Genomic DNA, 121896 nt, shown 5'->3' with positions numbered 1-121896 from the left:
TTAACAATAAAGGTTTGAATATTTAGCTGTGATGGGTCGCTGCCCTCTCGCGAGCTCCCCCCACCCCTTATCTTTTAAAATGCAAATCGTGTTTCGGGGGTTTGTGCGCCGGGTGCGTGCTGCGCCTCGACGTCTCCAGCCATTGGTGTCTGTGTCATTACTAATAGAGTCTTGTAAACACTCGTTAATCACGTAAGGCCGCCGGCCCGGGGCTCCGCACGCCAGCCTGCGGCGGGTCTTCTCCGCCTCTGCAGCCTAGTGGGAAGGAGGAGGGAGGAAAGAAGGAAGAAAGAGAGAGAGGGAGGGAGGGAGGAAGGGAGGGAGGAGACAGGCCAGAGGGAGGGACCGCCTCAGAGGCAGAAGCGCCGCGAGGAGCCGGCGGAACACCGCGGGCCGGGGCGCAGCCACCCGCCGCTCCGACGCCCCCTCGCCCCTTCCCCAGCGCGGCCCCCGGCAGCCTCCCGCGTCCGTCCCCGGGCAGCATGGTGAGGTTTGCCGCCGGGCCCTCGCCACCATGTACGTGAGCTACCTCCTGGACAAGGACGTGAGCATGTATCCCAGCCCCGTGCGCCACTCCGGCGGCCTCAACCTGGCCCCGCAGAACTTCGTCAGCCCCCCGCAGTACCCGGACTACGGCGGCTACCACGTGGCGGCCGCCGCCGCCGCCGCCGCCGCGAACTTGGACAGCGCGCAGTCCCCGGGGCCGTCCTGGCCGCCCGCGTACGGCGCCCCGCTCCGCGAGGACTGGAACGGCTTCGCGCCAGGGGGCGCGGCGGCCGCCGCCAGCGCCGTGGCGCACGGCCTCAACGGGGGCTCTCCGGCCGCCGCCATGGGCTACAGCAGCCCCGCCGACTACCACCCGCACCACCCCCCGCACCACGCCCCGCACCACCCGGCCGCCGCGCCCTCCTGCGCCTCGGGCTTGCTGCAGACGCTCAACCCCGGCGCGCCCGGGCCCGCCGTCCCCGCCGCCGCCGAGCAGCTGTCCCCCGGCGGCCAGCGGCGGACCCTGTGCGAGTGGATGCGGAAGCCCGCGCAGCCGTCGCTCGGCAGCCAAGGTAAGCGCGGCGGCGCCCTGCCGGCGGGCGCCCGGGGAAGGCGCGGCCTCGGCCTCCGGCTGCGCGCGCGGCGAGCGCCCGCTGCGGCCCGGGGACTCCGCGCCAGGGGGGCGGGGCGGGGCGACAGCGTCTGGGGGCTCCGGTCCCCCCCGCCCCGGCCCTTGCGTCTGCGCTGGCCGGGGCCGGGAGCGACTCTTGTGGCCTCGCGAGCCGCGTTCAGTGCAGGGCAGAGGGGACGCTTCCTCTTTCCTCCCGTCCCTCATTCATAACGTCCGGATCAGACTCCTGGGGGAGCCCGCGAAGGTCGGCGGAGCGCGGCCGCACGGGAGCGGGGTCGCCCTCCTCACTCGCGCCGCTCGCGCTCGCTCGGTGCGCGGCTTCCCTGGACCGCCCCCGGGCCGGGCTCCAGACCGTGCGCGCACGCCGTCCTTGCCCGTCCGGGCCCCTCGGGATGCGTGGGGGTCTGGGGACCGGGAGGGAGGCGCGGCCGCGCGTGGGAACCAGATTGGGCCGTTCGGGGGACCATTCGGGGCAACTCTGGGCATCGGAGCTCCAGCGCGTAGGGACACCCGGCAAAGCTGCTGAAGCTGGAGAGAAGGTGCCGGCCCCGGGAGCTAAGTAGGGAAGGGGGGACGCCTTTGATCTGCAGAGGGGTTATTTCAATCAAAAGCCGGAGGGCTGGGACAAGACACCCCGGGACTCCTCCCCTCGTGTCTGCAGAGGGAGAAGGAGAGCAAGTCGTGGTGCAGATTCAGCCGCTGCTCCAGACACGGATCATTTCTCTGGTACCCTCCTTTCCAGGGTCTCCTGTGTGGGGGGTGTGTGGTGTGTGTGTGTGTGTGTGTGTGTGTGTGTGTGTGTGTGTGTGTAGGCGCGCAGACGTTCAAGAAGTTTGCTCCAGAGATGTCTCTGCAAAGATCCTAGGTTTGCCGGACCGTGTTGGCTCGTAGGTTCCGGGTCTGCCCTTTCTGGTGTCGGAATGTGTGTCAAGGTGGGAAGGAAGTTCAGTAGGTGTGGTGAGAGAGTCCTGTTGGGTCCCTTTTACTCCACGAAGGCTTTCCCAGCCCTCTGCACTTCCGCTTTTTTTCGCTTCCCTCCTTTCTGGCCCAGCCCGGCCCGCATGCAGGTTATGGACACTTTGTAGAGGTTTATAGCCAATTACAGCCGTATAAATCAGAGCAGCCGTTGGAGGCTGTCTCTGGGCTTCGGTGTTTGCGTCACTGGGCACATGCCGGGACCGACCAGGTGGGAAATGCGGCGGCCCGGGGAGAAGGCCTCTGGGCCGACCTGGAACCTCGGCTGGGTCCCTTCCCCAAGAGGAGGCGCCCTCGCCTGCACAGAGCGCGCTCCAAGGAAGGCTCTTTGCCACGGAACCTGCCTGGGGCGCAGCCGGCGGGGCTGGGGCGACCTGAGGGAGACCCCTTGGCGAGTCCCGAGAGCGTGACTGCGGAGCAGGGGCGGGGGGGGGTGGCGGGAGGGGAGCCGCAGGAGCCCAGGCCGCGGGGTCAGCAGATGAGAGGCCGCTGTGAAGTCCCGCGCCGAGGTGGCAAGACCGCAGTCGGCGCCGGGCGCCCTTGTGATGTTAATGTGGGGAGACCGCGGCCCGCGGGCCGGAGCCCGACTCCTCTGCGGAGTGTCATCTGTCAAGGGGCGAGGGGGGGTGGTACTCCGCTCGGCCCGCTTTGATATACACCTTCCCAGCCCTGCCATTGTCTCTTTTAGGGCCCGGAAAGAGGGTGGTGACTTTCGCAGTCAATAATGAATTCTGACAAGTCCCTCTCATCTCTCCCCTCTTCTAGTCCCCGCCTTGGTTCCCAGGGGGTGCGGGGCGCCTCCAAGGCCCTTGGGGCTCTGGCCGCGGGGCGCACAGGGGTCCTGGTCACCGCGTCCCCCGGTCCCTCTGGGATACTGAAAGGGCAGCCCCCGAGCCAGAGCCGCTCCCAAGTACCTCAAGGCCACTCTCGCTGCTGGAAAGTTCGGCTGGGAGAACTTTGCGCCCGGCTCTCCAGCTCTGGAGGTTGTCCTCCGTGGCTCCAGCCTGGCTCCGGTGCCAGCCCCGCCTTATACTATCTGCGTGACCTAGTCTGATTCTCAGTTTGCTCATCTGTAGGAAGGGGCCACTACCGCCGGCAGCTCGAGTGGGTTGGAGGCGGCAGCGCAGGCTCCCAGGACGTGTCAGTTCCCTTTAATTTCTTCGCGGGCGCAGGGTCGGGGCTGCTGCGCGCATTCAAATGCTTCTGCCGGCCGTGTTGATGTTAATGTGCCTGGCAGGGGAGGGGGATGAAAGCCCCCGCCGCCATTTGCTCAGTAGTGGTAATTCAAACAGAATGCGGTTGTTATTAAGGCATTGAAAGGGCTTTTCTTTGATAAGATCGCCTTGTCCTGCATTGTTTGTGGCTGTGTTCTCCTTTCAGCGGCTTGGGGGAGCTCCCTCTGATCCGGCCTGTATCTTCCCAGGGCGCTTTTGTTGTGGTTTGCAAAGGGTTTTACCTGAACAAAGTCGGCCTGCGGGGCATTAAACACCTCCGAGCAACTCCCAGACCCTTGAGATCTAACTGTAGCACTGGGCACAGGGCGATTGAACCTGTTCTGCTGGGAGAAGGCCCCGACCTGGGCCGAGTGGGAGAGAACACCTCCTGAGCGGGGCTCCGCCGCCGAGGGCTGACCTGGGACAGACCTGGTGGAGACACCAGGCTCCGGCCTGCTCCGACCTGGTCGTGCTGTTTGTCAAGGCCCTTCAGTAAAACAATCAATCCAAGGTTTAATATGTTGACTCAATCCAATGAGCATAGATCACTGGTCAGGATAGCTCTGGCAAGGTTTGCAGCAGAAATAAATGGAGGACTAAAAAAGAAAGAGTGCGAAATGCCAAACCAGCTTCGGCCAGGTATAGAGTGTCCCCGCAGAGAGAGATTATCTGCCTGCCAGACCCCGGCTCAGAATTCCTTCCACCCGATAGATAGGGCTGGGACGTGTGTGTGTGTGTGTGTGTGTGTGTGTGTGTGGTGTGTATGTGTGTGTTTCTGGTGACTTGAGAGAACATGTCAGCTACTGCACCTCCTTTCCACTTCTAATAAACAGAAAGTAACACCCCACCACCCACCAACAACACATATCCACAATCCCAGCTGCTTTTAGGGTAGGCTTCTATCTCTGGTAGGCCTGAAAATCAGAATATTCCCAGGACTCTGGTGTCTCTGCTCTGCCCTCTTTTCCTTTGGGCCTCACCAGCTCAGGTACTGTATTTGGCTTACAAAACAGGTGGTGGGGTTCTGCTATCTTCTGTGTGTATGAATTTTAGATTTTTCTGAATTTTCAAAAACTGCTTAATCCCAAGACCGGTTTCGTTGTCCCGAATAGCCCCACACCCTCCCCCCAGGACCCTCTGGGGGGGGGTCTTGTCAGACTCAGCAGGAACCAGCCAAACCGTGGCCCCCTAGGGCGGTGGAGGAAGAGAAATGGCTCTTGGGTTAGGGAGGTTTGTCATTACCCATGACGGATGGGCTGCCTTGCAGTTCTCGTGCTAACTTCGCCTTCCTCCACAGTGAAAACCAGGACGAAAGACAAATACCGCGTCGTGTACACGGACCACCAGCGTTTGGAGCTGGAGAAGGAGTTTCACTACAGTCGCTACATCACCATCCGGCGGAAAGCCGAGCTGGCCGCCACGCTGGGGCTCTCCGAGAGGCAGGTGGGGACCCTCCAAGGCCTGGCCGCTGCCTGGGGGAGGCCAGTGAGGAGGGTTAGAAGCCAGGCCCCAGGATCCACCTCGTTCTGTGGGCAGATTAAAACATAGAAGATGCAGAGCATTTTCCTTCCAGATGCTTTTTTTTTTTTTTTTTTTTTTTTTGCGGTACGCGGGCCTCTCACCGCTGTGGCCTCTCGCGTTGCGGAGCGCAGGCTCCGGACGCGCAGGCGCAGCGGCCATGGCTCACGGGCCCAGCCGCTCCGCGGCACGTGGGATCCTCCCGGACCGGGGCACGAACCCGCGTCCCCTGCATCGGCAGGCGGACTCTCAACCGCTGTGCCACCAGGGAAGCCCCAGGGAAGCCCCCAGATGCTTTTTATAAAGACTATATATATAGTTGAATTTTTTTTCTCTTTTGGGGGACCTGGGAGGTACAAGAAAAAACTGAGTATAGTCTAACCCAGAATTCTATTTGGGTCAATAAAGACTTAAAGGCTTACTCTCTCTGTACCCAGCATGGTACCTGGGCAAAAAAAAATTAATGTAAGATCCCAATCCCTGCCCATAAAAACTAGAGGGTTGAGGCTTGGCTGAACACTCTGTGTGGTCTGGGAGGGGAAAAAAAAAAGGTCAAATTCACAGTCAGAAAACCCCACATTAAAACTCATTCTCAGCCCCAAGGTGAGGAATATTACATTTCAGTTTAGCTCTGAGAGGCCAAAGGTTGTCATTTTGAAGTGCATCCAGCCCTGACCTCCTCTTGCTTGGTGTGAAAAGGACCTGGCAGTTTCTGTTTTCCTTGCTTCTGAGACTCTGAACTTTTCCAGTAAAGTTGTAGATAAAGGTTGCTTTGGAAAGAAACCTGGGGAAAGAGGAGGGAGGGGGGCTCTTCTCTCTCTCGAGGCTGAATTGGGCTTGGGAAGGGCTCCAACAAGCACTCCAGCACCGGGCCACTACGGGATAGTCCATGAGAAGCTGTGGGAAGGGCTGGGGTCCTTGAGGTCCGGAGGGCACTTCTTTGGCTGGAGAAGGTGACACTGGTGTTCGTGCTGAACACTGTCCCTTTTTTCCTTCGCAGCCGCTTCACCACCTTCTGTTTTTCTCCTCCTTTCCATCTGCAGGTTAAAATTTGGTTTCAGAACCGCAGAGCGAAGGAACGGAAAATCAACAAGAAGAAGCTGCAGCAGCCGCCGCCGTCCCAGCCGCAGCCAGGTCCCCTGAGAAGTGTCCCGGAGCCCCTGAGTCCCGTGTCTTCCCTGCAGGGCTCGGTGCCTGTCCCTGTCCCTGGGGTCCTGGGGCCGACGGGGGGGGTGTTAAACCCCACTGTCACCCAGTGACCCACAGTGGCCTGCGGTAGCAGAGCAATTCCAGGCTGAGCCACGAGGAGCATGGACTCTGCTAGAATCCTCAGGAAAGACCCCTCCCCTCCCACCCACGACCGTTCACCAACTGACCTAGCCCTCCAAGGAGAATTGGGGGCCTGGGGGAAAGACAGGTGCGGTTGGAGGCCTCGGGGAAGACGTTCTCCCAGATTTTGACTTTCTCCGGTCTGACTCTTTCTGCCACCGAGGAGATGGGAGATGACCACCGGGGCTTCCTTTAGTGCTCGCAGAAACACCGCCTGGACCGGCTAAACAGACCAGCCTTTCAGCCCCCTCCTCAGCTCTTTGCCTCCAAAATCTGCAGGTTGCCTCTCTGGTTGGCGCTGAGGTGGGGGGGGGGCGACTCAGGGGACCGCCAGGGATGGAGCCAAGATGGCCGCTGTGCACTCACTGCCCTCCAAGGACCCGCTGGCCCCTCTTGCCTCAAGGCCAGGCAAGGTTCAGACCGCAGAAGCCAGAGGCAGCTGAGCTGGAAACCTGGACCCACTGAAGAGTGCAGAAGCCCCAGGTCTTTGTCTTTCTTCTCTTCCCTTCCCAGGCCAGGAAAGGCTTGGCTGGTGCCTGGGCAGTGTATGGTGGGAGGGGGAGGTTACTGGACTCCAGGCCTGACAAGGGGGCCCCGAGACAGGGCCTTGTTTAGAAAGCCTGTCACCAGAGCTTCTCTGGGCTGAATGTATGTCAGTGCTATAAATGCCAGAGCCAACCTCGACTTCCTGTGATTTTCACAATCTTGGGGCTGATGAAAAAGGGGAGTTTTTGTTGTTGCTGCTGCTGTTTGGGTTATTGGTCTGTGTAACATCCAAGCCAGCATTTTAAAAGCCTTCTGGATCCATGCGGAGAGAAGTGATACGGTGAAGGGAAGTGTGTGTGTGTGTTGGGGGGGGGGTATTTGGACACAGTTGAATTTTTTTTTTTTCTAAAAAGAAAAAAAGAGATAAAGGAGCTTTCCAGATTTCAGATTCTGTCTTTATCACCTTCAGATTTTGTCTGCAATTGTTATTAGTAGCAGTATTTTAAGTAATGAAATATCCTTTCTCCTTGTCAACTAGAGTTAGGAAAATCAAGGAGAGGGGGTGGTGGAGAAGATTATCTGGACAGCCTCATTTTACCCCAGCGCCGCAGAAGCCTGAGGGAGCAGGTTCTGAGACCTACCCTGCCCCCAAGCCCGGGCCCAGCCTCGGATTGTGGAATGTGTGGTTCTCCTGGGGGTGCCTGTGGGCAAAATGCACAGCCGAGCGCTCAGCTGCTTCTCAGCCGGGGGAACGATGCGGAGTGAGGGTGAGAGAGCCCGCGCACAGCGTCGCATGGAGTCCGCACCGAGGCACTCGCGCACACTCCCTTCATCGGTGGCTCCCTCCTCCCCGGGATGCCCCCGCCCCCATCCGGCTAAACACAAGCATTCAAGTAAAAATGTTCGATTTTCGATTTCCCCAAGGCAACGTTTCCGCGAACGTAGTCTTCAGTCTATCGGTTTCCGTGAGCCCTTTCTGACTCCACCCCTTGCCTCGTCCCGCGCTCTTTCCCTTCGCCGCTCCTCCCTCCACCTCCCCCCACACAGACAAGAATTCGAGACCCAGCCGAAGAAGATCCTTCTAGTGATGGTTGCTTGTTATCTGGCTGATCCGCTGGGGACCGGGCTGCTGCCCTTGAGGTTTCTGGTCCCGGAAGCCGCCGACCTGGGCGCTCTCGGCGGGGCCTGGGGAGAAGGGCTTTGCCCTCCGTTGCGGTCTTTCCCACAGGCAGCCTGGAGCCCTAATCAGCGCCTCCACCGAGGGAAGGGGTACCCCGAGGGCTGGGCAGGACGAGCGGAGCTGCGAGACAGAAACAGCCCCGGGAGCATCTCCCCGATTCCGCGGCCCTTCCGGGTGGCGCCTTTCACTCCGGGGTTGGGGAAGGGCTCCGGGGCTGCGCCCAGGATTCCGCGGCCCCCGAAGTCAGAGGGAGGGGGCCTGGCCCGCCTCTTGGGCAGGAGGCGGCCCGGCCGAGGCGGGAGCCGCACCTGGGTCCGCGGAGCACCGGGGGGGGGGGGGGGTCCTCCGGCGCCCGGCGCGGACCCCGCGCCCGGCCGCGCCCGCGTGCCCGACCCCGGGCCGCCACCGCGGTTGCTATGCGTTGCCGTGAAACGCCTGTCAATAAACCCTGTTTGGACAGTGGAGCGAGAGCACAAGGGTTGTTTGCTTAGTGGTTAGAGGTTCAAAAGTCGGCATTGTCCCGCTGCAAGCGATTACAAGTTCTTCCCCTTCCCGGGGCTCGGCCTGAGAGCGCTGACGCCCGCGCGCGGCGCGCATCCGGGCGCGGAGGGCCGCTTGGCTGCTCTCGGACCTGCCAGGAGCCTGCTCTGGGCGGCGAGCGGGCCGCCGGCCCCCAGGCCGCGGAAAAGGCCAGGAATGAGGGCCCCCGCCGGCAAGTGAGGCCACCGCGCCTCCGACGCCAAGGCACCACCCCTGGAGCAAGCCCGGGGGAACGCGGGGACAGGGCGCGAGCGGGCGGCGCAGCCTGGAGAGGCTTAGGGAGGTCGGCGCCGGGACGCCCGGGTTTATTTTTGACAAGACCTAGCGGCTCCGAGCGCCGCCCGCACCGTGCCGGGGGTCAGCGGGCCCCAACCCCTCGGGCCTCCCGGTGCCCTGTCCCGGGTTCCGGCCGCCAGGGGGCGCGCGCGCGCTGCTCGCCGCCTCTGGAGGAAAGGGACGCAGTTGCGACCCAGCTTCGAGGTGCAAACTCCAGGGCGTCTCCGACTCCGCTGCTCCCCGACCCATGCGGCGAGCCCTCCCCGCCACGGCCCCGGGCCTGTTGAAGCTAAGTACAAACTAGGTCAGGTGCAGAAGATTCTTGGATCTGGTGAAAGTTCAAGAAAAACAAATTTGGGGGAGGGGAGCTAGCCTCTAAGTGTCTTTTTGGGGACTTCCCTGGCCGTCCAATGGTTCAGACCCCGCGCTTCCACTGCAGGGGGCGCGGGTTCGATCCCTGGTCTGGTAAGGAAGATCCTGCACGCCGCAGGGCGCCCCCGAAAAAAGGGGGGGTCTTTTTGCACAAGACGTTTCTTTTAAAAAATTACAGAGATATGGGTACGATATTAATATAAGGAAAGAGTGTACCAGTATTGTGGAACTCATGTCAAGAAAAGGGATATATGGAGAGAAAACAGGCCTGGTCTTTTTTTTTTTCCTGTAAACAATTCATAACTTTATCATATTCATCTAATAAAGTTAGCAAGATGGACTGCTAGTGAAAGCAATTGACAGTTTCAATGAGTTTCACTTCTTTCTGATACTATCTAGTAGGAGGCCTCCAACTAGAAGGCCTCCTACTAGATAGTCAAGTATCTAGTCAAGAACACTAATCTTAAATAGAAATCTAAATATATAAACAGTAGTATTCTGGCTGTTGTTATTCACAACCACCCAGGAAAAGATAAGAGAAGGCAACCAGCAGAAATAAAGAAATCTCAGCTACAGAATCTTAAGAAGAGCTTATATGTTTTTAAGAGCACTATTTGCACCTTGTTTTAGAAATAGGCTGCTGTTTGTTAGTTTAAGGACCTTGGGGAGATCACAACCTCTCAGCCACAACTTCCTCATCTGTAATATGGGGATCAAGTGAGGTAATGTAAGCAGATGCAAGTTACAGTGTACACTTCTGATGAGACCCCAATAATGACATGAACTCCTCCTCCTTTTAACGATGAATCATCTTCTCTGAAGGGCTCAAGGGTACTTAAAGTGAATTTTTGAACGAGGATAATTTCTCAAATCATTAGAGAATAACTCCTTCCGGAAGTTTTTCTAATGTATTCGGCTCTGCTTACTTTGTCAAAATAGCCTTAAGTCTGTTGTCTTCTGACTTCCAGTGCCTAGGTCTCTGCACAAAATCTCAGGTGGCAAAGAACTAACATTCCTGAGGAGAAGATGAGTTACTGCTCTGCATAGCTTACCTGCCCTTTTATCTACCAGGAAAGATACGGTATCCCCGAACACTTCCAGCTGTATTTAGGAGACTCACATTAGTTGAGGTTGTAGTTGGGACCCTCCTTATTATCAGTCAGGATCCTTTAACCCAAAGGAGGCAGAGAGGCAGATACTCTACCTAGATGGTATTACAAGTTTCTTTATTTTGAAACAATTTCCATTTCAACATCTCCACTCCGTACTCTTCCGGGAGCCGCCCCAAAAAGCTGCTGCGGATTTAATTCTTCAAGCCTGACTCTTTCCTCGAAGTCATTTTAAGGCAAGCATTTTCTTCTAGCCCCCATGATTCTTCCCTTACCTTAAAACTATAGCAGCAGATCTTGTGTTAAATTCGTTTTGCTTTGGAGGAGAAGGAAAACATGCCTAAATAACGTAGGTTACCTGGAAATATTTTAAATTAACATTTAAAGTATATTCTTAAATCCCATTTAGACTATACAATCTTCCAACCCCCATAATGCTCACATTTAGTCTTTTTTTTCTTTCTCTTTTTGCCTTCTCCTCTTCTTCAAGAGGTGACTATGATTTTAGGAAAGCAAGCAGGTTTTCTTGATAACTGGGACAAGCCCAGTGATACTGGGCCAGAACCATCACTAAATATTTTCTTTACTTAGCTACAAACCAGAGGGAATATCTACCTCTTATATCATTCATTTCTTGAAGGTTATGAAATTAGATCTAGGAAAACCCCCTCAAATTCCAAATAAGGAAAGTAGAATCTGTCAATTCCAGAGATGTAGCAACATTTACCTTGACATTCTTCTTGGAGGTATCAGTTTAGAGAAGCTGGGGGCAAGTGTGTAGGTGACCTTTTGGGTCTGTGTCTCTAGTACCCAAACATTTGTTTTAACAACAGTTTTTTCAAATTGTAATTTGTCACTAACCTCAGTTTATATGGATAATATCAACTAAGTTGCCAGAGCCCCGGAGTTAATGACCAGTTTGTTCTTTCTCCGGGATCTTGGTGATTCTGTGCTAGAGATCTAATCCATAAACCGAAACACAAACAGTTTTGATCCACGAAGAAGAGTTCCCTGGGATTCAGTGATGACCAAACTGTCCCTTTACACACACACACACACACACACACACACACACACACACACAAACGTACTTTAAAAAAATATTCAGGGGGCTTCCTGGTGGCGCAGTGGTTAAGAATCCACCTGCCAATGCAGGGGACACAGGTTCGAGCCCTTTGAGCCCTGGTCCGGGAGGATCCCACATGCTGCGGAGCGGCTGGGCCCGTGAGCCATGGCCGCTGAGCCTGTGTGTCCGCAGCCTGTGCTCCTCAACGGGAGAGACCACAACAGTGAGAGGCTCGCGTAAACGCAAAAACAAAAAATAAAAAAGAAATAAATTTATAAAAAATTTAATAATAATATTCAGGTCATGTGTTGGGTCTATGCCTCAAATAATTTTATTGGTAAGTAGGAACCTAGGCATTGCATGGCCCCCCACCTTTTTTTCACAATCAGTATCAGCACATCTTTTTTTTTCATGTCTTTTAATATTTGTGTTTTAATTTCTAGGAAAGAAATGATTTTCTAATTGTTCATTTGTTATCTCAGAACTTTCAGGACAGTCTGTTCTCATAACACTTTGTATCTGCAGTATGACAATAATAGGTTTTATACAAGTGGTAGTTGATAAATTCTTCTCCAACCTCAGGAAAGCAAATAATGAAAAACAAAGTAGGAGCTAAAGTCACTGTAGTATAAGCATACAGTGGCTTGTTGGGTGGCACTTAAATAATTTTAACTCACTGACAATTAGTAGAATCAGTGACAAAGATGAAGTACCTAAACCACAGATTAGGAGCTGTTAAAAATAGTGTCGCCAGGCTCTGTCTTTTATTCATAAAAGAAACAGTATATGTTCTTTCACTTTGTGTATCTAATATATTAAAAACAACAACCACAACAAAACTCAATGGATCTAGATTCTATTTTCAGCCCTCCCTCCATTTTCTAGGCACAACTATGGCGGGGTGTATGTGCGTTGCCAGAAGCAAACAGAAGAAAGACATACTTAAGCGAGAACCAGGGGCCACTGTCCAATAAATAGCAATACAGAAGCATGCAGGACGGACAAAAAGAGAGCCTGCTCATCAGGAATCCACACATATTAAAAAAAAATAATGTTCCCCCTCAAATCACTTTATTGAAATAATGCAAATTTCGGAAATCCAAATTCTTCTAGTTAATTTCATGTATTCCTGTTGTAATTTTCATCGTGTCTATGAATTTCATATAACCATCTTTATACTTGTAGACATCTGTTAGTGATATATTGTTAAACACAACCGACCCTGCTTCAGAGTGACAGTTCTTGGGCATGATCTTCAGCCCACAGAAAGCCAACAACCAACATTTATTCCTCATCTCTAGGGCTAGAGTCTTGAAATGCACCTATAGTGTTATGATGGCTGCTCTTGGGTGGACACGTGGCCAGGACGGAGAACCACAAGGCCAAATGACCACACAATCAGGCCGTCGCAAGCTGCTCAGGGAGCAGATTTTTAGATGGGCTCGGATTGCTGCACGAAGCTGGGCGCTACGTTCGCAAGAGTAAAGCCAGACAAAACAGACAGGCAAGCAAGCTGCTCCCTTGGCGGGAACTTTTAGTTTGCCGCCACCTCACACCTCTGTCTCGGAGAAACGACTGCCTGGCTTCGAGTCTTTGAATGTTTTAGACAGAAAAAATGAAAGCATGCTTTGCTCATGTCCAGACAGGCCGGTCGTCTACAACAGGGCTGGGGGGAGGGCACTCGGCCTGGTGTCGAGGCGTCTGCGCGCGGCCCCAGCCTGCAGCGAAGATGCCGCTCAGGTGGCAGCGGCCTCGCCCCTCCCCCTGCGGCCTGGCCCACGGATCAAAGGACCGGACTCTCGCCACGGCCCTCAGGGCCCACCGCCCAAGCGCCACGAGCCGCAGGAGCGCGCCGCGGGCGCCGGGGCGCAGGGGTCGCGTCTCTCCCGGCCTCGGACGCCGCGCCGGCTCCTCGCCCGACGGGGAAAGGCCGCGCTCGTCTCCGGGCGGCCTGGCGCCTCCCGAGGTGGGAGCGCAGCGAGGCCCCCGTGGCGGCCGCGCCACCCTGGCGGGAAGCCCGGGGGGGGGCCCGCCTCCGTCTGCGCCCCGGAAGTCGCGCCTCGAGATCCCGGGCACGTCTCTTTTCCTCTTCGGAGCAGCTTGGTTTCCACAGGTGCTTTTGTCATCACGGTTAAACGCACTCTTTTTCAACGGCGTGCCCCGCTATGGGCGGCGGAGGTGCCGGGAACCGGGCGCCCACGGGCCCCGGAGAGGAGCGCGGCGGCGGCTTCCACGTCGGGCTTGAGCGCCGCGGCCGGCGGCGGCGGCGGCGGCGGCGGCCGGGCGGGAGGGAGGGACTTGACTTTGAAGCGGAGGCGGGAGGTCGGCGCGCTCAGCCCCACTCCCTGCCCTCCCGCGGCCGAGCTTGCGCGAGGTGCCCGGCAGGCGGCGCTGCTGCTCCGGCGGAGCGGCCGGGTCCCCGACTGTCCGAGGACGGGAGAGCCGGAACCAGCGGGGCGGGGCGCGGGGAGCGGCAGGGGCAGCCGACGGAGGCGCCGCAGGAGCGGCCCCAGGGCGAGCCCGCGGCCCTCTGCTGCTTCTCCCTCTTCCCCGCCGAGGGCGCAGCGGCGGGGTCCACGGCAGGAGGTGTCGCCTGGGCCAGCGGGTGCGAACAAGCCCACCCCTTTGCGCCTCTCCCGGCTGCGCTCTGGCACTTTCGACCTCAGCCGCCTCCCTCCATCGCCACCAACAGGTGCGGCCTGCCCTGCGGAGAGGCCATGTCCCCCGGAGCCGGGGGCCCGCTGGGTGCCCGCCGCCCTCTCACCTCGTGTCGCCGACAGACGTGTCCCTGGCCTGCCCCTCACCAGACTCCAGATGTCGTCCAGCTTAAACGATTAGTGGCGGTTTGAGGGCTGATCCCCAACCTGGGCCCGCTTTGCGGGTGGGGGAGGGGAGAGGGCGGAATCACTCTTAATCTCGACTCACGGCTAAATAATTTACTCAAGGTTTTCTCTTCCTGCCAATTCCCTTCCCTGCACCCCTGCCCTTGGCTTCCTGCTTTGTGAAGCCCCAGGGAGAGAAGGGCCAAGTCTTAATAAAAGTTAATATTAATAAGTGGTGGAGGCCGCGGCAGGTGCTTCTCCAGACCTCATCTCCCCCTCTCGCCCCCCCTCCTCCAAGCCCGGCCCCCTCCTCTGGGCTTCCTTTGAATATTGGAGATGGGCCTTGCGCTTGGGGGGACCATTTCAGAAATGAGGGTGCTGGAGTGAGAAGCCTCGGTCCACGTGTTCCGTAAACCACATCCTCCTGCAGTTGCCGTGAGCGCGGAAGGTGGCAAAGGTCGGGCGTGCACACGGTGCGCGGGTGCCGCTGCAGAGCACGGAGTCAGATAAGCGCGCAGGGGGAGTCGGCAGGTTGGACAGAAAAGATATGCGCAGAAAGGGGACGGGCTGAGCAAACTCGCGGGAGGGGGGGGTTGTGTTGGGGGAGGGGCACAAAAGTAAAAAAAGCAACAAACCAATACTGTAAAAAGAATACCTAGTAACGCCAAGGACCTGTTGCCAAGGACCTGTTTTCCTAACGCGGGGGCAAAGGACTCAAAGAGGTTGTCCTTCCCATAGCAAAGCCTGGTCTGGTTTAAGTTTTTATGAACGCACGTTGAGGCCTTCCACGGAACAATTCCTTCCAACAAGTTTGAACAATGCAGAGGGGTGGAAAAAGTTAAAATTTGCCCCTTCTTTCAATCCCATCCCGCTGGGGTACCAGTGTTAACACCCCGGTCCATATCATCCCAAGAATTTTTTGTGCTTAGACAAATGTGTATCACTTACCTTGTTCTTCCTTTTGTCTCTCCTTAAAAAAGAATGGAGTCATACTTTTCGTCGTGACTTGCTTTTTTCAGTTAATAATATATCACGGGCGTTTCCCCAGGTCATTATATATACTTCCAACAGACTTTTTAATGGCCACTGCATTTTGTAAATTTGGGTACACCAAAATTTAATTCATTTACTCAACAATTTCTTTGAATGTTTATTATGTTCTAGGCGCTGGGAAAACAGCATTAAGATCACAGATAAAAATCCTTGTTCTTGGGAAGCTTACATTTTAGTGGGTAGAGACCGAAAAGAAACACATTTATTCAGCTGCTTTTCTACTACTGATGGATTTTCACGTTGCTGTCAGAATTTTGCTATCATAAGTGGTCCAAAGGTAAGCATCGTTTTACATATATCCTTTTGTATCTTTGTATTTTTAAAGGATAGATATCCCAAATAGGAAATCCTAGGTCAAAGAAAATGCTCAATTTAAAACTTTGTTTTCACCTTTAAACTTTAATAAATATAGTCATTGCTTTCCAAAAAGGTTTAGCAATTCACAGGACTGCACAGGTGCCTGTAAATGAATTCCCCTTTCTCCGTGGCCTCTTTGCACTAGAGGTTATTGCTTAAATTTTTGTTAATCTGATGGACAGAAAATGGTAACTAACTTAATTTTATGTTCCATGATTTACTAAGCAGGTTGAGCATATTTTCATAGTTTTTTGTCATGTGCATTTTTTTGTGATCTGCTTGAGTCTATTATTTTCTAGTAAACAGAAGGAAAGGAAACAGAGGGTTTACACATCCCAGGCCTTGTGCTTGATTCTTTAACTTATTTCATTTAATCTCTGCAAAAACCAATATTTAACCCTATGAGATAGATTATGACCCATGACTTTCTGATATCGAACACCATCATGTCTGCTCTCTGAATGTGGTAGACTTTCTAAGTATAAAGGCAAAGTAAGAATTATAAGGAGAATAGTAGAGAGCTATCAGAACCGTCATCTACAAAATTTAAAAGCAAATTAAAAATGACAGAAAAGCCTTTGCTACAAAAATGTCAGAGGATTATTTTCCTTAATATATAAAAAATTCAATGCAAAATAATAAGACAAATACCAGACTTCTAATGAAATATCATCAAATAACATAACACTTTTAAAAATCCACTACTCAGTCTGGTGACGGTATGATAAACAGGCACCTCCTATACTGATGAGACTGTAAATTAATATATTTTTGAATGGCAATTTGGCAATATTTTAGAAGTCTTAAAATACACTCATTAAGTTTAGTAATTTCACATCTAGAACTAATCTAAGGAAATAATCAGAAGTAGGGAGTTGGAAATAAGCGTCCGATATTAATATTTTGGGTAACTAAATTGTGGTATGCCCATTCAGTAGAATATTGCATAACCATTAAAGCTGCTATTTTCAGAGTGTTTAATGATCTGAGGAATACTTATTCCTTTTGTCTCATAAAGAATATATACAGTATGATGCAAAAGAATATACATGTACCGTATGATCTTTTGCATCTATGTATCTATGTATTTATGTATCTAGGCTGAAAAATGGCCCTCTGAAAGACATCTATAGCCTAATCCCTGGAAGCTGTGACTGTTACCTTGCATGGCAAAAATACCAAACAAGGGCTTCCCTGGTGGCGCAGTGGTTGAGAGTCCGCCTGCCGATGCAGGGGATGCGGGCTCGTGCCCCGGTCCGGGAGGATCCCACGTGCCGCAAAGCGGCTGGGCCCGTGAGCCATGGCCGCTGAGCCTGAGCGTCCGGAGCCTGTGCTCCACAATGGGAGAGGCCACAACAGTGAGAGACCTGCGTACTGCAAAAAAAAAACCCACCACAACCAAAAACAAACAAACAAGCCAAAAAATGGACATCAAAATCAAAACCAAACCAAAACACCAAAAAACAAAAAAGCAACAATCCCACCCCAAACAGTTGTTACAGATATGATTAAATTAAGGATCTTGAAATGGAGAAATTACCCTGGATTATTCATGTAGGCCCTAAATGCCACCACAAGTATCTTTATAAGAGAGAGGCAGAGGTAGATTTCACACACACACACACACACACACACACACACACAAAAGTGATACGAAGGAGCAGTGAGAGATTTGATATTGGCTGGAGTGGTGCAGCCACAAGCCAAGAAATGCTGTCAGCCACCAGGAGCTGGAAGAAGCAAGGGTGAGATACTCTCCCACAGTCTCCAGAGTGTGGCTCTGCTCACGTCCTGATTTCAGCCCAGTTTTGGACTCTGGCCTGAAAACTGTGAGAGAATGAGCTTATTGTTTTAAGCCAGCAAATTTGTGATAATTGGTTACAGCGCCCACAGGAAACTAATATGGTGGTGTTTCTACTGCTGTACAACAACCCCACACTCAGTGTCATACAACAAGCACGTTGTTATGTCCATGGAGTCCGTGGGTCAGGAACCTGGACAGGGTACAACAAGAATGACTTGTGTCCACGCCACAATGTCTGGACCCTCAGGAAGACTTGAGTGGCCAGGGCAGAAATCATCTAGAGGTTTCATTTTTTAAAAATTTTAATTTTAAAATTTTATTTCATTTAAAAATTTTATTTATTTGTTTGGCTGCACGGCACAGCTTGTGGGATATTAGTTCCCCAACCAGAGATTGAACCTGGGCCACTGCAGTGAAAGCGCCAAGTCCTAGCCACTGGACTCCCGGGGAATTCCCTAGAGGTGTTTTTTTTTTTTTTTTTTTTTTTTTTTTTTTAAACATCTTTATTGGAGTATAATTGCTTTACAATGGTGTGTTAGTTTCTGCTTTACAACAAAGTGAATTAGTTATACATATATCCCTATATCCCCTCCCTCTTGCATCTCCCTCCCACCCTCCCTTTCCCACCCCTCTAGGTGGTCACAAAGCACCAAGCTGATCTCCCTGTGCTATGCGGCTGCTTCCCACTAGCTAGCTATTTTACATTTGGTAGTGTGTATATGTCCATGCCGCTCTCTCACTTTGTCACAGCTCACCCTTCCCCCCTCCCCATATCCTCAAGTCCATGCTCTAGTAGGTCTGTGTTTTATTTTTTATTCACGTATTTGGTGCATAGGCTGAAAGGAGCCCAAAGTTGGGATCCTTGTGGATTGTTAACCAGAGCTCCTGTTCCATGTGGTTTGAGCCTCCTTCCAGCATAGAGGCCTCAAGGTTGTCAGACTTTTTACATTGTGGTTCAGAGCTCTGAAAATGTCTGTTCCCAGTGAGCAGGCGGGAAGCTCTATGGCCTATTGTGATCTACCTTCAGAAGTCACAGTGTCATTTTTACCACCGCTTTTAATCTATTGATTGAAACATTGACAAACCCTCTCAGATTCAAGAGGAAGGGAATAAATCCGCCTCTCTATGGGAGGAGTGCCAAAGAATCTGCAGCCATATTTTAAAACTGCCACAGGGAGTTCCATGCCCACAAATTATTTACATTCTCCATGTCCGAGTTCTCTCCTCCTAAAGTTTTATGTTACTTACTAAGGCATTAGGCTTAGGCTTAGGTGACAGGGTCTCCTAATGTAAATCAGGTCCAGGTGGATGTTAGGCACCTTGCCTTAAGCTCTTTGGGTATGGTTCTGCTTGATCTGTAAACTGATGATTAAAGAGACAAGTTTTGGGCCACTCCTCCCTCAAATAAAGCCAACATACAACAGTAGGACGAGTATAGGATAACTGCTAAGATACTCCTGTTCCAAAGTGGAGAAAACAGAAATGCGTCGCAGTCATTGGTTTGTATTAATTTTGAAATCCATCCCAGTATGCGATGTTCGCTTATTGATGAGAACTCTGTCCTGCCCCCTGGGAGCGACTGTCTGCGACTTTCCGCTCTGTCCTGTGGGTCTCCGTTCCCATTCTCTGAATCATCCTCCCTTTCCCCATAAAAAGTAGCCAATGATTGTAATTTTTTTTCAGTCTGCTTTCTGCCTAAGTTTGGGCAGCCAAAGGCCTCGTTTCGTTTTATGAAATATTTATTTATTAGTTTATTTATTTGGCTGTGCTGGGTCTTAGTTGCGGCATGCGTGATCTTCGTTACTGCCTGTGGGACCTTCGTTGTGGCATGCAGGATCTTTTAGTTGTGGCACGTGGAATCTTTAGTTGCAGCGTGCGAACTCTTCGTTTCAGCATGCACGTGGGATCTAGTTCCCTGACCAAGGATCAAACCCAGGCCCCCTGCATTGGGAGCACAGAGTCAGCCACTGGACTACCAGGGAAGTCCCTCATTTCATTTTGTACCACCTCTGTTCCTCTCTATGCAAGCTGATATAATTCCCTCAAAATCTCTGTGGATTTCTCATATCGCAATTTGTAAAAAACCTGCTCCGTTAGATAAAAGTCACCCACAAACCTCTGAGGTTCCTTGTCTACCTTGAGCCCCCATGTGGCTGTTGCGTAGCAATGCCTTTAGATCTTTAGAAGCCCTACTGTTTCTAACACAGATCGCTTGTAAGGTTTTCCCTGAAATTCTTAGAAGGCAGAAGTGGTCCGGCATGTGCCATCTCAACATGTGCCACTTTGGCTTGGGCCGTAGGCAATTGAGAGTCAGCAGATCCAGGGAGACTTCTCTGTCCTTCCCTTTCCTGCCTAAAAGTAGGGCGTAAAATTCCCCTTGTGAAGGTATCCTCCCTCTCCTGTACCAGGAAGTGGAGAGCAACTTCTCCCACTGGAGGCGGAGCGTCAGCGCTGAGATGAGCCTGTGCAGACACACCTTCCCCAAGTCGCCGTCACCTGCCTTCAGTCGTCCTCTACGTTTCCTAGCCGCTCCCCACATGTATCATTTCTCGAAGCCCAAGCCTCCTTTCCTTTGTTAAAATGGTATACAAGGCCTTGAGTCTAGTTACTTCTTAGAGTTCCACTTCTTTTCTGTGAACTCCCATGCAGGTAAAATAGTAATAAGGTGTGTGTTCTTTTCCTCCTGTTCACCTGTCTTTTGTCAGTTAAATTGGAAGGCTCCCAGGTACTGAGCCTCAGAGGAAAATAACTTTCCATCCTGACAAGGCCTTTTGTCTAGTTGAGTCTATGAAGCAGCACCTATACCTTTCTTAGGTGCTAACAAAAGGGCTTTAAAGTCACGCCCTTGGGGCTTCCCTGGTGGCGCAGTGGTTGAGAATCCGCCTGCTGATGCAGGAGACACAGGTTCGTGCCCTGGTCCGGGAAGATCCCACGTGCCGCGGAGCAACTAAGCCCGTGAGCCATGGCCGCTGAGCCTGTGCGTCCGGAGCCTGTGCTCCGCAACGGGAGAAGTCACGCCCTTGGCTTCATTTTTATTCTAAAAACACTTTTTTTTTTTTTTTTCTTTACTGTGTCCTGGCTTTGACCTTTGCTCAGAGAATCCCTTGCCGGCCGAGTCCCAGCTGAGCCCTTTACATTTCTTCTTAATCCTCACTGGCCACTGAGTGGTGTATCCTTTCTCTTCACCCTTTCACGTCCTCTATAGGCAGCTAGAACAAGCTGGTGGACCCTTTACTATCCCGTCCAGAAATCTCCTCAGCCAGATTACTGAGTTTATCAAGTACATTTCCTATTTCCCCCGTTATCCCAGGGGACGGCATTGCGAACCGTTCTGCCAATAGCTAACATGTATCTCTTTTCCTTCAGCATCCAGTAACATTTTCCTACCTTTGTTCACACTTTCACCATCAGCTTTCCCAATGCCTGCCTGACTTCTCCCTGCCAGCCGGTCCCCAAACAAACACCACATTTCAGGCATTTTGATGGCAACGACCCATTTCCAGGTACCAAATCCTGTCCTGTCATCTATTACTGTGTAGCAGACCACCTCAAACAACAACTATTTCAATATGTTCATGGATTCTCTGAGGCGCAGGAGCTGTCTCTTCTCCACTGCCTGGAGCCTCAGCTGGGCAGTCTTGAATGGCTGGGGGCTTCTCTATTTACGTATCTGGCACCTCATTTGACGTGACTCAGCTGGAACTGTTAACTGGAACCTCTGCATGTGGCTTGGGCCTCCTCACAGCTTGACAGCCTCAAGGTCATCAGACATCTGACATGGTGGCTCAGGCCTCCAAGAGCATGTGTTCGCAGCAAACAGTGTAGGTAGAGGCCACATGGCCTGTCATGACCTGACCACGTGGAGTTACGCCCTCCGTGTTATATTGGTCAAAGCAGCCACAGCCCATCCAGGTTCAAGGAGGGAGGGCGTATATTCCACTTCTTGATGGGAAGACTGTGAACTTGTGGTCATGCTCTAAAATAGCCACGTGCACACACATGCGTTCATATATATATGTGCACAGAATACAGACTGAAAGGAATCACACCAAAATATGAGTGATTAAGACCACTGCTGTGGCGTTAGGAGCAATTTTGGTCTTGTTTTTTCCTTTTTCTTAGACTCTTCTGTATTTTTCAGATTTTCTATAATTATATTTATTTTGTAATAAGCAATTATGTTTTACTTTTTTATTATAACAAATTTCAAGAACATTAAAAAGAAACATAGTATAAGAAACTCCCATCACCCAGTTTTAATAACGATCAACTCATAGCCAGTTTTGCTTCGTCTCCCCAATATTCTGAAGAAAATGCAAAATACATAAATGCATCTCTAAATTTTTAGAATATATCTTTAAAAAATATGAATACTTTAATCTTTATCATACCTTAAAAATAGCACTTCTGCCCAGCAAAGGAGTCCATCGGCAAGATGAAAAGGCAACCCACTGAGTGGGAGGAAAGATTTGCAAATCATATATCTGATAAGGGGTTAATATCCAAAAAATATAATATACAACTCAATAGCAAAAAAACCCATACAATCTGATTTTTTAAATTAGGCAGAGGATCTGAATACATCTTTTTCGAGAGAAGACATGCAGATGGCCAACAGGTACAAGAAAAGATGCTCTACATCATTAATCATTAAGGAAGCCCAAACCACAATGAGATAATCAGCTCACACCTGTTAGAATGGCTGTTATCAAGAAGTCAAGAAATAATAAGTGTTGGTGAGGGTGTGGAGAAAAGGGAACCCCAGTACACTGTTGGTGGGAATGTAAATTGGTGCAACCACTATGGAAAACAGTATGGAGGTTCCTCAACAAATTAAAACTAGAACTACCGCATGATCCAGCAATTCCACTTCTGGGTATCTAACCAAAGAAATCAAAAACACTACTTGGAAAAGATACATGCACGCCCATGCTCACTGCAGCATTATTTACAATTTCCAAGATATAGGAGCAGCCTAAGAGTCCATCAATGGAGGAATGAATGAAGAAAATACGGTATATATATATATAATGGAATATTATTTAGCCATAAAAAGAATGAAATCTTGCCATTTGTGACAACATGGCTGGACCTTGAAGCCTTACGCTAAGCGAAACAAGCCAGACAGAGAAAGACAAACACCGCATGATCTCTCTTACACGTGGAATCAAGAACCAAAACAGAGCTCACAGGTACAGAGAGTAGACTGGTGGTTGCCTGAAGTGGGGGTGGGGTGACAAAACAGGTGAAAGGAGTCAAAAGATACAAATTTCCAGCTATAAACTGAATGTCATGGGGATGTAATGTACAGCGTGGTGATTACAGTTAATAACACTGCATATCAGAAAGTAGCTGGGAGAGTGGATCCTGAAAGATCTCATTACAAGAAAAACATTTTTTATACCTGCATACGGTGATGGATGTTAATTAGACTTATTGTGGTGATCGTTTTGCAATATATACAAACACTGAATTATCATGTTGTACACCTGAAACTGTTACAATGCTATTTCAATTATACCTCAATTTTTAAAAACAGCAGTTCTTCTTTAATATCATCGAATATCTAGTCTGGGGCTTCCCTGGTGGCGCAGTGGTTGAGGATCTGCCTGCCAATGCAGGGCACATGGGCGCGAGCCCTGGTCTGGGAAGATCCCACATGCCGTGGAGCAGCTAAGCCCGTGCGCCACAACTACTGAGCCTGTGCTCTAGAGCCCGCGAGCCACAACTACTGAGCCCATGTAGCACAACTACTGAAGCCCGCGCGCCTAGAGCCCGTGCTCCGCAACAAGAGAAGCCACCGCAATGAGAAGCCCGCGCACCGCAACGAGGAGTAGCCCCCACTCGCCACAACTAGAGAAAGCCTGGGCACAGCAATGAAGACCCAATTCAGCCAAAAATAAATAAATACATTTATTTTAAAAAATTATCTACTCTGTGTTCAAAGTTACAATTGTCTCATAAATGACACAAATGTCCTGTAAATTTTTTTTTTATAGTTTTGTTTTTTAAAAATGAGGTACAAAAAAAAGGTTCGCAAATTATGATCCGTTGCTATATCTCTTACGGCTTCATTAATCTATAGTAGAGATTAACTCTTCAGTCTCTGGGTTTTTTTAATCTTACAATTTAGTTGTTGAAAAAACAGGTTTCGGGGACTTCCCTGGTGGTGCAGTGGTTAAGACTCTGTGCTCCCAATGCAGAGAGCCCGGGTTCCATCCCTGGTAAGGGAACTAGATCCCACATGCACGCCACAACTAAGAGTTTGCATGCCGCAACTAAGGAGCCTGCGTGCCACAACTAAAACCTGGCTCAACCAAATAAAAACAAATAAATAAATATTTTTTAAAAAGAAAAAGAAAAGAGGTTTATTTGTCCCACGGAGAAGTCTATATTCTGGTTTGTTGATTATATCATCACAGTATATACTCATATTCATAACTATATAAATATATTCTCCCTTTCTGAGATAAATGATAAATGGATGTATACTATACACATGAAGAGTTATTTTGAAAACATGATTGTAACTGTGGCCGAAAGGACTCCAAGGAGGTCCCCTGAAATTTCACCAGAAGTTGTATTAAAGAGGATCAGAGTGTAAAAGTGGTAAATTAACTGAAAAGTATAAAGAAATCCGTGGAGGATGTTAGCATCAGGGGAGGGAAAAGAAAAAAAGGAATCAAATGCATTGGAAAATTATAATCTAACAATGAAAAACCAGTAAGAGGCATAAAGGACAGGATGGGAAGAAGGGAGATGCTAGCTGCACTGAATTCATTGATGCGTTCCTTCCGTCAATGAGTCGTTCCCTATTTGCTGAGCACCTGCCTGGCGCAGGGCTATATTTTACGTGTTAGAGCACTCATAAAACTATTAGAGGAAAGTCAAAATGGAAAAGGAAGTAAGTATGTGGAAAAGAAACATGGAAACCCTTTCTGTCGTTTCCTGGATATTTGTTTGGCTTAGCATGTCCCAGAATTGGGTCAGAAGAAGTGGGGTGCAGTCAGCTCTCTCAGATGATGGGCCTTTGTCAGGGTTGACGTGAGAGGCGTGACTTCTGCGCCTGGCAACCCTCGGGGGCAGAGCCTTCAGTTTTAACTTGAAAACTGACATTTGCAAGGAACAAATTTAAGAAATTTTTGCAAACTTTCTTAATTAATTAATTATTTTTATTATTATTTTTTTTTTTTGCGGTACGCGGGCCTCTCACCGCTGTGGCCTCTCCCGTCGCGGAGCACAGGCTCCGGACGCGCAGGCTCAGCGGCCACGGCTCACGGGCCCAGCCGCTCCACGGCACGTGGGATCCTCCCGGACCGGGGCTCGAACCCGCGTCCCCCGCGTCGGCAGGCGGACTCTCAACCACTGCGCCACCAGGGAAGCCCTCTTAATTTATTTTTAAAATATATCTATTTTTTTCCACCCAAATGTGACACAGTTATTGTGAAAAATACAAACCATCAGAAACATAAATTATTAAAAGTGAAGCCGCCCAAACCACTAGTGTCTACTAAATTTTTCCAGATTCATATCATTATTTCTATCTACTTGCAAACATTTATAAATTTCTGAACTTCTTGACACAGAATAATTTCTTCCTTGGAAACTAGCTAATGACAGCTAACATTGATTGAAAGAAGCTAAATAATTTGCCTCAGGTCACACAGCCAGTAAATGGTGGACCAAGGATTCAAACCCAGACAGTGCAGCTTTTAGAACACATGCCATAAGGGCTTTCTAGGGAAGTGGTATCCAATAGAAAGAGAATCCAAATCTCATATGCAACGTAAAATTTTTAGTAGCCATATTAAAAAGAAGTAAAAAGGAACAGCTGGAATTGATGTTAACATATTTTGTTTAACTCAATATATCCAAATTACTAGAAACAATGCAAACAATATGAAAAGCACTCATGCAAACAATATGAAAATTATTAATGAGATATTTAACACTGTTTCACATGAAATCTAAATTTAATGTGCACTTTGCACCTCCAGCAGCTATCAGTTTGGATGAACCAGAGTTCAAGTGCTCAGCAGCCGTGTGCAGCCGGTGGCTACCCTGCTGGACGATGCGGGCTGCGGAGTTTGAGTTGTTCGTTCACAGATGCTGACTGTGGGCTCGCTATGTGTCATGCACCATGCTTGGTGCGGGGCAATCAGTGGTGAACGAAACGCAGGGCTCACACTCTAGAGGAGGAAGCAGAGGAAAAGCAGTAAATAGATCAAGAAGTACACAGCACAAGGAAGTCATGTGATTGTGGTCATTGCTATGAAAAAAGAAAGAGAGAGGGAGGGGAAGAGAGAGACGAAGGAAGGAAGGGAAAAGGAAAGAAAGAAAAAGAAAGAAAGAAAGAAAAGAAAAAAAGAAGGAAGGAAGAGAGAACGGAGGGAGGGAGGAAAGGAGGGAGGGAGGAAGAGACATGTAAAGAGTTACTAGGGGGCCTACTTTAGCTAGGGTGGCCAGGAGAGATGTTTTTGCAGAGGTGACATTGGAATAGAGACCTCGGTGACAAAAGGAGCAATAACAGGGCTTCCCTGGTGGCGCAGTGGTTGAGACTCCGCCTGCCGATGCGGGGGACGCGGGTTCGTGCCCCGGTCCGGGAGGATCCCACATGCCGCGGAGCGGCTGGGCCCGTGAGCCGTGGCCGCTGCGCCTGCGCGTCCGGAGCCTGTGCTCCGCAACGGGAGAGGCCACAGTGGTGAGAGGCCCGCGCACCGCAAAAAAAAAAAAAAGGAGCAATAACAGTGACAACAATAAAAGGCCGGTTCTTGCGGAAGGTGCTGCTCTGAGTGCTTTCCATACACGAACTCACGGTAGCTTCACCGAAACGGACTAGGCTGGGTCTGTTATTATCCCCATTTTCCAGATGAAGAGACCGAAGTGCAAGAGGTGAAGTAAATGGCCCAAGTTTACACAGCAACTGGGAAGGAGCCACTGAAGCAGAGCCAAGGAAGAAGAGCTGTCCGGGCAGAAGAATTCACGTGAAGCCTCAGGGGGACAGTGGCAGGCTGACCAATGGCCCCAGACATCGCCTGGTCCTCATCCTGGAGCCTGTGGATGTTGCCCTGCGGGGCGAAGGGACTTTGCAGATGGGGAAGTTCATCCCGGATCATCCGGTGGGCCCAGTGCCATCCCGGGGGTGCTATACGCGGGGGGAAGGAGGGAGATTTGGCATCACGTACGTGAGGCCTGTGGAAGCAGAGGTCGCTGTGGTGGGTGGAAGGGCAGGAACCAAGGAGTGCAGGCCCTGCGACAGTTTAGACCTCGACCTTAGAAGTGTAAGACGATACACTTGTGGCGTTCAAAGCCACTGAGTTGCTAGTAATTTAACGGCAGCGATCGGAGCCACCCGTGTGTCTTTTCTCCGTGCTCTTTCTGGCCTCCAGTTCTCCTTCCTGGCTCTTCTCTCTGCAGAGAACTCCCTCCCCTGGTCCCCTCTCTCCAGCTCGCCTCCTTCAAACTCTGCTAAGATTCCCCGGAATCCCCCAGGCTTGGTGTCCCCTTCCTCTGTATTCCTTGAACACTTCGCATAAATCTGTGTCCGGGCACTAATCACACTATATCATAATGTGCCCTTTCACTAGTCTGATTCTTGCTTTTGATTTGATGTTGGACCTCTTGAGAGAAGGGATCCCATATTTTGCCTTTTTCTATCCCCAGTAGTTGGCGCAGGGTCTGGTAAAACTGTAAGCAGTTCATCCAACTTTATGGAATAAAAACCAGCAATTAAACAGAAAACTGCAATAAGGAATCACACCACACGAAGTCCCAGAATAAAGGCGATTTGCTCCACAGTCCGATTCTCCGGACAGGGTCTAACAGGCACAAAAGAGTGGGACTGGATCTTAGTGTTCCCACACCCTCACACCCCCGGCCGTCCCCTTCCCTGCCCAGGCAGTCTGACCTTGACCTGTCTGAGGCATCCTAAGTCCCACAGCTTCCCCAGTGCTGTGCAGGCTGACCCCCGCCTATACTGGTTGTTGAGGCCAAGAGCTCAGCCAGTGATGGATGAGCGGGGAAGTGTTTAGGGCTTCTGGGAGCTGCCCCAGCTGTAACTTGATACATCTGTTGCACTTTCTGTAGGAAAAGCAACAATTTCATCAATGTTCTTTTAAATCATGCCCATTTCTTCTAGACATAAAGTAAGGTTCCAATAAGAAAAAGATTTAAAAATCATCTGTCATCTCTCTACCCACAGATAATCATTAATAACATTAAAATAGTATTATTAATATTAAAATGAGTACATTGCTAATTAATATATAGAATGAAGAAGAACATAAAGTGAAATGTAAAAGAATACCCAGTTCCACTCCCCAGAGTTAACTACTATGAATATTTGGTTATACTTTTGTCTAGCCTTAAAAAAAAAACCACTATAAAGCAACTAAAAAAAAAACAGCAACAGTATTGTAAACAAATAATAAAAATCCCACAAAACCTACTAAGATGAATTCCATTTCTTTGAAGAAAAATCTTAGTCTTGTTTTTACAAATGGCTAAACTGCTCTAGTGGCAGACATGCTTGTAATTGTCCATGAGCTGTATGGTCTCTCAAACCCTCTCAGATACTCAGTGTACAGGATTGAGGAGGACTCTCGCAATATGTGTTTGTTTACCCATCGAATACCTGCATTTTATAAATGGTGAAAATAGCACAGCTGAAAGCGAGCTCTTAAGCTGCCTTTACTAGTTACTGGCTGAACTAAGTAAAGAAACTTGGAGTCTTGAGTTTCCATTTCTGGTCTCTGTTCCTCCTCCCTGAGGAACTGACAGCTATGTGGCACCGTAAGTGACAGCCTGGATAAATAAATAGTACGTGTGAAGTGCTTTTATTTAACCTCCAAGGTTAAATAAAGTTCAAGGTGAAGCCATAGAGTTTGCCTGTCAATATGGGCCTAGTTTTGACTATTTTCAAGAATCTGGCCTTTGTGGCTGATTTATTTTCTTTAAACATGCTTTTTGTTTCCAGAATCAGCTACAAGGCTGGCCTTGGAAAAGCAACCTACTTAGTTCCAGGCGAAATTGGTTACATTTGCAAAACAGTTTGAAAATTTAACATCTGAAATGGATTCTGTATTTGTCTGTTGTCTTTCATAAGAGGGCAGAAGATACAGACTCCACAACAAACAACAGTGACAATCTTACAAAAGTCACTCTCTGTTCCACCCTTGCTAGGGTTCAGTTCTACACTCAGATTTTGCTCTTGGGAACATTTTTTTTTTTTAACCATATATTTACCCTTTCCTTCCCAGCATCTAATGCAGGAAAGCGTCCATAACAGGCCTATAATTGTAGGCTAGACTGAACGATTGATACAACAGTTAATTTATATTTTATTTTCATCCATTCATTCAACAAGCCTCTCCTGAAGACTTTCCGCTCGCCGGGGCGTTGTGTTGGGGGCTGGGAAAGGCACACGTGAGGTCCATTGGCCCTCATCACCCATCTCTAACCTTGTGAGTCTCCCCTGTTTAGCATCAGCTGGAAGCGGAAAACTACATTTCCCAGAAGTCTTAGCAGCAAGACTTAAGGTTCCGCAGTCACGTAACGTCTGGAAGACAGAAGGAAGGCAGAAGTCATTCTTCCTGTGATAGTCGTGGCTGACTGATTCTGGCAGACGTGAGTATTTCCATGGCCAAACTCCACATTCCACTGTTTGGCCATCCTCTTCTTGGATGTGGGGCAGCTGTGGAAAGATCAGCAGTTTCCAGACCTCTGATTACAGCCATGGTAAAATGACCCTGAAGCCAAAAGTCCGATGGTAGCTTATATTCCAAAGACGTTGTGAATCCTGAATCACCATTTGCTTGAAATACCTCAAGTGGTTTCTATTTTCATACTGAATCTTTTCAGATGAAAGAAATAAGTAGGATTGACCTTAAGAAGCTTACCATCTATTAGAGGGGAGAGACGATGCAAGATGATTAGGGAGATAATAAAGGTGTGAATGCAACAGGTATTATGGGAGGAAAGAGTGAGAGCAGGGCCTGGTGAAGGGGTGTCCTAGGTGTCTATTACTGCATAGCAAACGTAGGGGTCCATGCCTCTCACAGTTTTCTGGATTGACTGGACTTGGCCGGGCGGTTCCGCCGGCCTCACGCAGTTGCAGTCAGATGGTGTCTGGGACTGGGGTTTTCCAGAGGCTCCACGGAGACACTGCGATGCCAGGGCCTCCCTCCGTCTCCACACCTCCCGGGGCTTCTCCTCTCCACGCAGCATCTTCATGTAGTCTCGCCAGCAAGGTAGCTCCCAAAAGCACACAAGTCAGGCCTTCCTTTAGGCCCAGAACTGGCATGGCACCCATTTTGCTGCAGTTTTCTGGTTTGAGTCATAGGCCCAGCCCAGGCGTAGTGGATGCTGACTTTACCCCAAGAGGCAGGGACCGAGAGGCACGATTTATGGGGGCCGCCTCAGAAAGTAGCCGGCCATCCCAGAGGGACACCCTGGAAGCTGGGGAAGGTTCATGGAGAACGTCCAGTCGTTGATGAGCTAGCAGACCTGAGAGAGGACCCAGGGCCTGGTCCAGAGCCCAGCAGAGATATCCCTCAATAAACCTCAATGTAGGGAAGGCTGGAGGAACAGAGCGCGGGCAGGCGGGCACAGGCAGGGTAAGTCCGTAGCCCTTCTGGCTTAGAGGCAGCCCAGTGCGTGCAGGACCTGCACATATACTCATGCGCTCAGAGAACGGAGGTCCCTGAGGGTCCAGGCCGGGGGACTTGGACGTGACCCTTCAGATGGTGGAGGCTACTGAGCAGCTCTGGGTAACGGAGGGGCACAGCCACATCCCCATGTTGGGAGGATCCCTCTGGCCTAAGCGAAGTGACGCGGGACGGGGGGAAAAGGGAGCTGGAGACAGTGTGACCGGTGAGGCTCCCGCAGTGGGGCTGGGGAGAAAGGAGGAGGGAGTGAGGAAACCGTGGTGGAAGCAGAGGCGGAAATAGACTTGAGACAGTCCTGGAGGGGACAATGAACAGACCCAATATTCTATGATTTATGGTGTGACTAAGAGGATTTGAATGCATATGAGGACATTTATCTTAATAGGGGGCATTTCCCTCTGTATATTTTTATTTTTATTTTTATTTGTTTTTGCGGTACGCGGGCCTCTCACTGCTGTGGCCTCTCCCGTTGCGGAGCACAGGCTCCGGACGCGCAGGCGCAGCGGCCACGGCTCACGGGCCCAGCCACTCCGCGGCACTTGGGATCCTCCCGGACCGGGGCACGAACCCGCGTCCCCTGCATCGACAGGCGGACTCTCAGCCACTGCACCACCAGGGAAGCCCCCTCTCTGTATATTTTTATTATAAAATAATACATTATATAAACATACACATGTACGTGTGTATATGTATGATATATATATATATATGATTTAAAAATAAACACAACAGGGCTTCCCTGGTGGCGCAGTGGTTGAGAATCCGCCTGCCAATGCAGGGAACACGGGTTCGTGTCCCGGTCCGGGAAGATCCCACATGCCGCGGAGCGGCTGGGCCCGTGAGCCGTGGCCGCTGGGCCTGCGCGTCCGGAGCCTGTGCTCCGCAATGGGAGAGGCCACAACAGTGAGAGGCCCACATACCGCAAAAAAAAAAAAAAAAAAAACACAACATAAGAAATAGTACATTCCCAGCCTTCCCTGGTGGCGCAGTGGTTGAGAGTCCGCCTGCCGATGCAGGGGACACGGGTTCGTGCCCCGGTCCGGGAAGATCCCACATGCCGCGGAGCGGCTGGGCCCGTGAGCCATGGCCGCTGAGCCTGCGCGTCCGGAGCCTGTGCTCCGCAACGGGAGAGGCCACAACAGTGAGAGGCCCGCGTACCACAAAAAAAAAAAAAAAAAAAAAAAAAAGAAATAGTACATTCCCAATGCTTCTGAAGTAAAACAAAATGTGAACTTTGTGTAACATGATGTTTTAAATTAATGATCCAGATTTCCCCCCATCTCATTCCTTAATAACATGTCTTTGGAGAAAAAAGACACCCTATCTTTCTTCACAGGGATCCCATCTCACCAAAGCAGTATAAAAACATAACTTCAATAACAATTCAGACTCAAAGTCCAGACCTTAAATGGATAAGCTAAGTAGTTGGATATTTCCATATAGATAAACTTTAAAAGTCTATACGGCGTCTCCAAGGAGCCAAGAAGGGATACTCAGCGAAGCTTTTGGAAAAGAAGAATGTAAACCGCACAATTTCCCCCTCCACCGTTCAGCCTTACCCTTAAAACACATTGACTTGCCTCCCGGTCCAAGATCTAGTCCGGAGACAGAAGAGAACAAAGTGACTCAGCACGGAGAGGAATCAGGTCCATGAAACCCGAACAGGTAAGAAGGGCTACTAAGGTGTCCAGGAGGTAGTAACTGCAAAACCCAGCTACCACCCTAGGGCTGGGGCGACAAAATGGAGGCTGTAAATTAAAAAACCTTAGAAACCGGCAGGAGGCGGCCCCTGGAGCTGAGACTCACATCTCTGAGGGGGGCTGCCTGCCAACAGTGGTGACGTGTTTGTGAGGTAGTTGATGCCTTGAGGGGCTGCTGACACTGGGAAAAGTGCAAACTGGATTACATTGCTACTCATGGAATAAACCGCCACTATCAGAAGATGCCTGGCCTGGCTCTCAGGAGGTGACCGGGAAGCAGAAAGGAAGAAACAAGTCCTGCCTTCAGCCCTCAAGCCTCCCTGCAGCACCTCCTCCTGACTGGCAGACCTGAACCAACAGCCAGATGCCAAGGGAGAAAAGCACTTTTCCTGTGTCGGCTCAGCTCCTGCGTCACTAGGCAGAGTATGGAAGGGTGGGTTTGAGGACGAGAAGTAAGAGCTTAACCACTGTATCTGGAGTGAAAAATATTTGACATGAGTTCTACCCCACTGCCCTGCTCGCCCTTCTCTTTCATTTTTAGGCCAACTTTTTCCCTCCAAAGAGAATTTGAGTCACTTTCCAATACAGGCACATACTTAATAGGACATTAAAAAAAGGGCTTAAAAGAGATAAGAAAGAGACACCAAACACCAATTCAGAACAGTGTTTTCCAAACTTTGTATGACAAAGTAGAAATATATTTTATATTATGATTTATTAGACATATACATATATAACTGAAAAAGTTTCATGAAGCAATCCTTATCCTCACTATGCATAAGGCACTCTTATATTTTCTATTTTATTTTTAAATACATTTATTTATATTTTGGATGTGTTGGGTCTTCGTTGCTGCGCGCGGGCTCTCTCTAGTTGCGGTGAGCGGGGGCTGCTCTTCGTTGCCATGTGCGGGCTTCTCATTGCCGTGGCTTCTCTTGTTGCGGAGCACGGGCTCTAGGCACGCAGGCTTCAGTAGTTGTGGCACGTGGGCTCAGCAGTTGTGGCTCGCGGGCTCTAGAGCGCATGCTCAGTAGTTATGGCACACGGGCTTAGTTGTTCCGAGGCATGTGGGATCTTCCCGGGCCAGGGCTCGAACCTGTGTCCCTTGCATTGGCAGGCGGATTCTTAACCACTGAGCCACCAGGGAAGCTCCATAATGCACTCTTCTATTTTCTATTTTATTTTATTTAATTAAGAAAACTTTTGATAACAACCCATGACACTGACATCATCAATGGCTAATACGTTGCAACCTCCTCTTTTAAAAGTGCTGATTTAGAGGAAGAAGAGATACAATGTTTATAATGACATATAACATTGAGGGCCCATTTCCATACCAAAAAGTACTTTTCACATACATTATTTAACCCTCACAACAATCCTGTGAGGTGGGTATTTCCCCCAATTTACCAATGAGAAAACAGACTTAAAGGTACAAAGTCATTTGCCATGTAGTTCGGAAGAGTTATGAATGGTGAACGCAGAAATGGAAGCCAACTTTTTCTGACGGAAAATCTCAGTCTTTCTCAATCCACTTTGCCGGCTGAGAGACATGGTTGAGTTTAGTTTTGAGCTTTCAAGCAGACAAGGCAAACAATACCTTGTACAGTGTTCACTGTCTGATGAAAGTAAGCATGCACATTTGTCCGAACAAACTTTCTTCTTGCACTAAATCCCAGCACATGGGTTCCACAAGTGGGTTATGTATAATAATGAGTATTGTTTTCATCTGTGGCTTTTGCAGAAGGCACCAAATTATGATGAAAAAATTTTAAATGCAGACTCTTGGTAACAGTGGTGGAGACAGCTAGCTGTCCCCAATAGCCGTTCTACCCTTCTTCCTTTAATGCTGTTCCCTCCCATTAAAAACATTTTTTAGTTATTATTTTAATTAAATATGTTTTTGAATTTTATTTTATTTATTTTTTTATACAGCACGTTCTTATTAGTTATCCATTTTATACATATTAGTGTATATAGGTCAATCCCAATCTCCCAATTCATCCCCCCCCACCCCACCACTTTCCCTCCTTGGTGTCCATACATTTGTTCTCTACATCTGTGTCTCAGTTTCTGCCCTGCAAACGGGTTCATCTGTACCATTTCTTTCTAGGTTCCACATATATGCGTTAATATACTATATTTGTTTTTCTCTTTCTGACTTACTTCACTCTGTATGACAGTCTCTAGATTCATCCACGTCTCTACAAATGACCCAGTTTCGTTCCTTTTTATGGCTGAGTAATATTCCATTGCATATATGTACTACATCTTCTTTATCCATTTGTCTGTCGATGGGCATTTAGGTTGCTTCCATGACCTGGCTGTTGTAAATAGTGCTTCAATGAACATTGGGATGCATGTATCTTTTTGAATTATGTTTTTCTCTGGGTATATGCCCAGTAGCGGGATTGCTGGGTCATATGGTAATTCTATTTTTAGTTTTTTCAGGAACCTCCATACCGTTCTCCATAGTGGCTGTATCAATTTATATTCCCGCCAACAGTGAAAAACCGTTCCCTTTTCTCCGCACCCTGTCCAGCATTTGTTGTTTGTATATTTCCTGATGATGCCTTTTCTAACTGGTGTGAGGTGATACCTCATTGTAGTTTTGATTTGCATTTCTCTAATAATTAGTGATGTTGAGCAGCTTTTCAGTGCTTCTCGGCCATCTGTATGTCTTCTTTGGAGGAATGTCTATTTAGGTCTTCTGCCCATTTTTGGATTGGGTTTTTTTTTTTTTAATATTGAGCTGCATGAGCTGTTTGTATATTTTGGAGATGAATCCATTGTCCATTGATTTGTTTGCAAGTACTTCCTCCCATTCTGAGAGTTGTCTTTTCATCTTGTTTATAGTTTCCTTTGCTTTGCAAAAGCTTTTAAGTTTCATTAGGTTTAGTTTTGTTTAGTTTCATTTGTTTAGTTTTGTTTTTATTTCCATTCCTCTAGCAGGTGGATCAAAAAAGATCTTGCTGTGATTTATGTCAAAGAGTGTTCTTCCTATGTTTTCCTCTAAGAGTTTTATACTGTCTGGTCTTACATTTAGGTCTCTAATCCATTTTGAGTTTATTTTTGTGTATGGTGTTAGGGAGTGTTCTAATTTCATTCCTTTACATGTAGCTGTCCAGTTTTCCCAGCACCACTTATTGAAGAGACTGTCTTTTCTCCATTGTATATCCTTGCCTCCTTTGTCACATATTAGTTGACCATAGGTGCGTGGATTTATCGTTGGGCTTTCTATCCTGTTCCATTGATCTATGTTTCTGTTTTTGTGCCAGTACCATATTGTCTTGATTACTGTAGCTTTGTAGTTGTAGTATAGTCTGAAGCCAGGGAGCCTGATTCCTCCAGCTCCGTTTTTTTCCCTCAAGACTGCTTTGGCTATTTGGGGTCTTTTGTGTCTCCATACAAATTTTAAGAATTTTTGTTCTGGTTCTGTAAAAAATGCCACTGGTAATTTGATAGGGATTGCATTGAATCTGTAGATTGCTTTGGGTAGTATAGTCATTTTCACAAGGTTGATTCTTCCAATCCAAGAACATGGTATACCTCTCCATCTGTTGGTATCATCTTTAATTTCTTTCACCAGTGTCTTACAGTTTTCTGCATACAGGTCTTTTGCCTCCCTAGGTAGGTTTATTCCTAGGTATTTTATTCTTTTTGTTGCAATGGTAAATGGGAGTGTTTCCTTAATTTCTCTTTCAGATTTTTCATCATTAGTGTATAGGAATGCAAGAGATTTCTGTGCATTAGTTTTGTATCCTGCTACTTTACTAAATTCATTGATTAGCTCTAGTAGTTTTCTGGTAGCCTCTTTAGGATTCTCTATGTATAGTATCATGTCATCTGCAAACAGTGACAATTTTGCTTCTCTTCCGATTTGGATTCTATTTATTTCTTTTTCTTCTCAGATTGCTGTGGCTAAAACTTCCAAAACTATGTTGAATAATAGTGGTGAGAGTGGGTAACCTTGTCTTGTTCCTGATCTTAGTGGAAATGGTTTCAGTTTTTCACCATTGAGGATGATGTTGGCTGTGGATTCATTATATATGGCCTTTGTTATGCTGAGGTAAGTTCCCTCTATGCCTACTTTCATAAATGGAGGGTTTTTATCATAAGTTGGTGTTGAATTTTGTCAAAAGCTTTTTCTGCATCTATTGAGATGATCATATGTTTTTTCTCCTTCAATTTGTTAATATGGTTGATCACATTGATTGATTTGCATATATTGAAGAATCCTTGCATTCCTGGGATAAACCCCACTTGATCATGGTGTATGATCCTTTTAATGTGCTGTTGGATTCTGTTTGCTAGTATTTTTTTGAGGATTTTTGCATCTATTTATTTTTTTTAATTAAAAATCAATTTTTAAAGAATGGTGGTGTTTTTAAAAAAATATTTTATTTATTTATTTATTTGCTTGCACCAGGTCTTAGTTGCAGCTTGTGGGCTCCTTAGTTGCAGCTCTTTCCAGCTCCTTAGTTGCGGCACTTAGAATCCTTAGTTGTGGATTGCGGGCATCCTTTGTTGTGGCTTGCTGGCTCCTTAGTTGTGGCATGTGAACTCTTAGTTGCAGCATGCATGTGGGATCTAGTTCCCTGACCAGGGATTGAACCTGGGCCCCCTGCATTGGGAGCTCAGTCTTAATCACTGTGCCACCAGGGAAGTCCCTTTTTAAATTAAAAAAAAAAAAAAGAAACCCCTCCCATTTTTAATTAGACAAACGACCATCCGGAATAAAGACTACACTTTCCAACCTGCCACCCAGCCACGAGTTTTCATGTAACTAAGTACTGTTCATGAAGTGTAAGCAGGTGTGGTGTCACTTCCTTGAAGTGTCATTCAGGAAAAGGGGATGGTATTCATTTTTTATTGCTGCAAAGTCAAATTACTACACAGGAGCACAGAATAACAAGAATGTATGCTCTCTCAGTTTCTGCAGGTCAAGAGCCCCCCCTTGGCTCAGCAGGTTTATCTGCTCTGGGTTTCACAAGGTCAAAATCAAGTTGCTGGCCAGCTGAGCTCTGCTAGGGAGGCTCTGGGAAGCACTTGGGTTGCCGGCAGAATCAGGTCCTGTGGTTATAGGACTGATGTCACCATTTCCTTGCCAACTATCACCTGGAGGCCTCCCTTAGCTCCTGGAGGCCTCTCTCCAGTCCTGGCACGTGGGTCCTGCACCCCAGAGCCAGTAATGGCACCTGGAATCCTCTCACACACAGAATCTCTCTGACTTTTCCTTCTGCTGAGCTCTTGGATTCCGGCTGGAGAAAGTTTTCTGCTCTTAAGGGTTTGTACGATTAGATTGGGCCCACCAGATAATCCAGGATTAAGTTAAGTTAAGGTCCCCAACTTAACTACATCTGTAAAGTCATTTTTGTCCTGTAACAGAACATACCCACAGGTTCAAGGGATTATGAGGTGGACATCTTTCAGGGGTCAATATTCCACCCATCGTAGGGGCCTACCCTTCTTCCTTTCTTCCCTTCTGCTGCTCAGAAAGTGGGTGTCATAGCTGGAGTGCCCTATGGGACTGTGAAATGAGGGGCCAATTTCGGGGTAGAAAAAAGGGAAGTCAAAGTAACCTGGGCCCCAGGCAATTCTGAAGCAATATTCCAGTCCTGACTCACCTGCACCCAGACTTCTGTGTGGGAGAGGAATTAACTTCACTCTTCAGCCTCTGCTATTTGGGGTTTCCAGTAGTCACAGCCAAACCTAACCACACAGTAACATCTACGGAAATGACTCATTAAGGAGGTCTGGGACAATCACCTATTTTGGGGAGCCTATGGACCCCTAAACAAATTCCACTTTGTAAAGAGGCTCTCTATCTTTGGTCAACATACAATCCCTAAATTAGTTCAAACATGTATACCTTTCATATAAAGCTAGTTGGGGCATCAGTGCTGCCTGAAGTGTACCTTCAGCATGACTGGTTTGGCCTCTTTATTTGACAGAGTTAGTAGTTTATTTTTGCTCCTGCTTGGTCAGCACCATTGTGGTTTTTCAGCCCAGACACTCTCTTGTGAAGCTCCAGGACAATACCTAGCTGCCCCCATCAGAGAGAGGATCTGAGGACCCAGACAGAAGGGCACACATTCATTTTGTGTCACTTGCTGTCAGCTCTGAGGTCTTCAGAGCAGCGAAGTGCTGTCCTTGCTCTACCGAGAGGAGAAAGGCCTCAGTTTCTGGAGGAACCGCCCCAGCCACCCGTGTATGCGCTCTTACATACATGATTGTATTTAACCCTCACTCGATCCCATGAGATCTCGCGTTACCGGTAATTCACAGGCGAGTAGACAGGCTCAGGGGGATTAAGTTATTTGCCCTTGTTGAGAAGAGCCATAAAGAGTAGGTGCAGAAGGAGAAGCTAAACCCTTCCCAGAGCACGGAGAGCCAGCGCTGCTAATTTCTGTATTTGTCCAGAGATCCTCCCCTCTCTTTTTTTTTTTTTTTTTTTTTTTTTTTTTTTTGCGGTACGCGGGCCTCTCACTGTTGTGGCCTCTCCCTTTGAGGAGCACAGGCTCCGGACGTGCAGGCTCAGCGGCCATGGCTCACGGGCCCAGCCGCTCCTCGGCATGTGGGATCTTCCCAGACCGGGGAACGAACCCGTGTCCCCTGCATTGGCAGGCGGATTCTCAACCACTGCGCCACCAGGGAAGCCCCTCCCCTCTCTTCTTCATGAAAGTTGGCTTGTGCTTTACAAAGTCTGCGTGTTTGTGTGTCTCCTCACCTAGAGGAGAAATCATCTGTACTTCTGGTCTAGAAAATTAGACTTTCAACATTAAATTAAAATAAACCTTGCAGTTATTTATTGCAATAAATTCAGTTGTACAGTATTTTCTATTTGTTTTTCAATCTTGGAGATTATTTTGTACATTTTATTGTGTTTCTAAAACTACTGAAGTGGAAATAGTTCCATGTAATATGGCAATTTCAAATTGGCAGTATATCCAGACATATCCAGATATGTGAAACTTCTGAATTTTTTAGAGCATGTATAAGTAGGAGAAATAATTTTTCAAACTCTCATTACTTTGGACATAAGACTAATTGAGAATTCAGGAAAATATGAGAATTTATTCAAATGATATAAATTACAGCAAAAACACTGTTGTAATTTTGTATGCGTAATTTTGACTAGATGTGAGAGTTCAGTGTGTTTTATAATGCGGACAAGAATCTTGACTGTGTGCTGATGACACAGCATATATTTAAGGTGTCTGTATGTCCTGTGTTTAGAGAAAGACTAAACAATTCAACTTGGAAGTGAATTATAAAATATTGCTTAAGGCTAGAGCCATCTATGTTTTCAAAAGCCATAGCATTTCACTTATAGAGAAAAATAATTTTAGTTAAAAAGGAATAAAATTTTATTGTCCATTCTATCTCATGATATATAAATGTAGCATGCTTAAATATGGGAACCTGGCATCGGAAGGCAATCACTAGGTAGCCTAAAAGACCTGTATCAGTCACTTTCACTCTCTAAACAGCTACTGGTAGCTACTATTTGTAGAGCTTGACCTCTTCTTCCTACTTGGAGTCACCCGCAGATCCTTTCCCTGCAGCTGTCCACAAGTGGCTGCAAGCTGTCCACAAGTGGCTGCAAGCTGTCCACAAGTTGCTGCAAGCTGTCCACATGCAGCAATTTCCTGAAGCCTGGCTGCCAGCTGAGTGGCTCCATCACTCCCAGTTCTTTTTCAGGGAGGCCTTTCTCCTTCCTGCTGCCCTGCCTCAGATTCCATTAGGTTTATCCCTCCCCCATCTAGCTTGTCAGAATGGCTTTGAGTAAAATTAGATTGAGTGTTAACCCAGAACTTCCCTCTTCTGACCCTTCTAAGTACTTGATTTTCAGGAGGGTTTCTAGGTGATGCTGTTGAAGTATGAAAGACCTCAGTTGTGAACTTTTTTCTTAGAAAAACAATGTTAATTCCTTATGCAATCGTGCAATACTTCAGCAACCAGCCAGCTTCTACCAAAGTTCCAACTTGGGTTCTTCTAAAGACAGCGTTTCCTGCCTGCGAACACTGTGTCAACGCAAAGAATGGAGACAGCTACCTGAGTGGACAGTTTTCATCGGCGGCAATGTCATCTGGCACTTGGGAGACGGCTGCGCTGGGTGGGGAAATAAAAAGAGTATATAGTAAGGTGTCCGTGGCTCCTAGCTGCACCCCGATCATCGGCACCCTTGCAATGCACATAAGGCATGCCCTAAACACCTGCACACAAATGCACACAGGCCAACAAGCAAAACCAGACACACGAAGGTAGAGTCCCCCTAAGCCACACCCACACCTACATAGAAACCCAGATCTGGGGAGGAAGGGAAGGAGGAAGAGAATGGGAACGGAAGCACAGGCAGAGTCCACCGACGTGAAAGGGCAGCGCCATACTTAGATTTCATTCACACTTGAATGCATTGAACGGAACTAGCTGAAGGAGAGGATATGGAGAGAGTGACGGCCCTGGACGCAGGGCCAAGATTAATCTGGGAAATCAAAGCAGCCTTTGTGGTTCAAAAGGAGAAATTTGGGGAACCTGAGTGACTCCTATGGACTCTGATCCATTCACCGATAGTCCAGTCTCCTGCTGTGACGACCATGAGGCAAGGCACCGCACGGCTTCCAGAGGTGTCCGGCACGGAGAGTAAGAGCCCAGTAAACCTTGCTGGATGCACTCAGGCGCGGGTCCCGGATCGAAAGGGGCAAGTGAATTGCAGACGCCAAACGCGTTGAAAACAATAGGCAGGACCTGAAATCACCACCAACTCAGATGTTGTTATCGCGTGGTATGAATTTGGCTTTTAAGGTGAGCACGTCTTCGAGTAACCGTACGCAAAACTACAGGAAGGACTTTATCGCGAAAGAAAAGGGGACTTTGTCGGGCACTGTTGCGGACACCATGAGGCCCGACGCTGCGCACGAGGAGGCCCGGGGTCCTCGGCCCCGGCTCCGGCTCCGCGTGGCTCCTGGGGTTGGATATGCGTGTGTGCGGCGCGGAGCCCGCGCGGCATCTTCCGAATCCCGGGGCTACGGTCGTGGCCTGAGCCAGGACAGAGCTGCAGCCGCCCGGTCTGGGCGCGCCACGATCGTACCTCCCCGCGGATGCAGGATTCCGGGAGGAGCGGTGGGGTTCGTGGTCCAGCGGGGATGCCCTTCGGGGAGGCGCGGGCGTGGTGGAGGCGCCGGAGCGGGCGTGGTGGAGGCGCCGGCGCGCGCTCGCATTGGCTGCGCTCTGCGTCGGCCGAATGCCCGTCTCCCTCCGCGCCGAGGCCGCTTTCCCGGGCGTTCGCGGCGTGCGTCCGTTCGCCGAGGGCGAGGAGCGCGCCGTGCCCGAGGAGCGGAGGGGAGGCTGGCGGCCCCACGGCGGAGGTGGGTACCGCGCTCACCGCGGGTTCCGGCACCCGGCGGGGGCTTGAGGGGCCGGCTGGTTTGTTTCGGGCTCCAGGGAGGTCTCACTGTCCGGGACTCCTCACTCGAGAGTCTGGGCCGCGCGCGTGGGCTCGGCGGGCAGGCCCGAGCGCCCCAGCGCCCCGTCGGCGAGCGCGGCCGCGCAGACTCGGAGACGCGCATGTCCAGCCGCCCGCGGGCCGCCCGCTGGGGCCTGACCTGGGTGGGCCCGGCGGGCGGAGGGGTCGGGACGACGCGCTCCGTCCCTCTTCGGGTGAGGCGCCGCGCGGCTCCGGCCCCAGCTCGGTCGCCCTCCTTGCTCTCTTCCGGGCCCACGTGGCGAGCCGGGCTCCGCTCTCCGCCGCCTCCCTGGGTCTCCCTGGGTCTCCCTGGGAGGCTGGCCTCTAATGGCAACTACGCTTCGCCGCCGCCGCCACGTGTCCTGGCGACTGTGCGCCAGGCCCGGTAATAAACTTGAAGGACATCATTTCGTTTCGCCCTTGTGCCGAGCCCATTTTATGGAAGGGGAAACGGAGAATTCAGGGGCTCGTTCCAGGGCGCGCGTAGTTAAGGGGTGGGGGGACCGAAAGCCGGGCCTCTTCTGCGCGGAGGCACCAGCCCCGGCGGCCGGGTCCCCAGCCCAGCAGAGCAGCAGAGCCGCACGCCGGCCGGAGTCAGACCGCGCCCTCCGCCGCCGAGCCCGGCCCCGGGCGCCCGCGCCTCTTCCCCTCGGGTTGGCGAACCCTGGAACCGCCAGCGGGGAGGCCGCGGCGCGCGGTTGGGCCCGGAGCCTCGGAGAGGGCGGCGGCTTCCGCGTGGAGCCCCGAAGACCTCCTTGGCCTCCGAGCACAGGCCTCCGCACCTCCACCAACCGGGCGGCCGAGCTCCAGCAGGTCCTCCCTTCACACCACAGCATCAGCTTCCCTGGTGCCACATGAGGACAGCCTCTCCGGGTGAAGGATGCTGTGGGCAGTCAGTTTATGAGGAAGTGCGGCGTTACAGCTAGGACGCGCTCGGTAAAGATCAGTGGTTGTGTGGACAAGAGGACGTTTGTCAAAGGAGAGGGGCTGCGGGAGACTCGGGAAATCTCTGCAGCGGCGATTCCCCAGCTGCTTCCGAAAATGATGACGATAATAAAACAACCAATATTTGTGGAGGGTAAACTACTTCCTAGATACTGAATTAAGCGCTTTACACGTGTTCTTTGGTTTAAACCTCACAACTCTATGAGGTAGTGTCCACGTTCACTTTACGGATGAGAAAACCGAGGCAGAGGGAGGTGCAGTAATTTTCTCAGGGTCACGGCTGGTGTTTGAGGGGCCCGAGGTCTGAACGCAGTCTTGCTAGACTCCAGAGCCCAGGCGGGTGTGGAGAGGCTGCAGGGGCTCGCAACCCCCAGCAGCTGTGAGACGTCTCACTGATGAGGAAGTTCTCCTTTCTGATCCACAGAACCTTCATTTATTCGGAGGGGCGTTACGACTCGATTTCTCTCTCTCTCTCTCTCTCTCAAGAAAACCCCACAAAAAAGAAAAAACAATAACAACAAAAACCGAAACGCAGAAGCAAAAACCACCAACAAAGCAAAAACAAATCCTGCACCTCTTTGCAAACGAAAATAATAGCGGCGGCTCCTGGGAGTGAGCCGTCGTCTCGGAACCGGTGGGAGCGCTGGGGAGGCGCCTTGGGGCGCGCGCTGGGGCTGTGCTGCCCACCCAAGGGCCGCGGGGAGGAGAGGGTGGCCCGGAGGTTGGAAGCCCACTAAGTCGGGGCCTGTGTGCCCCTAACACAAGACACTATTGGCCCTCGGGCTCCAGGGGCAGAAACTCATCCAGAGCAACACTTCCTTCGGAGGAGCCCCCGACAAAGGCCTCACCTGGATGGCCGCTTTGGGCGTTTCTCTGCCCCCCTCGGTGCGGGGCCGGGTGGCAGCTCTGGCTCTGCGCTTATTCATGGACAGCCCTCCGCACTCCGAAAACCCCATGCCTATGGGCTCTCCTGCCTAAGAAATTAATTCATTCTCAGAAGTGACTCCTAAATGTACAATGAAACAAAGCAAAACACCCGAAAATCCCCCTGCTGATATGCTTTCCCAACCTAAAACCCAAACGTGGTGTCTTGGTTAGTGCCAAAAAAAAAAAAAAAAAAAAAAAAAAGAAAAAGAAAAAAAAATGCTGCTTTAATTTTTTAAATGAATTGGAATCACTGCACTGCAAGAAGGGTTTGATACAAAGCAAGCGGAATCAGTTTTCCTCTCTTTCAACGTTATCTGTATTTATTAAGCATTTTCCACAAACATCACCTGAACACAAGGTCCAGACCCTGAAACAAGCAACTGACCTGGAAACCACAGACCTGTTTGCAAAGAACTGTTAGGTAATTTAAAAACTTTAAATAAAAACAACCATCTTGCCTCAAGTTCCCCGACCACATACACTTTCATCGTTTCTGAGGATGAGGAAGTCACACCCTGTGGATAGTTTCCGGGGTGGGTCAGGCCACCCTGATTGTCTCCACACAGTGTTCCCTGCCCTGAGATCAGGGAGCAAATCCCCATCTGGAACAGAAAGCTCCAAATATCTTCAGTGTAGTGACTGCTCAGGGCCCATGTTTCTTCCCCCAAACCTTGGTTCCAGGCCCGTCTCCCCTTGCCGTCTCTGGGAGTTTGGGCACACAGGGGGTGTACAGCGATGCTGGCCCTGCACGCCAGCCCTGCCGCCGCCCAGCCACGCTTGCAGGACGGTCTTTTCTTCAGAGGGAAGAGGTGGAGGCTGAAGGATGTGCACTGGTGAGGGATGTGGTTCTGCTAAAAGGATTAGAAAAGAAGAAGAGGAGAAGGAGGGATTCTTCTCTTCCATGGGCATTGATTTCACTAGGTCTTTTGAAACTTCAGACGTTTCCTTTCTGTTATTTCTAAACGTTAAGACAGAGGCTGGAGTAAAAATGGCTCTGTTCCCCGGGCAGGTCGAGGCGCTCCATCCAGTCTGCCTGCTGTGTTGGGGACGGTCGCACTTTGTATAGTGTCTGTTGTCTTTTGAAGGGCCGGCTTCTCTAAAGAGGTCCACGGTTCTGGAGTGAGGGCACCGGCACGGCAGCACAGGCGCTGCCAATCCCACAGTATCACCCAAAGAGGCCTCGGATATAAAACGTCTCTTCTCCTTCCGGAAGGTGGGCCAGCGTCTCCCCACCGCGCCCCAGTTGGCACTGGGCGCCTCCGAGCCCGGGCTGCCCCCCTCCAGTCTGGGGTGGGCCGCTCAGCTCGTGCCCCAGCGAACGGCCTGGACGGGTGGTCACGCCCGGGGTCCTGGGCCCGCCCCTCCCTCCTTTGCGAGTGGCTGGTGCCACCCGGCAGGGAGGAGCCCCATCTCTCACCGAGATTCTTGCGGTCGCAGAGGCGCCACACTGGAAGGCTGAGGCGACGCGCTGAGGCCAGGCGGCAGGCGGCCCTCTCGGGCGGCGGCGGGGACCGCGGGCGGCACGGCACCCCCGGGGGGCGGCGGGGGCGGCAGCGCCAGCAGCTCCTCGCCCGAGGTCACCGCGCAGTCCTGCTCGGGCTCCGCGTCCCTACCGCCCGCGGCCACGGTCCCGCCGCTGCGCTTCTTGTCCTCCTCCTTTTTCCACTTCATCCGGCGGTTTTGGAACCAGATCTTGATATGTCTCTCGGTCAAGTTCAGCATGACGGCCAGCTCCACCCGGCGCGGCCTGGAGATGTATTTGTTGAACAGGAACTCCTTCTCCAGCTCCAGCAGCTGCGCGCGAGTGTAAGCCGTGCGCGTCCGCTTGTTCTCCTCCGGCTCCGCTGCGTAGGCACCGCCTGCGGGCGACACAGCACGTGAATGTGGCCCCTGATCCCTGGCTTCCCCTGCCTGTCCCGGACCACCGGTGCAGCCCAACCCCTTTGCCCCAATCCTGGGAGCCCTGGCCCCTCCCCAGCCGCTCCGGCCACGGAGCTCAGGCCCTCCATCCGAGAGCCCAGTCTGGGGCACGCAGCCCTTCCCAAGAAAGGTTTGCCTTTTCTTGGAGGTCAAAGCTGCATGGGTTCTCTCCGTGGCTCTATCAACGAGTGGTTCTAGAATGTGTTCACTTAACCGCTGTTGGGGTTGGTGCTGATTAAAGTGCACATAATAGATATCTAAACCGACTGGATTCTACCAAGGCAAAAAAATGTCTTTAATACAGTACTTAAAAAAAAAAAACTTTCTGACGATGGCCCACAGTAACAAATACATTTCACATCATCACCCAGTTCACACACTGATGTATATAACTGCCACACAAAAACATTAGGACCTTAAACCAAACTTTACTACCTGTGATGCTATCTAATTTCTCCTATGGTTTACTGTTTCATTATATACAAGGTTTCAACCCAGCAAATGGATTTCACGACCACTAGGTGCAACCTTCAGTTTGAAAGACCTTGAGCTAATAAAAATCCCGAGGTTATGACATATATTGTCATATCTGACCATATATGATCTCTCTATCAAGTTATACTGTTGTAGTCAGCCCCAGCTCAAGAGCTGGTAAATTCTCTATAATTGTCATTCTAACCTCGGCTGGGCACCTGCCCTGGACGAGAAGGGAAACCATTCTGAGCCCCAAGAGAAGGTCAGCCCCAGCCTCTGTGTCCTGGGCCCCAAATGCTGGCCAAGGCAGGAGGGGAGGCTCAGGGCCGGATCCCCCACTGGGGAGCTGAGAGCCCGGCAGGGTAGAGGAGCCCCGAGCCCGGGTGGTGAGGAAGCGACAGCCAGGCCCGGCCTCCTAGATGAGCATCGCTCACCCGGTGTTTGTGGCTGTGCGCCTCAGACCCTGATCTTTTCCTTTCTGGGTGACATGCTGACTGCACCCAGGCTGTGGGATCTGGGGCGGTAAGTTCCAGCGAAACACCGGGAAGAGGCCTAAATCGGCATGTACGTAGGGCAGAGGTATGTGACATTTCTCCTGCCACTGTTGGCTAGAGTTGAAAAGCTAGCGTGTGTGTTTCTGGAATACAACCTACCAGGGGTTTCCGCCCAGGCCAAAAGGAGGTGCCCAGAAGCCAAGGCAGAGGCTCCGGTCTGAGTCAGCAGAGTCCTGCTTGCTGGGAGCGTCTCTCGGAGTCTGAACACTTCCAAGCCTTTCTTGGCTTGGGAGAGAAACGAGGGAGCCTTAAAAGAACATCTACAAAGGTCCCCTGAAGTTCGTAAATTCAACCCACAACCTCGCGGGGCTTTGGCCCTTTTCCAGCAGCCTCCCCAAAGCGTTCTGAGAGGCTGCGCAAGGCCCACTAGCCCAGGGGCCCTGTGCCTAGGACGAGTTGGCAGGGGGCGAAGGCGTAGGATGGAGGCTGTTGGTGGTTTGGGGAAGACGTCAGGGCCCCCAGTCTGCACTGTTCTCCAAGGCGCAGGGGGAGGCGTTTAGGGGCAAGCCCGCCAGCAAGGCGGCCGCCGTTCATTTCTTAGGGCGAGGGTTTTGGAAGTTCCTGTTGTTACTAGTCTGCATATCCGATCTACGTATAAAGGCCCTTTGGTCACTTCTTTCTCTCCAGGGGTGTGAAACCCCCAGTAGGAGCGGGCAGGCGGGCTCCCAGACCCTTGAAGTTTGGTTCCTTCCAGAGTTTCCGGGGAGGACGGCCCTGGCCGCGGCAGCATCCTGCGGGCAGCTGCCCGGAGGACGCCTCCCGCCCCCCACCCCCCACCCCCCGGCGGGCTGAGCCTGCAGTGGGTCAGAGGGCTCAGGCAAAGGCCCCCCCGACCGCGACCCTCCAGCCCGAGGAAGTCACCCTTTCCGAGCTACCCCATGCCCCGGCAAGGCTGCCGATTTTCCTTCGGGTTTTCCTTTCCGGCTCCTTCGGTCCGCCCGAGCCCAAGCTCCGCCGGAGCTGGTGTAACACCCGCCGGAGGTGGGAAGTTACCCCACCGCAGAAAGGCTTTTTCAGATCCTCCCTCGCGTTCTCCCTGGGGAGGCCGCGAGGAGGGCCGGGGATTCGAGAAATGCGCGCCCCCAGCCCCCAGCGCGCCGCGGGAAGGGGGCCCGGGCGGGAGGCAGCTCCTGGCAGGAGACTGCGGACTGGGAGGCCCGCGCCCACGGCCGGCCCGGGGACGCCGTCCTCCCGCCTCCCAAGGATCCCGCATTGGCCAAGGCTCCGAGGCCTTTGGCCGCGGCCGCGCGGTCTCAGTAAGGGTCGTGCGGGTTTTCGCCGGCGGCGGGGAAGATCGCGGCCCAGTTTGGACCCTGTCCTGCCTCAGGACCTGCCCGGTCCCCACGCAGCCTTCGCGAGAAAGTGGGGAGAGGCGAGCCCCGAGGACGAGCCCGGATCCCCCCAAGCCCGTCTTGGCTGCGCCAGGGGAAGGCTAGCCAGACGGGGGCCGAGGATTCCCGGGGCGGGGGTCGCGGGCACCTCCGGCCTCTTTCCCCTGACTCCCGACTGTTAGTTGGAAGGAAAAGAAAAGTCCACTATTTGCAGTGCAGGTGTGACTAGAAGCGGCTTCGGCACGGAAGCGATAAGATTGTGTGACGGCGGCGCAGGCCGGGCCAGAACTCGCCGCCGGCTCTGGGCCGGGAAGACCTTCCGTTACAGGCCTGCGCCCGGCCCCCTGTCTCTCCTGTGCCAGAGGGCATCTCCTTCCTCGAGCTGACGGGCAGGGACGCAGCGCTGGGAGAGCTCGTCAAACACTTTCGTTGGTTCAAAAGTGAATGAGCATCGCAGACGCCTCTCCCAGCTGCTCGGCTGCGAGGGTGAGCGACCAGCCCTCGGCCCTGCGGTGACCTGACCCCCAGCCCCGGCCGCTGGACACCTTTGCACGCTTGGGTACGGCTTTCCTTCCCTGCTTTTCTGCAGCGACTTAGTGCCCCTGAGAGGGCCTGGCTTTCTTTACCGGAGCCGCCCGCGGGGGTTGGGGGCGGTGCTCAAGGCGAGAAGGGGCCCGGGGCTCCGAGGGCGCGCTCCGGCCGGGCCGGGAGCATCCCAGAGCCCTGCTCGGCTCCCTCGACGCGCACTTCCGGGAGTCCTGGGCGGGAGGACCCCCAGCTGGGGGAGGAGTGGAAGGTCCGAAGCCTTGAGCTCGGCCAGGCCTAGGCTCGCAGGGAGCGCGCGGGCTGCTGGAGTTCAGCGCACAGGGAAGGAAGGACTTTAAGCTGCCCAGGAAGAGAGCCGAGTGGGAAAGACGCTCCAAGTTGGACCGGAAAAGCGCTTCTTTGCAAAATGGCCTTGGTAGCTCCCTCTATGCTCCCTAGGTTATCCATAGGGGCTGGGGACGCAAACCTGGAGAGAGCCCTGGGAGGCGCTTGGAGGCAGGTGCAGCCGGGCGGAGAGCGGGTGAGGACGGAGCGGGCGGGGGCCGGGCTTACCTGCCCACTGGCCTTTCCACGCGTGAGCCTTGGTAGATTTCATCCACGGGAAAGGCAGCTGGACGCGGCAGGGCTCCTCCAGGGCGCCCGGCTCAGCTCCCTCCGGGAAGGGCCCGGCCGGCGGGCGGGGGAGCGCGAGCTGAGCCGGGAGGTGGTGGTGGAGGTGCGCCACCGCGGGGTCGTCGGCGAGCGGGGGCACCTCGTACGGGGAGATGTCCGGGGGGCTGCCCTGCTCCAGCGCGCCCAGGGAGCCGGGGAATGGAGGCGGCGGCGGCGGCGGCAGCGGCGGGGGCTGGCGGCCCATGTACAGGCACGCAGGGGGGCTGGCGCTGAACTCTGGCGCCGGGCCCCGCTGGAACGCGCAAGGGTCCTTGTACAGCTGCGTGGCCGCGTAGTACTGCTCCTCGCCATTCATGGCTGCCGCCCGGCCTTGGGGACCAGGAGGAGGGGGCTGGAGGCAGGGACTTGGAGCTGAGCGGCGCTCCCACTCCCGGAGGCACCCCTGCAGCTTTGACAGCTCGGCACCGCTCGGAGAGGTGACCCGGTGCCGGCGGGACGGACGGGCGGCCGCCGCGCCATAGGCTCCGCTGTGCCCCACGTGGCCCAGCCCGAGGCCATTATTGGCCTGACTGGCTACCTTAAGAAGCCGGGCCCGGGTACCCACGAGCGCCTGAACGTTTCCGTTTTCTCTCTCAGCCGAGTCTACTGCACCTGTATGTGCAGTTGGCGGCACTCGCCAAAGCGGGGCCCGAATGAAATCATTAGACCTTCTGTTCATTTATAGAAACACATTTTCCTCATACGTTAAACAGTCTGTTTTCCTTGTACGTTTGATAATGTACGTATTAGTTCATTGGTATAATTTATAAATATACATCTGTTGCGGTTGTGCACAGACTTTTAAAAAATTGTTAGGGAACACCGTCAAAGAAATGGGCGGACCCCAGCTCTACAGGTCGGAAGCAGTTGGTTCTGTTTTATTTATGAAACTTGTACACAACCACGAGTGATTTCAGTGAACTGACACATAGAGACCCAGGATTCGCAGTACGTTTTTGCCTGTGGCTGTGCTCCGGGGATTTCTGGAGTGTAAACTGTAACTTCATAAGCATTCACAGTGGCTTCTAAATTTTTTTTTAAAGGGAAAGGCATTATTAATTTTTGATTTCGGGAAATTGGGGCTCATTTGGCCAGCTCAGAGTGCAGGTTCCTACAGTGGCAAGGGGGAAAAGAAGTAGCGTCCCCTCTTGTGTCTGGGAGGCGGGGGCAGGGGATTGGCACCCGGCTTCCACATCCTTGATGGCTCCCCACGGATCCCGAGACCTGGCCGCGGAATCCGTCAGCTGCAGAACGTCGATTCCCGCGTCCGACTGAAACAAGGCAGGCCTGGGAGAGGAGCGTTCAGAAAAGAAATAAAAGCGCAGCGTTTTTACGACAGTGTCAGTGTTTGGCTCCCACCGATTCGGTAACTTCTGGGCCCTCTGGGGTCCTCACTGAAGAGAGACGCTTTTTCGGATCCTCGGACCCAGGCAGGATCAACGCCGCCGACCGGTTCGCCTTAGGCGTCCTGCCGAAGCGACCACACGTCCTCGAACCGCCACGAGGGTTCTAGAAAAACTGGACACCGTTGCAGAAAAGCCTGGGTAAGAGGGTGCGTGAACCGCAAGGAACCAGCAAGAGGAAATCACTGCACTGACTTTCCTAAACTGCAAACTACACCCAGTCCTTTACGAGGTGGATCTAATAAGTTTCCTCCTGGTGGAAATATACGAATGCATGCGGATTTGAGTGCGCTACCCTGAAACACGCCTCGTTTCCATTAAAAAGCAAAAGCTAGTTGGGAATCTGGACTTCTCTGCAGACTCCTTCTCTTGTGAGATGCTGGTGCCGCGTCAACACCTGTGTTGGGATGGGCGCGGGGCACCGAGTGGTCCGCGCGACGGTGGCGACGCGCGCAGCTCCGCGGATCGTCGGAGCGCCGGCTCTCGCCCGAGGGCAGGCCGAGAGCGGCCGGGCAGCGGGGGCCAGTTCCGGCGATTTCTTCAGGGAAAAGGGCCACCTGCAGTCCGAGGGGGCCAGGGAGCGAAAGGCCGTGGGACCCGCGCACCTAATCTCCCCGCGCCCGCGTCAATGCGTCCATTGTTCGAGGCGTCCGCGGAGGACCCGCTATCGCCGGCCGCGAGCGACCACATCGATCGGGAGGGCAGGGCCGGAGGGGGGTTGCCGGGCCGCGGCGTGTTGACCCTCCGAGATAATCTGCCGAGTCGCCGCGGGTTGACTTGGCGACGTGGTTATGAGCGGGCGGCAGCACCGCTTGGGACAAAGATCGGCCACCGTTCCCCTCCCCCCCCCCCCTTTCCTCTCTTCCTCGCGCTCGCCCCCTCGCCGGTCCCTCTACTAGGCGCTCCAGCAGCCCCCTCCTCCCGCTCCGCTGTTGCGGCCTCGTCCGCCCCTCCCCCCAGATCCAGAGTGTTTACTTTGCACTTCTCGTCTAATTGCACATTTCTGTAAATTGGTCTCCATTTCGACGCTTCATTTGCTCCCATTTAGTATTTTTGCTCGGCCCTGCAGAAAGCAAAGAGGCACTCAGCAGAAAGCGAGTCCGCCCCCCGCGCGTGCTGGCAGAACCCGGGAACCCCGGGCTGAACCGCGACAACACGCGGGCGAGGGGGCGGTGTGGGCTCGAGGTGTCCCACCCAGGCCTCCCCGCCCTCCCAGGGAGCGTTTTCTGAGGCTGGCTGCCCGAAACCACGGCCAAACAGCCGCTTGCTATTGTTCTTATTAGGTGGGACGAAGGCAGGGGGATTTGGGGGTTGGCTAATTGCAATGTACATACATATACCCGCCCCCGAGCAAGGTCGCGTGTTGTGTTTCTTCTGTGGATACAGCTCAGGGTATCATAAAAGCGCCAGGTCCATTACAGGTGAAATGCATTTCCGCTCTGAACCCCCGCGGACGCCTGCGCCCCTCTCGCCTCTCACAGGCCCGGGAGCGATACTGAGCCATTAGGCGAGAGCCTTCTCGAGCCATTTAACAGCAGCTCTTATGGATAAATAAACAAAAAAGGCTGTAAACCAATTATAGTGTGGACAGTGAAAAAGTCGTTTATTAGCAGGACGTCCTGATGGCCCTCGCTGATATTGGAAGTCCTCGCCTGCCCTCTCCCCTCTTCCCTTCCCGAGGCGCGGCTCGCCCCTGGAAAACACAGGTTACCTTGTTCTCGGGCCGTGGCTGAGTCTCCCTCGGTGGTTTCACGAGCGCGCCTAGGGCTGAATTTGGCTTGGCGATGAGAATTTTTAAGCCATTGCATTCCATTTTAAAGGGAAAACGATACGTGAACATCACTTAACTCTGAGGCTGTGTTTGTGATGAATTTGTGTGGCATTTATTAGAGGGTGTCCTTTAGAATTAATTTGCTGTTAAAAATAAAAATTAAATTATACCCTGAGTTGAAGCACTAAAGCTAACGATGTGATGTATGGAGTGAGAGTACTCCTTCCATAATGTACTTTGAATTTTGGTCGATTACCCGGCTTTTAGTTCCCCCAGGGAAGTCATCTTTCTTACTCCGGGATTTCCTCGGAGTCTGGTACCCAGGTCTGAGAGAGGCCAAGGAAAACCTAATTTGTTCAGGAAAAAGGACCTCAGACTTTGAATCAAAGACTTTCCGTTGATTCCTAGGACAAAATAATCGAGCAAAATTAAGTGGAGAGTTGAAATTATTTTCCAGGTAATTCAGCACCCCCATCATACAGATAAATGCAGCCTAAAAATCTAATTTAATTGGACAATTGTCTGTTCTCCACCTCACTGGCTCTCTTTACGGTGAGAGAAGAGTGGAAGGGGCCCATGGGGGGCTGCACCCCAGGACTGGGCTTAGTGCTTCTCCCCTGCCCCCACCCCCCCAGACACCAGCCCTTTCCTCCTGTCTTTGTTTAATCCTCTGAGGCCCTCAGTTGACTTTGCAGCTGAAAGGAAAAGTGGGAACGGAAGTCAAGACTCCAAAGGGTCTAAGCTCGCCCCTCCTCCAGCATCCCTGTGGCTGCCCTTGCAGCTCTGGGCTCATCCTGGCTCTCACCCAGGCTCCCATCTGTGCTCTGTCATCCAGATATGCAGTCTCTAGAAACCCCAGGCCTTGTCATTTCCCTTCTCATCTTAGTCCTGGATAACCAGCTTCTTGGTTCCATTGGGGTTCCCTTTCGTAGCTCTCCACCGCCCCTCCCATCACCGACTCCTGACTAATCCTTTGTTCTCCTGGGAGCCTTTCCTCGCCTCCAGGTTCCTGCTGGAGCCCAAAGAAGCCTCGACCCACACTTTCTGGTCACTCCAGCCGCCTTCCTGAGCCGTTCTGCATTTCACTTGGCTTATTGGTTTGAAGGAGGAGTATTTTCAATTTAGTGATCAAACACCTATATAGCTCTTACTGTACCTGTCTGCTATGTCTTTGATGACACAAATTCAGTAGCAGAAATTTGTTTTGGCTTTGATATATGACGGAAAGGTCTTAGGAGTTGCATATACCTGTGTTCCAAATCTGCCCTGCGCAAGCTGTGTCCCGTGGCAAGTTATATAACTCCCTGAAACCGCTCTGTCCTTATTTGTAAAATGAAACCGATGGTGCTGCTGCATATAATATACCCATCGCATAGAGTAATAATAATGGCAAACTCATGGAGCCAGATACGGTTGCAAGTATTTTACACACGTCAGTCCTCCCTAAAATCCCAGGAGGTGGATACTATTATTCCCATTTGACTGTGGAGGAAACCGAGACGTAGAGGTGTTACTGGCTGTGGAATCACACAGCCTATAATAAGTGGCAGAGCCTAGATCCAAGCTGAGGAGGTCTGGTTTTAGAATCTGGTTTTAGAATTCTCTTGGCCATGACATCATACTATCTTGCTATATAGTAGCACTCAAGAAATATTTTTTTATTATTTTTGTGATATTTCAATGAGACAAAATGTCCAATGTTCCTGGCACTTCATAAGCACTCGGGAAATGGTCATCTTTTCCTTGCTTCCCTGGCATTGCTCTTAATGCACCTACAAGCATTTAACTATTGGTAATTGCTGTAGCCCAAAGAGCCACAGAGCTCTTACCATAAGCCCATGTCTAAGGACATTCCCAGACAGGTAGGCCTGGAAAGGAATATTCAGGAACACTGAGGAAACACTGGGTGGATATATGCCTGTGTCTTAGGGGAATATGCCCCCAAATTGGGAAGCTGCTTAAAGAGGATAGAGGAGGGGAGGGCCGGGTGGGACCCTCTCCAGCCAGCTCTGACCACACCACACAGAGAGAAACAGGGGTGGGGAGATCCGGGACTTCTTCTCTACATCTAGGAAAGCCCAAAAGAAAGGCCTGAGCCAGTCACATCCTTACTGGGATGACCTCCCCCCCCCCATAGGTGAGGAATGCAGCATCTAAGCCCACCTGGTAGCCAGAGACCCTTCCCACTGCCATTTCCCATGGTTCTTCCATTTCCAGGTTGGAGAGGAAGCTGTCATCACAGACTCAGAGGAAACCCTTATATGGCTCAGGAGAGGAGGATTCTAGTGTCCCGGCGGAAGCAGGGCCGGAATCCTGCTCCATTCCTGCCTCTTCTAGGTCACAGGGCTGGTCATTGCCAGCCTGGTCTTCTTTGTGAGGGAGTAGAAACACCCTTGTCAAAGCGTTTCCTCTGCGTGTCCCCCAAATCTAAGACCCACACAAGAGTGTTAAAGTTAGCAATCTATGGGGATTGAAGTGGGAGAGGCAGCTCCAAACTCAGAACGGCAGTGCTGAGACCCTCACTCTTGGTTTTCTGTGGTGGATCCATGCCTTCTCTCTCTCTCTTTTTTTTTTTTTTTTTGCGGTACGCGGGCCTCTCACTGTTGTGGCCTCTCCCGTCGCGGAGCACAGGCTCCGGACGCGCAGGCGCAGCGGCCACGGCTCACGGGCCCAGCCGCTCCGCGGCACGTGGGATCCTCCCGGACCCAGGCACGAACCCGTGTCCCCTGCATCGGCAGGCGGACTCTCAACCACTGCGCCACCAGGGAAGCCCCATGCGTTCTCTTGCAGAGATTAAAGTAAAGGCTCGTTATTTGACTGTGGTCTCAATCGCATTGAGTTTTCCCCTTGGGAATTCTTCCTATGGTAGATGTGGCTTATCAGTGTATCCTCGTGCAGAGATAAGCTGTGTTTGAATACTTTTATTTTATCCAGTTAGATATTGCAACACATTACGTTTAGGCAAATCCCACAAAGGTACAGACTCCCACCAGTCAATGAAATCACAAGCATTCATAGTGTTTCTGGAAATGTGATTCATGAACCATATGTGTTAAAATCACTGGGTTGCTTATAACGTGATTTCTGAGCCCAATCCCAGACCAATTGAATAATCATATGGGGGGTGGCGTGGGACTTGGGATTCTGCATTTTAAATACACCCAAGGGCTTCCCTGGTGGTGCAGTGGTTAAGAATCTGCCTGCCAATACAGGGGTCACGGGTTCGAGCCCTGGTCCGGGAAGACGCCACATGCCGCGGAGCAACTAAGCCCGTGCGCCATAACTGCTGAGCCTGCGCTCTAGAGCCCGCGAGCCACAACTTTTGAGCCCGTGTGCCACAACTACTGAAGCCCGTGGGCCTAGAGCCCGTGCTCCGCAGCAAGAGAAGCCACCGCAATGAGAAACCCGCGCACCGCAACGAAGAGTAGCCCCCTCTTGCCGCAACTAGAGAAAAGCCCACGCGCAGCAACGAAGACCCAACGCAGCCAAAAAATTAAAAAAATAAGTAAATAAAAAACAAATACACCCAAGGTCATTCTCATGCACACTATGACTTGAGAACAACAACAACAAACACTTAAACTATAATTTATTTGCTCTGTGGAGGCTCACAGATACTCTTAAAGAGCAAGCGTGAAGCACAGACATTCAAACTAAAACATACCCCTGTGTCCTAAGATTGTTATGAGGTTAAAGTGAGGAAATGCATGGAAACATGCCCAAGTCAGTGCAGAAAGCATGTTATAATGACTTTTTTTTTTTGCGGTACGCGGGCCTCTCACTGTTGTGGCCTCTCCCGTTGCGGAGCACAGGCTCCGGACGCGCAGGCTCAGCGGCCACGGCTCACGGGCCCAGCCGCTCCGCGGCATGTGGGATCTTCCCGGACCGGGGCACGAACCCGTGGCCCCTGCATCGGCAGGCAGACTCTCAACCATTGAGCCACCAGGGAAGCCCCAGAAAGCATGTTATTTGAAACTCTGCATGGACAACACACATGCAAATCCCAAACATCTTTGTAGATTTTCCGCTTCTCTCTTACACATCCATTCTTTCTCTATGTGACTAAAGAGAAAGAATCAGCATGATCTTACTTTATTATCGTGTTTTCTCCCACTGAGCTCTTTATTATTTTTTCATTTCAGAAGAATTTATTCTTAAGAAATGCACGAAATCTCATGAGATAAATGGGGATTTACATATATTTCACGTAAGGTTTTTTTAAAAAATGTACTTATTTTTATTGGAGTATAGCTGTTTTACGATGTTGTGTTAGTTTCCAGTGTACAGCAAAGTGAAGTGGAGTTCCCTGTGCTAGACGGCAGGTTCTCATTAGTTGTCTATTTTATACATAGTGGTGTATATGTGTCAATCCCAGTCTCCCAATTCTCCCCACCCCCCTTTCCCTTCTTGATGTCCTTACATTTGTTCTCTATGACTGTGTCTCTATTTCTGCCTTGCAAACAGGTTCATCCGTACCATTTTTCTCGATTCCACACATATGCGTTAATATACGATATATATTTGTCTCTTTCTGACTTACTTCACTGTGTATGACAGTCTTTAGGCCCCCACGCCTCTACAAATGACCCCATTTCATTCCTTTTTATGGCTGAGAAATATTCCATTGTATATATGTACCACATCTTCTTTATCCATTCATCTATCAATGGGCATTTAGTTTGCCTCCATGACCTGGCTGTTGTAAATAGTGCTGCAATGAACATTGGGGTGCATGTGTCTTTTTGAATTATGGTTGTCTCTGAGTATATGCCCAGGAGTGGGATTGCTGGATCATATGGTAATTCTATTTTTAGTTTTTTAAGGAACCTCCATACTGTTCTCCATAGTGGCTGTATCAATTTACATTCCCACCAACAGTGCAAGAGGGTTCCCTTTTCTCCACACCCTCTCCAGCATTTATTGTTTGTAGATTTTTTGATGATGGCCATTCTGACCAGTGTAAGGTGATACCTCACTGTAGTTTTGATTTGCATTTCTCTAATAATTAGTGATGTTGAGCATCTTTTCATCTACCACTGAGCTCTTTAGAAACAGTGGGACTCTCCTTGGGGTGTTAATGTGGCTCCAGCGTGGGCTCAGAGAGGTTGAGCTGGGCATTTCCAGCCACAGCAGCTAACATATAAGGGCAAATAAGGGAGACAATAAAACCAAAACAAATCGATCCATCTCCAGGCAGTACCATTAACTTGTGTCTTAATGCCATACGCTCCCTAGACGGAACATGACCAAATAGCTTCCTTTAAAGGTAAATGAATTTTATATAATTTGCAGCTAATTCCATTTAATTCTGCCCACATGAGCATGTGATAAGGGAATGTTAAGCTGGTCAATAACCACAGGCTAAAAGGGGCATTCAGGAGGTGGCTAGTGTTTGACTTCCAAGTGGTCTGGCTCAGCGCTGAGAAATCCAGATTACCATGAGTGTGTTGGTTTCTTGGTTGTTTGCTTTCTGTTCTCCTAGCTCCTGAGTAAAGAGCAGTGAGAAAACACTAGGATCCCATCTGTCACAATGAGGCCAGTTACAACAATAACAGCTACTCCTTTTTATAAAATCATTCTTGGTCTGACAAACTCCCTTTGGACTGCAGGGAATCAGGAAGAGTAAAAATAATAGAATCAATAACAACTTTGTTATCTAGTAACTTAAACAACCCTTGCCTGCTGGGATGGCAGAACAGGCTTTCTTATCTTGGAAACAGGAAAACTTTCTGGATAGTAAATTATTTTTCACAGAATGTTTCTAAATGGATTAGGTTTCTAGAGAAAGTGCCTAAGGTAGGAACCATGCCAAATTCTAATCACTTAGATGCAATATTTTAAAACATGGGAAGGAATTTGGGTCTTTAAATCTAACATATATTATTTCTTCTTTTTGTTTAATAAAACATCAACGGTTGTACAATTATTTGAATTTTGAAAACCTTAAATGGGAAATTCTCATTTAAATGTCTGAATCCTCTGGTCAACTTGATTTTCGTTCCTGCCATCAGTACATGCCGTGTGTGTGTGTGTGTGTGTGTGTGTGTCTCTGTGTGTGTGTGTGTGTGTGTGCACTTTTCCGGGAGCTTTCCTAATTCACACCCAAGTCTTCACAGGCAGGAAGTGCTCTCTCTGCTGAACAATCGATCTAAATAAAACAGCAGGGAATGGGCCTGTTTTGATTTGGGTGTTCCATGTTTATTTCTTTGCATGTAAATATTTATGACTCTGCTCAATTGTCAAGAAATATATCTTGGTTGGAAGAGAGCCATCTCTCCTACAATGCAGGCATTCATAACAGCAGCTAACTAATGATAACACAGGCCAAAGAGATTCTCCTGGCTCGATTCATTCAGATGGTTGAAGGGAAAGTAGAAGCTGAGGGGCTTAAATTATCAAGTTAGTCTGTTTTTACTGCTCCAGTTCACACCTAAGTTGTCACTTGGATGCCAAGCTTTCAGGACAGACCCAACTGGTTCACATTTCACTGTCATTCTAACACCTTACATAGGGTGTGCTTAAAGTCTGAACACAAGCAACCATACGTGACATTTTGTATTCCACGTATACAAAAAACATTTTTATCTGTGTATGCCGGATTTTATGACCAGCCTATACATAAACTGATTTCAATTTCTATTTGTTTTTTGGGGAAAGAGGCACATACATATGGACCTAAAATTCAGTTTAGGAGAAGAAAATCTTTTCTGTGTTTACTAATGCTGTATCGTAAAACATAATCAATCAGCGTTGTCTGCTTCATTTACAAAGCAATTTATTAGACTCTGCCAACATGGACACAGTCAAACCTTGAAGTTTCGAAAAGTTGGAGTTAGAGATTGCCATGAATCCAGATAAACAGCAGTGTTTTCTTACCTTCCCAGCAAATTGTGACAGGTGATAACAAAAAGGCAAACACAGTTTGTAGCCCCTAACCTGGGTTATCTGTCTCCTGGCCTGTAATTACACAGAATTTGGAGTTTTCTCAAGAGACTGGAGTGACACTATTTGCCTTTTTGTATTTATATGACCAGTAGCCAAACTTAAATATAATAACTAGAGAAGTTCAGTAAAGAAAAGTTCTTACTGGGAAACATTCAAATTTCCCCCTTTTCTCCTGCTGGTTTCCTTATGAGCCTCATCCCTTCCAGCCCAGGAGCTTTTTGGAAAAGAATACTGATCTTATTCCATCTACTCTTTATAATATTCTAGGACTTTGGTTCTGATTATTGCTTGACTTGAGGAAAGAAAAGAACTGGAGTTGGTTTATCTACATTTCAGCTGAAAAAATAATTTAACAAAGTTGAGTGGTGTTTCAACGAGTTTTTTTTTTGTTGTTGTTTTTTGTGACCCGGATGTTGGGTAAAGGGCGGAGGAATGGTCTTGAAACCAAGTAGATAGCCACATGGCCAGACCAGCTTCTCGTTCTTCATCTCATTCAAGCTCCCTTTTCTCAAAAATGTACTTGAAAAGCCTTGATTTTGTTCAACTTTTAAGAAAATCACTAATTAGGGGAATAGAAGCAATTAGCACCTTCGCACCCATTTTTGCACGTAGCCTTCACATCTATCAGGTTACTAAACGTTTCACAAATTCCATCTCCGTTCTCTCACCCTCTCCATCCACAAGGGGCCCTAAAGCACTTCTTCAGTTTATACCAAGGCATCCTTGTAGTTCTTTCTCACTTGTTGGCTGGAAGGAAAACATCGTACTCCAATCAGTAAGCAAAGATACCGAAGCTATAGTTCCGATTTTGTTGCTTTAGTCAAGTAGCTCTTTTTTTTTTTTTTTTTTTTTTTTGCGGTATGCGGGCCTCTCACTGTTGTGGCCTCTCCCGTTGCGGAGCACAGGCTCCGGACGCGCAGGCCCAGCGGCCATGGCTCACGGGCTTAGCTGCTCCGCGGCATGTGGGATCCTCCCGGACCAGGGCACGAACCCGCGTCTCCTGCATCGGCAGGTGGACTCTCAACCACTGCGCCACCAGGGAAGCCCTCAAGTAGCTCTTTGAGGTTGTAATAAATGTCACAGATCATTTCCCCAGAAGAAGGCACAAGTGTGTAAGCACACAAAATTCTGCATGAGATTTCAGGAAGTTCATAACTCCTTGCTTCCCCAGCCCTGTTCACTTCCATCCTTCACAAGGCAAGGTTTACTTGGAACCAGTCCGTGCCCGACTCTTGCTTTTTATCCCCATTTCTGGAATTTGGGTCGACGGTACGGTGCACCAGCTGGACCTGTGCAAACGTCGCTTCCTTGTAAATATTCACAATGATCACTGTTTGTTTATTTGCCGGAATACTCACGCTGTGTGCAGAGGACTTAGACATTAAATAATGATTGTTCAACTTTCTGGCTGTAGTCACCTGTTCCACGAAGATAACAAACATGAGGTCAAATGGTGAGTTTGGAGGAGGTGAATTGATAATTCTAAGATTTATCAGGAATTCATAGACTTACAGATACACTGAGCTGTGACCTTGATCTGTTGTCATAAATGGTAGCCGGGCTTACGATTGTTCTTCCCTCCCTCCTTCCAGTAGACTCCTGTCTGAACGTGTACTCTGTACCAGGCACTGTGGCAGCCTTTGGGGATAAAGCAGAATAACACATGATCCCTGGGACCCAGTCTTAGTTTCCAGTGCTGGGAAGGAAGCAAATTCATAAACACGCACACAGTGAAGAACTCCCGATGCCCTGAGAGTGTGGTTCTTCTACCTTTACTGGAAGCTGGTGAGCCCACTACTCCTGCAGAGACACCCGGCTTTCCTGTGGGGCCCTGTTTTCAGTTATTTCCTGAAAGCAGGTAGGGTATGGTCTGGCCCCATCACCTACTAACAGTTTGACTTTGGACTTTCAGCTGACCAGTGTTCAAATTTCTCATCTACCGAATGAGATGAGAAGCTTGGCGGGTGGTTAAAAGCATGGACTCTGGAGCTGCACTGGACTGTCCTGGTTTGAATCCAGTGTAACTACTTATTAGTTGTGTGACCTTGGGGAAGTGGCTTAACCTCTCTGTGCGTCAGTTTCGCCCTCTGTAAAATGGGAATAACAGTAGTACCTGCCACAGAGAATTGTACCCTGTGAGTTAATAATAAATACGTGAGAAGCATTCCAAAAAGAACACACAAGTGGAGTGTCTAGCTCTCACTCATTCATATTCAACAAATGCTTATGGATCACCTCCATGGGCTAAGTACAGGGGATGCCGTAGTAAAGAAGCAGTCTCTGTGTTCAAGAACCCGTAGTCTAGTAGGGAATCGGGCAACTAGAGAGGAAGTTGAAATGTAGCGAGATGATCTCTCTGATAGAGACAAGTGTAGGCTGTGGTGAGAACACCACAGCAAGGGCACGTCCCCCGGTCTAAAGCTTTCCTTCCTGCTTTATTAATTCCCCAGCTGAGAAGCACACCTTCGTCTCCTTTAGGATTTTACTCAGAGTTTTTTATAGAGACTTAAAAACGTGCGTTAAAAAACACATAACATCAAATTTACCATCTTAACCATTTCTGAGTGTTACAGGCTAGTAGTGTTACGTGTATACACCTTGTTACATATCCATCTTCAAAACTCCTTGCATCTTGCAAAACTGAAAACTCTATACCCATTAAACAACAATCCCCCTCCCCCTCCCCCCAGTCCCTGGCAACTACCTCACAGGGTTTTATCACTTTCATGCAAGTTCTTCATCGTGTTAATTTCTCAATGGTTTGCCATTATAGTGAATGCCAATGGGATATCGTTTTCTCTCGTGGCTTCCACCCAGCTAGAGCCTTTTCTCTAAGATAATTCTGCCTTTCTCTTTCCATTGCTACTGCTGTTTTCTGGAGTGCCGTGAATTCATGAACTTTGTCTCTTCCAGAAAACACATGGCCGTAAGTTGAGCAATGTTCTAGGAACGGGCTTGTTAATGACTGGGCTAATGGCGTTGACTGAGTCTCACTGTCTGAGCCCTGAGCTCACCTCCGTAGGAAGATACGAGGGGAGTGCAAGGCAGCGGGAAGATCTGTTCGTGTAAGTTACAAGAAAACGCGTGAAGAGGCGCATGCGCATACATGTACACACGTGTCTCCGACATACTTAAGGACTCAGTTGTGCACACCAAGTATGTCTAACAGGACGAAAGCAGTGTTTTAGGAATGTCAATATGACAACGTGGGTTATGGACCAGAATATGAGAGACTAAAGTCATTAGACCAGTTCAGATGCTGTTAAAGGGTAGTTGACATATGAAAATGTGTAGTCTAGAGTCATAACAGGAAAGGAGAAAAAGGGAAAAATCCAGACATCTTACATCTTTTTTTTTTTTTTTTTTTTAATTTGGGCACACCACATGGCTTGCTGGATCTTAGCGCCCCAACCAGGGATCGAACCCGAGCCCCAGCACTGAAAGCACCTAGTTCTAACCGCTGGACCAACCACCAGGGAATTCCCTGGACATCTTACATCTTATGACATTCCTCTGAGTTAAATATTATCACCCCCATTTTACTATTGAAGAAGCAGAGGTCAGGAAGTCTGATTAGTTTGCGCAAAGTTGTATGATTAGCAGCTGGATGGGTCATATATGTTCACGCAGAATCTGTCTGGCTTCATGACCTATGATGCTCTTTTACTGCTAAGGTGGCTTCAAGGTTGCTAGTTTGGGACACTGAAGAAATAACTTTACGGTGGACAGAAAAGAGGGTGTTGAGAGAGGGGACCAATTTTCAGGGAAAGATAATGATTAGTCTTATTCGAATATGCTGAGCTGGGGGTGAAGGTGGGTAATGTAAATTAAAGGGACTTGCAGGCGTTTGGAGATGAACTAAGTAAGAGAACAGGGCTGGGTGTGTGGATACCTAGGTGTTGACTGGCTTATTGAAAGATTGAGTGTAAAAGAGAAAGAGAGCCCTGGCTAAATTCTTGAGGATATCTCCACTTAGGGGGCAGAAATGGAAAGGAGAATCAGTAAAGTCAGTCAGGGAAGGTTCATGGGACTGTTATTTGGTAGGAAAATAGTACATGTGTTTTAGGATGGAAAAGTGTGACAGGACAGCCAGTCCTAGCTTGTCAGTCCTGAATCCGGAAAGTCATTTAAGAGTAGTTCACCCATCTCATCCCATTGCAACTACCATGATTTGTCCAATGTCCTTGACTTCTGCTTTATACCCATATTCACTAGGTTTCCAGTCTCTGTCCTTTCTTCCGTTTAAATAGCTCTTGCATTGGTCTTTCCCTAACGCCCCGGGCACTGCCTCAGGGAAGATTGGGTCTCACCAGGCAGTTGTGACTCGTGTCCACCCAGGCTCCCTGATGCTGCTTCTTCACATCCAGCATGTGTACATTACCAGTAGAGTTATTTTTCTTACACTGTGAGTTTTCTAATTTCTCAATCTAAAATCTGTTTCCTCCAGTGCCTATAAAGTCAACCCCTTAGCAAAGCCCAGTGAGTCCTTCGACTTGGCACCAACCCTGTCTTCAGGCTGCCTTTCTCACAAATCCTCACTTCCCCAAGCACCACCTACTCCATCACATGCCCATCCTCAGCATCTCCGGGGGCATCCTGCCCTCGCGAAACCCCCAGCTACTGCTGGGATTAGCCCTCTGCCCTGCTCCATCCTGGCAAACTTGCGTTTGTCCTTCGAAGGCCAACAAAATGGCAAGTAGCCAATAGAAAGGACATTGTGATGCAGCAGAAAATATTACTGGATCCGAATTCAAAGCGAGGAATAGTCACCTGTGATCCATGTGATTATGGTTATTGTAAGACAAAGGCATAAGGAGAGCCACTATTTTTCTGTCCTTTGTGGCTCGGTTTCACAGGCTGTGTTCACTGCTGGGGTGTTGATGTCCACAGAAGAGTTCTTGCCCCTGTGAACACTGTCCTCTCATCTGAGAAGAGTAACTGCCTCTTGTCATGATCAGCACTTGTCCTCCTCATCCTTTGCTCGGGATTTTGTCCACGTGGCACATGCCCTCTGCATTCTCTGAACCTTAGGATGTGTCCTTAAGTCCTGGATGGTGAACAGGCAGATTTCTTTTTTTTTTTTGGTGGGGGATGGGGGTGGGGAGCTTTAATGGGGTTTTTATTTTTTGAATTTTATTTTATTTATTTTTTTTATGCAGCAGGTTCTTATTAGTTATCCATTTTATACATATTAGTGTATATATGTCAATCCCAATCTCCCATGTGATGAATTGGCAGATTTCTTACTTGATTGTTTTCTAGAGCCCAGGATGGGTGGTTAAGATGGGTCCTTAGCAGACCAGCACACACGGTGTGCCACTGGACTTGAACTTGAAAAACCTAAGAAAACTGAGACGCTGAAATGGCGCTTTGCACCTAGAGCCAGGGGATCTGCATTCCAGACTTGTCCCTGCTACTTAGTGGCTCTGATCTAAAGAGAGATAGGCGGTGATTTAGAGGCACACGTGTATGGAACATCTTGGACGTATAATCCAGCAGGAGTTTCCACCATTGCACCCGCACGGGCAGCCATTAGCAATAATACATCCAGTGAATGGCTCTGCCGATACCTGAAGAAATGATTTGCAACTCCAGCGTCTGGTGACCTTAATAAAGAATTAAAGGCTGCTGACCGTGGAGGTGGTGCTAAGGTGGAGGCTTTGCTAAAAAGAGAACGTGTGGCTGAAGCTATGTTTCCAGCTTTGGATGAAGTTGGCTGATTACCACAGATTTATTCAGACGGTGACGTGTCTACAAGTCGAGGACTGCTGAGGGTTGCCTGCCACCAGAAGCTAGCAGAATCCGCCTGCCGATGCAGGGGACACAGGGACACGGGCTCGACCCCCAGTCTGGGAAGATCCCACATGCCGCGGAGCAACGAAACCCATGCGCCACAACTCCTGAGCCTGTGCTCTGGAGCCCACGAGCGACAACTACTGAGCCTGCGTCCTAGAGCCCGCGAGCCACAACTACTGAGCCTGCGCCCTAGAGCCCGCGAGCAGGCTCCCTGAGAGCCTCCAGAAGGAAGCAACCCCGCTGACCCCTTGCTGATACTCCCGAACTGTGAGAGAATAAATTTCTGTTGTTTTAAGCCACCCAGTCTGTGGTAATTTGTGATGGCAGCCCTAGGAAATGAAAAGAGACAAATCTCATTTTTCTTGCCAATGAAATGACAATAATAATAAGAATAAGAATACCTCATGGGGTTGTTGTGAGGATTAAAAGAGAAATTGTTTATGGAGGCAACGGATATCATCTCCAGACTCTTCCCATTTTTGTTCACTTTAAAAAAAATATTTTTATTTATTTATTTTCTTTATTTTTTTGGCTGCGTCGTCAGGTCTTCGTTGCAGTGCACGGGCTTCTCTCTAGTTGTGGTGCGTGGGCTCCAGGGCATGTGGGCTCTGTAGTTTGTGGCACAGTGGGCTCTTTCGTTGAGGTGTGCGAGCTCAGTAGTTGTGGCGCGTGGGCTTAGTTGTCCTGCGGCATGTGGGATCTTAGTTCCCCGACCAGGGGTTGAACCTGCGTCCCCTGCATTGGAAGGTGGATCCTTTACCACTGGACCACCAGGGAAGTCCCCATTTTTGTTCACTTTTGAGCAATTTTTCTTTCCAAATTAGATGACTTATCTCATTACTCTTCCCTACTTCATTCGGTAGCCCCCAAAATGAGGAAAAAACTTCCCAGTGCAGAGGTGAGCATACCTGGTGGCTAGGTGAGCTTGGGACCTCAAGTAAGATATTTTTGAACCTCTATAGCCTGGAAAATTCCAGTTCACTTCAAGGAGGATGAATAAGTTCTTATGATGGCTGCACAAACTAGCTGCCCAGAAGTTACTCACAGTCATTTTTGTAGCACAGTGGCCTCACCTCTGTCATACAGGTGTGTCATTGGGTGTACCTGGGAACCAGTTCTAATGCGTCTTCCCATACTTGGCAGAGACGTTCAAAGAATCTTGGTTTTTAGACCTGGAAGTGCTAAAAAATGATATCCAGAAATTTTAAGGAGTTCCCTAACATTATAGAGCAATTGTAAGAAATTACCTTTTGGTGTTCTGAATGTATATATCATATATTTAATATTACACAGTAGATTTTAAAAATTCTTCTCTTTCCTAAAGGTTATCTTATGGTTTTGAAGTTGCCACGATTTTTAGGCCCTTTGATTCAATTTGATCTCAGTTCTTATCAAATATTCCTTGGTTTAGGACCCTACTGTCCCGCTCATTTCATAAAAATACGTGCAACTCTGCTTGTGTGCTCAGCGCAATGGGCATATTCTCAGGTTGGGTTCTAGAAGGAAATGCACCTGAGTCAGGTACGGGTCCTTAGACTGAGTGCGGATGACCCAGGTCACACACAAGAAAGTTTCACGTGTCACCCTCTCACCCTGCAGGGAAGGAAGAGGAAAGAGCATTGGTAGAATTCTGCCAACCCAGAAGGTTTAGTCACAGGACTTTAACCGCACCGTGAACCTAATTTGCTCTGCCTAGTGACAGGAGGAAGGGCGAGCACAGGGTACTTGAGGCTGAACGGCTGTGTCCTCCCAAAATTTGTAGGCTGACATTATAACCCCCAGTGTGAGTATATTTGGAGGAGGGGCCTTTGGAAGGTGCTTAGGTCATGAGGGTGGAGCTCTCATGAATTATAATTATAAAATTATAAATTATAATTATAAAAGAGACCCCAGAGAGCTCCTTTGCCCCTCCGCCATGTGGGGACACAGCGAAAAGAAGGCTGTCTCTGAACCAGGAAGCAGGCCCTCATCAGACATTGAATCTGCTGGTGACCAGATGTCGGACTTCCTAGCCTCCAAAACTGTGAGAAATAGATCTCTATTATTTGTAAGCCACCCAGTCTGTGGTGTTCTGTTAGATCAGCCCAAATGGCTAAGACACGGGGTGAGGCCGCCATCAGCGCACAGTGCATGGCTTACAGGGGCTCAGCCCTTCTGTCTGCTCCAAGGAATCTCAGATTCCTGCAAATGGAGCTGAGGCCCCGTCAGCACCATCAGATACAGACCCGCAGATGGAAACACCATGCCTTTGCAGTTCTGTCTCTTCAGTACTGGGCACACAGCAAATGCACAATAAATGTTTATTGATTCTCCCACCCTCCCTCCCTCCCACCTTCCTACTCTTTCCTTCCTTCTTTCTTATATTCCTAACTTCGGTGTCACTATTCTGCTAAGTCTCTGAGGATTTAAAGATGGGTTAGGCATAGCCACTACTACTGGGTGTTTTATTGATTTGGAAAATTCTAGCAAAAGAGATTCCTAATTGATTACTACTTTCCCCACACAGTTGTTTTTTTTTTTCTGAATCAGAATAAGTGCTAGGCTCAGAGGCCTGAAAGGAAGGAGTGGGTTGGGTTTGAAGGACCAGGTTTATGGTTGGTGGGGAGGCAGCTGGGGAAAGAGGAAAGGGAAGTAAGAAACAGTTTTTCTAGGGATTGATTTTTAACACCCCCCCCCCGCCCCACATCAATATCCTCCACAGAGCTGGTTAATAATCAATTTTCATGAGAAAGCAAAGGCTTACATTTTTAAAAGCATTTGAGCACCAGGCAGGCTGTCCGTGATATGCCTTCAGTTCACTGAAACATTTGCATTTTGCATAAACCAATGATTTGTTCATTAGATTAGTCTCTATGGCAAAAATAGATGTTTTACCTTTACCATCTTCTTTGACCTTGTTTCTTTTCCCTCTCCTTTTTTCCTGACTTCTTTAAAACTGGTAAAAATTTCTATAATTTGCATTTCCCTTGTATATGTGACTGGAAACTATAGGTTAAATAGCTGTTCTTTTAGTAGTTCCCTTAAATTTTTTTAACATCCATTATGGTCATAAATTTTCCAGCAGCGTCTAAAGTTATCTAAGACTGCTGTCTTCCTCAGAACAAGACGGGGACAACATTGCATTTTAAATTACTCATTGAACCACCCCTTGCAGTCCTTGTCTATTTTTTTTTTTTTTTTTGTATTCCTTGTTTTATCTAAGGACTTAGTATCATCTTTCTAAAATAACAGAATTAGGTCTCTGGGTGGTTAACAGATGTTTAATTGAATATACCAACATATTTTATTCATTTCCAGTGTTGCTTTGTTGCATCTCCATCCTTCCCTCTGAGGTTACTTTCCTTCTTCAGACGATATTCTTCTTTTTTTTCTTTTAAATCTATTTATTTACTTTTGGCTGCATTGGGTCTTCGTTGCTGTGCGCGGTCTTTATCGAGTAGCGGAGAGCGGGAGCTACTCTTTGTTGTGGTGCGTGGGCTTCTCATCGCGGTGGCTTCTCTTTTGTTGCAGAGCACGGGCTCTAGGCACACGGGTCTCAGTAGCTGTGGCTCGCAGGCTCTAGGGCGCAGGCTCAGTAGTTGTGGCTCGTGGGCTCTAGAGCACAGGCTCAGTAGTTGTGGCGCACGGGCTTAGTTGCTCTGCGGCATGTGGGATCTTCCTGGACCAGGGATTGAACCTGTGTCCCCTGCATTGGCAGGTGGATTCTTAACCAGTGCGCCACCAGGGAAGTCCCCAGACGATATTCTTTTAATGATGGTATGGGATAGGTAAATACTCTTAGTCTTTTCATATTTAAAAACGTTTTGATTTTTCCTCCAAAAAATGGTCATTGTGCTGGATATTCTCTGCTTGCCTCTCTGAGCCCACTCTTCACCCTTCTCCATTCTGCTCTGGGAGGCTGCCTTTATGTATTGCACTGACACGCTCTTTTACTCTCTTGCTGGCAGTTGGGTTTAGTCAATAAAAGGCACTAGGAGGAGATCAGACTTGTGGTCTAGATGAGAAGGTGTAGACTCACTTCCTCTGTTCCTCCGTTCTCAGTAAAACAGTAAACTCTGGAAACAACATAAGAGATACCAAAGGACAGCTCTGAATGGTAGAAAGAAGCAGGGACTTCCCCGGTGGTCCAGTGGTTAAAGACTCCATACTCCTGGGCTTCCCTGGTGGCGCAGTGGTTGGGAGTCCGCCTGCCCATGCAGGGGACACGGGTTCGTGCACCAGTCCGGGAGGATCCCACGTGCCGCAGAGCGGCTGGGCCCGTGAGCCACGGCCGCTGAGCCTGTGCGTCTGGAGCCTGTGCTCCGCAACGGGGGAGGCCACAGAGGTGAGAAGCCCGCGTACCACAAACAAAAAACAAACAAAAGACTCCATGCTCCCAGTGCAGGGGGCCCAGGTTCGATCCCTGATCAGGGAACTAGATCCCGCATGCCGCAACTAAAGATCCTGTGTACCGCAACTAAGACCTGGCACAGCCAAATAAATAAATAAATATTTTTAAAAAAAGAAAGAAAGAAAGAAAGAAGCAGGTGGACTGGTTGGGGACCCCAGAACAGGAGGAAAATCCTGGTGATATAAGGCATCTTACAACCTCCCAGCCAACAGAAAAACATGAGCCAGGCCAGATGCTTCCTGACCACCAGTCTAGCAACAGAAGGCCGCTGAGGTAGGCTCATTCCTGGATCAAACAGAAGACCCACCAATAATACCAGACAAATCTAGCAGCATCGGCAAGTGGGATAAATCAGGAAACCCACTGACAATAAGTGACCAAGGGACATGCTCTTCTTCCCTGCCTGGCCAGAGAGCCCCTCTGCCGCTGAGAGACACCTGGAGGCAGGATGGCACTGGCCAGGGGGATCTCACCACTGATGAGCAGCTTGGAAGCTTCATTGTTTCCATGGGCCTGAGACCGCCCCTCCCACCTGAGGGGTGTGGGTGGCCTGGCCTCCAGAAGCTCCTTCTGCCCCATTAGGCAGTACGTGCAGGAACCAGTAGAAGCTCCAGATGCACCAGGTAAACCAAGCAGACCAAGATAATACTGCAAGGGCTCTAAAGGTTCATCTGTCTTTAGAACTAGAGCCTACACAATTAGGCAAGAGTCTGTGTGCTAAATCTAAACAGGGCGACTGCTTGCTGAAGTAAGAGATTTGAATAAGACCCAGAGACTTCTAACAGAATAACCAGATGTCAGGCTTCCCCGGTGGCGCAGTGGTTGAGAGTCCGCCTGCCGATGCAAGGGACGCGGGTTCGTGCCCCGGTCCGGGAAGATCCCACGTGCCGCGGAGCGGCTGGGCCCGTGAGCCGTGGCCGATGGGCCTGCGCGTTCGGAGCCTGTGCTCCGCAACGGGAGAGGCCACAGCAGTGAGAGGCCCGCGTACAGGAAAAAAAAAAAAAAGAAAAAAAAATTCCACTGTTATAACTTAGAGGAAACTATACAAGGAGGTACACTTAAAAACATTATAAATAAGTCAAGATGCAGTCCTAAAAAATGTTCAAGTAACCCATGGGAAGGCAAGAAAAGAGAAGCAGAGAAAATAAAGAGAAAAGAAATAATAAAATGGCAGACTTAAATGCTAACATATTACTAATTACCTTAAATGTAAATTGTCAAAATACACCAATTAAAAGGTACAGATTGGCAGAGTAGATTTTTAAAAAATCACTGAACTATATGCTGTTTACAAGAAACTCACTTCAAGTTCAGCAACATAGGTAGATCAAACATAAACAATAGAAGGTATACTATGCACACATTAATTTTAAAAAGAGGAGTGGCTCTATCAGTATAAGATAAAGCAGACTTCATAAAAAATACTACTAGAGATAAAGAGGGATATAACATAATGATAAAAGGATCAATTCACCAGGAAGACACAACAATCCTACACATCTATTCAGTAAACAACAGAGCCTCAAAATGCATGATGCCAAAACTGAAAGAACTGAAGAGAGCAATAGACAATTCCTTAATTATAGTTGGGGATATCAACATCCTACTTTTAGCAACTGTTAGAATTATTAGATGGAAAATCAGCAAAGCATAAAAGATAAGATGTGAACAATACAATCAACCAATGAGATTTAATCAACATTTATAAAGTATTCTACCCATCAATGGCAGAATATACAAATTTTTTTCAGGTGCTGTGGAACATTTACCAAGATAGACCATATCCTGGTCCATTAAACAAATCTCCACAAATTGAATAGAATTGAAATCATACAGTGTGTGTTTCAAGAGTATGTTTTCTGAAAGTTTTTTTTAAATTAATTAATTAATTATTTTTTGCCTGTGTTGGGTCTCAGTTGCGGCACACAGGATCTTTCACTGGGGCACGTGGCCTTAGTTGCCCCACAGCATGTGGGATTGACCAGGGATCGAACTGGCGTCCCCTGCATTGCAGGACAGATTCTTAACCACTGGACCACCAGGGAAGTCCCTGTTTTCTGAAAGTTTTATAGTTTTATTAAGATCATGATTCATTTTGAGTTAATTTTTTGAAGTTTATTTATTTCTTTAATTTACTTTTTGGCCCCACTGCGCAGCTTGCAGGATCTTAATTCCCCAACCAGGGATTAAACCTGGACCCTGGCAATAAAAGTGCCAAACTTAATCACTGGACTGCCAGGGAATTCTCAATTTTGAGTTAATTTTTATACAAGGTATGGCATTTAGGTCAAGTTTTTTTTTTTTTTTTAACTTGTGGATATGCAATTGTCAAAAATCACTTGGGCATAATGGAATCAAATGAGAAACCAACAATGGAACCAAACTAGCCAAAAACTGAAAGGCAACAGAACAATCTCCAAAGGCTGGAAAATTGAACATCACACTTCAAAATAATCCATGAGCCAAAGAGAAAATATCAAAGGAAATTTTAAAAATGCATACGACTAAATGAAAATGAAAATACAGTATAGCAAAATATGTAGGACTCAACCAAAGCAGTGCCAAGGGGGAAATTTATAGCACCAAATGATTTCATTAGAAAAGAGGAATGTTCTCAAGTCAATAACCTAAGTTTCTATCCCTAGAAACTAGAAAAAGAAGAGCAAAATAAACTCAAAATTAGTAGAAAGAAGGAAATAATAAAGAGCAGAAGACAATAAAATTTTAAACAGGAAATGTGAAAGAAATCAAACAAGATCAAAATAAATGGAGAGACATACTGTTCTCATGGATTGGAAGAGTCAGCATAGCAAATATGTCAGTTCTCCCCCAAACTGACTTGTAAGTTTAGTGCAGTTGCTATCAAAATTCCAGCAAGAACTTTTTGCAGGCATAGACAAGATTGCTCTAAAATTCATATGGAAAGACACAGGCTCTAAAATAACTAAAACCATCTTGGAAAAGAAGAATAAAGCCTTAGGAATCAGTCTACCCAATTTGAATACTTACTGTATATTATATATACAGTACAGTAATCAAGAGTGCATTGTATTAGTGAAGGGATGATACCTAGATCAATGTAACAGAATCGAAAATCGGAAAACAGAGATAGCCCCACACAAAGATGCCCAAATAATTTTTGACAAAAGTGCAAAAGCAATTCAATAGGGAAAGGATGGTCTTTTTAATAAATGGTGGTGAAGAAACTGCATATCCATAAGTTAAAAAGACCTAAATTTCGTTATATAAAAATTAACCCAAAATATACGATCATCTAAATGTAAAAGTATAAAACTTTCAGAAGAAAATCTTCAGGCACTAGGGCTAGGCAAAGTGTTCTTAGACTTGACACCAAAACACAATCCCTAAAAGGAAAAATTGATGAAAGGGACTTTGTTAAAATTAAAAACTTTTGCTCTGTGAAAGACTGTGAAGAGGATAAAAAGACAAGCTAGACTTGTAGACCACATGTTTGACAAAAGACTAGTAACTAGAATTCATAAAGAACTCTCGAGTCAATAGTTTAAAAAATTCCATTTAGAAAATGGGTGAAAGCCATGAAAAAGCATTTCACTGACGAAGATATACGGATGGCAAATAATCACATGAAAAGATGGTCATCATTCGGGGAATGCAAATTAAAACTGCAATGTGTTATCCTACTATAATTTTATGTGTCCACTTGACTGGGCCGTGGGGTGCCCAAATGTCTGGTTAAACATTATTCTGGGTGTTTTTGTGAGGGTGTGTCTGGTTGAGATCAACATTTGAATCAGTACATTTTTTTAAAAAATTCAAAAAAAGCAGATTGTCCTCCCCAGTGCGGGTAGGCCTCATCCAATCCATTGACTGCCTGAATAGAACAAAAGGCTGAGTAAGGGAGAATTCTCTCTGCCAGACTGTCTTTGAGTTGGGCTATTGGTCTTCTGCCTTTGGACTTGGACTCAGTCTGGAATTTACACCATTAACTCTCCTGGTTCTCAGGCCTTTGGAATCAAACTGGAGCTATACCATCAGCTCTCCTGGGTCTCCAGCTTGCCAACTGCAGGTCTTGGAACTTCTCAGCCTCCATACCCATGTGAACCAAATTCTTTTTTTTTTGGGGGGGGGGTGGTACACGGGCCTCTCACTGCTGTGGCCTCTCCTGTTGCGGAGCACAGGCTCCGCGGCCATGGCTCACGGGCCCAGCCGCTCCGCGGCATGTGGGATCTTCCCGGACGGGGGCACAAACCCATGTCCCCTGCATCGGCAGGCGGACTCTCAACCACTGCGCCACCAGGGAAGCCCCCAAATTCTTATAATAAATCTCATTCATACATATACATGAATTGTGCTTTCAACAACTGTTTCAGCAACTTTCAGCAAAACACATATGTATGTATATATATATACATCTATATCTCCTGTGGGTTCTGTTTTTCTGGAGAACCCAGACTACTACTACTATACACTTAATAGAATGGCCACAATGAAAAATAATAACAGCAGATACTTGTGAGGATGTGAAAAAGCTCGGTCTCTCATATGTTGCCGGTGGAAATGTAAAATGGTGCAGCCACTCTAGAAAACAGTTTGACAGTTTCCTAAAAAGCTGAACATGCAGTTTAGCACATGGCCTAGCAATTGAACTCTTGGGCATTTATCTCAGAGGAAGAGAAGCTTATGTTGACACAAAAATCTGTAACGGAGTTTGCACAGCAGTTTATCTGTAATAGCCCCGAAACGGGTGACAATTCCAACGTCCTTCCACAGGTGAATGGTTAAGCAAATTGGAGAGCACCCTACCATGGGATACTACTCAACAGTAAGCGATTGAAGTACTGACAGACATATCAACTTGCATGAATCTGAAGGGAGGTGTACTGAGTGAAAAAAAGCCGACACCGTGAAGTTACATACTTTTCATCCTCTCAATAGAATCTTTTGCAAAAGTTTTAAATTTTGATTACGTTGAATTTATCATTTTTTCCTACTGTGGATCATGCTTTTGCTGTCAAGTCTACGAACTCTCTGCTTGGCCCTAGGTCCAAATGATCTTCTCCTACATTTAGTTCTGAAAGTTTTATAGTGTTATATTTTACATTTAGACTTGTGATCCATTTGGAGTTAATTTTTGTATCGGGTGTGCGATTTTTGTCCTTTTGTTTTTTGCTTACAGATGGCTGATTGCTTCAGCACTATTTGTTGAAGGAATATCTTTTCTCCACTAAATGGCTTTTGCACCTTGTCAAAATCAGTTGGGCGTCTTTGTGTCTGTCAGTTCCCGAGTTCTCCCTTTCATTTAATTCCTCCAAAGAGCACACGCTCTTAAAAATCTAGTAGAGTGATTCCTCACGCTTAATTCTTCACTTTCGAAATTGTTTACCTGTTTTAGTTCCTTTTCCTTTGCATGTAAGTTGTAGAGTGAGCTTACTGACAGTGTTGACAAGGACTGCGTTAAATATGTAGATCCGTTTGGGGAGACATCTTTATTATGTTGAGTCTTCTAAGCTATGAATAGAGTTTGTCCAATTATTTAGGTCTTCTTTAATTTCTTTCATCAGCATCTTGCATACTCTTGCCTTCTGAAAAGTTTATATCTGTTTACATGTTTGCCCATCCTTTGATTTTCAACCTTCCCTCCAACTTTTTACAAACTATATGTCTCATGAGCAACGTATAACTGAGCTTTTCTTTCTTTCTTTCCCCACGTGGCCATCCCCGTCTTTCACCTTCCCTTCTTCTCTATTTTCTTCTTTCCTTATTTTTTGTTATTTGCTTTTTATTTTTGCCGATTGATCCAGTTAGTCTATTCTCTTCCCTCCCTCATGTGAATTTGGAAATTTTACTGTACTTTCCATTCAGTATTCCCATTCCTAATCATTGTCCCTGGATACAGACTGCTAAAGTCTTTTTTTTTTTTTTTTTTTTTTTTGCGGTACGCGGGCCTCTCACTGTTGTGGCCTCTCCCGTTGCGGAGCACAGGCTCCGGACACGCAGGCCCAGCGGCCATGGCTCACGGGCCCAGCCGCTCCGCAGCATGTGGGATCTTCCTGGACCGGGGCATGAACCCGTGTCCCCTGCATCGGCAGGCGGACTCTCAACCACTGCGCCACCAGGGAAGCCCCAGACTGCTAAAGTCTTATGCAAGATGATATGACTTCACCAAGTTCCCTTCCCCCCATGCTCTCCTTAGCCCCCACAAGAAGAAAATTTTAGTGTTACTACTTTTCTACATACGCCCACCAGTTCCCAATTCCTGGATATCGCTGGGATGAACTGTACTTTCAGCCCCAGACTATAATTAGGCTTCCTTTGCAGTGTGTCTCATATTTCAAGGTTCCTTACTGTTCATAGTACAAATTCCCAGTCAATCATTATCCAGTTAGGGTAACCATATATATCACAAAGTTCTTTGCCTACCGTCGACTCCTTTGCTGCTTCTTTCCTTTATCAATTTTTTTTTTCATCATCTTCTCATCCACATTCTTCCCCCTCCCACTTCTTGACAGTCCTTTCTGGAACCTTCTCCTCAGGTTATGTGAATGATGGTCTCAGAATCCTTGCATCCCAGCAAATATCTTTCTTTCGCCCTAAAAAGTGGATAGTATCTTGACATATGATACATCCTTGGCTCCTAGTCTTTTTCTCTTGCTAATTTGTAAACATCACTTCCATTCCGCGGACTTCTGCTCCTGCATAGAAGTCCAGTGCCAGTTGATTTGTTCCTTCTTCTGTATGTAACTTGTTCTTTTGGTCTAGAAGCACGCAAAATTTATCTTTAACCTTGGCATTTAAAAGAAATTTTTTTAAAAAAAAGAAGTCGTTGGGGGTAGGAGTTTATTAGTTCATTAATTTACTTTGGCTGTGCTGGGTCTTGGTTTCTGTGCGAGGGCTTCCTCTAGTTGTGGCAAGCCGGGGCCCCTCTTCATCGCGGTGCGCGGGCCTCTCACTATCGCGGCCTCTCCTGTCGCGGAGCACAGGCTCCGGATGCGCAGGCTCAGCGGCCATGGCTCGCGGGCCTAGTTGCTCTGTGGCACGTGGGATCCTCCCAGACCGGGGCTCGAACCCGTGTCCCCTGCATTAGCAGGCAGATTCTCAACCACTGTGCCACCAGGGAAGCCCAGCATTTTAAAATTTAATAGGATAATGCCTAGGTGTGTGCCCTTTCATCACCTCTCCTAAACCTGCATAAATAACTCTGCAAATAACATTTTCCTGGTCATTTATTTGTTACTTCTTCCACCTGTTACGTTTTTTCCTTCTGTTGTTTATGTTACTTGCAAACTGGCGTCCTAGGATCTGTCTTCCAAGTAACTTTTGTTTTCTTTCGCATGTTCTTTCTCTTTGCATGTTTGTCCTAGTTTTTGAAATTATTTCTTGCACGTGCTCTTTTTTTTTTTTTTTTTTTTTTTTGTGGTACGCGGGCCTCTCACTGTCGTGGCCTCTCCCGTTGCGGAGCACAGGCTCCGGACGCGCAGGTGCAGCGGCCATGGCTCACGGGCCCAGCCGCTCCGCGGCACGTGGGATCTTCCCGGACCGGGGCACGAACCCGCGTCCCCCGCATCGGCAGGCGGACTCTCAACCACTGCGCCACCAGGGAAGCCCCCACGGGCTCTTTAAGACCACACTTTTTTATCTCAAGAGTGGCAGTTCTGTCCTTCAGTGTGCCTATTGAAATTTTAAGTTGGAGAAGAATTTTTTCTTGAAATTTCAGGAGTTTGTTGGTTTAATGCTTTCATGGAATCTCCCTAAGTGTTAATTAACTAAGGTAACATTAGTTACTCTAAGAAATAACCTCCCAAATCTTACGGCCTGTAGTACAGAGAAGGGTCTGTTTCTGCAGTCATTCTGTCCCTGTGCTGACAGAAACTCTGCCCTCTTCACTGTTCGATTTTAAAAGATAGATTGAGACATCATGAAAAAGGCATCTGAAAGTAGTTGGACAAGTTTTGAGGCATGGCTGTTATTGGAAGAGGAGTGGAACTGATAGCTGTGTACCCCAAGGAATGGAGATAAATCCCAAAAGTCCTTGCCTGGCTCTTCTACCCTCAAATAGCTTCTATGGGTCCAGGTTCTTATCTCACCTAGAGGTGGAAAAAAATCTTGCTTCTGTTAGCTATCTCCCAAGATTCTTTACACACCCCTCTCCTCTTCCTACGTTCTCCCACTGGGAAGCACAGTTGCAGCGCGGTGCTTAAGAGCTGGTACCCGGGAGTGAGATCAGACCTAAGTACTCTACCACTAACTGGTTTGGGGCTTTGCACTGGTCACTTTGCACTGGCCACAACTCTGTAAGCTTATTTCAAACTTCAACTCCAGAATAGGGTAAAAACATCGTGCCTGCCTCATAGGGTTTCTCTAAGGATAAAAGGAAACTATGCCATTACCGTAATTGAGCGTAATGCCGAACCTGCGACAAATGCTCCGGATACAACAGCTACCGTGATTATGAGTGGTTCAGTCCCTTGGGGGTTTGAACTATGGTATTTCTGCAGATAACCCCCAACCCACGCCCCAGCTGCTCTCCTGAGCTACAGTACATTTTCCTTGTTCAGCCCGACAACAGAACTTGGATTTTCTGGCAGAAGGCGGCTCCATTGAGCAGTCCAAACTCATCCTTTCAGCCTTAGCTCCTCGACTGCTCTGCTATGAATACACTCTTGCCAGTTTGGACAATTTTTTTACCATTTCCCCTCCGTTCCTTCTACCTGGAACGTTCTCTTGGCTATTTCCATTGATCAAGATTTAACGCATTCCTTAAGGAATAAGCTCAAATGCCACTTTCCCTGACCTTCCCGTTAGGGAAGAACTCTTGTAACTCTGAATTTTGAGACAAGTTTTATTTTTCTTGTCACTGGTGGTGTCACCCATTCCAGTAATGAGTGAGTCAGGGTCCTCTCAGCTGTAAGTGACAGGCTCTCCGTGCAGATTAGCAAAGAGGGCATTTGTAGGCTCAGGGAACCCCAACTACGGAGGAAACGTCAGGCACAGCTGGATCCAAAGCCTCAGGCTACTTATCACGGCTCTCAGCCTCTACATCTAATTTCACTTCTTTTTGTGAGTTGGCTTAATTCTCACCTACTGCTAACTGGTTTCCTTTGTGTAGGGAAAATGGTTCTCAGTCAGCCCAATGCAATCTCTACAGCCTAGGATCCAAGTGCAAGAGAAACTTCCCAGCTGTCTCCAACAGAGGAGTCCCTGACCATCCTGGCTTCGGTGGCCTGACCATATATATATGTATATTCTTTTTTTTTTTTGGCCTCACCGTGTGGCATGTGGAACTTCCCCAACCAGGAATCGAACCCATGCCCCCTGCAGTGGAAGCATGGAGTCTTAACCAGTGCACCGCCAGGGAAGTCCCATATCTATTCTTTTTCAGATTCTTTTCCATTATAGGTTATTACAAGATATTGAAGATACCTCCCTGTGCTATACAGCAGGTCCTTGTTGTTTATCTATTTTACATGTAGTAGTGTGGATCTGTTAATTGCAAATTCCTAATTTGACCCTCCCCTCACTTTCCCTTTTGGTAACTGTAAGTTAGTTTTCTATGCCTGTGAGTCTATCTCTGTTTATAAATAAGTTCGTTTGTATCATTTTTTTAGATTCTATATATAAGTGATATAATATGATATTTGTCTTTCTCTGTCTGACTTACTTCACTTAGTGTGATGATCCCTGGGTCCATCCATGTTGCTGCAAATGGCATTATTTCATTCTTTTTTATGGCTTAGTAATATTCCATTGTGTGTGTATCACATCTTCTTTTTTTTTTTTTTTTTTTTTTTTTTGCGGTACGCGGGCCTCTCACTGCTGTGGCCTCTCCCGTTGCGGAGCACAGGCTCCGGACACGCAGGCTCGGCGGCCGTGGCTCACGGGCCCAGCCGCTCCGCGGCACGTGGGATCTTCCAGGACGGGGGCACGAACCTGTGTCCCCTGCATCGGCAGGCGGACCCTCAACCACTGCGCCACGAGGGAAGCCCTCATCTTCTTTATCCATTCATCTGTTGATGGATATTTAGGTTGCTTCCATGTCTTGGGTATTGTAAATAGTGCTGCTATGAACATTGGGGTGCATGTATCTTTTCAAATTAGAGTTTTTGTCTTTTCTGGGTACATGCCCAGGAGTGGGATTTCAGGATCATATGATAACTCTAGTTTTAGTTTTTTAAGGAACCTCCATACTGTTCTCCATAGTGGCTCTATCAATTTACATTCCCACCAACAGCGTAGGAGGGTTCCCTTTTCTCCACATCCTCTTCAGCATGTATTATTTGTAGAGTTTGTTGTGTGTTTTTTTGTGGTACCCGGGCCTATCACCGTTGTGGCCTCTCCCGCTGCGGAGCGCAGGCTCTGGACGCGCAGGCTCAGCGGCCATGGCTCACGGGTCCAGCCGCTCTGCGGCACGTGGGATCCTCCCGGACCGGGGCACGAACCCGCGTCCCCTGCATCGGCAGGCGGACTCTCAACCACTGTGCCACCAGGGAAGCCCCTATTTGTAGAGTTTTTGATGATGGCCATTCTGACTGATGTGAGGCGATACCTCATTGTAGTTTTTGTGTGTGTGTGTGTGTGTGTGTGTGTGTGTGTGTGTGTTTTCCCCATTGTAGTTTTGATTTGCATTTCTCTAATAATTAGTGATAATGAGCATCTTTTCATGTGCCGTTGGCCATCTGTATGTCTTGTTTGGAGAACTGTCTGTTTAGGTCTTCTGCTAATGTTTTGATTGGGTTGTTTGTTTCTTGGAGCTGACTCTTTGAGGGAGAGGATTAATGATTAAAAAGTAGAAAACTGGCATGACAAGTGTGGATTCAGAAAGCATATGAGGGGTTGAGATGCTGAAAGCAGGTAAAGACGGGAAGAACCTTAAGGTCCCAGTGACCTGAGGAAACAACACTTAAGTGAGGGTGGATGTAAGCGTGAACTAGGAAGCAAAACTGGAGGAAACCATCAGAACACTAATTCTTGTGTTCATGGTGCAGTGGGAGGTGATTAGGTTGAGATGAGGTCATGAGGGTGGAGCCCCCGTGTTGGAACCAATGTCCTTATGGGAAGGGCAAGAGACCAGAGCACTCGCTGTGTCACGTGAGGACACAGCAAGAAGCTGGCCATCTGCAAGCCAGGAGGAGGGCTCTCACCAGGGCCAAAGCTACTGGCACCTTGATCTTGGGCTTCCCAGCCTACAAAACTGGGAGAAATAAATGCCTTTTGTTTAAGGCACCCAGTCAATGGTATTTATTACAGTAGCCCAAGCTGACTAAGATAACCAGTTATTTAATTAGTTTCTTCCTTCGTTCAACAAACAGTTATTGAGTTCCTATTTTGTTCCAGGCACTGAGGATACACACACATGCACATCCAATTTTTTTCTGAGTCATTTGCAGATCAGCTATATATCTCATGGCCCCCAACCCCTAACTACTTCAGTTTGTATTTCTTAAGAATAGGAATATGCTCTTACATGAGCACGGTACAGTTATCTACTTGATACCTTTTTTACTGATATGATACTATAGTCTACTGCTAATACTGCAATTTTGTCAGTTGAACTAATATTCCAATTTGTCAGGCATCGCATGTCTCTTTAGCCCCCATTAACCTGAAACGTTTCCATAGCCTTTTACAACGTCGACAGTTTTAAAGACTATAGTCCCCCCTCCCCTCCCGTTTTCCTAATAGAACATTCTTCATTTTGTGTTTGTCTGAGGTTTCTTGTGTCCTTCTAAGGGCATCACATGTAGAGACACATGCTGTCCACCTATCTCTCACTGGTAATGTTAATTTTAATCCTTGATCAAGTTGTTGCCAGATTTATTCATTGCAACCGCTAAGCAATCTACGGGGAGACATTTTTCAAAAATGAAAAATCCTGTTCCTCGTCAACATTTCCCTCTGAGGTTGGCATCCAGTGATGGTTTTTTTTTTTTAAGATTATTTATTTTTAATTGTGATAAAATATTCATATAACATAAATTTACATCGTACCCATTTTTCATTGTACAGTTCAGTGGCATTAAGTACAGTCACACTGTTGTGCAACGATTACCACCATGCGTCCACAGAACTCCTTTCATCTTCAAAACTGAAGCTGCACCCATTAAACAATAACCCCATGCCCCTTCCCTCCGGGCCCTGGCAACCGCTGTGCTACTTCTAGTCTCCATGAATTAACTACTTTAGAAATCTCATGTAAGTGGAATCATGTAATATTTGTCTTACAGTGACCGGCTTATTCTGCTTAGCATAATGCCTTCAAGATTCATCCATGTTGTATCCTGGGTCAGAATCTTCTTCCTCTTTAACGCTAAGATTCCGCTGTCTGTATACAACACGTTTGTTTACGCATTCATCCACCGATGATTCTTGACTGATCCAATCTCTACCCCGGTGGTTGCAAAATGACAGTTTTCCAACTCTGGAACCCCCTCCGCACTCTGCTGTAATCAAGAGCCTTTCCTTTTTTCCCACCTTATTCATCGATTTATCATTGTTACAAACTCATGAATCCCTATTTTCGAATGTTCTGTAATTTGTTACTCTCCGAATTATTTTGGTGCTCAAATATTGTGCCAGCTGTGGTCAGCAGGGGCCCCTTCAACCTGATTTTTCATGACCTGCATCCATTGTATTTTACAAAGTAGTTCCTTACTTTCTGGCATTACGTGACATTCCAGGCTCATCTGATATGATGAGCCATTTTCCGAGATGCTCTCGTTCCATACGCGGGGGATGCTGGTAGAGATCAAGCACTGGGTTCCGGGCTACTGGGGTACTTTGCTTCTTAGCCCTTTCAGCAGACAGTCCTGGGTAGTAGAAACATGTATCTACACATATGCAAACACATACATACGCATGCATATACATGTGTACAGATACACATGTGCACCTAATCACGTATATACATATATTTCAAAAGTGAGTTTACAGCAATGTCTCCAATTTCCACAGAGTTCTTTCCGAGCTTCCCGTATTTCATATTGTGTGAACTTCTTCTGTAGTGAGAACTGGATCCCAGCAACATCAACATTTTTACTCATTTGCCTAATCCTATAATATGTAACATGACATAATATTGGGTAAAAGAAACCGAGGTAAACAGACTTTTAGGGTGAGGTTTCATGTTAATCTGGCTGGGAGTTAGGCTTTGTGTATTCTTTGCTGTAGCTATGGTTTCCAAGGCTAAACTTTCTTCTAAGGTCCTTGTTTTTGTCTCCCTGGTTGTCTTTAGGTTTCCCTAGAGACTAATTCTTAAACAGGGTCTGAAGTTTGCAGCTCTTTCGGTTGTCGTCTCCAGGAGTCCTGTTAATGTGGTGGTGAGGTGCGGGAGGAGGGGAAACATTATACAGAGCCTCTGATTAGGTCTCAGTCTTTTAGGAGCCCTCGGTTGTGACGTTCACAGGTCACCTCCCCACCATCCCCGTTAGGTGAGGAAAGCTAGAGTGGCCTAGAGTCGGGTATTTTGCTCTCCCCAGGTCTGGTAAAATATTTTCTCTTCAGGGCAGGCTATTGTGGAGGAGAATAGAGTGCTCTGAGCTTATTTCAAAGCAGTTACTTTCCCCTTCCCCCTGAGGACCTTGTGGGACTCCTGGAGGTAAAACTCAGAAAAGTGTGGGGCACCCCACGACTAGGCTTTCAGGGGTTTTACCTCTCAAGCTAGCCCACGCTCAGCCTCTAGAAATCAGTGGCTTACGCTCAGGCGTTCCTGCCAGGCTCCAGGTGCAGCTTCTGCTATCCGTGAGCTGTGGTTTCCTGTGTCTGCCTGTCTGTCTCGCCAGTTTTCAGGGTGTCGGTTTGCCCCGTGGCCTCGATTCTTTGATGGATTTGAGAAGCAGGTTGTTTCGCTTTTTTTTTCTTCTTTGTGGAGTTGGGAGTCATGAGGTCCAAGCTTTTGACGTGTCAGGCCAGAACCTTGAAGTCAATGCTATTGATTTTTGTGTGTTAATTTTGTATCCTGCTATCTTGTGGAATTCTTTGAATTGCTTCATCTTTCATTTTCTAGCATTTTACAGATGTGCTATTCTGTCATGTGCAAATGGAGACAGTGTTTTTTTTTTGTTTCTTTGTGGTTTTTTGGGCTGTGCCGTGGGGCATGCGGGATCTTAGTTCCCCAACCAGGGATCAAACCTGTGCCCCCTGCGGTGGAAGCACGGAGTCTCAACCACTGGACAGCCAGGGAAGGCCCCGGAGAAAGTTTTATTTTCAATTCTCTTTTCCTTCTGTCATTTTCTTTAGTCAAACTGTATTAGCTAGTACCTCCAGAACAATGTGAAATAGTCGTGGAGATAGTGGACATCTTGCCCGACTTTAATGGGAATAGCTCTTGCATTTCCCCATTAAAAAAGAAGCCGGCTTTAGGACTGAGTTATATATACATTGCCATGTGTTTTAAAATGTAGGTTTTATTGTTATTTAAGCATGGCAAGGCCAACAGATAAGAGATGACTTCCATTAAGAAGAGAGCTTGTTATACTCACAGATCCCAGAAGGAAGAGGCATGCCACGCCATGGGGGGGGGGCACGTGGGGAGACCCCAGGGTGAGCCCAGTGGGGCAGGAGGAGTGAGGGGAAGTGTGGTCAAAAGCCTTTATTGTGGGGCTTCCCTGGTGGCGCAGTGGTTGAGAGTCCACCTGCCGATGCAGGGGACTCGGGTTCGTGCCCCGGTCCGGGAAGATCCCACGTGCCACGGAGCAGCTGAGCCCGTGAGCCGTGGCCGCTGCGCCTGCGCGTCCGGAGCCTGTGCTCCGCGGCGGGAGGGGCCGCAAAAGTGAGAGGCCCGCGTACCGCAAAAAAAAAAAAAAAAAAAAAAAAAGCCTTTATTGTGGCTTCCATGGGAAGGAAGGGGCAAGGCAAGGAGCAGACTTGGGATGGCTGGCTTGAAAAATTTCAGCAGGTCCTAGGACCTAGGGCTGCCCCCAATTTTCTGCCAGTTGGCTCCAGGATGATTAGAGCAGGTACATAATGACCCGGAATGTGAGAGCCCAATAAAGGAGATGGTATCACGGACGAGTTGTTTACTATGTCTATGAATAGATAGATAACCGCAGAAGGGGTGGTCCCTCCAGGATCAGGAAGGTCTCAGCATGAAAGTACAGAAGATAAAATGACATGGTTAATATAGAGTGTTAAGGAACTCTTAATCCATTTCTGTTTTCTCAGGAATTTTTAGGGATGCGTATTACGTTTTTTCAAAGGCTTTCAGCACTTATCAAGATAGTCGTATGATTTTTCTCCTTAAATCTATTAGCATTATGAATTATGTTAAAATATTTTCTAATACTGAACCATTTTTGATTTCCTGATATAAATTTGGTTTGGGGATGTTAATATTTTAAGATGGCAAAATCCACTTTTTATGCCAATGTTGTGCAATTCCCCTCTTTGTATCTTGAAATTATATTTATAGAAAAATAACCTACCTATATTTCAATAATAATAATATTAAAATATATTGCCTTAAGTTTAAATTGATCTAAGTTTAAGGGTAAATAAAAAGTAAATAATTTGTTATAAACTGACATATTTTTATACGTAAAAATATGTAAGTGTTTGAGCATAACTGCACTAGAAGATTCAGTAATTTAGACAGATTCTTGCACTGTTCTTAGAATCATTGTGAATTGGGCAGCTACAAAAACAGGTTGAGAATGATGTGCTGTATTGGTAATGTCAATAACAAATATGTTGCCATCAGTGACATGATTTTCAAACTTGAAAGACTCTTGTTAATATCCAAACAAATCAAGTTACAATGTTATCTTCTTTAACATCTTTATTGAAGTATAATTGCTTTACAATGGTGTGTTAGTTTCTGCTGCATAACACAGTGAATCAGCTATACATACACATACATCCCCATATCTCCTCCCTCTTGTGTCTCCCAGCCACCCTCCGTATCCCACCCCCTAAGTGGACACAAAGCACCGAGCTGATCTCCCCGTGCTATGCGGCTGCTTCCCACCAGCTATCTGTTTTACCTTTGGTAGTGTATATACGTCCACGCCACTCTCTCACTTCGTCCCATCTTATCCTTCCCCCTCCCTGTGTCCTCAAGTTCATTCTCTATGTCTGTGTCTTTATTCCTGTCCTGTGCCTATGTTCTTCACCGCTATTTTTTTTTTTTTTTAGATTCTATATATATGTGTTAGCATATGGTATTTGTTTTTCTCTTTCTGACTTACTTCACTCTGTATGAGAGTCTCTAGGTCCATCCACCTCACTACAAATAACTCAATTTCCTTTCTTTTTATGGCTGAGTAATATTCCATGTATATATGTGCCACATCTTCTTTATCCATTCGTCTGTCAGTGGACACTGAGATTGCTTCCGTGTCCTGGCTATTGTAAATAGAGCTGCAATGAACATTGTGGTACGTGACTCTTTTTGAATTATGGTTTTCTCAGGGTATATGCCCAGTAGTGGGATTGCTGGGTCATATGGTAGTTATGTTTTTAGTTTTTTGAGGAACCTCCATACTGTTCTCCATAGTGGCTATATCAATTTACATTCCCACCAACAGTGCAAGAGGTTTCCTTTTCCTCCACACCCTCTCCAGCATTTATTGTTTGTAGATTTTTTGATGATGACCATTCTGACTGGTGTGAGGTGATACCTCATTTGTAGTTTTGATTTCTCTAATGATTAGTGATGTTGAGCATCCTTTCACGTGTTTGTTGGCTATCTGTATAATCTTCTTTGGAGAAATGTCTATTTAGGTCTTCTTCCCAGTTTTGGATTGGGTTCTTTGTTTTTTTGATATCGAGCTGCATGAGCTGTTTGTATATTTTAGAGATTAATCCTTTGTCGGTTGCTTCATTTGCAAATATTTTCTCCCATTCTGAGGGTTGTCTTTTCGTCTTGTTTATGGTTTCCTTTGCTGTGCAAAAGGTTTTAAGTTTCATTATGTCCCACTTGTTTATTTTTGTTTTTATTTCCATTTCTCTAGGAGGTGGGTCAAAAAGGATCTTGCTGTGATTTATGTCATGGAGTGTTCTGCTTATGCTTTCCTCTAAAAGTTTTATAGTGTCTGGCCTTACATTTAGGTATTTAATCCATTTTGAGTTTATTTTTGTGTGGTGTTAGGGAGTGTTCTAATTTCATTCTTTTACATGTACCTGTCCAGTTTTCACAGCACCACTTATTGAAGAGGCTGTCTTTTCTCCATTGTATATTCTTGCCTCCTTTGTCATAGATAAGGTGACCATATGTGCATGGGTTTATCTCTGGGCTTTCTATACTGTTCCATTGATCTAGATTTCTGTTTTTGCACCAGTACCATACTGTGATTACTGTAGCTTTGTAGTAGAGTCTGAAGTCAGGGAGCCTGATTCCTCCAGCTCCATTTTTCTTTCTCAAGATTGCTTTGGCTATTCGGAGTCTTTTGTGCTTCCATACAAATTGTGAAATTTTTGTTCTAGTTCTGTGAAAAATACCATTGGTAGTTTGATAGGGATTGCACTGAATCTGTAGATTGCTTTGGGTGGTATAGTCATTTTCATAACGTTGATTCTTCCAATCCAAGAACATGGTATATCTCTCCATCTGTTTGTATGATCTTTAATTTCTTTCATGAGTGTCTTATAGTTTTCTGCATACAGGTCTCTTGTCTCTTTAGGTAGGTTTATTGCTAGGTATTTTATTCTTTTTGTTGCAATGGTAAATGGGAATGTTTCCTTAATTTCTCCTTCAAATTTTTCATCATTAGTGTATAGGAATGCAAGAGATTTCTCTGCATTAATTTTGTATCCTGCTACTCTACCAAAGTCATTGATTAGCTCTAGTAGTTTTCTGGTAGCGTCTTTAGGTTTCTCTATGTTTAGTATCATGTCATCTGTAAATAGTGACAGTTTTACTTCTTCTTTTCCAATTTGGATTCCTTTTATTTCTTTTTCTTCTCTGATTGCTGTGGCTAAAGCTTCCAAAACTATGTTGAATAATAGGGTGAGAGTGGGCAACCTTATCTTGTTCCTGATCTTAGTGGAAATGGTTTCACTTTTTCACCATTGAGAACGATGTTGGCTTGGGTTTGTCATATATGGACTTTATTATGTTGAAGTAAGTTCCCTCTATGCCTACTTTCTGGAGGGTTTTTATCATAAATGGGTGTTGAATTTTGTTGAAAGTGTTTTCTGCATCTATTGAGATGATCATATGGTTTTTCTTCTTCAGTTTGTTAATATGGTTTATCACATTGATTGATTTGCGTATATTGAAGAATCCTTGCATTCCTGGGATAAACCCCACTTGATCATGGTATATGATCCTTTTAATGTGCTGTTGGATTCTGTTTGCTGGTATTTTGTTGAGGATTTTTGCATCTGTGTTCATCAGTGATACTGGCTTGTAGTTTTCTTTTTTTGTGACACTTTGTCTGGTTTTGGTATCGGGGTAATGGTGGCCTCAGAGAATTAGTTTGGGAGTGTTCCTCCCTCTGCTACATTTTGGAAGAGTTTGAGAAGGATAGGTGTTAGTTCTTCTCTAAATGTTTGATAGAGTTCTCCTGTGAAGCCATCTGGTCCTGAGCTTTTGTTTGTTGGACGATTTTTAATCACAGTTTCAATTTCAGTGCTTGTGATTGGTCTGTTCATATTTTCTATTTCTTCCCGGTTCAGTCTTGGAAGGTTGTGCTTTTCTAAGAATTTGTCCATTTCTTCCAGGTTGTCCATTTTATTGGCATATAGTTGCTTGTAGTAATCTCTCATGATCCTTTGTATTTCTGCCGGGTCAGTTGTTACTTCTCCTTTTTCATTTCTAATCCTATTGATTTGAGTCTTCTTCCTTTTTTTCTTGATGAGTCTGGCTAATGGTTTATCAATATTGTTTATCTTCTTAAAGAGCAAGCTTCTTTTTTAACATCTTTATTGGAGTATAACTGTTTTACAATGGTGTGTTAGTTTCTGCTTTACAACAAAGTGAATCAGTTATACATATACATATGTTCCCATATCTCTCCCCTCTTGCATCTCCCTCCCTCCCACCCTCCCTATCCCACCCCTCTAGGTGGTCACAAAGCACTGAGCTGATCTCCCTATGCTATGCAGCTGCTTCCCACTAGCTATCTATTTTACAGAACAAGCTTTTAGTTTCATTGATCTTTCCTATCATTTCCTTCATTTCTTTTTTGTTTATTTCTGATCTGATCTTTATGATTTATTACTTTCTGCTAACTTTGGGGGTTTTTGGTTCTTCTTTCTCTAATTGCTTTAGGTGTAAGGTTAGGTTGTTTATTTGAGATGTTTCTTGTTTCTTGAGGTAGGACTGTATTGCTATAAACTTCCCTCTTAGAACTGCTTTTGCTGCATCCCATAGGTTTTGGGTCATCATGTTTTCATTGTCATTTGTTTCTAGGTATTTTTTGATTTCCTCTTTGATTTCTTCAGTGATATACTGGTTATTTAGTAGTGTATTGTTTAGCCTCCATGTGTTAGTATTTTTTACAGATTTTTTCCCGTAATTTATATCTAGTCTCATAGTATTGTGGTCAGAAAATATATTTGATACAATTTCCATTTTCTTAACTTTACCAAGGCTTGATTTATGACCCAAGATATGATCTATCCTGGAGAATGTTCCATGAGCACTTGAGAAGAAAGTGTAGTCTGCTGTTTTTGGATGGAATGTCCTATAAATATCAATTAAGTCTGTCTTGTTTAATGTATCATTTAAAACTTGTGTTTCCTTATTTATCTTCATTTTGGATGATCTGTCCATTGGTGAAAGTGGGGTGTTCAAGTCTCCTACTATGATTGTGTTACTGTCAATTTCCCCTTTTATGGCTGTTAGCATTTGCCTTATGTATTGAGTTTCTCCTATGTTGGGTGCATAAATATTTACAATTTGTATAGCTTTTTCTGGGATTGATCCGTTGAACATTATGTAGTGTGCTTCTTTGTCTCTTGTAACAGTTTTTATTTTCAAGTCTATTTTGTCTGGTATGAGAATTTTTACTCCAGCTTTCTTTTGATTTCCATTTGCATGGAATATCTTTTTCCATCCCCTCACTTTCAGCCTGAATGTGTCCCTAGGTCTGAAGTGGGTCTCTTGTAGAGAGCATATGTATGGGTCTTGGTTTTTTTTTTTTTTTTTTTTTTTGCGTTACACGGGCCTCTCGCTGTTATGGCCTCTCCCGTTGCGGAGCACAGGCTCCGGACGCACAGGTTCAGCGGCCATGGCTCACGGGCCCAGCGGCTCCACGGCATGTGGGATCCTCCCAGACCGGGGCACGAACCCGCGTCCCCTGCATCGGCAGGTGGACTCCCAACCACTGCGCCACCAGGGAAGCCCTGGTTCTTGTTTTTGTATCCATTCAATCAATCTGTGTCTTTTGGTTGGAGCATTTAATCCACTTACATTTAAGGTAGTTATCGATATGTATGTTCCTATCACCATTTTCTAATTGTTTTGGGTTTGTTATTGTAAGTCTTTTCCTTCTCTTGTGTTTCCTGCCTAGAGAAGTTCCTTTAGCATTTGTTGTAGAGCTGGTTAGATGGTGCTGAATTCTCTTAGCTTTTGCTTGTCTGTAAAGGTTTTAATTTTTCCATTGAATCTGAATGAGATCCTTGCTGGGTAGAGTAATCTTGACTGTAGGTTTTTCCCTTTCATCACTTTAAATATGTCCTGCCACTCCCTTCTGGCTTGCAGAGTTTCTGCTGAAAGATCAGCTGTTAACCTTATGGGGATTCCCTTGTATGTTCATTGTTGCTTTTCCCTTGCTGCTTTTAATATTTTTTCTTTGTATTTAACTTTTAATAGTTTGATTAATATGTCTTGGCCTGTTTTTCCTTGGATTTATCCTGTATGGGACTCTCTGAGCTTCCTGGGTTTGATTGACTATTTCCTTACCCATATTAGGGAAGTTTTCAACTATAATGTCTTCAAATATTTTCTCAGTCCCTTTCTTTTTCTCTTCTTCTTCTGGGACCCCTAAAATTTGAATGTTGGTGCGTTTAATCTTGTCCCACTGTCTCTGTCCTCAATTCTTTTCATTCTTGTTTCTTTAATCTGCTCCGCAGTAGTTACTTCCATTATTTTATCTTCCAGGTCAATTATCTGTTCTTCTGCCTCAGTTATTCTGCTATTGATTCCTTCTAGAGAATTTTAAATTTCATTTATTGTGTTGTTCATCATTGTTTGTTTGCTCTTTAGTTCTTCTAGTTCCTTGTTAAACATTTCTTGTATTTTCTCCCTTCTGTTTCCAAGATTTTGGATCATCTTTACTATTATTACTCTGAATTCTTTTTCAGGTAGACTGCCTATTTCCTCTTCATTTGTTTGGTGTGGTGGGTTTTTATCTTGCTCCTTCATCTGCTGTGTATTTCTCTGTGTTCTCATTTTGCTTAGCTTACTGTGTTTGGGGTCTCTGTTTCACGGGCTGCAGGTTCGTAGTTCCTGTTGCTTTTGGTGTCTGCTCCCAGTGGGTAAGGTTGGTTCAGTGGGTTGTGTAGGCTTCCTGGTGGAGAGGACTGGTGCCTGTATTCTAGTGGATGAGGCTGGATCATGTCTTTCTGGTGGGCGGGACCACGTCCGGTGGTGTGTTTTCGGGTGTCTGTGAACTTATTATGATTTTAGACAGACTCTCTGCTAATGGGTGGGTTTGTGTTCCTGTCCTGCTAGTTGTTTGGCATAGGGTGTCCAGCTCTGTAGCTTGCTGGTCGTTAAGTGGAGCTGGGTCTTAGTGTTGAGATGGAGATCTCTGGGAGAGCTTTTGCCGTTTGATATTACATGGGGCTGGGAGGTCTCTGGTGGACCGAAGTCCTGAACTCAGCTCTCCCACCTCAGGGGCTCAGGCCTGACACCCAGCCAGAGCACCAAGACCCTGTCAGCCACACGGCTTGTCTCTTCCCATCAATTCTGTGATCTCTGTCTTAAATTTTATCCACTTAGCACCTTTATCTTCATCTTCACAAACCAAAGGAGCATGTTGCCCTGCAGCGCACCTCAGCGTGGGCCAGCGCATCACACAGGACAGGACAGGCAGGGTCTGGGGGCCGTTGGGGGGAGGAGGGACTTGGGGGCCGAGGGCAGTGGTCATTTGCCCAGCACTGAGGTGTCTCCAGGGCTACCTTGGTGCCCTCCTCTGACCTGCTTTGGCTCCTGGTGGCCAGGCGGCCTCAGCACCTCAGGTCTTCACAGACTCGCCAAACCGAGAAAGCCTACAATGTTATCTTGATTTACATTAGAGTTCCATGCCTAGAAATTTCAGTGTAGATGAAAATGATGCAAAAATGGGTATGTGTAAAACAGAATTAGGTTCAAAACACAGAAAATTATAAATTTTTCACTGGTAACAATGTTCAGTATGATGTGCATTATTATACAGGATTGTCCCATGAAGTGTGAGACATCTAGCATCCTTGACACCCACCCGCTCAATGCCAGTGGTACCCTCAATTATTTCTGTAACTAAATGTGCCTCTATCCAGTTCATCACTGAACTAGGTAAACTCTATTTTTCTCAGCCAATGGCATTTTAGTTCTTCAAATATCATCTACCACCTACCAATCCATAGCATTGTCTTCTATGCAGATGACTGAAAAATGACCAAAACTTGTGTGAAAATGGTCACCTTCAGAAGTAGTAAATTAAAAGTCAAGAATATACTATTTCATGGGCTTCCCTGGTGGCGCAGTGGTTGAGAATCCGCCTGCCGATGCAGGAGACACGGGTTCGTGCCCTGGTCCGGGAAGATCCCACATGCCGCGGAGCAACTAAGCCCGTGAGCCATGGCCGCTGGGCCTGCGCGTCCGGAGCCTGTGCTCCGCAATGGGAGAGGCCACAACAGTGAGAGGCCCGCATACCGCAAAAAAAAAAAAAAAAAAGAATATACTATTTCCTTCAAAATTAATTATTGATTTACAAAAATAACACTGAATAGTTCAGGCTGGTATGAAACAGGGACTCTTAAATATTTTAATTGTGGTGTGAAAATTCTAAAGCAATTTGGCCAGAGTCCTTCGATGTATCCATAGTCTTATGCCAAGTTATCCCATTTTTTCTGGTTTTACCCTAAAGAGACAGTTTGAAAATACAGGAAAAGAAAATTATACCCAAGTGTCATTATCAACAGTAAATTATTAGAAATGTGATAAAAAGTGATCTGATGTACGATTACAGAAAATCTGGGATAAGTTTTATATGAAACATGCAGGACCCATATGAAAAAGAAAACTGCAAATCCTTTGGATGTCAGGGGACATAAAAGAAGATTTGAATAAAATTTCTGGGTGAGAAGACTCAATATTGTAAAGCTGCCAATTTTTTCCAAGTTAACATGTACATATAATGACACTCAATAAAAAGTTCCAATGGGAGTTTTTTGGGAACATGACTGAATGTTTCTAAAATTTATCTAGATGAATAAACGTATGAGAATATTCTTTAAACTTCTGGGAAAAAAAGAATGCAATCAGGAGAAATTTACCCTAATAGATGTTAAAATATGTCATATAGTTACAATCAAAAAGTATGATTCCAGGGCCAAAACAGATAAACAGATAAGTGGAGAAAAAGAGATATCCAGATATAGATCAAAGTATATATTAGAATTTACTATATGAAGAAGGTGTTACTTTAATTATTACTTTTGTGGGGGATGATTAGTAAGTGGGTTTGTGAAGTGGGTAAGCATTTCTTAAGAACATAAAAATAGATACTCCCTTATTCCTTGTACCAGTTAAATTCCAGACATATTAAAGATTTTAAAACAAGTAACATTAAACTAGAAGAAAATACAAATTAATATAATATTGAAGTGGGGAATTCTTTCCTAAGCACGACACCACAAGTAGGAAACAAAAAGAAAATGATCAACTATACAAAAATCTAAAGCATCTGTACTTTAAAAAAAACTCAAAAATCTCAACACATAAGGCAAAGACTCAACACCCTTAAAATACAAAGAATTCTAACAAATCAATAAGGAAAGGATGAATTCCTTTTTCACATTAAACTTTCATTTTAATAGAAAGCTTAGTTTGAAATTGAAGAGGAAATTTATAAAGAGAGTAGCATTGAGTATCATTAAGCATACGAAAATCAATAATATTAATTCTAACTTGCAATGTAAGACAGAATATAGGGAAAAACTCAAGATAATAAGCCTTGCACATCATTTTGGCAAATATTTAAAGGAATCTTAATATCCATTAATGAAGATGTGTGGAAGTGAGTAATTTTATATTTTACCGGTGGGTGAGTCAATTGATGCAACTTTTCTGTAGGTTAATTTGACAACAGGTAACAAAGCCTTAAAAATACATATATTCTTACATGAGATTAAAATTTTGTTTAGGAAGCTTTTTAGTAACCTGAGAAATTTTTTGTTAAAATGCCAGGTGGGAAAATAGTTCTTTATAATGAAGTTTAAAAATTCAGGTTTTAAAAAAATATTGGGGGGGACTTCCCTGGCGGCACAGTGGTTAAGAATCTGCCTGCCAATGCAGGGGACACGGGTTCGATCCCTGTTCTGGGAAGATCCCACATGCCATGGAGCAACTAAGCCCGTGAGCCACAACTACTGAGCCTGCGTGCCACAACTACTGGAGCCCACGCACCTACAGCCTGTGCTCTACAGCAAGAGAAGCCATCGCAATGAGAAGCCCACACGCTGCAATGAAGAGTAGCCAATGCTCGCTGCAACTAGAGAAAGCCTGCACTCAGGAACGAAGACCCAACGCAGCCAAAAAAAAAAAAAAAAAAAACCACACCATCGGGGAAGAAATTTAGTTTGACGTACACCACAATATTAAGAGCAGCTATCATTGGGTGGTTGTATTATGGGTTCTCTTATTATCCTTTCTTAATTTTCTAGTGCTGCACAATGAGTATTTTTATAGCTAAAAAGTAAAGTTCATTATATTTTAACAGAGGCTACTTAATACCTAACCCTGTGCCTGGTCCATGGGGGGCATTGGATAAATGTTTGTTAAATTGAACTGTTCCCTGGCTACTTATTCCACCCACAATTTAAAGAATCCTCTCTTTCTGGAAGGGATTTAAAAGCTCGCTCACATAACACTTAATCCCTGAGTACATATGAGTTGAGTAATTCATTAATTATCCGGGCTTTAGATTTTCCAGGAAATATAGAGAATTTAGATATCAGTGTCTCTAGATGTCTTCTTGGCACCAAAGTCAAATTTTAAAACTTTCATATGTCAACAAATATTTTAAAATCATTTCTACTTAGGTTCCTTAGTTTAAAAAAATTATATGAGCTTTTCTTACATTAAAGTGTAAGAAATTTTCACACTCGTTTATTTTAGGTCTGTGTGTAGTTTCACTGTAAACTAGGGGACAATTTAGACACAGCTTTTTATAAAGGGCAGGTTCACATTTCTAAAAGTCAACATGGAAAGAGTTACTGACCCCACACAATGGCATAAATTCAACTTTGGGTCCTAAAATCTTGCAGAAAGGGATTTCTCAGAGAGGGACTTTTTATTAACAGATTTCACAGGGCGCTCTTTGGGTAATACACCTTTACAGGTGTATCTCTTCCCGGCCACCGTGTGAGTGTGTCAATTAGTAAGGTTGCTTTTGTGGTCTAAATGCCCCTGTGCTGTTGAATTTCTTTTCTCAAATATTCTGAGATTTAAAACATTCAGCTCAAAAAAAAAACCTGGCGCCACCTACTAGCACCCCCTAGTATTACATTATGACCAGTTCTTTGAGTTTTGCTTATTTGGCAAACACTGTTTGAAATCCAGTATAGTCAAGCATAAACATTAGAGCTCTGAAGACGAATAAGACAGTCCTTGCCGCGACTCAACTTTCAGTCTAGCTGAGAAGACAGACATTATTTGGGGGTGTGTGGTGCTAGGAGACTGTGTCATAAATACATGTGTCATTTTAGCCCTTGTATCAGCATGAATTTGAGAGAGACCAGACTCCAGATGGGAAAACGAGTTAGGAGGCTGGTAATGAACTAGCCTCAACCATCTACATCTAAAATCCCCCTTCTAAATTCAAAAGTAGGATTTATCTATTCAAATTTCAGATGCCTTAAACATTCTCAGTTCAAACAATAGACTCTACTCATCTCTCCTTCAAATCTCCAAATTGTTGAAAAGGTGTAACATACATAAATTTCCCAGAAGGAAATTTTTCAGAAGAAAAATGTTGAACCGCACCATTAATGATTCTTATCAGTCTTTCAATTCTTCTTTAGTTGAAGGATTCAGAAGTCTAGACACAAGTTTCTGGAGGAGGGTACATTGTACTTTTGAGGTGTATCCCTGTGGATGGGTGTAGGTACAATTTATTCATTTAAATTGCTGTTCAGTCTTCTGTTATGTGACCATACCATAATTTTCTCATTTTCGTGTTGTTAAATATTTAGTCTAGCTGTTGTTTGGTGAATTGTTCTCTCATTATACAAATTCTCCTTAGAGTCCTATAAATGCTGGGCAGGTTCATCGCTAAGAATTTGGATTATGGAGCTAAGACTGGGTTTAAATCCCACCTGTGGAATCTTGAGAGAATTACTTAAGCTTGCAGTGTCTCAGTTTACTCCTCAAGAGATATTAATAGTACCTACCCAGACACATCTTTCAGCACTTTAGAAGATATTAGCTTATTACCTTCTGGCATTTACTGTTCTGATAAAAATTCTGTTGAAATTCCTTGGTAGATAATGTATCTTTTTTTCTATCATGGCTTCTAAGACCCTTTGTCCTTACTGTTCTCAAGTTTCACTGTAATGTCTCTGTGTGTGGAATTAATTTTTTTTTAAATTTCTGCTTATTACCCGACATGCACAAGAACGTGTTTCTTCAATTCTGACAGAGCATCTGCGTTATTTTAAAAATTGTCTTCTTTGTCGTGCCCTTCATTCTTTTATTTATTTTGGCTCCCCTGTTACATGTTTCTTTGATCCTCTCAGTCTTATCCCCAACTCTCTTTAGTTCTCATTAATTTTTTTATTGCCTCTCTGTACTGCATTCTTTGTTAATTCCTCACGATTATTTTTTAGTTCACTGACTTTATCTTTGACTATGTCAGGTCTAGAGTATATCCCACGTGTTGCATGTTTTATTTCAGTGGTTGTATTTTTTGCTTATAAGATTTCTAGTGTTTTCTTTTACAAAAGAAAAAGACCTATTTTGTTTTATTTCTGCTTGTTTTTTTATAGTTTCATTTTCAACTGAAGTTATGCCTCCGTTTCCCTCTTTAAAAATCCTAAACATATTTTTATATGTTTCTGTCAGACTGTCTTATAATATTAGTTTTATATGGAGTGATTTCATATTCTGATTTTGTTAGCTTTTGTTTCTTTATCTTTTTTTTTTTTTAAGACAAGTTTTTCAGGGACTGATGGATTATTTGTTTGTTTTAACTGGTAAGAACAAAACTACCTAGAAAATAAAAGTTGTAAGAGAATGGCACTATTGACAAAAGGGGAACTTTTAATAGAATAAGTTTAGTTTAAGCCCCCAGATTTATCTGATGTTCTCATATTCAGTGGCTTAATTTGGAAAAACAAAAAATGCATTATGCCTATGAATATTCACAGGTTACTTAGTGTACCACAAATGAATAGAAGAGAGGGAGGGCTGGAGCAGTGCATTAAATAATAATGAATACTGTACTGTAGCAGTTAAGACATTACACTAAATAATAGTGAATACTGTGCTGCAGCAGTTAGGACATTACTGATCCCAACTGTTATGTTTTTTTCTAATTACAAACATAATACTGTCTCTTGGATTAAGTGAAAATCAGCAAGTTTTTCCTTCTACGGATGCCTTCCATGTGCTGTTGGAACTCAATATTTCATCTCTACCTTTCGTTTCTAAAATCATATAACCATATGGCTTTCAACCATCCAAGAAATACAGTGGTGGGCCTTCCCTGGTGGTGAAGAATCCACCTGCCAATGCAGGGGACATGGGTTCAAGCCCTGGTCTGGGACGATCCCACATGCTGCAGAGCAACTAAGCCCGTGTGCCACAACTACTGAGTCTGCGCTCTAGAGCCCATGAGCCACAACTACTGAGCCTGCGTGCCACAACTACTGAAGCCCACACACCTAGAGCCTGTGCTCTACAGCAAGAGAAGCCACCGCAGTGAGAAGCCCACGCACCGCAACAAAGAGTAGCCCCCGCTCACTGCAGCTAGAGAAAACCTGTGTGCAGCAATGAAGACCCAACACAGCCAAAAATAAATAAATAAATAAATAAATAAATAAAAAGAAAAAAGAAATATATTGGCTGTTTTCCTTATCCATGGCTTGACATCTTCTCACTTTTCATATTTCTTTATTTTTAGTGTTAATTTTTCTCAGAGTTATAATGCACGTAAGAATCAACCCCTTCTACAATTTTGTTGGAAAACAGTAGTTTCTTTTTCCTTCCTTTTTTCTCTTTTCTTCAAAGGCAACCATTTTTACCTCCTAGATAATTATTTTGGTATTTCCGTCCATGTGTATAAATAACATAATTAAATGGTTACTTTGTTTTTCAGTTTAGGCATTTTCTAGTGGTTTTCCACCATGGTAAGTAATAATAGCACTCACTCATATAGCACTCATATAACATATGGGATATTTCCCATATGTTAATTTATTTAATGGTCATAACAGCTCTGAGAAGTAGGTATTATTATTAATACCATCTTACAGATGAGGAAACTGAGGAACAGAGAGATTCAGTAACTTGCCCAAGGTTATATATCTCAAAAGTGGCTGCGTTGGGATTCAGACCCAGGCCATTTGGTTCTACAACTCATGCTCTTAACTACTATGATACTCTGTCTCCAGAGTAAGGATTTAGCTTTCTCTCCTGTCCTGTCCCACCACACATATTCACCCTTTCCATCCCCTCATTCTCCAAATACAGTTATATTGCAGTTTTGCTTAGACCAGTATTCAGCATTTACCTGTGGATCAGAGCCTCACCAGGTGATCTGCAGACTCAGAGCCTGAAGGAGAGTTATTTCTGCTAATCTATTAGGCAAGAATAAAAGCTTAAGCTTTTATTTTATTTATTTATTTATTTATTTTTATTTTATTTTTATTTTATTTTTATTTTATTTATTTATTTTATTTATTTTTATTTTATTAAGCAAGAATAAAAATACATGTCATGTATGCCTTTGAGAGCTGTTGTTGTTCATTATGCAGGAAAAGCTGGCTGAGACAACATGTCTGAAATGACCTTATTTTAACCCCCAAGATTTTTTAATAATATGGCTGGGTATAATAGTCTCAGTTGGGAGCAAATTTCAGAATTTGAAAGCATTGTTTCATTACCTTCTATCACTATTTGAGAAATGTAAAGCCATTCTGATTTCTGATCCTTTATGTTTGATATATTTATTTATTTTTCTTTGTGAAATCTTCATTTTGTCCCCACTGTTCTGAAATTTTACAGTAGTTTGACTTGGTGTGTATCTATTTTCATCTATTTTGTCAGGCATCCAGTAAGCATTTTCTTTCTTTCTTTTTTTTTTTTTTTAACATCTTTATTGGAGTGTAACTGCTTTACAATGGTGTGTTAGTTTCTGCTTTACAATAAAGTGAATCAGCTATATACGTACACATACATCCCCGTATCTCCTCCCTCCCTCCCTATCCCAGCCCTCTAGGTGGTCACAAAGCACCGAGCTGATCTCCCTGTGCTATGTGGCTGCTTCCCACTAGCTATCTATTTTACATTTGGTAGTGTATATATGTCCATGCCACTCTCTCACTTTGTCACAGCTTACCCTTCCCCCTCCCCATGTCAAGTCCATTCTCTACATCTGCGTCTTTATTCCTGTCCTGCCTCTAGGTTCTTCAGAATCATCTTTTTTTTCTTTTTTTTTTTTTAGATTCTATATATATATGTTAGTATACGGTATTTGTTTTTCTCTTTCTGACTTCTAGTAAGCATTTTCAATCAGGAAACTCATGTCCTTTAGTTCTGGGAAATTTTCCTGAATTACTTCATTGTTGCATATTTCACCTCTGTTTGTTTGTTTGTTTGTTTGTTTGTTTTCCACCAGAAAATACATTATTAAGATGTGGTACCTCTTGGACTGGTTCTCAAATTTAAAAAAAAATCTTCTTTGCTTTGTTTTTATATCTTTGACTTTTGATCTGTTTTTTGAGGAGATTTCCCCAATTTTATAGCCATTCCTTCTACTGAGTTTTTCATTTCTATGGTCATACTTTTAAAGTTCCCAAGAGTTCTTATTATTCTCTGACTTTTCCTTTAGACATAGCATCTGTTCTTATTTCATGGGTGCAATATCTTTTCTCTCTAAGGATATTCATGCTATTTTTTAAAAAACCTCGCCTTTTCCTGCACAAACTCTGATTCTGCCAAGTTGATTTTTTCCTGTTTATTTGTTTGGGTCTCTTTATTTCAGATTACAAGCTTTCCTCTGATGACTGGCTATCCTTGGTTGTCTACCCATATCGAAGAGTGAAAAGCTAATAGTGATGGGAGACTTCAAGCACTTAGGTGTTGTGGCCCATGGCTTACCATAGGGTGATCTGGCTGGGCCATTTATTTGTCAGATATTTGATGTTGATGTATTTAGATTTCGCTTCTTGCACTGGATGTGTTCTCCAGAAAAGAATCTTCCAATCTCCTCCCAGAATCTCAGCATCCAATATGTACTTATTTATTTAACATAGCTATTTTCTTTTTTGTTGTTTTTGAGGTATAATTGACATATAACATTATGTTTGTTACAGGCGTACAATAATGATTCGATATCTGTATATACAGCAAAACAATCACCAGCATAATTCTAGTTAACATTTGTCACCATACATAATTACAAATATTTTTTTTGTGATGAGGATTTTAAAGCTCTACTATTCTTAGCAACTAATCTGTCAGTTTTTGATACAGTGTGCCCACTGTCAACTCTGTTTAGTGTCTTTCAGTTCAAGACCACCTATTTTATTATTTGCAGAGAATAAACCTCAGTGATGGTTTGGAGAGGGATGTGGGAAAGGCAGTCTAATAATTGTGTAGAGTAAAGGAGAGGATTTTGGTGACTTATTTTTTTTTTTAACAGACTTTCAGCCAATCCACTGTATTTAAGGTATTCTCTCATGTTCACTCTCACTTCGCAAGTTACCAATGCAACCAATTCCTTAGAGTTTTTGAAGTATGTAGTGTAAATCCCGTGGGTTTGGGGTTTTCCCCACTATTGGCTCAGGACCCAGTTTTATTTTTTAAGTCTGAGTTCTTTATCGTTCATCTCTGTGCTTTAAAAATTCTGAAATTTTGTTCCTAGCTTATTTTTCCATTCTCTTCATCCTTTGGGATTTACTGGTTCTTGGAGTATTATGTTAGTGGGTTTGGAAGGAGGGAAAAGCTGGTGGTTATGTTCTATCCTCCATCTTTACCTTGAACCTCAAACTCTTCACTGCTTTCTTAGTCTTTAACTTCTAAGTGCATTTCTCTTTTTATTTGCAGACTTATTTGGAATAAAAGGTTTTTGTTTCGCTTTTGTTTCTTAGGATCATTGCTTTCAGAACCCAGCCATTATGCTGTGAGGGAGCCACTCTATCCATAGACCCACATGGAAAGGACCCAATAGCTAGGGAAGGCTTGCCAGCCTTGTAGATGAGCCTTTGTCCAAGTGGTCCTTTAGCCCCAGTTGAGCTGCCCCAGTTGACACCACTAGCCATCCCCACCGAACCCTGAAAAATTGCAGATTAATGAACAAAAAATAGTTACTGGTATTTTTATGTTTTAAGCCCCTGTGGTTTAAGATGGATTGTTGCATAGTGATAACGGACCAGAAGGTCCCTCCCTACCTAGAAGCTTTGTGACTGTGCTCTCTGATCCTCTAGCCCTCAAGTCTAGAGGCTGGCTACCTGATGCTCTGTGCATAGATCCAGTGAGTGGTTTGGGGCCCGCTCCTGGCCACCAGACTGGGTCTGTAGCCCTCCTTTCCGAAGCCTGCAATTCTTCGTGACCAGTGTAAGCTCAGCAGCTTTGGGCAGCAGAAGTGGGTCTATCCCACGCCTGTTTCTAAACAATGCTCCTTCATCCTGTGTACAACAGTCTAAGTCCTGGTTAGTCTGCAGACCGGCGACCCCCAGATGCTGTCCCTTCTGCTTCTAGACCACGAACCCAGTAGCTGCACTCCCCTTCACTGTCTTGTAAGTCAAACCCGGGCGAGGATTTGGGGGACTGGATTGTTCTTAAACAGAGTTTCAGTGGTCGTTATCTTAATTGCTTCCCCGTTTAACTACTCACTGCCATTTCTTCATGTTGCTCGGAAATTCTAATAAAAAGAAATGCTTATCTTGATTTTGAACCCAGCTATGACTTCAAAAAAATTTTTTTTCTCCTTACGTCTTATGCATACTGTTAAGTGTTCGGAGCAGAGAGGGTTTTCCTGGATGTGGTTGGTTTTGATCCCGTAGTGCATGTTGACATGAAGTCCCAGGTTTGATTTTTTTTTTTTTTTTTTTTTTTTGCGGTATGCGGGCCTCTCACTGTTGTGGCCTCTCCCATTGCGGAGCACAGGCTGCGGACGCGCAGGCTCAGCGGCCATGGTTCACGGGCCCAGCCGCTCCGCGGCACGTGGGATCTTCCCGGACCAGGGCACGAACCCGTGTCTCCTGCATCGGCAGGCGGATTCTCAACCACTGCGCCACCAGGGAAGCCCCCAGGTTTGATGTTTAAGGAAGTCATTCTTACTTCATCTGGTGGCGCTGTTCTCTATGCTCTTCACAGCCAAACCCATCCTCCCCGCCATCTCTCCAGTGTCGGAGCAGAAATCGCTCTTCCCCCGACCGAGGTTCTGTACACGCAAGCTCATCACCCCAGGCCTCTCTGAGGACGGCTCTCACGGGTTCACTCTCTCTCTCTCTCCACTGGCTCGGCTCCCCCATCCTAAGAAGAAACTTTCCCTCGAGTCCACTTGCCTCCACCCGCTGTGTCATCTCTTTCCTTTCCGTCTCTGCTGAACCTCTCACATTGCTGCAACGTCTTCACCATTCATTAACTCCCAACCTTGTGTAACCCGGTTTGCATTGCCCTCGTGGGTTCCAGTCACTACTGCTGCCTGGGAGTTACCGCCAAACACAGTGGCTTAAAACAGCAATCATTTTGTTTTGCTCACGAGTTTGTAGGCGGGGAACCTGAGAAGGGCTTTACTGCACTGTTCTTCCTTGGTTCTCTCGCGGCAGCAGGCGGATGTCGGCTAGGGCTGAAGGACCAAATGGGCTGGCATCCAACATGGCGCATCGGCCTGGCTGGCAGTTGCTGCTGACTTGTCTGAAAGCTCCATCGGGTCTGTCGACTGGGATGCCTCCTGACCTCTCCACCTGGCAGGCTCACAGTGGTCATGGTAGCTGGCTTCGCCCCGAGGAAGTGTCCCCAAAGTGTCCCAGGCAGAAGCTGCGTGGTTCTTTTCACCCTAACACCCGAAGTCATACAGCACCACTTCCATGATTCCACTGCTATATTGATTGAAGCACCATCAACCTGCCCAGATTCAAGGGCAGTGGGACATGGACCCCACTTCTCACTGGAAGGAGTATCAAGGAATTTCGGGGACCATGTTTTGAAATGACCACGGTCCACCCTCCGGTCACAAATTATTTACATTTCTCCTACGTGCAAAATACTCATCTTACTCCAAGAACCCACTAAAGTCTCATGCCATTAGAGCATCAGAGTCCAGGTCAGGATCTTGCCGTATAAACTGAGTTCGCAGGCAGAAGAGGCTTTATGAATAAGGTTTCTTTTTTTTGCGGTATGCGGGCCTCTCACTGTTGTGGCCTCTCCCGTTGCGGAGCACAGGCTCCGGACGCACAGGCGCAGCGGCCACGGCTCACGGGCCCAGCCGCTCCGCGGCACGTGGGATCTTCCCGGACCGGGGCACGAACCCGCGTCCCCTGCATCGGCAGGCGGATTCTCAACCACTGCGCCACCAGGGAAGCCCTGAATAAGGTTTGTTGAGTACAGTTCCTCTCTGAAGATCTCTGAGCTAAAGACTCATGTGATTTGCTTTCCATTCACTTGAACTACAATGTTGAGCGTGGGATTGCTGCTTATAGATACTCCTGTTAAAAAAATGGAAAGCGGGAGACACATATTAGTCACTGGGATATAGCCACTCTGAAATCCATCTGGGCATATGTTTCTCGCACCTTCATTAGCGCCCCTGGAAGTTGTTTTCATGGCTTTGGCTCTTTGGGAACCTGATTCCTTGCCCTAAGTCATGCTTCCTTTTCTATATAAAAAATGGCCCATATTTGCAACTGAGGAGCTTTCTCGATCTGCTTCCTGCCCATAGAAAGTTGGGGGAGGGTGTCTAAAAGCCTCCTTTCATTTTGTGCCATCTCTGTCCCTTTCACTCAAAGGTGGTACAATTCCTTTAAAAACTGTGTGAGATTCCTGTGTATCAATTCATAGTCCACTGCATGAGACCAAAGCCATGCCTGCAAATCTCTTCAAGTTGAGTCCCTCTCCACGTTGGGCTCTTTGTAAGGTTTCTGTCTGAGATAATGTCCTTACTATCCTTAGAAGCTCTATTGTTTAAAAGACAGGGTCTGGAAAAAAGAAAAAATACAGGGTTTGCTAGGCAAAGATCCTTAACAGATTGTGTGTTTTACATACAACAAAGGCACCATTAAGAACTTTCTGAGGTCTTACAACGAAGGGTGCCCTAGTAACATATTTGGTCTCATTTTTACCTTGTGATGTTTCCCTGTTAGTGCCCTGGATTTGATATTTTCCGTGAGGCCCTTTCTTACTTTGAGAATCTTCTGCTAGGAGATATGGAGATGAGAGGTAGTTTTATTTTTGAAACAGCAAGTTCTGGTTCTTTTATATTTTCTCTAAATTCTGCTTAAAAATGGAATCATTCCTTCTTTTTTTTTTTTTAGCTTTCCTTTCTCTAGCCATACCTTATGATAACGTAGTTTTTTAAAAAAAGCCAATTGTCACTTTTGACATTCTGCCCCAAAATATCCGTAGCCAGATTCATCAGTTCATTAGGTATGTGTTTTTTGTGTGTGTGTGTGTGTGGTATGTGGGCCTCTCACTGTTGTGGCCTCTCCCGCTGCGGAGCACAGGCTCCGGACGCGCAGGCTCAGCGGCCATGGCTCACGGGCCCAGCTGCTCCGTGGCACGTGGGATCCTCCCGGACCGGGACACGAACCCGCGTCCCCTGCATCAGCAGGCGGATTCTCAACCACTGCGCCACCAGGGAAGCCCTAGGTATGTGTTTGATTTCCCACATTTCCACAAGTGCAGTTTTGCTAAACTTCCTGCCATTTTATAACAAGGGTCTGCTTTCCTCCTTTTTCCAATAGCCTTTCCCTCGTTTTCCTTTTAATCCATCACTGACAACCTCCTTAGTGTTCATCAGACCTTTATTAAAAGTGTCCTCAAAGTCCTCTGAGCTTTGTTTGGCTCAGTCCCAAACCCAATCCCACACATCTAAAACGTGTTTCTTATGGAGTACCCCACCTCCAGCGCCAAAAGCTGTTTCTTACTATTGCTGTGTAACAAACCACTCCGAAAACTTAGCAACTTAAGGCAAAATGCAACAAGCTAGTGAATATAACAAAAAAGAAGCAGACACACAGATATAGAGAAGAAACTATTGGTTATCAGTGTGGAGAGGGAAGTGGGGAGGGACAATACAGGGACAGGGGATTAAGAGGTGCAAACTATTATGTATGAAATAAGCTACAAGGAGAGGGCTTCCCTGGTGGCACAGTGGTTAAGAATCCACCTGCCAATGCAGGGGACACGGGTTCGAGCCCTGGTCTGGGAAGATCCCACGTGCCACGGAGCAACTAAGCTGGTGCTCCACAACTGCTGAGCCCGAGTGCCACAACTACTGAAGCCCACGTGCCTAGAGCCCATGCTCTGCAGCAAGAGAAGCCACCGCAATGAGAAACCTGTGCACCACAACGAAGGGTAGCCCCCGCTCGCCACAACTAGAGAAAGCCCGCGCGCAGCAACAAAGACCCAACAGAGACAAAAATAAATAAATAAATTTTTTTAAAAATTTAGAAAAATAATAAGCTACAAGGATACATCGTATAACACAGGGAATATAGCCAATATTTTATAATAATTATATGTGGGGTATAACATTTAAAAATTGTGAATCACTATATTATACATCTGTAACTTACATAGTATCGTACATCAACTATACTTCCATTAAAAAAAAAAACCACCACGCATTTAACTCTCCTCGTGATTTTATGGAGTAAGAATTTGGGAAGGGCTGGGGGAAAGCTCTTGCTTGAGGTGACTCGTGTAGTCTAAGTCAGATATCTGTTGGCGCTGCTGTCATCTGAAGGCTGGATGTCCAAGGTGGCTCACTCATATGGCTGGTAGTGGACACCGGACGTCAGGTGGGGGTTCACCTAGGCTGTTACCTGGGGCATCAGCAAGGCAGACGCAGCGTAGTTTGACTTTTGACCTGGTGTCCGGTTTCACCCAAAGTGAGCATCTCAAGACCAACCTCCAGTTTCATGCAATTTCTGACCTGGCCTCAAAAGCTACACAATGCCTCCTCTGCTGTACTCTGTTGGTTAGAACAGTCATAAACCAGCCCAGATTCAAGGGGAAGGGTTATAGGCACCACCCCTCATGGGAAGAATGTAGATAACGGGCGGGGGGCATATGCTTTTAAAACCGTCACACTGTTCTACTGAAACTGTTTGTTCAAAGGTTAGCAATAACTTTCTTTTTTTGTTGTTTTTATTTAATTAGGTAATTAATTAATTGAAGTATAGTTGGTTTATAATATTTTATTAGTTTCAGGAGTACAGCATAGTGATTCAATATTTTTATAGATTATACTCCATTGAAAGTCATTGTAAACTGGTGGCTGTATTCCCTGTGCTGTACAGTATATCCTTGTAGCTTATTTATTTTATACATAGTGGTTTGTACCTCTTAATCCTCTACCCGTATCTTGCCCCCCTCCCCACTTCCCTCTCCACACTGGTAATCACTAGTTTGTTCTCTATATATCTATGAGTCTGTTTCTGTTTCATTATATTCATTTATTTATTTTACTTTTAGATTCCACAAGTAAGTGATAATATACACTATCTGTCTTTCTCTGACTTGTTTCACTAAGCCAAATACCCTCCAGGTCCCTCCATGTTGCTACAAATGACATTATTTCATTCCTTTTTTATGGCTGAGTAATATTCCATTGTATATATGTGCCACATCTTCTTAATCCATTCCTCTGTCGATGGACACTCAGGTTGCTTGCATATCTTAGTTATTGTAAATAACGCTCCTATGAACATTGTGGTGCGTGTATCTTTTCGAATTAGCGTTTTTGTCTTTTCTGGATATATACCCCGGAGTGGAATGGCTGGATCATAGGGTGGTTCTATTTTTAGTTTTCTGAGGAATCTCTTTACTGTCTTCCACAGTGATTGCACCAACAGTGTATGCGGGTTCCCTTTTTTCCTCATCCTTGCCAACATTTGTGATTTGTAGACTTTTTTTTTTTTTTTTTTTTGTGGTACGCGGGCCTCTCACTGTTGTGGCCTCTCCGGTTGCGGAGCACAGGCTCCGGATGCGCAGGCTCAGCGGCCATGGCTCACGGGCCCAGCCGCTCTGCGGCACGTGGGATCCTCCCGGACCGGGGCACGAACCCGCGTCCCCTGCATCGGCAGGCGGACTCTCAACCACTGCGCCACCAGGGAAGCCCTGTAGACCTTCTGACCGGTGTGAGGTGATATCTTATTGTGGTTTTGAGTTACATTTCTCTCTAATGGTTAGCAATGTAGCAATACTTTCTAAATCAATAAGTCCGGGAACCTCGTCCTAGTTCTCATGCTATTGAACTTCAGTGGCACTTGTAACTTTCTTGAAATGTATTCCTCTCTCTCAGGGCATTTCCATAACATTTTCTTCAAAACATTCCCATCAGTCCCTTGAACTCCACAGCCACCCCTGTCAGACTGTCTCCTTTCTCTTGCCACTTAGACCCAGCCGTCGCCAAAGCTCTGTCCTCAGCTGGTGTCCCCTCCCACCCTCTCAGGTCGGTCCCCTCGTTGTGGAGGTATATTCGTGTCTTCTCAGCACCCCCTTTCTTTGAAGAGAAATGAGTACCCTTCACCCTCGTGCTGGACACCTGCATCAGGCAGGGTCGTGGGTAGAAACAGAATTCCATTCATACAGGTCAGCTGAAGAAATCAAAGAAGGAATTATTTGTAGAGGTGCTGTCAGGGCTAAGAGAACCAACAGCCAGAAGCCACTCTCATCCCTCAGTCTGAAGGGGAACGAGGAAGAAGTCTTGTTACCGGCACCCAGTGAACGTCCTGTGTCTTCCCTTGCATTGTCAGGAATTCTGGGACTAGCGCTCTACAGACCATGGGAGCCTGGAGCTGCCAGGGGACAACCTGTGGACCAGTGGCTGGACCGGCGTGTGGATCCAGGTGAGCAGACGTGAGCTGGAAGGTGGCCGGAGAGCAGCCAGAAGCACGGTAAGGCGAGAGCACATCACGTTTGTTCTGTGCACGTGTCGACTTTATCACTCGCCCGGCTGGGAGAACTGCGTCGCGCTGTCCGAACCGAGCCAGGGCTCTCCTCACGTAGAGCTGTGCGAAGCTTGCATTTCAGGATTAGCTGGCTTGTGCTGTCATTTGTGGCTGGCCTCCGGAGGGGAGGTGTGACGTTGGCATGAGACTCGCACCAAGTGATGGGGGTGGCTTCGAAACATGTGCTGTGTGGCTGCGTGCTCATGGCTTGGGGCCAGGGCTAACTAACAGTCTCTTTTTTCTTCCTCGAACTTACATAGTAGGAACTTTTCCCCCCTCAGAAGCCTGATGATGTCTTTTTCACGACCTAGATTCAGCCACATCTGTGCTTCTCCTTGGATTTCACAGTAGTTTATTCTAATAGATTCCCTCCCCCTTTATTTTTTAAAGCAGATGGAGTTAGGTTTCCGCCCCTTTCACCTGAAGACTAGCCTGTGATCCATTCCCACGTCTGTAAATGTCCCTTCTGAAATCATGGCCCCAGATCTCCATCTCATGCCCTCTCTTGACACGTCTTCAGTTTCCTGCTAAACATCTTAATTTGGCCATTTCTTGCATTTCCACCTCAACAGTTCAAGTTTAAATTTATTTTCTTTTCCCCAAACCTTCCCTTTCTTCCTTGGGTCCATATTTTAGTCACTCTTCTCTTCCAGACTAACATCTCAGAGTCATTTTTTTTTTTTAATTGAAGTATAGTTGATTTACAATGTTGTGTTAGTTTCTGGAGTACAGCTAAGGGATTCAGTTTCGTATATATGTATATCTATTCTTTTTTTTTAACATCTTTATTGGAGTATAATTGCTTTACAATGGTGTGTTAGTTTCTACTTTCTAACAAAGTGAATCAGCTATACATTGTATATCTATTCTTTTTCGGATTCTTTTCCATTATATTTATTGTAAGATATTGAGTATAGTTCCCTGCGCTATACAGTAGGACCTTGTTGTTTATCTATTTTATATATAGTAGTTTGTACCTGCTAATCCCAAACTCCTAATTTATCCCTCCCCGACTTTTTTAACTTGGAAGTTTTTTAGTGAAGAGCTAATATATTCACATAGTTGACGTTCAAAAGGGTAAAGTTTCTTCCTGCCTTTTCCTTGTGCATCTATATCCCCATCTAGGAGACAGCCCATGTTATCAGTTTCTTGTAAACTCTCTCAGAGATAATATGGAAATACATGCAAGTATTCTCTTCCTCCTTTTCACATGACCAGCACTATATACATTGCGTCGTTCTGTACCCTGCTCTTTTTCACGTAACAATGCATTTTGGAGTTCATTTCGCATCAGTAGTGTTTTTCTAATGGGAGTGTAGGGTTCCATGGTGTGGATACACTTACGCTTACTAACTCGTCCCCTGGCGCTGGGCAAGTCCTGTGGAGTTTACTCTGGTGGGCTGGGTTGTGCTGAGTCTGGCAAAGGGTCATGGAATTGCCTGTGGCCACTCAGCTAGTAGCATTCCGGGCAGAATCTAGGTGCCTGGTCTGGGCACGGTCAGCCCTCCGCAAGGACACGGGGGGTCGGCAGCAGGTGGGGTGCAAAGAGCCAGGGTCCTGGAGGGAGACACCCCATCCTAGACAGGGCCTGGGCCCTTCCAGGCGAAAACCATTGTAATGCGATTTCGCTTGGACCCCAGACTGTCCTCCGAGGCGGTGGAAGCCTGTCGGCCCACAGGCTGCCAGACTGAAATGCAGCCGGGCCCCGTGCTGTGTTTGGAATGTGTATACGTGGGTGGCGGGCTCTGAGCGGTGTGCTTTCAAGGACTCAGTCCCTGGATGTCTGCTCACCCCCACTGGGTTTAAGCTGCCAGGCCCCCCCGCTTTCCTGACTTTGCCTGATAACGTCAGCCCACACCAGCCTGCCCTTAACCAGGTAGGGGAGGGCCGGCGGCCTCTCCACGGGGTGGCCTGAAGGTGACGGGCGTGCCAGCCTGGGAGCGATGCTGCTGCTTGTCCGGGCAGGGCCGGCGCCTTCTCTGACCTGCCCAGAAAAGACCCACGTGTGACCGGCCAACGCCTGCGCATTCTCCGTGGCTGGGGGGGTGGAACCCTGGGAGGGAGAGACAGCCCCTCCGCATTGCCCTCTTTGGCTTGGATTCCAGTTCTGCCCTTTCCCACGGGCCTGCGGAGAACAAGAAGTAGCCCAGAAGCCTGCTGTCCCTGTTATAAACCTGCTCACGTGCTCTACCCTACGGTGGGTCCCAGTCGGATCAGCACAGGAGGGCAGCGTCTCAGTGACCTCACTTCCTGCCGCGTACCCACACCGTGCTGTCACGTCTGCTCTCTGTCCATGAAGCGAGTGGTTGGATTCATCTTCCGGCCTGATTCCCTGTCATGGGCTATAGGAGCTGAGGCGCTCAGGGGCCCTGATGGTCGAGGAGGCTTCTGACGGCGGGGTCAACTTGCTGGGCACCTTTCCTGAGTCCGACACCGGGCTGGGCTCAGCGGAGTCGCGGTGAGAAACGGGACCCAGACTGTATTCTTGGGGAATCAGGACCACAGGGGAGAGGAGGCAGACGGCCTTGAATATTATCACGTGTGCTCCACGTGGACAGAGCCAGGGGGCTGGGGGCCAGGGAGTGGGGTGCTAGGCCCGGCCCGGAGCAGCACTGGAAGCTTCCATGAGAGCCAAGGAGAAAGTCTGTGAGTTGGGAGACAAAGCCCGGGATGAGGTAGAAGGGGAGCCGGCGGGGCTCAGGCATGGAGAGCGCAACAGAAGGGGTGTCTGAGCTGCAGGCGGCCAGGGCGCTGGGGCTGGTGCAGAAGCCCCCGCCCTTCCATGATGGACTCAGGGAAGTGCCTCTTAGATCCTGCAGTCTGGGACTGCAGCGACAGGGACAGGGGTGGCCAGGGAACCGGTCAGCAGAGGTGAGGCTGCTGTCATGGTTCAGAACTGAACCTGAACCAGGGAGGCGCAGCAGGGAGGACAGGGTTGGACTGGCAGGACTTCGCCTTCCATTGGATGTGGAGGACGAGGCCCGAAGCCCATCCCCCGAGGACCCAGCCCTAAACCTGCTCTGCCGCCGCGGTCAGGGCGGGGGATGATAGCAGAGTCACAGGAGCTGACGCTGGTTAGCTCTTGGCTTTACATTTTTCCTTTTTTTTCTCAGTGGAGTTCAAGTTGATTGGTCTGTGGACCAAGGCACAGGGCCCCTCTGTTTACTCCAATGGTGGCCTAGAGCGGATTATGAGCCTCTTGAGGACACGCCATTATTATTATTGTTGTTGTTATAATCATCATTATCATTGCCGTGTTTATTTATCATTATCATGATTTTTTAAATGTTATTATTATTTTTCACCATAGGTTTAGCCCAAAGATAGGGGAGTAAGGGGCACAGCGGGACCTGTATTTTCCACTGCGATACTTTCTGGCATTTTTCAGTCCGTTTTCGTCCCATGCAGACGCTCTTGATGGAAATTATGAAATACGTTCGTGATAAATAGTTTTGATCCCGGTGGCAGTTAAACCTTCTACGAGACAATCATCTCCCTCCCTCTGTTCCTTTAGTAAGAGTAATATCAAGATGAATAGAAAACAGCTTCTCCCCTTAAAGGAGACGTGACTCCGCAGAGGAAACAGAGGGAACTTGGATGGCGTGAGGGCATAAGCAAAAAGAGGGTGGCAGGGGCGGGGGCTCAGGAAGGAGTCACCAGCCTCAAAGTTCCATCTAGAACATGGAGTGGCAGTTGTCCGGCCTGTATCTTCCAAACCGAAGATGCAGAGGTGGTGCTGGCCGCCTTGAAAATACAGGACGCACGGAGACCACGTTCCCACGACCCGCAAAACCGAGTCCCAGGAGCGGTGGAGGCTGGAGAACAGACCAGCTGAGGCTGCGCAGCTGACAGCGGAGAGTCCTAACTGGGTGACGGAGGTGGCAGGTCTCTGTTGTGTTCGCAGGGTCGAGGGTGACAGGGCCTGGGAGCCGACCAGGGTAGAGACGAACTGCGGAAGCCCTAGAGCGGGGCTGTCTGCCTGGGTTTAGATCACGACTCGGGCACTTACTTGACTGTGTGCGCTTTTTCTTTTAAATAAATTTACTTATTTGTATTTGCATTGGGTTTTCGTTGCTGCACGCGGGCTTCCTCTAGTTGCGGCGAGCGGGGGCTACTCTTCGTTGCGGTGCGCGGGCTTCTCACTGCGGTGGCGTCTCTTGTTGCGGAGCGCGGGCTCTAGGCGCGTGGGCTTCAGTAGTTGTGGCTCACAGGCTCAGTAGTTGTGGCTCGCGGGCTCCAGAGCGCAGGCTCAGTAGTTGTGGCGCGCGGGCTTAGTTGCTCCGCGGCATGTGGGATCTTCCCGGACCAGGGCTCGAACCCGTGTCCCCTGCATTGGCATGTGGATTCTTAACCACTGAGACACCGGGGAAGTCCTAGCTGTGTGCTCTTGTGTAAGTTTCTTAACCTTTTCGTGCCTCAGTTTACTCTTCTGTAAAAGGGGAGATGATTGTATCTTACCTCTCAGGGTCTTTGTGAAGGTGAAAGAAGACAGTAAGCGCTCAGAAATACCATCTCTCATAGTTACCAGTATGGTTATTGTTTTCTCTGACAGTTGACCATGAACACAAACGTAAGCCAGATATATACTGAATGAACACGAATTTTCACTCACGTTGACAAAAAGTAAGGCAAATAAAAAATAAAGCAAAATCCTCCCAGAAGAAAGAAATTAGGGGAAAAAACTGTCAACGAGAGAGGAGATTCAAATAGCCATTAAACTTCTGAAAAGATGTTCAACCTCCATCGTCTTCCGAGAAACACAATGAAAGCCAGGATGTTAGACACCCACCGGGACGGCACAGTTTGGAAGGCAGATGATACCGAGTGTTGGTGAAATGGGATGGGAACTAACAGAACCCCTCTGAGAACCCGTAGGCAGCACCCTCTAAAGCCAGACTTCTGCAGACCCTGTGCCTCAGCTACCCCAACCTTGGGCACCTCCCCGGCGGACGCGGGTACCTGTGGCTCCTCCGAGATGGGTACGAGGAGGCTCATGGCCGCGCTGTTGGTGACAGTACCGCAGCCGAAACGACCCAGGCGCCCATCCGCAGAGAAGGGATAAACAGGGCCTGGAGCGCTGCCCCACGTGGAGTGCCTACAGCCACGTGGCGTGGGCGAGCCACGGCGAACCTCGCGAAGCCCACGCAGAGCAGAGGGAGCCGGAGGCCAAGTGTATCAACGTGGTTCCGTGAACGTGAAGTTGCACGTCGTTCCGAGGTAGGATAGTGGTGACTGTTGGTTGGAGAGGGGAAGCGGCTGAAACAGTGACTTCTGTGGGTGCTGGGCGGGTTGTCTCTCCTGATCCGGCTCCTGGTTACGTGAGTGTGGACACCGGTCGAGGTTGTGAGTGGTGTGCTTCTCCGTGTGTACGTTGTGCTTGAGTAAAACATGTAGGCTACCTTTGCCAAGTCACCCCTAATGCCTAGAACGTTCCTCTCGCACACAGCTTCATCCCAGGCGCCAGGAACAACAGTCACTCCCTCCCCGCCCTGCAGGGAAGGGCCCTTAGGCCCAGGCCGGGAAACGAGGCCCCCGGGAGCGCTGGTTGCTGGGGTCGGTGCTGGCCTCACTCACCACCGTATCCACACCGACCAGCCGCAAGCTGCACACGTGGTGATGCTCCAGGGACCTGAGTAGGCGGAAGGAAGAAAGGGAGGGGGAAGGAACACAGGCGGAGGGCGGGAGTTGAGTTGTGGCAGAGAGAGTACAGAGTTTCCTTCTCGCAAGTAGCCTTTGGGGTTTGACCAGGCCGAGCAAAGGTATCTGGTTCTCTAGGATATGCTGTTTCTGGTCTGTGAGGGTTACCACACAGAGTCTGTGCTAGAGGCTAACCTGCAGTGTTTCTACTTGTCCTGAATGAGACCTCAGAGGTCATTCACGCACTCGCTCATAAAGCTCGGATGAGTCCCAACTCTGTACCACAAGGCACAGCCACCACCTGGGGCTGGGGCTGGGGGGCTGCGGTTGCTTGGAGGGGTGTGGGGGTGGGGTGGGGGTGGGCAGGGGAGCACCCCCGCCTGGCGGAGCTGCCGGGGGACGGGGACACAGTGCGTCCTGCCCTACGTGGCCCAAAGGACCGCAGTGGGGTCCGGGTGAGGAGAGGTCACCGTGAGGCAGAGGTAGGCGTGGCGACGGACGGGGCAGGTGAAAGGAGGGTGTGGATTGAAAGAGGTCCAGGGTCCTTCCCAAGGGGTAACTGGAAGGCAACGCAGGACCTGATAGGAGCGAAAATAAAGGGAGAAAAGCCACCTCTGCTGTTGCTGCCGATGCAGAGGACTGAGGGTGAAGTGGGCAGAAGCACCGGGTAATTTGCCGTTCCCGTTAGCTGCACCGACGGCACCCCAGCTCCCGGAAGCTTTTTCTCGTACTTGCCTTTTTTTCTGACATGGGCCTTTTTCTTGAAAGTACGTGCACATTCTGTGTCCGAGGAGAATCTGGGTCTGCCGCCTCAAGTATCGGGAGCAGAGCTTAGTCCGGTGTGGAGGTGGAAGAAACGTTGATCCCGTGGCGCGGGACCCAAGGGACCGGGGAATCCAGGCAGCCTAGAGACAGACCTGACACGTGAAATGCCGCCGTCCCGAACGTATCCCGTGGGGTTAGGAACTGCGCCCTCCCTGCTGTGTTCTACGTCAGTGACCCCTGGGACAGATGATGGCTGAAGGTGGCAGTGACTGTCTGAAGTCCCCGCAGGCAGGACCGGATATGGGGGGCCAGCCCGCCGGGGAGCACGGGTGAGGGGCGGGCTGTGAGGGAGCAAAGGGGAGGAGCAGGGGCTGGAGCCCAGGTTTGTTGGGGGGCGGCCCTGAACAACCATGACCTGGCGTCCAGCTGAGCGGTACGGGCCGCAGCAGTGGTTCTCAAGGTGGGGTCCCTGGGCCAGAGCGTCGGCACCAGCTAGAGCGTGTGAGAAATGCATGTTCTCAGGCTCCGGCCCAGATCTACTCCATCAGAAAATTGTGAGGAGCGCCCGCAATCTTGCTTGAACGAGCCCTCCAGATGACACGGACGCATGGCCAAGCCTGAGAGCCTCCAAGGGAAGGGCTATTTTCTTGACTGACTAACTCTCTTTTACGCCCCAGCATTCCTGTCCTTGGAAAAGATGTCAAAACAAAGTGGTGCTGGGCTTCCCTGGTGGCACAGTGGTTGAGAGTCCGCCTGCCGATGCAGGGGACGCGGGTTCGTGCCCCGGTCCGGGAGGATCCCACGTGCCGCAGAGCGGCTGGGCCCGTGAGCCGTGGCCGCTGGGCCTGCGTGTTCGGAGCCTGTGCTCCGCAACGGGAGAGGCCACGACAGTGAGAGGCCCGCGTACCACAAAAAAAAAAAAAAAAAAAAAAAAAAAAACCAAAGTGGTGCTGGATTGAAGCTCACGAACTTGGAATGTTTTCCGGGTGTCCTTACCCCTGGCCCAGTCTGCTCAAGTCCTTGTCATCCTATCATGTTAGTCCTGGTTTTGAAAACACACTGAATTCGATTTCTAACCCTGGCTCTGCCACTTACTGGCTGTGGCATCCTGAGCAGGTTACTTGACCTCTCTGATCCTCAGTTTTGCCATCTGTAAAATGGGGGCTCGTAAATAGTACTCACCAGACTAGGGTTTTCCTGGAGGTCCCCGCGCTGTTGTACACACAGTAAGTGCTCAGAGGTGGATGTGATCCGTCAGTCATGCAACGTCACCTAAACTTGAAGAAGTCAGACTGGAACTCAAGGAAATCAAACTGTAGGCTTGTAGTGGTGGGGTAAAGGTGGGGTAGGAAACCAAACGGTAATCCTTAACTGTATGTGTTTGGGCTCTGAGACAGGAGTTACTCTGATCCTATGACCTTGACGTTGTGGAAAGAACAGGGAAGTATGAGAATATCTGATAAACAAGCCAATGAGGATTTCAAGGCTGGTGAATTTCTTCTGCCCTGTCTGCCAGGGTGTGTTGCCCAGCAGAACGAACGGTGGGCGCTAGCCGGGCCCAGCAGTCGGGGGCAGGGGCTCCACACTCTGCAGGCCTGCTTACTGGGTGGATGAACACACCTGGCTGACAGCCTTACACACAGACCTGCCCCTATTCCCCCCAGTTACCTCCCCACAGAATGATTTATGGTCATTCAGTTTCTGTTTATAAAACTGACAATATTCCCGCTGATAAATATGATCTACATGAAATTCAGCAGCCGCACGATAAAAGCTGCTGGCCCCGTGGCGACATCTGGCCGCCTTGTAAAGACGTCATCCAGTGCCCTTCACCCTGTGCTGACTACCATCCGATACAATAAAGTGTTTAAGGTCCACGGGGCCATGATGATAGGGTTGCATTCAACCGGTAGGTCGCCCAGCTGGGGTAGAGCCCAGGCAGAAACTTGCAGAGTCAAACCTGGGAAGAAACACCCTGCAGCGTGGCCCTCATGCAGCAACGTGTCTTTGCAGCATGGTGCGGGGGTGGTAACTTTGACGATGGAGGACGGGGCCACGTTGGCTGTGGAGCGGCGGGCGTCTTCACGCACGGGTGGGCTGCGAGGGCCCTCGTGCCCTCCCAGGAGAGCGGTCTCTGTGACAGAAGTTCCAGTGTGGGATCGGCAGTGCCTTTTATCTGCAGATTTCAAAGTTCTCGACATGAGTCATTCCTCCCCGGTGCCTCCTAGGAGCGATAGTGTTCGTTTCTGCAGACAGGGAGCCTAAGCGCATGCCGGGCAATGGCCCCCAGGGTCACTGAGTGACTGAGGAGTGCTTACCTGTCCCCGGCATGTGCCCTGACCGTCCTGAGTCACTGGGGGCAGCAGCCAGCATGGGGCAGGGAGCACCAGGAGAGGAAACCAGGACCTGGAGGAAACAAAGCACGGAGTCCTCTGGGCCTTGGTTCCCAAACTTGGTGCTGTATCTAAATCAACCATCAAGTATTTAAAACATTTGGATTTCTGGTCAAACTGGTTTCTGTCTTTGAAAATTTTGATCCAGCAAGTCTGGGTTAAGGGGGGGGGGAACAGAATTCTGTATGTTAACAAATTCTGCCTGTGACCGGGACGCACAGCCAGGTTCAGCTGAGGAGGGTCAATAAATAAGGGACCCTGGGGGGACACTTGGGGCCGAGGGGGCTGGGGACCCCCGCAGGACCAGACCGTTTTGGCCGCCCGCACACCGTCCCCGCCTCCTCTCAGGACCAGATGTGTTATAACTGAACCCCACTTCCCTCCGCACAGTGTTCCTCAACCTTTTTGGGGTCTTGTGCACCTTTGAGAAGCTGGTTTTTAAAACCCTTCCTGAAGAACATTCAGATGCCTGCACAATTGGGCTGAGACCTCAGGAGGATCCGTAAGAGGCAGGTTTGGCATTGGGGGAGGCAGATGATAGTCAAGAACTTAACCAAAACCTAGGAGAGTCTGAAAATAAATAAAAAGTAAAATGTTGGTCTTGCTCAACCCTACCATAGATAGCGCTACTCAAGGCTGCTTGGCCATTACCAGGTTTTGAGGTTCCTAGTCTATTAGAGGGTAAGAAACGCTAACTAGGGTTTACGTTGGGTCGGTCCATTGGCACTCGCCATCGAGCCCTGTCTTCTTCCCGTATTGCCCTTCTGACCTCAGAGCCTGCAGAGCTGAAAACCCTCTTCGCCCTGCCCCCTAGCAGCCAAATATGAATTAGGCTACATTCCACACGTGCTTGCACGAATGTGGAAAACAGAAGTGAGGCAGAGGTCCCTGGGGCTGCTCTTGGATAACCTCTGCAGGCGGTGAGGCTGCTGCTGCCCTACCCTCTTCTGGGTCCAGCACCAGCATCCTGAGTGATGGGGGTTAGGAGGCATTTGCAGTACTCGTAGTAGCATCTTCCTCAGCTATGGTCTCAGCTGTGGTAGTGTGTTCTAGAAGTCGCTGGATAGACTGGAGGAGTGGGCTCTGGGCTGGGCCCCCGAGAACTTCCCTGCCACAGGTGCTTTCCAGAAAAACCACTCCCCCTGCCGTGGTCAGTGAGGTGGGGAAGCAGGAGCTGCCATGGGCATTGGGCATTGTTGAGCTCACGGCGGCAACCCAGGGAGGAGAACGCCTCTGCCAGCCACCCATGAAGCTGCTGACTGGACGTCGATCCCTACTGATGAGCTTTTATGACATTTCTAGTATGTTGCCGTGACATGGCATGGAAATCCCTGTACATCTATCTTTGTGTATTTATATGAGTTTATCTTCAGGGGTTGAATTCCCGGATCAGAGGGTACAGACACCTTGATAGATATTGTTTATTTTCCAAAAAATAGTTTATTAATTCACATTGCCACCAACATTTAACCTTACCTTTACTGACACAGAAATAAAGCCCAGGCATGACTTCCAAAATACCCACTTGCATGGTAAAATACCACCGCATAGAAGGAGTACCGATCAATGGAAACAGAAGCTCAACCACATGGGACAGACACACACCCCACCCATCAGACAGACACCAGTTGGACGAACATTTGTATGCTGAATACTAGCGTAACCGACTTTTTTAATCTTTGGCAAAATGAGAGGAGAAAAATGATAGCTTATTGTCGTACATTTTTGTCTCTTTGAGTATTAATGATCTTGAGAGAGTTTTTTTTTTTATCACTCTTGCAATTTCTGTTTTGAATCTTGAATTTTAAAAAGTTATACAGAATATCCCAGAGTTAAGTCCAGCAGAAGTGTTTTAAGAGATCACTGCGAGTCAAATCTTATGCCAGGTTTTGGAGATAAAATAATAGTTTCCACTCTTGAGGAATTGATGGCATAGTAGGAAAAGCCAGGCACATACACGCATACACACAAAAAGGTCATTTCACGGCAAGGAGCACCAGGAGTTCCAGGAAAAATGAAATCATTGAGTACTTTGAAAATATATCTGTGGGGGAAAATATAGCGGGCACAGAATTATCAAAGCATAAACGGCTGTCATCTGGTCCAAACATTTTTAAGTGAATGAAAAAATTGTCCCCATGCTGTGCATAAAAACCTTATTTATTTTAATTGCTATGTTTTGGCATGCATGATGAACAGGACACTAAACTATTACTATGTGATTTCTTCCCTTTCCATGATAAATTTTGTGTAAGAAAATGAAGTAGAAAGAGACTGAATAAATGTAAGGAGGTCTCCTCTCGCCCTACCGTGGTGGTGTCAGTGTAGACTTGCTAAAATAGAGATTACAAATAAGATCCAGAGTCACATGGCATAATATACCCCAAATGTCCAGGATACAATTGAAAATCACCCGTCATACCAAGACCCAGGAAAAACTCAACTTGAATGAGAAAACACGTTCAACAAATGCCAATATGTCCATCACAGATGTTGGAATTACCTGACACAGATTTTAAAACAATTATCATTTTAAAAAATGCTTCCATGGGCAATTACAAATATGCTTAAAACAAATAAAAGAGCAGGAAATCTCAGCAAGGAAAAAGAAGGTATAAATAAGAAAAAAAAATAGATATAAGGAGAGACTTTATATTAGGGAAGATTATTTGGGATAAAAAAGAATCCCTCCTCTGGCTTCCTATTTTTAAGTCTTTAGAGAGGAATTACGCAATCTCCTTAGCTTACTAGGGTTTCGTGAGCCTTACCTTCAGAAAACTCACTCCACTGAATATAAATCTCGCTGGCCCAGCATCAGTGCACTGAGACAGTGGCCAATCCTTGGCACATGTATGGTCCTCCTTTCTCCAGTTCTCCAGATCTAGAGACCCATCCTCTTTTGCTTCTTTCCCAACCCTACTCTTGGCTCAGCTTGGAGGCTGATGCTGGGACTCATCATTTCATGAGGCAGACCAGGTACAGAGTGACATCAGATGTCATAAGGTAGCTTGTCCTATTACCAAAACAAATTGGGTCCTCTCTCCTGACATGCAACAGAACCAGTCTAGTGACACCAGGTTGTGGTGAAGGAAAGTACAGCATTTATTGCAGGGCGCCAAGCAAGGAGAATGGGCAGCTCGTGCTCAAAAGACCTGAGCGCCCCGAAGGCTTTCAGGGAAGCATTTTTAAAGACTGTGAGGGAGAGGATCATGGAGTGTGTCTGATTGGCAGATGGTGAAGTAAAAGGATGATGTTTCAGGAATCTCAGTCATCAACCTTCTAGCTCCAACTGGTCTGGGGTCTATGGTGGTGAGCGCACAGCTAACTTCTTCCACCTGGTGGGGGTTTTAGTATCTGCAAAATGACTCAAGGATATAGCTCAGGGTATTGTCTATAGCCCTTGAGGAAGAACTAAAGATCTTTGACTTTGTTATATGGCTAAGCTATTATTATTTTGTCTTGCTGGACTGCTTTCCTTTGTTTTCCCATTTTCTCATTTCTCTGATTAAATTTGCTCTTTGGAACTCAGGGAAGGCTTAGGATCTAAAGCTTTTCTAAAAACAAGAGGTGGGGGACACAGTGAGGGGGGTCTGTCTCTTAGAAGGCCTTGCAAAATCCTGCTGGGTTTCAGTCGTTTGCAGTCACCTGGCTTGAGCAAGGTAGAGTACTCAGGCCAATATGGTGTGAGTCCTCCTTTCTGTGACTGTTTGCTAATAATACAAAAGCCTTTCAATATCTTAATAATTGGTATATCCATATCAGTATGCCTTGGCTGAATATCAGAGTTGCCTCCAAGAAAGATTAGTGATTTTGGTCTTGATTCTAAGAGCAATGGGAGCCACTGAAGGGTTGCTCGCAAGCAGGGAAGTGATATGATTAGATCTGCATTTCAGAGATCACTGGGACAGTGGTGAGGAGAAGCTGGGATCAGAATGGGAGGCTATTGCCCTAGTCCAGGTAGGAGTTGATGCACTCAGCTTTGTCATGGTACTTTCTACATAGTTATAGCTACAGTTGTAGATAGATAGTTGGATTTGATTTGCTAATATTTATTTTAAAAACTTTTACAATTTTATAATTTTCTTACTTTGTAATGCCTTTTATTAGGCTTTTGTATCAGGGCATGCTGGCCTCGTAAAATGAGTTGGGATATATTCCTTCCGCCTCTATATTTCAAGAGTTTTTGTAAGATTTCTATTATTTCTTCCTTGAATATTTTCTAGAAGTTATCAGTGAAACCATCTGCGCTTGAAGTTTTCTTTGTGCAAAGAGTTTTGATAACAATTCAACTTATTTAATCAAGATAGGGTTACTTTGATACTCTAATTTAATCGAGTTTGAGAAATAGTTTGCAAGAATTTTCTCAATTTCATCTAAGTACTGAGTTTTTTGGCATAAAGTTGTTCATAATAGTCTCCTTTATTTTTGTTTTTTTTTTTCAGATTGTGGATGATATTATTTTAATAACCTCTTTATTGAGATAGAATTCACATATCAAAAAGTTCATCCTCTTAAAGTGTAGAATTTAGTGGTTTTCAGTATATTCACAGACTTGTGCAGCCATCACCACTAATTCCAAAACATTTTATCTTCTTCCCACCAAAATCCATGCCATTAGCAGTCACTCCCCACTCTCCCCTTCCCCAGTGCCTGAGAACTACTAAAATACTTTCTATCTCTAGAGATTTGCCTCTTTTGGACATTTTAGTAAACGTAATCACAAATATGTGGTCTTTTGTGTCTGACTTTACTTACCATAACGTTTTCAAGGTTCTTCCATGTTGTAGCATGTATCAGCACTTCATTCCTTTTTAATGCCAAATATTAATTCCATTGGATGAATGTACCACATTTTGCCTATTCATTAACAGTTAATGGATATTTGGGTTGTTTCCACATTTTGACTGTTAGGAAAAATACTGCTATAAATATTTGAGTACAAGTTTTGTAAGGACATACGTTTTCAATTCTCTTGGGTACATATCTGGGAGTAGAATTGCTGAGTCATATGTTTGACCTTTTGAAGATCTTCCAAACTGTTGTGCAAATAGCTGCATCATTTTACACTCCCACCAGCAATGTATGAGGGTTCCAGTTTCCCCACATCCTTGCCAACTCTTATTATTATATAACTCTTTTTTTGGCCATGCCATGTGGCTTGCAGGATCTTAGTTCCCTTTTCAGGGGTTGAAGCTGGGCCCTCAGCAGTGAAAGCGCTGAGTCCTAGCCACTGGATCACCAGGGAATTCCTTATATAATTTTTTGATTGTAGCCTTCCTAGTGGGTATGAAGTAATATCTCATTGTGGTTTTGGTTTGCATTTCCCTAATAACTAATGATATTGAGCATCTTTTCATGAGTTTGGTGCTCATTTGTTATCTTTTTCAAATCTTTGCCCTTTAAAAAATTATATTCCTTGTCTTATTATTGTTGCATTGCAAGAGTTCTTTATATATGCTGGATACAAATTTCTTTTGTGTGTGTGTGTGTGTGTGTGTGGTACGCGGGCCTCTCACTGTTGTGGCCTCTCCCATTGTGGAGCACAGGCTCCAGACGCACAGGCTCATGGACCACGGCTCACGGGCCCAGCCGCTCCGCGGCATGTGGGATCTTCCCGGACTGGGGCACGAACCCGTGTCCCCTGCATCGGCAGGCGAATTCTCAACCACTGCGCCACAGGGGAAGCCCCAAATTTCTTATCAGATATATAATTTGCAAATCTCTTCTCAGGTTGTCTTTTCACTTTCTTGATAGTATCCTTAGAAGCACAAAAGTCTTAAATTTTGATGAAGTCCAATTTATCTATTTTTTTCTTTTATCACTTGTGATTGTGTGTCATATCTAAGAAACCATTGCTCAAGTTCATAAGGATTTATGTCTATGCTTTCTTTCAAGAATTTTGTAGGTATCTGCTCCGTTTTGAGTCAATT

At 47.1% G+C, this 121896-nt stretch overlaps 2 protein-coding genes and 1 long non-coding RNA gene across 3 annotated transcripts; 2 read left to right on the top strand and 1 right to left on the bottom strand.

Moving 5' to 3' along the window:
• The first annotated feature begins 514 nt into the window (after nt 1-514).
• On the top strand, nt 515-6083 carry CDX2 (caudal type homeobox 2). The gene is made up of 3 exons (XM_059042107.2): nt 515-1058; nt 4604-4749; nt 5868-6083. Exons 1-3 carry the CDS (start codon nt 515-517, stop codon nt 6081-6083), a joined length of 906 nt encoding a protein of 301 aa, XP_058898090.1.
• A 7564-nt stretch (nt 6084-13647) lies between these two features.
• On the top strand, nt 13648-27664 carry LOC131743414 (uncharacterized). Its single transcript, XR_010837317.1, has 3 exons — nt 13648-13787; nt 15169-15334; nt 26088-27664. It is a non-coding gene; the product is annotated as an uncharacterized lncRNA (long non-coding RNA).
• Nucleotides 27665-44337: 16673 nt separating this feature from the next.
• On the bottom strand, nt 44338-48716 carry PDX1 (pancreatic and duodenal homeobox 1). Its single transcript, XM_059042108.2, has 2 exons — nt 48302-48716; nt 44338-44783 (listed from the first exon to the last, which is right to left on the bottom strand). The coding sequence occupies exons 1-2, from the start codon at nt 48714-48716 to the stop codon at nt 44338-44340; spliced, it is 861 nt and encodes a 286-aa protein (XP_058898091.1).
• Between the last annotated feature and the right edge of the window lie 73180 nt (nt 48717-121896).

This window comes from Kogia breviceps, chromosome 16 (genome assembly GCF_026419965.1).
Source record: "Kogia breviceps isolate mKogBre1 chromosome 16, mKogBre1 haplotype 1, whole genome shotgun sequence".
Lineage (NCBI taxonomy): Eukaryota > Metazoa > Chordata > Mammalia > Artiodactyla > Physeteridae > Kogia > Kogia breviceps.
Note: the sequence above shows the minus strand (reverse complement) of the source record. Positions and strands in the feature narration are given on the sequence as shown.

What these genes read in the sequence shown, in the direction of transcription:
- CDX2 (XM_059042107.2), top strand. Translation starts at nt 515, where the DNA reads ATGTACGTGAGCTACCTCCTGGACAAGGACGTGAGCATGTATCCCAGC. An exon ending in GCCGTCGCTCGGCAGCCAAG is followed by an intron (nt 1,059 to 4,603) that starts GTAAGCGCGGCG and finishes CTTCCTCCACAG; the next exon opens with TGAAAACCAGGACGAAAGAC. An exon ending in TGGGGCTCTCCGAGAGGCAG is followed by an intron (nt 4,750 to 5,867) that starts GTGGGGACCCTC and finishes TTCCATCTGCAG; the next exon opens with GTTAAAATTTGGTTTCAGAA.
- PDX1 (XM_059042108.2), bottom strand. Translation starts at nt 48,716, where the DNA reads ATGAATGGCGAGGAGCAGTACTACGCGGCCACGCAGCTGTACAAGGAC. An exon ending in GTGGAAAGGCCAGTGGGCAG is followed by an intron (nt 44,784 to 48,301) that starts GTAAGCCCGGCC and finishes TGTCGCCCGCAG; the next exon opens with GCGGTGCCTACGCAGCGGAG.